The 144179-nt window shown below is 45.0% G+C and overlaps 1 protein-coding gene across 1 annotated transcript; it reads right to left on the bottom strand.

Moving 5' to 3' along the window:
• Positions 1–35803: 35803 nt before the first annotated feature.
• On the bottom strand, positions 35804–110099 carry LOC146782708 (extracellular calcium-sensing receptor-like). The gene is made up of 6 exons (XM_085638121.1): positions 109976–110099; positions 49473–49764; positions 46190–47017; positions 45121–45348; positions 36788–36911; positions 35804–36702 (listed from the first exon to the last, which is right to left on the bottom strand). Exons 1-6 carry the CDS (start codon positions 110035–110037, stop codon positions 35804–35806), a joined length of 2433 nt encoding a protein of 810 aa, XP_085494247.1. The 5' UTR covers positions 110038–110099.
• Positions 110100–144179: the final 34080 nt, after the last annotated feature.

Raw genomic sequence — 144179 nt, 5'->3', positions numbered from 1 at the left:
AGAGCTGTATCTTTCTTTAGCTCTTCACATACACGGGTGCCTAGTTTGCAGCTTGTAATTTTGATTCCGGATGACAGATCTAGTTTTGTCAATGGCCCTGATGCTCCTTTCAAAACCCTCAAATGTCCTCTTAATCTTGAATTAGTAGCAGGATCCCTTAAGACTGGACTGTTAGTTGTTAGCGTCGGGATCAGTAGAGTAGGATATTGGTTTTCGCTGATTTTCCATATTTTAATACCCCATTTCTCAAATTGAGTTTTATTTGCTAAGGTGTTACTGATTATGTCTTTTCGAAGCCAAGTTGTTAGAGTTATCTCTTTGTTGAGATTGTTATGATCTTGTCTGAACTCAACTGAATCTAAGTCATCTGATGTTAAATCTTTGAACTCAGGAATTGTGTTCAACAATTTCAGAATATTACCGCGATTCAGCTATCATTTGGACCTCTTGTGGTATACCGTGTACAGAATTCTAGTTTGGTAGCTGTATCTGAGAGTTCATTAATCTTTAATATATTTTTTTTCATATTACCATTTTTCTCCGATGACAGCTGCATGTCTAGAGTGACCCCTTTACCTGGCACAGTATCTTCCACTATGATATGTTCAGAAGATACTGAATGCTTCATGCTAATTGCACTATTTTCTGGTACGACGACGTTATTAGAAGATTTCCGAATATCAGCATTTTGCTCTTCACAATGTTGTTCAATTCCCCTATGGGTCTGATCTTGTCCATTCACTTGTGAATTGGATGTTGTAGTAATTTGTGGCCATATGCTGTCGTGGAACACTTCAGATGGTGGTCGTATTAGGGCCTGACCAGTTTGGTCAGCTATATTATTGCTCCGGCATGATTTCAAGGGTCTAAAGATTGGATACATTTATTTCGTAGTGGGCTCAGTTGGCAAGACATTGATTGTGTATTTTTTTAAAAATGTTTGATTTATTTTGAGCTTTCCTTAGTCTTTTTCTTGTCCTTTTGGTTAGACCATTTGTGTTTATATTAAGAATTGGTGCCTGGTTAGAGGTAATTTGTAGGGCATTAACTTCGACTACTGGTGTTTGATCCGTGGATTTGCTTCCTATATTTTGTTGCTGAGTTTTACTATTATTAGAACTATATCTATATTTTGTTGTTGATTTTCTTCTTATTTCAATTTTTGCCTGTATGTTCCCAGTTTCGTCTGAGGGACCCATAGTTGAGGTTTTTATAACCAAAAGGAAACCATGGTTATGTTCGGTCAAGACTGTTTTGTTTTGTACAATTCTGTCCGACATCGTCTTTATCTCTTGCACCATGGATCTCACAATGGTCGGTAGCTCTGAGATTTTATCAATTATTTGCGCACAGGTGCATGTTAACAGTTTGTTTTCATGGTCTGATTGTACTTTGACTACCAGGTTTGATAGGTGGAGCAGTTTAGCATCTATTCCAGCTACGTACAGAGCTAGTGTGTTTAATAAGTACACGTGAATGTTCAATTTATCCGAGTGAAAATTAAGAGCGTTGGTGATGTTATCCATTATGCTGAGTAAACTAGCCCATATTCCACAATCTGGACTTTTTTGTTTATTTTCTAAGGCACAGGTTCTATCCCGAAAGTTTTCATCATATTTGGCTAGCAATGACAGGTCTGCTGAACTAAGCGGATTGATCAAGGAATCGACTTGCGCAAGTTTGCTTTGATCGTTTAAAGTGGGCCCATTCTCAACTGTGACTTTGCCTGGGACCAGAGTTGACTTGTTGTCTTTACTAACGATACTAGTTTCCAGAATTAAACTTGAAGAGTCCATATTGAATAACTTTTTAGTGCCATTTGGGCTGGAAGATGCCTCTGGTATCAAGATTTGGCAACCTTTGGTAGTTTCTGACTTAGGTATAGCGGGGGAGGATATAAAGACCTCGTCACTTGAGTTTGGACCCGACGATATGTCGATCACGGTGTTGGTCTCGCTTTGACTAAGACCTTGTGGTATTGGTATGATTGTGTCTTTGTGCCCATCAGATATTGCAGTAGAAGCCGTAGAAGCCATAGAAGCCATGGTGGCATGAACTTGAGCTTTAACATGAATCGGGCGAAAAGATTGTGGTGTTGTCGATGAGACTTTCACAGTAGCTACAGACAGACAGATCCCAGTATTGTTGTCTACTGACTGAAAATCACTACAGGCTTTCTTTGTCTCTGTCCTTGTCTCTGTATCTGTCTCTGGGAAAAATAGGGCATTGTACAACATATGCCCTGAGGCAGGGCTTGAGCTGTGCGAGAACACTGTGTTAGTCTCAGATATTTGATCTCCATTAGCACAAATGGTTGCTGGCGATGTTCCATTATCATTATCATTAGCTTTGTTTGCAGATTTTTGCTGCTTGAGGAACCCTGTGATAGATGGTTGACTACTGCTGGGCCTGTTACGGACTCCAGAGTATCGAACGTCTGCAGGAGAATTTGTATTTAAAAAAGATACTGCTCAGTTGGCTAGGTCTCGAGGTGTACCTCCTTTAGGACTTCTCTGTCCATGCAGAAGATCATCCCCAATTTCTAGAATCTCATCCTTCTTTCACTGCCATTTTAATTGGGGTTGTGGCAGTGTCCCACGCTGGCTACCGGACCTCATTGTGTGGCGTAAAAAAGACCGTGCGTCTTATACAATCTTACCACTGGCAGTGTTTTTTTGCTTCTCGCTTCTTTCTTTTGTCATTAGGTATTGAGTATTAGGTGCCTTTGCTGGGAGTCGATGGCTAAAGGGTGTTGGATATTGGGTGCTAGGTGAAGGATGCTGAGGAAAGCAGAACACAGGAAGCAGGGTACAAAGCACGATTGAGGGGAATCACCGCTCACCTCAGCTTCCCTCATTAACTCAGGCTTTCACCGCTCACCCTCTTTATCCCTCTTTTTCACCGAACATTTCTATGTTACTAATTTCTGTATGCTGGGTGCCAGGCTCTCAGGCTAGACTTTCACCGCTCACCTCTGTTTTCCTCTACGCAGATGTACATCTCTGCTTACTCTGTGCTGCACTCTGCTGTACTGGTGCCGATATCAGTGTCAGTGCCTGAGGGCTCTCACAAGTAAGCTCAGCTTGGGATTCACGTTGGGAGTGGATGTGGGTTTGAGAATCACACTGGCCTCACGCATGCCAGCCTGCCAGACTCCGCCGAAATCTTGCCTCTCCCCTCCGCTCCGCTCGTCACTGCTCTAAAACGCCTGGATCACGGGTCGCTGTGGGCGGGTCACTGCGGGCGGTTCACAGCAGATCACTTCAGGCACCACTACCCTCATTACCGCTACCGCTACCGGATCGCAGCAGTTCACGGCCCCCCGCCTGCCGGCAACCGCTAATGAGGCAAGAGACGGGCTAATGTGACGGGAGTGAGGCAGGTAACCGGGCAGGTAACAGAGGCCGAGGCCGTTAGGCGTTATGAGGAGCGGGAGCACGACCGGCGTCTTCCTCATCGTTATGGGCTCGGCTGCTGTAGCTGTGAAACCACAGACTATATATATATATATGCAAAAAAGAAGCAGATAACTCTGGGTAGTTCTCAGGCTTAGGTGGAAAGCAGCTTCTGTATAGAGCACTATTAACACCAACGACACTCTAGATCTGAAGAGCTCTAATTAGAGCGAGAAACTGTGTCAGGGGTTGCTTTAACTCATTTCGGGTTGGCTTGGTTGGTATTTTACCAATTCCAAGCTGCAATATTGTGCCTGGAGTGGTAAATGGCTTTTGCTATTTTACAGCTCGGCATGGACAGCACTGTGCTAGTCCTATGCTTAAAGACTTTGCTGTAGAAATGCCAAAAGACGTTGTCCCTTTCTATCTCGGCGTGGATGGCACTGTGCCAATCCTATGGACTTTGATAGAAAAGCAGACATTTGAGGTGAGCAGATCAGAGTGTCACTGTTGTTGAGAGTGCTCTCTCCAGGAGCTGCTTTCCACCTAAACTTGAGAGCTACCCAGAGTTCGCTGCTTCTTTTTGCATAATTTATGCGTCACTCTATGCCTGAAAGGGTTTTGTTTTGACTTCTACTGGGTGCTAAATATATATATCCATATACGTTTGAATGTTGTTGATTTGGCATCTGGGAAACCTTTCTGTTAGAGAGCATTGCATAAATAAAACCCCAAGCCTTATTCTGAGAACAGTCTTTGATGTGCTTCATTTTATAAAGTGAAATCCCTTTCCAGGGGGAGTTGTGCTGCGTCTTTTGCTTCATCGTGCTTGAGCCACCGTGTGGGAGAATGGTATTCTGTATTATATGGAAGTGCGAAGCAAGACATTTTTGGTGTCATTCGGCTTGATTTCCCAAAATAATTCAATTTTAAAAGGGGAGAATGCCTTCTAAAATGTCAATGTTTTCAGTTGCAGATTCCCAGATGCCAGTTGAGTTATTAGGGTGGGAAGTGGCCTCTAATGCATTTTTAACTGATGAGGGGCAAGCACAGATATTTAAATGTTTAGAAAACAACTTGGTATTTCAGAAAGAAAAAGTGGTGTCATTTTAAATGCATTGCACAGCATGTATTAAAAATGTGGGCAGTTAGAAAGAGAATAGAAAATTAAATGATGAGAGATTTACTTAAAGCTCAGTCTGAACTTAAATCATTGGAAATGTACGAAGTTATTTTACTAGACTTTTTACATAATCAGAGTGAGTTGCACATGACGAATGTGCAGGTTAATTTACGATGCTTACAGGAGTTTTTCATTAATTCTTTGGAGGACTTTCCTCAGCCAGAAATGAATGGCTTTTATGGTGAATAAGAAGCTTCTGAAGTAATGTCAAGAAAATGAAGCACAGTTTCAGGTACTTGGCTTTGATTGTAACGTGGAGGAATATTTCAGAAATTAAAAAAAAGATAAACAAACCAGCCTGTTAGAACTAGCGATTGTTGGTTGCAGTTACAAAGTAGACTGGTCAGTGAATGAGAAACCTTGCTTTACATGGTAAGATGCTATTCTGAAAAAAGAAATGATGAAAAAGGTTCTTTTTCAACATAACTGAGTGGGGAATGACGCAGCAATGTGCTTTTGAATCTGCAATAGAGGTTATGCAATGTGTTGCAAAAGTGTGGCCAATACAAAAAGGAGACATTGAGTTTCATGTTGCAGTTCAGAGGCAGTGTGCTACTTGGAGTGTGTTGGAAAAACAAGGAAAGAAGAGGGTGTTATTGGGCTTTTGGACTGAAACATTTTCAGATGCGGTAGAATGTTTTACTCCCTTTGAAAAACAGTTGCTAGTATTTTAATACACTGTGAAAGGTACTGGGCAGACACCGTTATTTGTGTGTCTTAGTTGTTCTGTTAGACACAGGGCAGAAACAGTTGCTTTTGAGTTTTGCTCTGATAGACACAGGGCAGACACAGTTGCTTTTGAGTATTGCTCTGATAGACACAGGGCAGACATGGTTGCTTTTGAGTTGTGCTTTGATGGACACAGGGCAGGCACACTTGCTCTTGAGTTGTGCTATGATAGACACAGAGCATATGCAGGTGCTTTTGTGATTTTGCACACTGGCAGACACTGGGCAGATGACAATAAGGCATAATGTGATTTTGAGTTTTGAAATGTTTCTAGTGCAATGGCTGATGAATAATTCCCTTGAGTTTTACAGAACAAGCAATGGACAAGAAGCAAATGTGATCAAGTGGTACATACAGACAGAAACTGCAGTTCTGCATGAACAGTTGGTGCAGATCCCAGTAGAAAGTCGTCCAGGGGTGGTATTTGAGGTGCCTGAGATACATTATTCCCCAGTGAAGTGGAACAAGGAGTTGTGGCAAAAAAAGTGGGAAATATTATTGCAAAGCGAAGCTACTGTGTTTCATGTAGATGCTCAATGTCTCATACATCTACTAGATAGACGCTTTGATTCCCTTACAGATGAAAAGGCTAAAATCTTGCAGGCAGATGAGGTGGCACACCATTCTGATTTGGTGTGCGTGACTAAGTGTGAGCACCTAGGAGAAAAAGATATTACTAACAGATGGGCAGAGAATGAAAACATGCATATCCCCTAGATTTACTTAGAACTCTGATTTCTATTTGTTAGTATGTACAGTGCAGACCAGTCCCACAGATGGTGAGAGGTCAGTTGAAGAACAGAAAATTACCAGAACAGATAGGGCAGATGGATTGGGTGGGCTCATGCCAAATGATCAAGGGTGTACTTAATCAGCAGTGTATGGAGAGATAGTCAGGAAGGGAAGTTCCCCGGCTCTTCTTACTGTGCAAGGGAAAGGGGAGTTTGACTCCAATACTAAGAATTCAGAGGCCATAGTGTGGGTAGAATTCTCAGCTAATTCCCCAGAGCCAGCAGAGAACTTTGCAGACAGAAAAGACAAAACCGTGCTAACAAAACCAAAACAGAAAAATGGAGAACATGTGCTTTTTGAAAAATGTTTTTTGCAAGAAGAGTGATGCTTGTTTCTTTTTCAAAACATACTGCAACGTGTACGTGTAGAGTGTGAGTATCAAGGACATGATCGTGAATACGCGTCCTAGGCCACAGAGGGATGTTGGTAATTTGCGAAGTCACAACCAATTTTTACCACCAGTGGTAGGTCATTATTCGTGTGGCTTCTGTAGAGCTTGCCCTGCTTAAATCAATGGAAAAAGCATTGACATTGGTTTAAATCGCCCCTGGGAACTGAGACAACACTCTACATGCAATACAGAAAATGTGATCTATTTACTGAAATACCCCTGTGAGATGCAATATGTAGGCATGACAACCCGAAAAGTAAAAACTCGCATATTGGAGCATATGAGCACTATGCGCTGTGGCAAGACCAATACAAAACTCAATGCTCACTTTTTTGAGTACAAACACAATGAGAAAGATCTGAGGTGGTTAGTACTGGATAAACCATTTATTCCGCCAAATATGAGCGATATCTCGAGCTTCCTCCTATTGAGAGAACAGAGATGGGTGGAAAGACTGAAAAGTAATACGAAGGGATTAAATGATGGGATCCCTTGGTTCCAATTATATGGAATCATAAAGCAATGAAATTGAGAGAGACAGACACTTGACAGATTAAGATGGGTTTTAAGTTCTGTGGGACATACTATAGGGAGTTGACTCTGTAAAAACCCTTCGAAACATGATATGTGCAAAATAACCTGTCTTGCACATATTATTTATCTTTCAGTTGATTAAACATATGTGTTTGGGCGAAATTAAACCTCTTTATGAATCATTTGAGGCTTTGTTCGTATGTTGAGGCAAAATTAGTAATGGCCGCCATGCGAGCTGCCCCACATACACAGGTAACAGCTAGGGCCTCTTTCTATGACTATGGAGCAGAGAGCAGTCTGGGAAGGATGCGAGCGTGGCTGACAGCAATGGTGTTTATCGCGCATGCTGGCTCCTTCTATAGAGGCTAAACAAAAAAGACCCGTATCGTCGGAGGACGTACGAGGGGAGATCGGAGATAGTGTCTCTTTGGAGTAGTGAGTACATATTGTTAGGTGTGGCGGTAAAAATATCTTGGAGGCATTGTTGTTCTGAGATTATTCCTAGCGTTATTATCGTGGGAACTCTGAGCTGTATTTTTAAGAGGAGCAGATGATATCAGTGGGGATAAGTTCGCTTTACGATATTTGTAGTTAAACAAAGGTTGATTAGTGTGAGGTGATGACAGACGACTGGGAGAATTTTTTGCAATAGTATGGCTGCACTAATATTGCTATCCCGTCTGTTGTCTACTTTGCTTTCCCTTTACTCGATGGTGCATAAACATCCAGAGTGTGACGACAAGAGCACCATCCCCCGTAGTCCCGGGTTCAGAATAAAAACTCGTAGACTCTTGTAAGTACAATGAATTTGTAAAGAGATTGGCTCAGTTGAATCATAGATTTGCGAGGAGATGTTGATTTTTAGTCTCTGGGGCTCTAGAGAGACTAATGGCTGGGCAAATCTTTGTTTTAAACGTTTATGCACTGTGAGTACACTTGCAGGTCTTTAATCAAAAAATGTTTCGCACTCACGACACTGGTTAAGGGGTTCACGTGTGGGGCGATGTCCACTTGCACAGGGGTTTAGGGTTTTGTTGAATGAATAGGCTGCAATGAAGGATATTAATCACTAAAATAGACGTATGGAAATTCTAGAGTAAAAGCTAATAAGAAAAACTACGAGTCTGGAAATCACGGAGTGTTTTCCCTCTTTTGTTTTTTCTTGTTGTAGAATTGTGTATCCTCTTGGAAATCTCCAGACAGAGTGACGTTGGGGTAATACCCTAATATACAAAGTAAAAAGGTAAAGAATACCCGATAAGGGGTGCAGACCAATAAATAGGGACCAACACCCTGACGAATGCCAGAGTGACCCGGTTGGGCGCATAAAAACCTGGCAGAAACATGTTGGTTTTTGCAGTGGGGATTGAAGGGTCGTTACCTTCCCTGAATACCCCATATCGTTGGTTTTAATCCTGCCAGAGGTTGACAAAAATAAAAATTGTGGGTTAACCTCGAGACAGTTTTACATTTATACCTGCACATCTCTTGGTCCCTTCTTCCAGGAGAAGATTTGTTTTCCTTTTTGATTTGAGTTACACTTCTGTGTTTCGTTTTGTCTTTCTTTATTAAACTCTACCCTCACCACTATCCTTCATCTTCTTACTAAAAAATTGCGCTCCATCCAAGGTGTTGGTCTGCACCTGGATGTCTGATGCGGCCCAATGATGAAGCATGACACTATCAAGTGTGTGAGGGCAGTATTAAGACATCTGTTGATTTTCCCACGTTTAGCGTCTAGTAAAGTTATTTGTGTTACATAGTGTTTCTCTGTCGTGTGAGACTAATTACCGGTAAGGGAGTCAGAGAAAGTTCAATCCCTTGTCTCTTCAATTTTGTGATATCCATGTGTAGGTGTACCTGATGTCCCTGTCCTGCGTGTGGGTGCCTTTGTCTGAGTGGGCTCGTACGGGTGTGGGACCCCCCCAACCCTGAAGTGATCACCAGACAGCGCAGATGGCCATCGTTGTTGACACCCTTTGGCTGAATCAACGAGATGGACTTACCTAGTAAAGACGGTTTCCAATGATAACGAACTGCTGTTGTTAAAATGAAGAAACATTTTAAAAGATATAAGAATGCTGTGTTCACGCAGAAGAATATTTTTCATTAAGTCCAGGGAGTTTTATTTTAAGCAAAATATATAATTTTGGCTGCTTCAATAGAAGAAGTTCCAGAATTAGCCATTGATAACATTAGGAGCATTATTGAGTTAACATGTTCCATTCTATTTGTGCATTCACTTTGCGTATTCATCATACATTTATTCCTGAAGCTGAGTTATTATCAGATATGCATGAGCTATTTTAGATGATGTATTATATGACATGCTTTTATAATGTCACTGTTTTAATGTGTGCTTCATTTTATATTTGTACTTTCACTGAAGAAGTTGATGTTTTGACATGTATGTTATGATAGTCAAAGGTCATGGGGTGGAATGTAGTGCTAGAGTCACTCCTATGTTTTGAAGCCGCGTGATGACCTTTGACTGCCATCATTTTAATTGACTTTTTGTGTTTTATTTTACCCTAACCTGTATGTGCGACATAATTTCACTGCATGTGCATGTTCCCTTGAAGATTTCTTTTCTATCTCTTACGAGTTTTAAAGTGGGAGCTGTCACAGAGTAAAACAGCTTGCATTTTAAAGCATGAAAGTGTGAGAGAGGTGTGGAATGTACTTTTTGGTCCTGAAGTGCAGTGTTATGAGCAGTGGTGAACAAATGTGCTTTGTGTTGTACATTGAGAGATGAAGTATGTGATGCTATTGGCAGTGGTGCACAAATGTGCATTGTGTTGAACATTGGGAAGTATTATGATGTTCTTACTATTGGCTTTGACATGCCCTCATGTCATCTTGAATCCTGACTCTGGCTTTCTACAGCTTTTTGTGTGCACAGGCAGGCCCCCAGATACTCAAGCTGTTTAGGTTATTCACTTTCAAGGTTGTTTTGTTTTCTGCTGGATGGAGGCTTTTGTGAGCTTCGCTAGGATAATGTGTGGGAAGTGTGCTTGTTGCCTCTCAGAGCAGAGACTGTTGTTGCCAGATAAATGTGTGGAATGTACAGCTCTGTCTCAGAGTCAAAATACAGGGGCCTGTCCAGCTTCTGTCTTGACCTTGTCACAGAACTGTAAGGTCAGCTCGTTTTTTTTGTAACAGAAGGAAGGAGGCGAGGTTTCTAGAACCTTCATCTCAAGTTGAGTAAAGGTATTAAAGGCGGGGGACCTTGGCACACAGATGGCAGCTCACTTGTGGGGCAGACATGTTGTCACAACAAAACAGAATTTGGATTGCGATCAAACTCCTGCCTGGGCTGTTGAAGGGCTCCTCCAGCTTGAGTTGGCAAGGATGCTGAATGAACGATCAGTGAGGTGTTTTGTTTTTGAGTGTTGACTTTTTGATGTCTGTGTGACTTTGTATGCATATCCATGTTTCTAGTGATTATAATCATTTGAGGTGTTTTCATTGTGATGTGTGACTGTGTGCATATTCAGTTTCCAGTGGCTATATCCGTCATCGTGATGCGTGACTGTCTGTGTGCACCTTCAGTTTTTAGTGGCTATGATGATTTGATGTGTTTTCTTTGAGTATTGACTTTGTGATATGTGAGTGAGTCTGAGTGCACATCATCTGATGTATATAGTGTATATATCTTTCTCATTTCTTGCAGGATGTCCAGTATTATCTACCGAATGAGTTTCATTCATATTATTATCTATGCATTTAACAGTTGTATTTGCCAAGTACGCAGGACTTTCTGCTGCCTGCCTGCTGTTGCTGGTGTCCTGTTTGGGCACTACATCGCCCAAAAGTCCTTGGTACCCCAGGAGGGGGAGGAGCCACGAACGCGCTGACAAGCGCTCCAGTCATCCCGCAGCGTGGGACTTTCTGCTGCCTGCCTGCTGTTGCTGGTGTCCTGTTTGGGCACTACATCTCCCACAAGTCCTTGGTACCCCAGGAGGGGGAGGAGCCACGAACACACTGAAAAGCGCTCCAGTCATCCAGCGGCATGGGACTTTCTGCTGCCTGCCTGCTGTTGCTGGTGTTCTGTGTGGGCACTACATCGCCCACAAGTCCTTGGTACCCCAGGAGGGGGAGGAGCTGCGAACACGCTGAAAAGCGCTCCAGTCATCCCGCGGTGCTGGATGCGCGCAGGAGAAGGCCGGGCAAAGGGCGGGCCTGTCCTTGCCCGTCAGTGACCGGAGGTGGCCGGGCCGGGCTATACCATTTTCATCTGCCACCAGCAAACAAAGTATATCACTGCCCACTGCATACTTTCCCAAGTAAGTGCTCTTGGTTGGGACTGAGCCTGAATAGCGGCACCTAGACATTGAAACTACTTTGTTCTTTGCATTAACAGTGGTTGGGGGAGGCTCGCTTGGGTGATTACTTTATTCGCTAACTTTGATCATGGGGAAAAGGAAGGGGTCCCCTCCCAGTTCACCCGCAGGCATGCCAAAGGGCACCATTGACTCATTTTTAATCAAAGCAGTGGATACAATCACCAAAGAAATCGATAAAGCAGAGAGACACATCTCGTTGGGCAGATCTGGAACATCAGTGCTAACAGAGGGGGACCCGGTAGCGAATAACGTGGTGGGCAACGGAGCAGTAACTGTTCTGAGCCAGAGGCGTGGGCAGGGGCAGTAGGAAGAAGTAGGAGAGATCTCTGACCCAAATGAGTTCGGAAGCCAAGACAGTCGGGCAGATCACAAGGAGTAGGGCAGCGATCTCTATTAGCCGTTCCACGGACCAGAACAGTCCTCCAGCCCCAAAGAGACAGCGGAAGATACAAAGGAAAACAGCACCTAAGCTAACGAAGGGAAACTCGAAAGATCCATCCTCAAGGGGTGCCATGGGACAAGGAAAGGACGCAGAAGAACTCTGGGGGTCTTTTAAGGACAAAATTGCGACATTGGTGGCCGGCCTCCTAAAGTACTTTTTAAGCGAACCACCAAACACGGTCACCGATATCAAGGTTTACCTGTCAAATATTGAGAAAGCATTGCCCCAGGCTGCCCACTCAAGGCAGGATGTGGTATCAAGCCTGATTGTCCAAAAACAAACAGGCTTGAGTACTATGTCAGGTAGAGAGAAAGGCACTGAGTCTCAGCTTCCCTCAGTGGCAACAGATAACAGGGCTGGGGGGACGGAGGGACCAGGGGGTGGGCATCCAGAGGACTGATCCATTGACCAAAAATGGTAGGGAACCGAATGAAAGAGGTGATTGGGAGCGGTCCCTGCCTCAGGGGGGGAGGTAGGGGTGCCAGCGGCAATTGCCCAATCCATCCATTTCTCTCGACTCTTGCCAGTTAATGACCTCCCACCGGCATGCTGCCCGTATACGGTGGTACTAGTGGGGGTACCAGGAAATGACACCCCACATGAAGAGTCCAGCCCTCAGTTGATAAACAAGGTCACCCACTGGTTAGAGAAATACTTTGGGTTCAATTGCTCAGACCTCAGACACATCCTGATAGCGATAAGGGTCGCGTGGATCAGAAGGTCTAAGAAATTATTTGAAGGAGATTGTGTGATTATCACATTGAGGCATCCGTCAACGGCCCAGAAGATTTTGTTCTCATCCTCGCAATCATTTATGGCAGGTTCTGGGATTAAACCAATATCATTGAGCTTTTTTATAGACCCCCTTCTACTCTCGTATCCCCCCAGGGTATGGCTAGACAAGAAGCGAGTCTAAGTTGGAGAGGGGCCCCTCTGCAGTTCAGAAATGCATTCGCCCCATTAAGGGACTTGAATGATATAGATTGACTTGCAGAGGGGGCATGCATGCTAAGACTGGAGGGCACCCAGACAAAACACATCAAGGCCCACAGAGGGAGGGAGATGGTTGACGCCGTGGGAACAAACAACATCTACAGTGAACATAGGGACTTAAGGGCAAATAGGTCCCTCAGCCCAGAGGGTGACATTACTGATGTTCCTGGCGTCCAGGTGAAATGTAAACTGGATGATTTAACACTTATCTCATGGAACGTGGCAGGTCTGTCGAGCAAGTTTCAGGATGAGCAGTGGCTCTGCTATATTAAAAAATGTGTTATAATAGCCATCCAGGAAACATGGAAGCCAGCTAACACATTATTTTAGAAGGGTACAAAAGCTTTTTTCTGCCCAGCAAGAAGATCAAGTGTAGGAAGAGCAAGTGGGGGCCTAATCATATTTGTAGATTTGAAGACACAGAGGAGGTGGAAGTTGACCCCTTGGGAGTCGGAAACATTACAGGGCTTAACATTTGTTAGCAAGAACTATCGCCTGGTACTTATTAATTTTTATAATGCTCAGTTGAACTCACATTGGATCAAAACCCTTCGAGGAACTGAGCACCCGCTTAGGGAGATTACAATCTGAAGGACAGGTCCACACCCATTTAATAGTAATGGGAGATTTTAATTGCATCTGTGTCCTAACTTGAGGGTGACTGAGCGCAACTGGCAGGCATGCACACTATACCAAGGGCTACACATGGAGCACACAAAGTCAGGAAGGGAGCTGACTGTGCTCTTAAATACCTTTGGGCTGACCCACACAATCGATTTGATTGCTGGACATCCAGACACACCTGTGCCCCCGACATATAAGGGCAGGGGTTGCGCGTTGTACATTGATTTTATTTTTGTCTCTCATTCTGTGAGGAGATTTATTACCAGCTTTAATATCAGGTACAATGCATTCAGTGACCATAACCCGGTAACCCTATCGCTTGTTGCTCCTCAGCAGAATTCTGTTCCGTAAAGCCTGTCGGGGGGATTTATCTCTGCTACGGATCAAGGAAGATGGCTGCGCTGGGCACAAGTGGACACAGCTGCTTTTAATAAATCCAATCCCTTTTTAGGAGAGGTCAGCAGGAAATTCAGTGCTGTCTAGATCTAGACACGCAGGGTCAGAATTTAATCCAGATGTTCTCAATCATTGCGTAATTAATGGACAGCCTCCTAAAAGCCCCTGCACCTACTCGACTTAGTGACGTGCCCAGATGGTTTGACAGGCAATGTTCAAAGGCCCTTAGAGCCCTAAAGCTGTCACTTAAACAATCACCTAGAGACAGGGGGCGTATGACATCCTGTTGTAAAGCGTATAAACAGGCAGTTAAGACTAGGAAACGCCAACTCCAATCGAAGGCTTGGGAAGACCTAGAAAAAGTTGCTGAACTTAAGGAATGCACCCAATTTTGGAAGGTTATAAATAGTCCATGATTTAAAGAGTCAAATAGTCCATCCTTATCCCATAACATCCTACCGGAACAATGGTTGGCTACTATGAGGGCCTATATAACCAGCCCCTGAGAGGAGTTGAGACAGTCACAGACTGAGACCGGAATAACTGGCCATATTGTTTTTACTCTAGACGAGGTGAGACTAGGAATAAACTGTCTTATGTGTAACAAAGCCCCAGGACCAGATGAGATTCCACCTGACTTATTCCGTAGTAACCCAACGGTATGGGCTCCGATCCTGGTAAGAGTAATAAATGCGGCAGTCGCAACAGAAATACCTCCCTCGTGGTCCACGGAAACCATCGTCCCAATATTTAAAAAAGGGGACAGGGACAGCCCACATTGTTACTGCCCAATATCCCTTATTGACGTAACTGCGAAGGTTCTGGGTAGAGTGGTGCTAAATAGGTTGTCTGACTGGGCGCAGACCCATGGTACTATAACACATGTCCAATATGGGTTTCGCTCTGGCAAATCTACAGTTGCACAATGTTTAAATCTTTACCAAATTAGCACGAAATATACTGTAGCAAAAGGCGGGGCACTCTACCTCGCCTTTATGGACCATAGCGCAGCATTTGACTGTGTGAATCAAACCAAATTATGGAAGCTCATGGGGTTATTGGGGGCGGATCAGGCACTCATTAACGTACGTATGGTCTTACACCTCGGCCACAGTAAGATACACACAAGAGGCGAAGACCATAGATTATTTTAGTTGCTCAAGTGGGGTCCGGCAGGGATGCATTTCAACTCCTTTCTTATTCACACTATATATTAACAGTCTTGAATTGGCATTAACCGCATTACAAGCTGACTCCCCTAAAGTTGGTCTAAGGCCAGCCCCCGTCCTACTTTACACAGACGACAGAAGGGTTTGTGGCATTCATGAATGACTTGGACTTTACACCCAACTTCACCAAATCCTATGTAATGGAATTAGGGAGAAGAAGCAGGAAGGTGAACCATTATACAGCCGGTACACACACATTAGGGAAAGTACCGGCCTTCTCATATCTTGATATCTTAATCGATGTAAAACTGAACTTCAGTGAGTTAGTAGAGAGTAAGTGTCTAGGCCTGGTAAAATCTACAGGAGCAATTACATCCTTTGCCTTTAGGCTCGGCAAGTGGTCACCGGCGACAATTTTAAAACTGCATAATACATTTTGTAGTTCCAAAATGTTATATGGAAGTGAAGTGTGGGGTTTCACCGGGATAAGTGAACTACAAAGTGAAGAAAATAGGTACTTCAGGCGTTTGCTGAGAGTCCCCCAAAGCATCCCCACTTTCATCATACATGAGGAGTTGGGAATTAAGCACATTTCGAACCTGGTGAAAGTGAAACCCCTTTTGTGCTGGGTGAATACGTGGACCAATGAGGCAACAGGCTTTAACAGACAAGTAATTCAAGACTGCCTGTCCTTGGATCACATGTTAAAAATATTGTAGCTAAAATATGTAAAAGATTCCCTGACCATGCTGGGCAAGGCAGTCTTGTTCTCTTGCCTGGCCAAGGTGAGCGCACGGGACAAAGATCTTATTAAAAATCAATTCTTTAATCTAATTGGGGCCCAAAGGGAGGAAATTGAACTAAAAAAGCCATCGGTCAGAAACTATATTTTAGTTACGTCCACACAAAGCATAAAACCGTATCTAGCTATTATAGCCAGTGCTCACGATAGATTTTTAATCACACGGTTCACACTGGACTTGTTACACCACTTACTGGCTGCCGCGGCAGGGTATACGGCACAACTTGAACAAAGGGGACCTGTGGCTGCGACAATAAGTCTCCACAGGACACCCTCCATTTTGTCCTTTTGTGTTCATATCACTCATTCATGAGAAAAGTGTATCTCAAGGGGCTTTTAAGGAAACACAAGTTCAAGCAGGCCCGGGTAGCCTTACTGTTCCTAAAACTGTGCCCTGATGTCTATACATTATCATGTTTCACAAATGTTTTAAGATCTGCCCTAAAGCTAAGAAATACGAGGGGCTCATAATAGGAGGAGACTTTTGATTATCTAGCCAATAAGTAGGAAAAACAGTTGGTGCTCCTTTTTAGAGTTTTATTGCTTTTTATAATATCTTAACATGTTTATAGTAGTGTTTTATAAGTTTGCAGTGCTCTAATTGGCCTCTAACATATATGATGATTAATGTACTGTAATGTTGTGTTGCGGAGTGTGCATCTTTTATGGTCATACTTTTCTATATGCCGAATAAAGATTATATATATATATGTCAGTGATGTCATTTGAGTTGTCATCAGTGATGTCACTGACCATGTCATGAATGATGTAATATGTGACATCATCAGCAGTGGATTGCGGGCGCGCAAGATATAGTTAGTAAAACTAACTATATCAGAGGAATTTCAATGGTTTTGTTCGAGTGAAATGTCCAGCTAGTTATAACACCCCTAAAACCTATTGTTTTTTCAGTGAATTTCAATGTTTTTTTAAATGTTGATTCCTAACTATATCAGGCCTGAAACCTATGGTTTTTTCAGTGAATTTCAAAGGTTTTGTAAATGACTATTTTTAATGTATTAATTGCTATACTGATTATTTTGATACTGATTTACTACATTTTGTAAACTGTTTATTTTTAGATATTTTATTTTTTTCAATTACATTATACATTACAATACAAAATATACTTTCTCAGAACAAATTACTTTAGTTTAAATACTTTGCAAATAGGCAATAGACTTTTAAGTACAGTAGTTACAGTTGTTGCAATGGGCAACACAATTTCAAACACAATGCACCATTGAGCTCACTGTGAATTTCTAGTCAAATGCAATTAGTTAGTTTATGGATTACTTTTCTAACCAGAGGACTGGATCCTAGATTCAGTAATTGGACATCTCCTGTAAACAGTTGAGCAAAAGCCTTTTGGTTAAAGTAGTGATTTATAAGAAACATTATTGTATTTTAAAAGTTGACACTTAGAATTTTTTTTACATTGAATCACCGATGTTATCCTATGGCAGAAAATTCACTTAGCAGGTAAGTAGTGTCATTGTTACTTTTTCTTACTCAGTGGTGGATCCTGGATCCAGCACTGGCCAATCTCCTGTAAACAGTTGAAAGAATGTGTTTAAGTCATACAGACGTTTTTTTAGGAATATTTTTAGTTTGTGAAAATAGACACTTGGAAACTTTTCTGGTGAAAACCACACAATGGATTCCTATGGAAGGAAATACAAGTTACTGGTAAGTATGCTTAGAATTACTTTTCAGGGTCAGTGCTGGTCTAAAAGATGCAGCACTGGGTTCTCTCCTGATAACAGGTGAGTAAATTGGAATTTGTAGTTCGGCTGATTTTAGAGGAATATTTGTAAGTTTTAAAAATGGACACTTGGAAACTTTTCTGGTGAAAACCACACAATGGATTCCTATGGAAGGAAATACAAGATACTAGTAAGTACGCTTACAATTACTTTTCAGGGTCAGTGCTGGGCTAAAAGATGCAGCCCTGGGTTCTCTCCTGATAACAGGTGAGTAAATCGGAATTCGTAGTTCGGCTGATTTTAGAGGAATATTTGTAAGTTTCAAAAATGGATACTTAGAAACTTTTCTGGTGAAAACCACACAATGGATTCCTATGGAAGGAAATACAAGTTACTAGAAAGTACGCTTACAATTACTTTTCAGCGTCAGTGCTGGGCTAAAAGATGCAGCCCTGTGTTCTCTCCTGATAACAGGTGAGTAAATCGGAATTCGTAGTTCAGCTGATTTTAGAGGAATATTTGTACGTTTCAAAAATGGACACTTAGAAACTTTTCTGGTGAAAACCACACAATGGATTCCTATGGAAGGAAATACAAGTTACTGGTAAGTATGCTTAGAATTACTTTTCAGGGTCAGTGCTGGGCTAAAAGATGCAGCCCTGGGTTCTCTCCTGATAACAGGTGAGTAAATCGGATTTTGTAGTTCGGCTGATTTTAGAGGAATATTTATACAATGGTGAAGGAAGGGCGCGGGGCCTGAGGTGACGTGTGCAAACGCGCCCTGTGGTGCATTTTAAGTTGGGGAATTAATTCCTCTTCAATCCAGAGGTCCCCTGGGGACCGACTAGCCCACCAGGTACCTCCAGTATGCGCCAAGGAGCTGCGTTGCAGAGAGGTGTTCAGAGGCCATGCCCCTTGTTACAACACTCTGCAACGCAGCTCCGTGGCGCTTACTGGAGGTACCTGGTGGGCTAGTTGGCCCCTAGGGACCTCTGGATTGAAGAGGAATTAATTCCCCAACGTACAACGAGCCACAGGGCGTGTTTGCACACATCGCCTCAGGCCCCGCCCCCTACCTTCACCACTGTGCAAACGCACCCCGTGGCGTGCTTTAAGTTGGGGGATTAAGTCCCCTTGAATCCTGAGGTCCCCTGGCGGCCAACTAGCCCACCAGGTACCTCCAGTATGCGCCAGGAAGCTGCACTGCAGAGAGGTGTTCAGAGGCCACGCCCCTTTTTACAACACTCTGCAAAGCAGCTCCGTGGCACTTACTGGAGGTACCTGGTGGGCTAGTTGGCCCCAAGGGGACCTCTGAATTGAAGAGGGATGAATTCCCCAACTTAAAACACGCCACTGGGCGTGTTTGCACTGTATCACCTCAGGCCCCGCCCCCTACCTTCACCACTGTGCAAACGCGCCCTTGAATCCTGAGGTCCCGTGGTGGCCAACACGGCCACCAGGTACCTCCAGTAAGTGCCACAGAGCTGTGTTGCAGAGAGGTGTAAAAAGGAGCGTGGCCTCATTACACCTCTCTGCAACGCAACCCCCTGGCGCATACTGGAGGTTCCTGGTGGGCTAGTTGGCCCCCAGGGACCCCCAGTAATCAAGGGTAATTAGTTCTCCCTCTGCAAAGGCGCCAGGGGGTGCGTTTGCAGGGTGGTGTAAGGAGGGGGTGTGGCCTCCGGCCCGATCTCGGTCTTTTTTTTTTCTTCTTTTTTTTAGAAGGGGAGCTGTGTAGCCCCCCTTCTTTTTTAATCTTTTTGGCCCTGGGGACCCCATCCCCCAGGGCCTGCCCCCAATTTTTGTTTATAATTAAAGAAATCGGGAAGGGAGCCATGCGGCCCCCCTCCCGAAGCCATAATTTGCCCCGGGGACCCCATCCCCGGGGCATGGCCCTTTTTTTTATGGAGGGGGGCTGCGTAGCCCCCCTCCTCTGGCCACTTTAAGGACCCGGGGATCCCATCCAACGGGGCCTGGCCTCTGTTGGGGGCCGTGTGGGCGTCCCCAATCCCCCCACGTTCCCAGCCGCCTCCCCACGTCCTGCGGGAGCCGGCATTGCTTTTCCACATGGGGAGCAGCTAACATGCTGCTCCCCATGTGGAAAAGCAATCAGTTTCCCTGCTCTCGCTTCAATGAAGCAAAGCAGTTTGCAATGACAGGGAGGGAGCCACGAGGCTCCCGCCTTGTCATTGCAAACTACAGTGTCCTGCATTTTTCGCGTTTGTTTTATAGGTTTCTTGTGCCTCGGTCCTACCGAAGCACAAGATGGCTGCCAACTCTTCCTGATCTGGAGTGTTAACCGCCAATTAGAATACAGCTTGTGCACGGCAGGGTGGGTGCTGGCTGCGGGGAGGGTGCGCGGATTCTCCGAGGCCATAGATATATCTATGATTTTACTTTTGATTTTCTCAGCAACTACTGAACGGATTTACACCATTTAAGCAAAAGGCACGAGTCTGAACTGAGGACTACCTCTTTGCCAAATTTGGTGTAATTCCGTTCAACAGTTCGGGCTATAGCTGCGTCAAAATGTCCTACGGGAAAATGCATGGGGAAAATGCGTTTTGGGAACCCCCCTTTTTTCTCGGCCTCCGCTTGACAAATCACTGTGACATTTTTAGGATAGGAGCGGACCGGAGCTGGCCAAAAGTCTGGAAAATTTCGTGAAGATTCGTCAATCGGCGCCAACGTTATTGCAAATAGAATGTTGCAGATTTCCTATGGAAAATAGGTCCTAACTATATCTACCTACAGGCGACCGCCAGTAGGTTATATATATATATATATATATATATATATATATATATATATATATATATATATTATCTACTGGCGGTCGCCAGTAGATAGTTAGGACTGTGTTTCCATAGGAAATCTGAAAATTCTATTTTGAATAACTTTGGCGCCGGTTGACGAATCCTCGCAAAATTTTCAAAACTAATGGGGCGCTCTGCTCAGCTCTTACCCTGAAAGTCTCGGGGGGATTCGTCAAGCGGGGGCCGAGAAAAAAGGGGGGTCCCAAAACGCGTTTTCCCCATGCATTTTCCCTCAGGACCTTTAGTCGAAGGTACAGCCCGAACGGCTGAACAAAATTACTTGAAATTTGGCAGAGAGGTAGTCCTCAGGTCAGGGATGTGCCTTTTGCATATATGGAGTCAATCTGTTCAGTAGTTCCTGAGAAAATTGCAGTTAAAAGTACATACATATCTATAGCCGCGCACCGTGCGCGCACCGTGCAAGCACCGTGCGAGCACCCTAACGTGCGCGAGCGTAATTCTGATTGGTGGTTACATGTTAGTCAATGTTCGAATCGGTCGAAATCAGGAAGTGTCGGCCGCCATTTTGGGTTTTTTCAGTGCGAGAGTAAAAAAGGAAGGTGGCGAACGTGAAAAGGAGGCAGGGTAGAGAGTTCCTGACCCCCTAGCCTTTGTCAGGGGGTCCCTGATGGACCCCGAAGGCAGAAACATTTTTGTAATTTTTTTTTTTTAAATCGCGGGGGTGCGCGCACCGTTCGCGCACGGTGAAAAAACCCCAAAAAGAAATAAAACATTTTTTTATACGTAGTTTATTGTAAAATAAATATATAAAAAAAATAATAATACATACATAACTTAGCATTTAAAAAAACGTACAAATTCACTGAAAAATCCATAGGTTTCACACACGTTATAATTAGGAATTAGCATTTAAAAAACCTTGCAAATTCACTTAAAAAACCATAGGTTTCACACATGTTATAGTTAGGTGGATATTTCACTCGTAAAAAACCAATGAAATTCCCCCGTTATAGTTAGTTCAGATAACTATAACTCGCGCGACCGCCACTCTATCACAAGGATGATGTCATCAGTGATGTCATGAGTGATGCCACTGACCATGTCATGAGTGATGTAATATGTGACGTCATGAGCAGGATTGCGGGCGCGCGAGTTATAGTTATCTGAACTAACTATAACAAGGGAATTTCATTGGTTTTTTACGAGTGAAATATCCACCTAACTATAACATGTGTGAAACCTATGGTTTTTTAAGTGAATTTGCAAGGGTTTTTTAAATGCTAATTCCTAACTATAACGTGTGTGAAACCTATGGTGTTTTCAGTGAATATATATATATATATATATATATATACACACATATACATTTGAATTTTGTTCATTTGACATCTGGGAAAGCCTTTGTTTTAGAGAGCATTGCATAAATAAAACCCCAAGCCTTATTCTGAGAGCAGTCTTTGATGTGTTTAATTTTATAAAGTGAAATCCCTTTCCAGGGGGTACTGTTTCTATTGCTTTGTCATGTTTGAGCCACTGTGTGGGAGAGTGGTACTCTGTATCATCTGGAAGTGCAAAGTAAGATTGGGTGTACCATTTAGTATTCCCACTCCAACAGTAGGGAAAGGTTTGGATGGCGGAGGGATAACATTTACTATCCCCACACTAGTTTGTGCAACAGTAGGGAAAACATTGGAGTTCTTAGGGCTAGGATTTCATGTTACTACTCCAGTCTGTGCAACAGTAGCAAAAGTGTTGGACCCCGGACGGGTAACCTTTAATATTCCCTCTTCAGTTTGTGTGACTGCAGGGAAAATTTTGGACTTCGGAGGGATAAAAATTACTGTTCGTACTCCAGCTGTGCAGCAGTAGGGAAAGTACTCCAATTCAAATGCATAACATATATAAAACAATTAAACAATTAACATGATTATTAAACAATTTATTAATAAAATATTATTTTAAAATTGTTTAATTTATGTATAACTTACCACACTGTACACCCAGAAACCTGGCAGCCCACTCTGAAAATAGAACTAAAATACATCAATATTACACAATTAACAACATTAATAAACAGTAAATATTCAATAATAAATGAATAATACATTATTATCTAATTAATCACTAATTTCCAATGCCTGCACCCCTAGAAAACCAGCAGTCCCCACCTAAATAACCCACAAAATATTATTATTACACAATCTAGAAAATTAAAACTCACTTAAGTATTTATTAATTCATTGTTAATTAATGAATTAATTTTTACTTAACTTCCCACCCAATAACACTACAAACCCAATAGACTTCAGAGAAGTTACATTTACTATTCTCACTCCACTTTGTTCAAAAGTAGGAAAAAGCATTAGATGTCAGAGTGGTAAAACTTACTATTCCCACTCCAGTTTTGTAACAGTAGGGAAAACATCGGAGTTCAGAGGGGTAAGATTTGCCAGTCCCACTTCATTTTGTGCAACACTATGGAAAGCATTGGACTTTGGAGAGGTAAATTTACTACTCCAACTTCAGTCTGTGCAACAGTGAGGAAAACATTACACTTTGGAAGGGTAACATTTACTATTGCTACTCCAGTCTGCGCAACTGTAAGGAAAGCGTTGAACTTTGGAGAGGTAGAATTTACTATGCTCACTCCAGTCTGTGCAACAGTAGGGAAAGCATTGGATTTCAGAGAGGTAAAAGGTACTATCCACACTCCAGTCTGTGCAACAGTAGGGAAAGCGTTGGACTTTGGAGGGGTTACATTTAATTTTCCCTCACCAGTCTGTGAAACAGTAGGGAAAGCTTTGGAAGGGTGACATTTACTACTTACACTTCAATTTGTGTAACAGTATGGAAAGCGCTGAACTTCAGAGAGATAAAATGTACTATTTGTGCTCCAGTATGTGCAACAGTAAGGAAAGTATTGGACTTCGGAGGGTTAACATTTGCTATTCACACTTTAGTCTGTGCAATAGTAGAGAAAGCGCTGGACTCCAGAGGGGTAAGATTTACTATTTCCACACCAAGCTGTGCAACAGTAGAGAAAACGTTGGACTTTGGTGGGCTGACATTTGCTACTCCACTCCAGTCTGTGCAACAGTAGGGAAAGAGTTGAGCTTCAGAGAGGTAAAATTTACTATTTCCACTCCAGTTTTGCAACATTAGGGAAAGTATTGAATTACAGAAGGGTAACATTTACTATTTCCACTTTGGAATGTGCAACAGTAGGGAAGTGTTGTACATCAAAGGGGTAAAACTTAGTATTCCCTCTCTAGTCTGTGCAACAATAGGGAAAGTACTCCACTTCAAACACATAACATATATGAAACAAAATCATATTAATTTATGTAAAAAAATTGAAAACTCTTAACATGAGCTTTATTAATTCACACAAAGAAAAAACATATTTAAAATTAAAAACAATTAAACAATCAACATGATTATTAAACAATGTAAGTTATTTAGCTGCACACATTTATATAATATGTTATAACTTAAATAAATCAATATAACACAGTTAAAGTAAATAGTAAACAAATTTATCTTAATAAAGACATTTATAATTAATTAATAATTAACTTTCCACCCTATACAACAACAAACCCACCAGTCCACATCTAATTGATAAATAAGCAAATATAATTATTACACAATCTACATAACTGGTAGAAAATTAAAATATTAATCTTACATAGATCAGGGGTGTGTGGCCAAGCCGCGGGCTACGATGGCCGTGCAGTGTTGAAGCTCCGCCGTCAGACCGACGATAACTGCGCTGTCCCCATCTTCCAGTGTCACCAGGTTGGAGGCAAAGGCGTTGCTGCATCCCTGGATCCTTGTGCCATGGGCTGGGTGTCATGAGAGCAATGGGAAGTCCACGCAGCGGTCCCAGCACGAGCTCTGTCGGAGTCGTGGTGGAGATCAAGATGGCAGACTGAGAGGAGGATCGGGATCGGGCATTGCCATTGAAGTCACCGGAGCAGCCTTTCACTAGGTGTTGGGGCCAATAATGCGGTGAGTGCCAGGGTGCCGGTTTGGTGGTTTCAGCTTCCCCTGCCTTTGCATGGCCAGCGCTGATATCGCTGTCGAGACGGTGTTGGCCAGGCGCTGCTGTGTGGGCCCAGCCGCGCTGCTCCCCGACCCCCACTGCCGCTATTGTTTGATGCGAGGCGGGTGAGGCGGGGCCGGAGGCGGCGAGCGTATTGCGGGGTGAGAGAGTGTTTGGGACCGCTAAGTACCCCCAGGTTGCCCCCGTGCACGGTCCCCCACATGCAGTGGAAGAATCTTGATGGGAGGCGCTGATCCTTTGGCAGTAGTGTGCGCTGCCCCTCTGGCTCCACTCACAGGGAGACACTACCCTGCAGAGGAGTTTGGGTGCACTCTGAATGGATGGTGCTGCAGCCTGTCCTTGACGGTGCCGGTCCTCTGCGCTTCCTTTTCACCAACCAGCTATTGTAGTGCACACAGAGCCTGGTGGCCGGCCGGATGCTCCCGCAGCCTGGGTCCCGGTTCTAGTCTGCAGCGGTTCCCCTCCTCTGGTATTAAATCTTAAGGTAACTGATAACTGGCCTCCACCAGGATTCTGTTTTGCAGTCTGGGGTTGCGGTTGAGACAGCTGGCACTGTGTGGTTCGTAGTGATGCTTCTGAGGTCTCCACGTCACAGAGGAGCCCAGCAGTCATTACAATACCCCTTCACTTCTACCTCATCAACGTGGCCAGTGGCACCCTAGGGACAACATTGGTGGCTGGGCAATCTCCGGTTGCTCCGCGAAGGCATGGGTCACAAAGACCCGAAACAAAGGACACTCCCATTCGAGAAGCTAGCGGATAAAACAGCAGAGGGCGACCCTGACATGGCGGAATGTGCCTTGAGCCCTGCTGGGGATGCGTCAGCCTTGGCCCCCGCTGCAGAATGGCTACAAGAAATGAGAGCAGGTTTCAGGTCCCTAGACAGTCGCTTTGACTCCCTGGATAAAACACTCGAATCGATGGGCGTGAAGATCCAAGCGCACGACAGGCGTCTGGATGTGGCGGAGGCACGGATCTCCGACATTGAGGATGGTACTGCAAAGGCAACCAAACGTCTAGACAGAATGGAGCACATATTGAAGAATGTGGCCATCAAAAATGAGGACATTGAAGTGCGCAGCTGCCGCAATAATGTGCGCATTCTTGGGGTTCCGGAGTCCACAGCAATTGGTCGTCTGGACATTTTTGTGGAAACTTTGCTAACGGACATGTTTTGGGAGAGACTCTTTTACACCGGGCTTTGTGGTGGAGAGGGCCCACTGCACCCTTGGTCCTCGACCTCCCTCCTCGCCCCCTGATAGCCCGCATAAATTTCGAGACAGAGACACGGCTCTGCACTTGGCCAGAGAGCGTGGGGACATTACCTGGCAGGGCTCCAAAATTGCCCTTTACCCTGACTTCACGGTGATGGTGCAGGAAGCCAGGCGTAAATTCACCGGGTAAAGGCCACACTCCGAAACCTTGGCCTTAAATACGGCATGTTATATCCTGCATGACTACGAGTGGAGGTTGGGGGCCGGGTTCGCTTCTTTGACACTCCTTATGATGTCCAAGAATTCTGCTGCACCTATAAAAACAACAATGGCCAACCGTGGGATGACGGAGGCGACCCGTCTCCTCCGCACAGCGGCTCTGCCGCAAGCTTGGAACTGTTCTCTGGCTCCAGTGTGGGGTGACGCCGATGAGTATTTGGGCCTTCTCTTTGTCATTGGAAATATTTCGGGCCACATTGTAACTTGGTTGAGTACACTTTTCACAGTTGGTCTGCTGACGTGGCGTTGCCACCCCCCTAGGTGGATACCTTGGGTTTTTTCAGGCTGATTCAAATGTACCTGTTCTTCTATTGTACAAGCAAATGGTACTTTGCTTCTTTGTTCACAGGTTGGGGTAGGCCCTACCTTTTTTGCAGTGAGACTGGGTGGTGGGAGGGGGATTGGGGAAGGGTGCACCGCTTTCAATATTGATTATCTTACATGTTGTCCTTGGTATTGGTCTATTGCTTATATTATGACATCTGTCCTCATCAGTCTTATTAAAACTCCCGGATGGCTCAGATAGGTTGCCCCTCTAATTTGTCCCTGTTGTCATGGAATGTCAGGGGTCTTAATAATCAGCGTAAACGAAGACAGGTGTTGCACTACCTGAATAGACATAATGTAGACGTCGCCTTTTTGCAAGAAACTCACTTACCTATTACAGACGCGGCATGTTTTGCTGCCAGTTGGGGTGGCCATAGATATTTTACTAACTTCAGCAATTATGCGAGGGGTACGGCAGTTCTAATCCACAAAAGAGTCCAGTTTAATTGCCAGCTGGTCATCAGGGACGGGGAGGGACGGTACGTAATTGTGGTGGGCTCGATAATGGACACAGGGTCATTCTGGTTTGTGTCTACGCCCCCAATATTGACTCCCCAGAGTTTTTCCACACACTGCACACTCAACTTTCCAAACTAGAACCCGCTCTGATTATGAAAGGCAGGGATTTTAATCTCCTGTTGAATACAGACCTGGATAGCACCTCTGGCGCTGCGGACACCAAACCTAGAGCGAGGCGTGCAGTCCGTGACCTCTGTGACCAGTTTTTCCTGATAGACATTTGGCGCAGGCGCAACCCCACCACTACTAATTACACACATTTCTCTGGTCTACACAACACATGGACTAGGATCGATTTTTGGATCACCTCTCCGTGTGTGTCGCCCTGGTATCGGGCATTGAAGACCCTCCCTAGAATGTATTCGAACCACTCCCCTGTTCAGTTATGTCTCCAAGTTCCATGCCCTGAAGGGTTCGAAAGGCAATGGCGCTTTCCTGGCTGCGCTCTGTTAGACGACCTTTTCTGTCATGAGGTCAGTGAAGCGATTGAGGAGTACTTTACTATCAATACTGGCTCGGTTGATTCCTGGGCTGTGTTGTGGGAGGGGTTCAAAGCCTACATCCGCGGTGTATGTATATCCAAACACACAGGGGTTCTCAAAGCACTACGCACCACACTGGCACGGCTGGAGGTTGAACTAGAGACACTGGATGCAGAAGCGCAGCACGCTCCCCCTGGCTCCCTGTACAGCAGGCGGCTGGCGATCCCTTCTGACTACAGGGAGACTGCGGAACGCGAGATCATCTACTTGGGTAAATATCAAACTGCTCGTAGATACGGGGAGGGTGACCGGCCGGGACGCACCCTAGCTCAGGTTCTCAGACCACCATACAGTAACGCATTCATCACAGAAATCCGTGGTCAGGGCGGGACACTTTGCACAACTTCCACAGATATTAGGGACGAATTTCTTGCATACTACTCGGCACTATACACATCTAGACATAGTAGTTATACAACTGCACAAGAGGATTATCTATCCGAAATTGCTAGTATTCTTAGAGAAAGACATGCAGGAGTCCATGGCGGAACCCATTACGGTGATTGAGGTTTGTGGGGCAATTAAAGTACTGCGTGGCTCCTCTGCCCCGGGCATCGACGGCTTCACAGGGGAGTTCTACAAGGCCTTTTCAGATCTTCTAGCACCTAAACTGATTAAGGTTTATGCTGAGGCCATGGAAAGACAAACCGTGCCCCCCACATTAAACGAAGCAGTCATTATTCTTCTTCCAAAACCTGACAAGGATCCATCGTTTTGTGGGTCGTACAGAGCTCTATCACTATTGAATATCAATTATAAAATCCTTGCTAAAATCATCGCCGACAGACTTTCACAACTAATGGAGCTTATTATCTCCCCGGTACAATGAGGCTTCGTCCCACATCGCTCGACCTCATTGAATTTGCAAACTTTGTTTGCAGTGTTGCACAGAATAAAGCCCGAAACTCCGGCTGCGGCTATACTGCTAGATACAGAAAAAGCATTTGACACTCTCAAATGGCCCTTTTTTCTATCTATAATGCATTGGATGGTCATGCCAGCAGGCTTTATAGCCACTACGAGCCTATTATACAGTCGGCCCACGGAGCGACTCCGCATTAATGGCACTATATCTGGCTCATTTGCCCTAACCCGAGGCACCCACCAGGGGTGTCCACTGTCACCTCTTTTGTTCATTCTTGCCATGGACCCTTTAATACGGCATTTCCAGGAATGACATCTTCATAGAGGACTACAATTTAAGACAGGCCCCCTATTGGTTTCATTGTATGCCGATGATACCATCCTTTACGTCAGAGAGCAACATCTGAACCTAGCACCGCTCATACGGGAAATACTCCGCTTTGGTTGGCACTCTGGGCTGGGTATAAATTGGCATAAATCGATTATTTTTCCCTTAAACAGCAGCACATCCCCTTGGCAATGCGAGTTTCCATTAGAATGGTGCTCAGACTCAGACTCCGTCAAATACTTGGGTATCCACGTGCACCTGAATCAAGACCAGATCATACTCCTTAATTATGGTCGTGCGGACGCGAACCTGGAGACTCAAGTTGAGAAATGGTTATCTCTCCCATTATCCATGGCAGGCAGAATCGCTATCATTAAGATGATGGTTCTCCCCAAATTTTTATACCTTTTTAACAATATCCCCATACCCTTCACTCCGAGTTTCTTTGCAACATTGCGATCCCATCTTGTCAGGCTGGTATGGGGTGGCAGACAGCCTTGTGTTCGATGGAGTATACTCACTCTGCCATACGATAGAGGCGGATTTGGAGTGCCGGATTTTTAGCTCAATGTGGCTATGCCTATGCTTGGTTCCACCCTGACGCTCGGATCCTATTTCTGCATCCGGAGGCCGACTTTGTCCTCCCTGAGCGATTGGCAGTTGTCTTACCCAAGGGCGAACCCAGGAGTCCGGTCGACATACAAACGGTCTCGACCACTAGCTGGGCATGGGGCAGGCTCCTTCGCTATACGGGCAATTAAATTTTATATTCATCGGTTCATTGCTAAATGCTCGTTGGCTCCCCATAACGGGTGAGAAACTCGTGCAACGCACACTGACTAAATTTGGTATTGCCAAAATAGGTGATTTGTATCCGGGCGGACAAATATTTTCGGCCACGGAGGACGCACGCTTCCATGATGCTACGTTCATGGATAAATTCGTACTCAGTAGACTTTATTCAGCATTAAGAGCTGCGATAGTTGGCTTCCCATTGGAACCGGACTCATTTGAGCCGCTGACTCTGCTCATTGAGAACGAGAATGGAGCACACAGAATCTCCAAACTGTACAAATTATGTATATCACAAGTTTCCAGTGTGGACGACAGGCTTCGTGTGGAATGGGAGACCGATCTGGGACATCCTATTTTGGATGACCAGTGGTCCGCCTGTTGCAAGGTTACTAAAAACGTGTCGCTAAATAGTCACTATAAGCTCTTACACTACAAGTTTCTTCACAAAATCTACATGTCACCGGCAAAACTACATAGAATCGACCCTGAAAGGCCCCACACATGCCAGAAATGTGGCACGCAACACGCTGATTTTGCCCATTTGACCTGGACATGTCCACGCATACATCCATAATGGGTACAGGTACATAAAATATTGGGGGACGTTCTTGGGCTCACACTGGTTCCTATTCCGGAGGTGGCGCTGTTGGGTTACACGGTCAACTTTCCTAAAGCAGTCCGGAAGCTAGCATCCCTTGGTCTCCTTCTGGCAACACGAGAGATAACATTGCACTAGGGTAGTAGGACAGCTCCTACGACACACGGCTGTCTTAATAGTTTGGCGTTCTGTAGTACAAATAGCGAGATCTATTCTAGGCTGCTACCCAGCACAGCGTGCCCTAAAGATATTTGGGGCCTGTATAAGGCATATATTAACACCCTGAACAATTCTTCACCTTCCTAGTCTAACTCAGGGATAGTTCCCACGGGGATGGTTAGAACATTTGGTCTGCACACTGACATGTCATGCTAGACATTATACTGCTGGGGTGTATTTCACCCTGCAACACTTTTGCCCAGTCCACATCGCTGAGCACTCTGGAATTCAGACACCAACAGATAGAGGGTACTGTTCTGCCACCTTGATAAAACTGGAGGGGTCATATCTACGCAGATGGAGCTGCTAAGAATTGAATGTCATGTGAAATGTTGCATAACATGTTATGTTTACATTCTGACGAGATACCATTGTATATTAAGAGGTGAGATGGATGTGATATCATTGTTATGTCTGTTATAATATACCAAGGACGACTGTAACAAATGAAAAGAAATTATTGATGGTTTGGCAAAAAAATTATAAATAAAGTTTAAAAAAAAAATCATACATACATCATTAATTGTTAATAATCCCACCCTATACCTCTATAAATCCAGCAGCCTGCACTTAATATATGACTGAAAAATGTAACAATTACAAAATGTACTTATTTAATAATCATTTAAAGAATTAATAAGAAATTCATAATTAATTAGGGAACCAAATGCAGCACATCATGATGAAGTGCTAGGACAGCAACTCTGGCAAAATAGGTCCTTTTCAGGCAGATGGTTTCCACAAATTCTAAAAATTCCATCTTTGCACATAAGAAAAAGGTAGGAGGTTCGCCATTAACACTTTAACCAGTTTCCTGTTCTACAAATGAGTCATTGGGTGGTTGTGTTTGTAAGGTCCCTTCTGCCTAAACATGCCTGTAACAGTAGTTGGGAATTTTATCTTTTGGGATGCCACTGACACAGGAACCTTTGGGAGAGAACCAGGAAGTGGCAGACTAGTGGGTGTCTTGGGAGCATCATGTATGTGGCAAAAACACTTTGGAGACATTTAAGAAGAGTTTTAGCCACCCCCAAGTACAGAATATTTCCATAGTGTAGCCTAGAGATAACCAGGGCTTTGACTACAGTTCTCTGGGTAGAGAAAGGAAAGCAGTGGAGGATCTTCCTAAGCCATTTCAGAATCCCAAAGCACGTAGCTGTCACCAAATTGATCTGTTGTCTCACAGGAGTTAATAATTTGACCAGACTCCTAAGTTCTTCATAACTGGCACCATGCTAGGGAGTGGACCAATAACTGTGGGCCACATGTATGATCTCCAAAGATTGGGGCCACTAACAAGACCTCTTTCTTGCCTCCGTTCAGTTTTAATGAGTTCAGACCCATCCATAGTGAGAGACAAGAGTTAAGGGCCTCTACCTTCTGACTGTCCTTTTATGGCAGGGATACTACAATTTGGGTATTGTCCACATATGAAAACAGGGTGAGGCCAAAAGTTTCAACTATCATAGGCACTGGACGTACGAAGACACTAAAGAACAGAGGGCTCAGAATAGATCCCTGAGGTACACCTGACATGAAGTGGTGAGTTTTTAACCTGTGTTGGTTGGTGTGCACCTGGAAAGTATGGTCCTGAAAAAATATTTTAACCAGGACAAGGCTATATCTTTGATTCCCAGACACTCTAGTCTCTGTAGGAGCGTAGCATGGTTTACAGTACAAAATTCTGCACTGAGGTTTACCAGAATCAGTACAGGCACTTTACCATTATCCAGCTGGTACCTCAGGAACACCAAGAAGTGCTGCTTCACTGCTATGACCTGCTCGAAACCCACATTGTGATGGGTGGAGCAGGCCAATAAATTCTGTGTGCCATATAAGCAGTTGGTTCATGTGCTTCTCCAATACTTTTGCATGGTCAGGAAGCAGAGAAATCAGTATGTAATTGGACCCAGTAAAAGGGTCCAAGTTTTAATTTTTCAACAAAAGGGTGACCAAAGCCTTTTTTGTGTTCTTTAGGAACAATGCTCTCTGACAATGATGAGTTCAGGAATTGAGTCAGCTGTTTCAAAACATGGTGGGGGGGCCTACCAAGTACCTACAGGGGGCAGGGATCTAATAAAGAACCTGATTTAATAGATGCCAAAGTAGCCCTGAAGGCAGACACAGCCAATGGCTAAAATCTCTTCAGTACTGCCATCAAAGGTTTTCCTGTACATCCACGTAAAGGTGGACTGTATATCAGCCACTTTTTTAACAAAAAAGTCAGCCATTTCTTCACACTGAGATTGTGATGGGGGTGGCTGGTAAGATGCAAGTACGGTCAGGGAGGGTTTTAAATCATTAAAAAGAGTTTTAGTGCAATTTCTGTATGCTTCAATTCTACTCATGTACAATATCACTATAGCCTCACAAAATAATTTTTGGTATTACTTTAAGGCAGTTTTATAGTTTTCCTTATCCTTCTTACTAAAGGATTTGCACCACACTCTCTCTAGCTATTTGTATGGCTTTTTCTTGCTATACAAAGAATCGTTATAACATGGACAGCTGTCTATGATGGTTTTTCATGGAGATAGGAATTAGGCTATTGGATCCCCTAACAAGATAGTCTCAAGCATTTATAATATGGTGCAAGGGTACCGCAAGAACATTTTTACGAAACCCAGACTGGAGTGGCAAAGTGAACTTGGAAAGGTTCTAGATGACAAAACAGGGGGCTACTGCTGTGAGTCGACACAAGGTATCTCTTTAAATGGGCGACATAGACTAATACACTTTAAGTTCCTAAATAGAGTTTACTACACCCCAGCCCAGCTGCATAGATATGGCCTCCGAGACACAGTGGATTGTGATCAATGTGGTGCAAATCCAGGGTATTTTATGCATGTTGCCTGGCTCTGCCCAGATGTAGCGAGTTTTGGGATTTTGGTATTTCAAAAGCTGAGTGAAATCACAAAACTTACATTATCACCTGACACCATGTTGGCGCTATTGGGATAATCAATACAAATAAAAAAGGACTCCTGCCGTCTAATTGATATGGGGATGTTGATTGCGAAACGTAGGATAGTGATGCAATGGTCCCGTGGCCCGGTGCCCACCATTACAGAATGGTCAAAAGATATGATATATTGTATTACCCACACTGAATTATACAGTGAACTACTCCCCCCTCAGAACCGCCCTAAAAGCTTCTGGGACAATACCAAAGCTACTTAGCAGGAAGGGACCCAAACGTGTCTGAGTAGAATGAGTTTCCAATGTTGATATTGCTTGTGATGATATGCTCACTTGAGGGTATATGTGCCATGTTAAATGTCCTTTATGATAGGGGCCAGTTACGTGTGAAACATTTTAACATTATCATCACTAATTATGGTTACAGAAGATGTGCTGTTCTACCCATTGCTATTTAGTATTATCGTACCATCTATGTGGTTAACGTTCAACTCAACAGGAGCTGTATACATGAGGTCATGATATGAATGTCACAATGGAGTCTTAACTTAGTACCCAGTCATTATGTTATGCCACCAATGATGTATACTGTGGTCAATGCCAATGTATGCTATACTTTTCTACTTAATGTTTACTTTTGATTTCCTTTTCTTTTTTTGCTGGTTCTGGTATTGTAGGCAAAAAAACTAAATAAATAAAAAAAAAGGAATTAGGCTATCGAGTGTAGACCTGACCTAGGAATCTGCCACTATTACATTTTGCAATATCAGACATTCGCTTTCAAAGTGGTATTCCACAAAGGGGCATCCAATTTTGCCCAACCCCTGCCAGAGAATACCACGTGCTTCTCGTAACTTTGCACCTGAAGAGACTGAGAAAGGGACGGCAAAATGGTCGTACCATAGAATGGGCGGAGGCGGGTCAGATTGCAGATTCCTCAAATTAATAAAAATCGGATCCAGCAGGAGACCAGCTTTGTGTGTAGGAGCCCTAATATACAGCTCTATATCTAGAGCCTGGAGATCCTCAATCAGAGACATAGCATGACTACAGGTCTTATCCTCCAGATAGATATAAAAAATGTCCAAGATAGAAAAATATAGAAATATTTTAGAATCTTAGAACTAGAAAATAGTATAGAAGACCTTGTCATATAACGTCTCCTGTATTAAATCCAAAATATTTTTTAAATACAATAAAATAAAATAAAAGCCTCCTTAGCCATTACAACCATGTACATCTTCATTGCACACGTCATCTCATTACACATATGAATAAAAGCCATTAATTTACATCATAATGCACAGACTGCCATTGGTATTGATATTTGCTGATGTACCTTCCCAAGCTTGACTTTCTAGACGCATCTGAAGTGTCTTTTCAGAGTTCAGCCCAAGTCATCCTTTGGCCATGTATTTTGGGATTTGTGTTCTGGTCTGTTTCTAAGACAACATAGTACAGCCTATACGAGGCACGGTTGGACTATAGGTTTGTATGATAAAGTATACCTATACATCAAGGTTGGGTGGCAATGTCTTATTCATTGAGCTGGGAGCATAATATTGATTTTTGTTTAGATGAGCGTGAGAGATTTAGCTTTTGTCTAAACATCAACTATATCATTACATAACTATTTTTGCTCTCAAAATTACTCATGCAGCATGGTTGGAGGGTGAATGCAAATGCATAAAAAAAGGCCTCAGTGAACAGTTCTGCTGGGAATGACATAGCACAGCTGTACTGTTTGAGATGTGTGTGAAATATTCTTACTGTTCCATAGATCAATTGTGCATTGTGTATCATAGTGGTTACTTTTTGGAGCAATGAGACAGCTGGCCAAAAGTTACATCTGTGCTCTATTAGATCTGTATTAGATATTTTGCTTGGTGTGATTTTCTGGGTGCTGGACTGTCATGTGGGAATCAAGCAAACAATGCTAACTTTGCATTGCTTTGATAAGCTAGCTACCTTTTAGCTATAGCATACACTGAAGGATCCACTCAGGTAAATAATACACTTGTTTATGGTGGTAACTGAGAATTATCCAGAATGTTCCCTAGTGCATAGGATAGATAAAAGTAGTGGTGTTTATAATGGTAATGATAGTTACAACTTAGGTAGAACCCACATCCACAGAGAGATGGGCTGATGATTTATATTATTAAGTAAAGATAGGCAAGTATATGGCATCACATTACGCAGAGCACAACCACTTACAGTTACTTATTAAATTGTATTCAGATTATGCCCAATGCCAAACAGAGCAGATCCTAATGTGACTGGTGGAGGGGAGGACATCCTATATATTACATGCACTAAAACAGAGGACACCCTCACACGAAAGAAATATGGGTATGAAGTGCCTAGGTTCTATTTGGAAAGTATGACATTGGGTGATATTTTGCTCGAATCACCACAAGCTATTTACTAGCATAATAGGTATATTTCTAAAATTTTTATTATCTGTATTTAGCTAGATAGACTATGACTGTTTTAATTCACTGAAAATGTATAACTGGATACTGTACATGATTATAGTATTTTGAGAAATGTTTGACTCACTTCAAACAAGTTCCTATGGCTTGGGTTTAATGGATTGTCTACAAGTAGGTGTGGTTCCAATTCAAAGGTTTAGTAACCCAGCCAAGAGTTTTCCTTGAAAACCAAGCTGCCTTGATATCCCAAAGCGTACACTCAAAAAAAGTCAGGATAATGGTGCTACATACAGTAAGGAACACACGCAGGAGGCAGTCATGTAATTAAGACGTATTGGATTCCCATAAATGCCACAATGTATACAGAAAACCATACATTCTAGTTCACATGGCTCTTTGTCATTTTGTTTGTAGACATGTCATCCTCTTTCTATGAGATGGCTTTTGGTGTTCAACTCTGGTCTCAAAAGGATGATGTAACACTTTGGGAAAAATATACAAGAAATCAATGACAAACTGGAGGTTGATATGGCAAATATCTCCATTGCCACCATGTACTTGCCCTTGGTGCTCAGGTAAGCTGGAATAAAGGAGATCCACACACTGAGGAATGCAAGAATGCTGAAGGTGATAAATTTGGCTTCGTTAAAAGTGTCAGGCAGTTTCCTTGCTAAGAAGGCAACTATGAAACTGATAGTGGCGAGAAGCCCAAGATATCCCAGCATGCACCAGAAAGCAAGTGGAGAACCCTCATTACATTCAACTATGATCATCCCTGGCTGGGTATGGATGTTATTTTGTAAGAAAGGAGGGGAGATCATTAACCAGGAGATGCACAAAATAACTTGAATGACACTACAGACAGCAATGATTATGTAAGACAATTTTGGTCCAACCCATCTTCTTAATTTACTGTTAGGCGTAGTGGCATTGAAGGCGATTAATACCATAATAGTTTTGGCTAAGATGCAAGACACACATATAGTAAAGGTGATGCCAAAGGTAGCCTGGCGGAGTACACACTTCTCTGGAGTGGGGTCACCAATGAATACCAGTGAACAGAGGAAGCACACTGTGAGTGCCATAAGCAGGAGGTAGCTGACTGAGCGGTTATTTGCTTTGACAATCGGGGTGTTCCTGTGATGTATGAAAAGTCCAAGTATGGAAACAGGAACAATGGAGAATAAAATGTTGGTGACTGTCAAGATGATTCCCAAACGGTCATTGTAAGCGAGAAACTCCACATTCTTTGGGATGCATCCATCGTTAATGTAATTCGGCCAGTGGTCCCAAGGACATGAGGTGCATTCCACTGAGTCTGAAAAACAAGCCCACAACAATTTCAGAACTTGCTCATGTTGTTTTGATAATACATATAGCTTATTTTTTTGATCTCCACTTACCAGTAACATTGGATATCTCCCCTGGAGGACATGGAACACACTGGAAGCAACAGATTGGTTTTCCTTTTACAGCAGCTTTTCTGAAGCCAGGGAGGCAGCTAGGACTGCACACCGAGACAGGAACCTCAGCATTGTGAAAAGTTGTTTGCATTATTACAAAAAACACAGGATTGATAATATGTTAGAGTTGTCCCTACTGAGGTTGAAAATTATGAATAAAAGGTGTGCTTAAAACAGTGCAAATTGAGACTCTACCTCTTAGTGAACTTATTTTATTTCACACACTGTTATGATTACCCAAATAAAACATACACTTGTTGCAAAATGAGTAAGGGATTTAATCATTTAAAGTGCCTATAATATGGGCTAATAAGCATAGCATCACGTGAGGATAACACTGTCTCATAAATAGGCACTGTATTATCACTCTTAAGCAAAATTTTATTTCGTTTCCTACATTGTTCATTTCAAAACACAAATAAGATTTTGCACATCTTTCTGACATACATTGCATTCCATAGGTTTTTTGTAATTCTCTGCCACACATATTTATCCCAGAGTGAAGGAAGAACATTAATTTGAAATTAACGAAACAGCTTCAAAGATCAAGTTTTAAGGTAGGTACTAGATAAAACTGTATGTACTCCATTCTAGCTTTTGTACACATTGAATACAATATTATATTATTATTCGTAATCTGCATATTTCGCTTCAAACTTGTTTTGGCTTATTTCTTTTTTAAATAACCTTTGGGGATATTCAGAGTTGAAAAATCATCCATATTATTTTCCAACATTCACATGACCCATTGCTACATCAAACAAATGTATATACACATTTTGTTGCAATTATAAATGATAAAATATTGTTAGAATCTGGACATAACCGTTGAAATTGATTCTGCCAATACCCACATTTTATTAAATGTCTTCAAAGACATATTCATTATGCACAACCTCTGTCCCATCTCATTTACACAGCCAGAAACAATCCTGCACTCAAGTACATTACACTTTTATCTCACTTCTCTTTTCAACTATTGCCTCACATGCAATTATCCCCATGTTACAAAAACGGTCTACTTTACTGAAGAAAACATTAAGTCCCTACCCTTCTTCCTCAAATGCAGTCTAGTGTCCCACCTACTCCATTCCTCCCAAAAATGTGAACGATTGGTCTTCAATCATCTCAGAATTTGTTGTCTAATACCCTACTAATTCCCCATTAGTCAGATTTCAATAACTTTAACACAAGAGCTGCACCTCTTACAACTGCTCATCCTAATGCCCTTTGTTCCACCTCATACACGTATGCCTGTCCACTGCCTTCAACACTGAAACTGATCCTCTGATCTATTCTTTCCACATACTTTAAACTATCCTTTCTAAACATACAAAACATCACTGTCCTAACTCACAGTAGCTAGTCCCATACCTTTCTGTCTACTCTTTCTCATTCAATTGAAAAGTCAAAACTTCAATCTCCACCCTCTTTCCATGGGAGCCCATCAAAGCTTTGTCCTTGGACCTTTCCTTCTCATTTTATCAGTCTGCACCAGTTTTCTTGGGGACAGCATCTCCTCCTTTGGGTTCTCATGCCCCATTTATGCCGATGACACCCAAATATAGTTTTAATATTTTTGCCTTTTGGCCCCACTACAATCATGGATTTCTAATTGCTTCCCTTCCTACAATTTACTCAGCTCTTATGTATTTGTAGGAATTGTACTAAAAAAGCTGACTACTTCAAAGAAGGAAACTTTTCAAAAATAAACTTATAGCAAGAGGTTACCCTAATCATTTGCTAATGCTTTCTCTAAAAAAGGCATGGTATTATAATTGTGATTGCCTTATCAAAATGAAAGAAAAAACCCAAAATCTTGACCTTGCTAGCATTGTTACCTTTGGAACTTACTCCCATAGAAACAAATCATACAAATTGGCATCTACTACAATCTGAGACCTTCCAACTTAATAAACCATTATTCTTATTTAAAAAGTGCTTAAATATTAGAGACCTCGTATTGAAGGCCTACCAGGAAACCCCCAAACCCACCTTCATTAGCATGTGGGGCCTACATCTAGTGACAGGCCATTAGAAATGTGGCAATTTCCTGACATGTAACTATACTTCTTATATGAAATTCTGCACAATCAATGGGCGAAAATGGGAATTAAGGCATCCCTCTTACTGTTCTACTAAGAATTTTATTTATTACATTGACTCCCTTATTTATGAGTTTTTTGCCGGAGGGCAGCGCAGCAGGCCTTGGTGCAGCGCTGCCCTATGGCTAAAAAAAAAAGGGTAGGAATACGTTGTATCTTTCAGATACTGTGCATTCCTGTCCTTTTCCCCTGCGTCGGTGCACAATGGGCTGCCTTGCAACAACACAGGCACCTTTACACAATGTTGCAAGGGTGCCTGCATTGCGGGGATGATTATTTCTGTGCAGGAAGAGAAGCCTTCCTGCACAAAAACAATCACAAGAGTCTTTTTCCTCTTTCTTAGTGTGCTGCAAAATACAGCACACATAGAAAGAGGAAAAACGAGGAGAAATAAAGATATTTCTTCTCGTTGTGCCTCCCTTATGACTACCCTGAGGAGGTGCACATTTTTGGCACTGCCTCACACTTATGATTTCTATTAAATCTGGGGCAGTGTCAAAAAGAGATGGATGTTAATGGGAACGCTCCAAGCAACACCCATGGAGCGCCCCTTTCACACAGTTTTGTGCGTGAAAGGGACACATATTTATAAGGCCATGAAAATACAGGTAACATGGCTTTTGCATGGCCTTATAAATCTGCCAGTGGCACATTGCACCACTGGAATGTTGAAAAAGTGGCATTACGGCAGCGCAAAAGTGCCAGTAGGGCCTGAGTGTCATTGTGGATATTGGAAAGACAATTCAGGAAATTTGGCGCAGGATTCTGCAGCATCAATCAAGAATTTACTGCAAAATTGAGAACACACAATTGGTTAAACATTCTATTTTGAGCACTCACAGTAAGATGTAATGGTGGGTTCTTGAAATTGTGGAATTCTTAGAAGACTTAACATCGATAAATTACTCACTACGAAAGAAAACATAGATCTGGTATGCTAAAACGTCCACTAAAGGACTTCATTAAACCGCAGAATGGTTCTCCTTAACTAATGCATTATCTCCCTTTTCTTAAAAAATATTTTCAATGGCTATTGAATTCCCCTTATCACCTATTTGGAATGATGTACACCTTTTTTTCCTTGTTTTTGACTGTCATTTATTTGCTTCCTGTAAACAATTATGGATGCAGCATTACTGATATATGTTTCATTGGAAATTACTTCAATTGCAATTTAATTAATTTCTACTGCTGTCAGATGAAGCTTATTTTAAATATTACCGTTTTTTTACCCCTCTAATATGTCGCTAATTTATAAATAAGTTAATTCTATTTTAACTGCTTCTTTGGATAGTGACAGCTTTCTCCTTAATTAAATTGTTGTTTTTACCTACTCGCCTCTAAAATCATGTTTTATTATTTAAAGATAGCTCTCATCTTAAATTCAATCCCATTTTTTCACCATTCTTCTTTCACCACTCTAACATGGTGCACATTTTCAAACAAGATCGGAATCACTATTCTGTATCACTGTACCCGAGAATGACTGCTCTAAATTGTTCACTATTTTAAGCACTTTTTTAGACATTGAAAGCATCATTTAAAAAGTCCCAAAAAAGTGTAGTCAAAAAGAAGAAATCCAGTGGTATTAAATGAGTGAAACCCATTAGCTACAATTAGTCAATAACAGGGATTTGCACGTTCCAAGGAGAGGCTAGCAGGATAAATTTCCCACCAAATGTTGTGCAAGATATTTTTGCAAACACTTTTCCAACACAAAAGTAAGGGGTCTATTAGAATGGCGGGCGGATGGCCACCACCAGTCTTGCAGAGCAACCGCCGGACAGGCGCCGGCCATCCGCCGGCCATCGAAACCCGGAAAACCGCTGGTCCAATTAGCATCGCGGTCGTGACCGCCACGTTGTGATTTTCCGCCCGCCACTTTTCCCCCGGTTGCAGTCCACCCGCTGGCCTGGCGGGCAGAGCTGGACCGCTACAATTGTTGCGGATCAGGGCCAAGTGCTGCCAGCACAATTATGATGCCCGCGGTAGTCAACCTTTCCACGGTGGTGGAACCACAATGGTAAGGCATGCGGAGATTGTCTCCGGGGGCCCATTGTGGGCCCCAAATGTGTTGGGGGGTGTGGGTGCACTGGGGAGATACCCATGGTACCCCCCTACATGTCCTACATGTACCAGGTGGCAGGCAATGTGCAGTGCCTGCCACGCAGTGCAGGGATAAGCAGGACATGCTCTATTTGACTTTGCGGCAGTGCTGCTGGCAGCAGCGACCGCCACAATGTTAATCACCAGAATCCGACCGCCGCGGTCGGATTTATACTGCGGAGCATCCTAATTGGACCGGCGGTTATGCCGCGGTCCTTGTGGGTGGTCTTTTTCCGCTACCAATCTGGTCGGGGAGATTTTCCGACCGCCAACCTAATGGGCCCCTAAGTTATGCAATGCATTTTAACCCACATCACCTTTTTTGTAGTACTCACATCTCTACTCAGAACATTTGATGGAACTTGATGTTCATGCAACTGGTTGAATCTTTGTTGATTTAAACATAGGACCTTTCCATTTGTGCTGCCAATACAGTAGTTAAACACACACAATTGATGGACGGAATGCAGAAGAAATCAAAACATTCACCCCCAGTCAAGAGATCTGGGTTTAATCCATCATTCTTTTGCTCACCAGGCCACCCCAGTTTAGACCTGGCTATATGCAAATCAGTCTTGACCCTGTGCCGCATGGGAACAGTCCAGCCCGAACTGCTAAGCCAGGGCCTCCCTGGACCAGAAACATGCATCATAGGACCAGTTTCGGGGTTTCACCCCTCTTCAGCTAGGATAGCTTGATTCCAGTGGCACAGTGAGCCCGGGACCCACGTCTGGGCATACCCTGTGCACTTAAGGCGAGGAAGCAAAAGACACACAATTGATGGACGGAATGCAGAACAAATCAAAACATTCATCCCCAGTCAAGAGATCTGGGTTAAATCCATCATTTTTTTGCTCACCATGCCACCCCAGTTTAGACCTTGCTATATGCAAATCAGTCTTGACCCTGTGCCTCACGGGAACAGTCCAGCCCAAACTGCTAAGCCAGGTCCTCCCTGGACCGGAAACAAGCATCCTAGGACTGGTTTCGGGGTTTCACCCCTCTTCACCCAGGATAGCTTGATTCCAGTGGCATGGAGAGCACGGGACTCACGTCTGAGCATACCCGTCCCACTCGGAATCAAAATGCAAAAACAACAGTTGATGGACAGAATACAGAACAATGTCATACATTCACCGCAGTACAGAGATCTGGGCCTAAATCCATCGTTTTTTTGCTCACCATGCCGCTCCAGTTTGAACCCAGCCATATGCAAATCAGTCTTGACCCTGTGCCTCATGGGAACAGTCCAGCCCGAACTGCCAAGCCAGGTCCACCCTGGACTGGAAACAAGCATCCTAGGACCGGTTTCGGGGTTTCACCTCTCTTCAGCCAGGATTTCTTGATTCCAGTGGCACAGTGAGCCCGGGACCCACATCTGGGCATACCCAGCGTACTTAGGGCGAGGAAGCAAAAGACACACAATTGATGGACGGAATGCAGAACAAATCAAAACATTCATCCCCAGTCAAGAGATCTGGGTTAAATCCATCATTCTTTTGCTCACCATGCCACCCCAGTTTAGACCTGGCTATATGCAAATCAGTCTTGACCCTGTGCCTCATGGGAACAGTCCAGCCCGAACTGCTAAGCCAAGTCCTCCCTAGACTGGAAACAAGCATCCTAGGACCGGTTTCGGGGTATCACCCCTCTTCAGCCAGGATAGCTTGATTCCAGTGGCACAGTGAGCCCGGGACCCACGTCTGGGCATACCCGGCGCACTTAGGGCGAGGAAGCAAAAGACACACAATTGATGGACGGTATGCAGAACAAATCAAAACATTCACCCCCAGTCAAGAGATCTGAGTTAAATCCATCATTCTTTTGCACACCATGCCACCCCAGTTGAAACCCCGAAACCGGTCCTAGGATGCTTGTTTCCAGTCCAGGGAGGACCTGGCTTGGCAGTTCGGGCTGGACTGTTCCCATCAGGCACATGGTCAAGGCTGATTTGCATATGGCTGGGTTCAAACAGGAATGGCATGGTGAGCAAAAAAACGATGGATTTAGGCCCAGATCTCTGTACTGGTGTGAATGTATGACATTGTTCTGCATTCTGTCCATCAACTGTTGTTTTTGCCAATACAGTAGTTGGCACTGCTGTAATGACTTTCGATCGAAAGGAGATGCATTGGTATTCCAAAACATACCTCTTTCTACAGTCCATCACTGCAACCCAACCACCTTCACATGGAATCCATACTCACAGTGGTCCCTCTACAGATAGATACGGATGTATTTTTTGGCAAGGGCTTGGCCATCTTATCGTTCAGATGTGTCTGCTGTTGTTATTGACATAATTAATGTTATATTATATTCCTTAACCTAAATTCCTTTGAAAAAACAGGGTCTGATGCAAGTTTTTTCATGCCAAAAAGCATGTCTTCACATGTTCGTCACACCCAAGTCTGGTGATAGACATTGCAGCTCTCATAAAATGCTTTGTGAATCGAATTCATAGCTGCCAAATATTTGAGTCATGTGGTAGTGCACAGTATGTATAAGTGTTGTTCACATTTCTTCACAGTCAGCCAAAAATAATTTAAGTGATCTGAGTTCACATAGCTAATATAAAATTGATATTTTATGAAAATCAAGTATGTGGAGTTATGCTTCTTTCTGCACAAAATATATTACATTGCGTTTTAGACCCTCCGTTGATTTGCAAATTAGCTGGTAAGTGATATGTATCGCCATGGTAACATCACAACATTTGTATCATGTTGTTTTTAAGATAGTGTCTGCAATGAAAATAAAATAATATTAAACGTGCTTCAGCAAATCAGTGCTTGCATTCCACTTTTCACTTTGGTACGTTCATTATACAGAGTTTGTGGGGCATTCTTCATGAGTGGAAATCAAGCTACATATAACATTCACCATTTTAAGCCTGTATCTTGAATGGCATATTTCAGAGATAAACAAAGGATATTGTCAACAATGATCTATTGGCACCAATGGGATGAACTGCAGAGTTGCTGCTGGGAAAGAAGATCATGTTCCAATGTCTATGACAAATATGTATTATTTCATGTCTTCATTCTAAGGTTGATGCTTTCAAAATAGTGCTATTGAATACTTCCAAAGGATGAATGTCAGGTGACAGAAATCATGACCTCTTTCTTTGTATCTTTGTATTCACACTAGATGAGAAACATCTACCTTAGTGGCATTGTTTAATTGCCTTTACATCCACATTAGGGCTGCTGGTGTCTTGTGTATTGTACCCTGAAGCTCTATGTTGGAATTGGGGGTTAAATTACAGATTGCTTACACAAAGAAATGTGAATCAATTTTTTGGCTCTTATTTTTTTTATAAATACGACTATAGTATAAAACATACAGTTGCTTGCATATTCTGATGTGCCATTTTTAATGGCCCTTCATTAGGATAGGACACACCTAGATAATTAATCTGCATAAAATGTTGTGTTACTTCATTCAAACGATTTTAAAGTAATGTGAACAGAAAATCATGCGTATTGGATCAAGCATGTACAAATTAGAATGAACAAACTTCAGTTTATATACATTAGTGCTTTATCCATGCTGGAAATTTTTTATTTTATTTCTTGGAATGTTGTGTTCCTAGGGGATACGAGGATGATTTTCTGCTTTGGAGTAAAATCTCCTATGCTTACAATATGCATATGGAATTTGGATTGCTTCAAATTATGTTTAGAGGCAGTAAATTAATGTAACATATGAAACAATTATAAAATGAATTCCCCTACTCAGTCTCACAAATGACCCATTGCATATCTGCTAGATCTGTTTTCTCTCATCTTAGGTTTTGTCTACCATAACCCAAGATATTTCCCAACTATTTGAGATCCTTATGTTTTCCTTAACCCTTCAGACTCTGTCTTTTATATCTTTGTTAAGTGACAATGGCTAGAGCGTAATGAATAGGTTGTTGCTTTACTTTAGTAAGTAAGTTTGGATGGAAAAGAGTCTTGGGTGCTGATAGGGATGAGAGAATTACTAATTGTGTGGGTGCTGACCACAGGTACACTGTGGTCCTGGTTGCACAGCATCTGTTGCACTTCAGTCATTCCTTACCTGTCCGCTCTTTGCGGGCCAAACGATAGCCCCAGCATTCATGAGCAAATACTCCCCTTCAGGAGCACTGGAATCATAACTTCCCACTTTCACATGAGTTATGGTACCTTCCTCATTCATCTGCCAGTTGACAATATCATACAGAGCAAGAGGATTTCCACTCTTGTCGAAATGCACAGTATCCCCTGAGACTGTCTTAAAATGCACATGTTGTACATAGCTGAGAACCTAATGGAGGGAAAAGTGAAGTATCATTCATGGCTCAATCAAGAACATTAAAGTCCCAAAAAAACCCAGACAATGGAAAATGGTCTCAATAGCACTATTATGTTTCTTTTTCTTTGAATGGGAATGTAAGCAGACCTGTGGAGAGCTATATAGTGTATTACCATAATTCATGGTTTATGGTCTTATGGAAGATTCCATTGATAAGCCCTCCTCCATTGCCCATAGTTTAAGAAAAATATCCAGCTACAACAAAGGATCCACAGAAGGTCTGTTAAGGCAAACATATTAGGAGAGCACAGAGATTCATTTCCACTCCTGAACATTAATTTTGGGATGATGGCTTGCTTTTGTCCTACATACAAGTGGATTGTAACATTATTTCAATTAATTAGGTCCCTAATGCACAATCATCACTAAGTTAATCATTGATTTGGATTTAGTAAACATTTTATATGATCAATGTATAAAACAAAATATTATCTGTCAAAAGTATACACCAATGTACACCATGTTCAGTAACTTGAACTCAGTGACTTATGTTTCAATCTTTTTTAGCCACATCATCATGCATTAAATTAATAGAATGATTCATCAGTTCCATGACCGGCCTACTTGGTGCACTCTTTGGACTGCCTCATCTAAAAATGTTTATGCATTTTATAAATCTTCTACGTTTTTCCACCCACACTTTTCTGTTGGTGTATGCATTGTTCAGCTAAACATTTGGAAACTGCAAAAGGATAATCTACAGTAAGAATCTGGCCCACAGGTACTTGTTTACACAAGATTGCCATTGACTGGTTTGAATTTTTTAAATAAAGAACTCAAAGCACAATTTTACCTGCCACGGTTCAAAATAGATCCCTGCACAGCTTCCCTGATGGAAAGGACCTTCTCCCTTTCTGCACAATAGCAGATTATGTAAAGCCAGTGCTATAGAGTAGACAGCTGTGTAAACATTGTAGGTGACCGTTAAACTGGTAACATCAGTGTAGCCCATTTGGACGACCATCAATTTCTCTGCACTTGTGCAGAGTCTTGTTTCATTATTCGGGGGCCTTATGTTATCCATCTGGTCCAACCATTGGCAGTCAAAGGCTTCCTCCCAGAACCTCTTGGATAGAGCATCATCTGGAGACTTTAGTGGGAGAGCACTGATGAGAAATTCCTCAAAACCAGGCATCTTACCACTGTGGATTGTAAACCCAATGGTGCCAGCAAGGATTGCAGAATACTTCTTTTCTGATAAAATGGAAGAGGTTGACCAAGACTCACTGGCAATCCAGATTTTACCAGTCACATTTTGCCTCATTATCTCTTCTATTATTGGTACCATTTCTGAGTCAAGAGAGAAGATGACAATGGCACTCGCTGTTGATTTTTTGATCACCTGTACTATATGGAAAGCATTTCTATCCACTTGAGTCAAAACAATGTTCTCAGAGAAGGCAACACAAGCCCCAGCCAAGTGGAGCTCCTGTTTTAATATCTGGACACCCTGCTGCCCGTAGTCACTGTCCTCAGCCAGGAGGCCAACCCAAGTCCATCCAAAGTGAATCAGCAATTGGGCCAATCCGCTGGATTGAAAGTCATCACTGGGAATGGTCCGGAAAAAGGATGGAAACTGCCTCCGATTACTCAGGAGTGGACTTGTTGCAAAATAGCTTATCTGTAAAGAAAGGAATCATTATTGGTGTTAGTAACATTGACCACAGGATCCAAAAATAGATTTGGAATCCACTTTTAGATGTGAGGGCAAAATGACCAAATCATTGTTTGGTGGAACACTGGAAACTTCCTACCAGTTTGAGGAAATTATAAGATACCACATTCAGCTCATTAAACAGTGGCAAGTTTTATTTGTTTACCCACATAGATGGTTCTTCACTATTTTAGTGGAAATTATATTTTCCCTTAAGGTTGATCTTCACTGATCTATATTTGTAAGCATAGTGCTTTGTTTCAGGGTGAATTGATTCAAACTTACATTTTGAGAAATAAGACTTTAACACAACTGTGGCAAGGCAAAATGTGTTATCCACCTTTTTACTGGCGCGTTAATTCTGTTTGACTGACAAGCCTCTGGTAAAGATTGAGCCCCTGCCCCCATGAACCAATCCAAAAGTTCCCCCAGGTTAATGTTTTTTTGGTTTGTTTTTTTACTGGAGCAGAAGGCTTTGAGAGCCATATAATTACTGGTTTAGAAATAACAACATGAAGTGTAGGAATGCTGAAACCTTTACTATGATTATGCAGTTAGATTTTCTTCCTGGATTTTTGTGTCTGAAGCCTTGTCTTTGTTTCAGAATCATCCCTGTGACAAACCTTCCAGTGGACCAATGACTTATCTACAGCATCCAGGTTATCACAACATACAACTAGACAGTCATAAAGATCAGAACTAATTTTCTGAAACAAGGTATATTCCATGCAACTTTAAGCATACAGGCCTAATACCCATTATATGGAAAATGACTGCAGACACAAAGGAACTTTACAGGGTTTATCTAATCGTCTACACCCCAGAAAGATTTTCGAAGGAGGGGATGCTAAACTATTTCTTATGCTTGTTGAAGTTGAATTGGCTGCTTAAAGGTCAACAACTGGATCATAGCCCTTAAAGAGATACAGACTTAACACTGGTTGATATTAGAGTGGATCTTCTATGCGAACAAGATGATAGTACCCAAGGTGTTTCAATTCTTTTACTTTATAAAATAAATACTATTTACCTGAGTATAAATGAATTGCAATAACTAGTCCATTATTATAGCTTTTCTTCTCAGCTCAAGATCAATAAGTAATGATTAGCATGTCTGTGTGTGCATCAAAAAGGTACTCTTTAGAACATCCAAAGCACATCATTGCTACAAAGCAATGTTTGGAAAACATGATATCCCAGTGAAACAAAATTGTGGAAAATGAATTATTGAATGATTGAAAACAAACCCACGCTTGTTTAATGGAGAATCTCCCCTCCTTTAATGGAACCAATTCATCAGAACCCCTAACAGAAATACAGAATAGAATAAATACTCTTTGGCCCCAGGAACAGGGAGAGGCTAGGCCCCATCAGAGAAAGCAAACATATTCAATGTCACATAATTCTTACGTTTCTCCTTTATCTCTAAGTAGGTGCATCTGACAGAATAGATTCTTGTCTTCTGGAGTGCCCCATTCAAAAGTGCACCTTTTTTAGCCTTTTTCATTGGGTGGAGGCCTGGGAGCACTGCCTAACCTTATCAATCCATAATCCATTTTGCCTCCTAAATCCACATTGTTGTCAAAAGTACCATCTTCGAATTGATGCAAAGGTGGTTTCCGAACAAAGGTACAGTCAACAAAGTAGCTATCAGCAGGAAATAAATGCTGTCCTGACTAGATGTCTTCAGTAGTGTCTAATGAGACACCACTAATAACTAATGTAGAAACTACAACTGAACTAAAATCCTGCCACCAGACGCTTCCTGAACTTGAAAGAATAAGGCTGTTAAGTCGAGAAGTAATTAAGGAAGGTCAACTCAACCCACAATATGCTACTTCCATATCATTCTGCAGACCTGACTACGAACAGTAGAAACACAGGACAAATCCATCAGGCTGCAAGACGGTGGCCAATGGACCTCTCTGGACATCAAACGTAGGATACTGCTTTAACTTTCGCCTTTTAAGAAGAGAATTATACCTGCTTCATCCAGCTTTCATCCTTTGAAACACATCACTGGAATTCTCCCACTTTCCCAAACAAGGCAGGAGGCAGCCCTTTGGAAACTATTTTTTGGTTCAACACATTGCTTCAATGGGGACGTCCATGCACATATCTAAGATTTTACATGCCAAATTCTGACTGTCTATAGATTACTGCAGATCCCTTAACCACAACATTTAATGTGTTTTGACAATAAAATATTCAAATATTGGAGTTGATGTATTAGCTGTACAGGGAGGGAGGGGGAAGGAAAGGCCAGATTTATAAAGTCAAATGGGTCTAAGTCTGAAAATTTATAAACATAAGTTAAAGCCACATCTGAAAAACATACCCATGATGTTCCCAAAAATAAAAATACATGGTACATGTAAGAACTGAATAGCTTTGAAAAATTCAAACTTCCATTTGCATTTACCTGTGGTAGTCGGTACAGACCCAGAATTTGTGCCATGAGAATTGATCGTGTAGAGCCAGCATCCCCCACAATTCCTGCCAGTGGCTGTTGATTTGGACATCGATAGTTTGCAACTGAATGCTTTTGACCTGTCAGTATCTTAAGCGTTCCCTCGAGGGCCAGTTGCAGGGCAAAGCAGCAGTCATAAATCTCAAACCCCAGTGTGATATTTGGTAAAAGGTCTGGGTTTTTGTTGATCTCTTCTATGGCAAAGACCATTGCTTGGAGCCACTGGTAGTTCTGGAGTCCAAACCTAAACGTAAGGGAAGGGGTTTCATTTCAAGGGACTACCATTTAGAGCAGTAGTGAACCAAACAAAATAGATCATTTATGAATTTTGAGATATACAGAGCTTAATTAAGCTAAGGCATCCAATATATAGGCTCTTTTAGAGACTGGGTCGAGGCCTCGCATCCAGGTAGACCAGAGGAAAAGTAAAAGCCCAAGAGGGCATCCTAAAAGTCTGCAGTGCAAGAGTTTGTTACTGAAAAACAAAAAAATCAATGGCCCTGACACTTTTCTTTCCTACGCATCAGTGTAATTTGTTTCTGGTTGTGCGAAATAGGAAATGTTTACATGATACTTGCTGCCATGCATAGAAGTGATCTTCTGATGTACATTAACAGACAGTCCTGTAGCCAGAAGGCCATCGCTCAAAGGTCTTTGCGGCAAATTGAGGCTCCACGGCCAAATACCTAAGCCTAACCATAAATTAGTCATGCATGACAGATGGGGCATCTCCTGCATTTTGGAATAAGTCTTCTGTCAAAAATTCGAAATCATCCCTTTCGGCCTAAATATGCTCTATATATATCTAAATCCAACATTGGCTACATGTTTTATGCTGATCACAAACTCAAAAATGATTCTCCAGTCGTCAATGGCAAACTAGCCGATATGTTCAGTAATGCTTTAAAAACAGGGTCACTCACATTTGTTAGTATGGCAACATTATAACTTCTTTTCCTAAGTCTCTATTACTTGATATCAACCACAGAGTATGTCACTCAATGTGCATCTACTCTCAGGTAAGCATACATGTGTTCACCAACGTTGGGGATTCCACTCTTTTCTGCAATCCAGTGCCACCCCCTCCTTTCTCCGCCCACACCATATGTTTCATGTATAAGAGTGAATCTTCTGATTGTTCGGTAATCCACCCCTTACAAGACCTACAAAACCCTCAGGTTTTGTAATTCAATTCACCATATTAAGTTTTTAGGCTTAAAGCAGACATACACAATAATTTAGAAATGTTATATGCTGGTTTATAACTTGTGCCTGATTCAGAGTTTTAGCACATTCTAAGATGATGTACAGCAATGTGTTTAAATATACAACATGAATCACAATGCGTTGTTTTTTCCAGTCACAAATACTCACAAGCCATCAATCACCACCTATACGAAAAAGACTACATCATGCCATCCTATGAAACTACAACAAACTACCAAACTACAGGGCTGGACTGGCTAACGGGCGTTTTGGCATGCTGCCAAGCTGGGGGCTGATGTCACTGCGGTGGGGGCTAATTTCTTTGATGGAGACCTGTGTGTGCTTTGAAATAAACAAAGCAAAAGGAATTTCATTCAGCACACGTCCCCATCAACAAAATCAGCCCCCAGCTCGGCAGCATGCCAAGACGCCCGGTAGCCAGTCCGGCCCTGCCAAACTATAGGGCTTGAGTCACACGGATAACTTCACTTTTGTTTAATTTACTCCTAGGAGCAAGTTTTCTCCATTTTGGAACTCCTAACCCTGAATGTAAATGTACTACAAAAGTGTAAGTTCAATGTCTCAAACCCTGGAATATAGTAATTGGCCTACACTTGTGTGACCCTCTCTAAACCTCTCTCACCCCTCCCTAATCCCATCCCATTTTGGAGCAGGCTTGCCCATTTTATAAGCCACTCCCCAATGTCCCATCCACATTTACTCCTAAAATGCATACTTAAGTATGCAGGGACTCCACAGGGAGGAGTAGAACTTCACAAACATTCATATAGGTAATTGCAAAGGCAGAAATGCAGCACCCCATTTGTGAATTTCACTTATGTAAGTACATTTTGTAGTACAACGAAACATACATTATACAAATGGCAGTTTGTGACTCAAATCCATAGAGTTCTTCTTAAAAGTTCTCCTGGCTCAGGCTGATGGCTAGCCCAAGAGACGCTTCAAGTAAAGTCTCCTTACCTGTGGAATGTAAATCTCCTATATGCAGTTTCTGAATTTTAGCAGCATTTTCTAGTGAGCATTGTTAATATTATTTAACAATAACCATTTGTCCAATGATCTGATCTCTCGAGAAGTGCTATTCCAGCACAGAACCCCCATTCAGCTGTGCCAATGATACCTTGGTGCTGATCACGATCCGGTAAAAAAATTCCCCGTACGACTCGTATCCGGTCTTTTTACCGTACGAATCGTACAAGTGCCGTACAAACTGCCAATTACGATTCGCATGGGAAAAAGACCATACGAATCGCATTGGGACTAGTTCCCCACACGTTCTCGGGTCGGAAAATGTGTCCGACACATCCCCGGACGATTTACCGTACAAATGTGAAAAGTGAAGTCCGACCGCGGAATCACGATCCATCCCGTGTGTCCGATGTTACAACCGTATGGAAAAAACACCGTCCGCACCGAACTCCCATAGCAACCATGGAGACATGTGCCCGCATACGCATCGACCCCCCCAGCCCCCGTACGTTCGAGTCGTACCCCCATGTATGTACACCCCCACCCGTGTATGTACACCCATGTACGTCAGAGACATACCCCCACCCGTGTATGTACACCCGTGTACGTGTCGTACCCCCTGTGTATGTACACCCGTGTACGTTAGAGTCGTACCCCCACCCGTGTATGTACACCCGTGTACGTGTCATACCCCCGTGTATGTACACCCGTGTACGTTAGAGTCGTACCCCCCGTGTATGTACACCCATGTACGTTCGAGTCGTACCCCCACCCGTGTATGTACACCCGTGTACGTTTGAGTCATACCCCCACCCGTGTATGTACACCCGTGTACGTTCAAGTCGTACCCCCACCCGTGTATGTACACCCGTGTACGTGTCGTACCCCCGTGTATGTACACCCGTGTACGTTAGAGTCGTACCCCCACCCGTGTATGTACACCCATGTACGTGTTGTACCCCCCGTGTATGTACACCCGTGTACATTAGAGTCGTACCCCCATGTATGTACACCCGTGTACGTTCGAGTCATACCCCCACCCGTGTATGTACACCTGTGTACGTTCGAGTCGTACCCCCACCCGTGTATGTACACCCGTGTACGTGTCGTACCCCCCCGTGTATGTACACCCGTGTACGTTAGAGTCGTACCCCCCGTGTATGTACACCTGTGTACGTTCGAGTCATACCCCCCGTGTACGTACACCCGTGTACGTTCGAGTCGTACCCCCCCGTGTATGTACACCCGTGTACGTTCGAGTCGTACCCCCGTGTATGTACACCCGTGTACGTACGAGTCGAACGTGTATGTACACCCCCACCCGTGTATGTACACCCGTGTATGTGTCGTACCCCTGTGTATGTACACCCGTGTACGTTAGAGTCATACCCCCACCCGTGTATGTACGACCCGTACCCTCACCCGCGTACGTATGTAGCGTACCCCCCACCCCAACCGTGTATGTACGACCCGTACCCTCACCCGCGTATGTATGGAGCGTACCCCCACCCCAACCGTGTATGTACGACCCGTACCCTCACACGCGTACGTACGGACCGTACCCCCACACCAACCGTGTATGTGCAACGCGTACCCCCACCCACGTATGCATGGAGCGTACCCCCACCCCAACCGTGTATGTACGACCCGTACCCTCACCCACGTACATATGTAGCGTACCCCCCACCCCAACCGTGTATGTATGACCCGTACCCTCACCCGCGTATGTATGGAGCGTACCCCCACCCCAACCGTGTATGTACGACCCGTACCCTCACACGCGTACGTATGGACCGTACCCCCACCCCAACCGTGTATGTACGACACATACCCCCACCCGCGTATGCATGGAGCGTACCCCCACCCCAACATTCTAAGTACGGAGCGCACCCCAGGCCCCAACATCACCACCTTCACACAACATCGCGCATGTACGAGTCGTACCAAGCCAGACACAAGGACAGCACTGTACAACAAAATGGCCCATGTACACACCGTACACACGCTAAAAATGCACGTACACAACCAGGACAAAGCAAAACAACACAAGAATACACCATTCGAATGGCACAAAGCCACAAAACATGTCCAACAACCACAAAAACAACACATTCACTGACCTGCAACTGCCAAAATCCAAAACAGAGGCCCAAAACACAAGCACTCCTTATAACACACCCACCCAAACTTCAAACACAGCCACACCCACCAATGGACCAATAAAAAGGGTCCACACACACAAACCATGAGCCTTTGCAACAGACTCACTGCTGCCAGACCCCACAGACAACCTACAGCACCAAACTAGAACCTTTACTACACCTTACACTTGCACACCTTCACACACACACCTTCACAAACACCCCCTCATCACATTCACACACACACCTGCACAACCACACCCACACACCCACAACCATCCACCCCCCCCACCATCCACACCCACACCCCTCACCATGCCCACTAACAAGAATCCAAAGTTCACTAGCCGAGAGTTGGAGGTCCTTGTCGATGAAATCCTCAGAGTTGAGCCACACCTCTTTGGAACATTGGTCAGACAGACCAGCATTTCAGAAAAAACAGCCATGTGGCAGACGATCGTCAATGCTGTGAATGCTGTTGCGGACACCAGAAGGACCAGGCATGAATGCCAAGCCAGGTGGTACGATCTGCGGAGGAGGGTCCGAGCCAAAATGACCGACGAACACAACCAGGTCAACATCACTGGAGGAGGGCCGCCCCGCAGAACCGTACAATACCATCCCTGGGAGGAGAGGGTGATGGCCATACTGCCGGTGGTGGCAGTCGAAGGATTAGAAGGACTCCGAGACCCGGGTGAGTACACAAACAACTCACCTCACATGGGGGGAACGTCATCCACAACCATACTCACAATCAGGCACGCAACCACCCCAAGCTATCGCATGACTCAACCACACTCCATGAACACGCACATGCCACTGGCGCCACCATGCCCCATGCACCCAGCTGGACAATGTCAAGTCACAGGCCACAGAAAACACCAACACATGACACGGTAAGCCGGATGGCGGGAGGGTGGGCCACAAAAATCACATAGTGCAAATCAGAAGCAGACAACAATGCCCTCTGCCCATATGGCCTAGGTCACAGCCAGACAAACAGTGTGTCCCCACACAGGAATGACTTGCCAGCAAATGGCGGACACCTTGCATCAACGCATGGGGGTGACGGCACGTTCTTGCACATGACAGCAGCTAATGAACAGCCAACACTGTGAAAGAGTGGCAGCACACACCACCACAGCAGCAGCGCAGACACAGACACTACACCCAATGGGTGCCTGGAGATCAGAAACAAACTCACATCAACACTCCAAAGTTCTGCTAACAGTGTGTGCCCAGGAAGCTGGGCTGAGGTGACAGAGGGTGACACACAGAGGGAGGGAGAGGGGGACAGAGAGGGAGGGAGACACAGGGAGACGGACAGAGGGAGGAGGCTGACACACAGAGGGAGGGAGAGGGGGACAGAGAGGGAGGGAGACACAGGGAGACAGACAGAGGGAGGAGGCTGACACACAGAGGGAGGGAGAGGGGGACAGAGAGGGAGCGAGAAAGGGACACACAGGGAGAGCAAATCAGCCTTGTGGTGTGTGGGAATGTCTGCTCGTCAGCAGGTGGACTGTGTGCATGTAGACAAGGGTGGCCAGTGCCAGAACCCCCCCTCTTCTCCATGGCAAAACACAGGGCCATGTCACAACCTGTGCACGAGCACAACGACAGCTACCTGCATTATCTAAGTGTGTGGAACCACTCCATGTGCCCACGTACAGTGCTACATGGAAGGCACCAATGCATGGCTCGCCACACCTGCCCACTCCACTGTTGACTGCAGTCACAATTGACGCAGCAAGTAAGACTGTGCCACACATAGGTAAAGTCGCAAAAGCTGTGCCCAAGGGACATACCCATGCACAAGTGCACTGTGAGTGGAATGCAAGACATATCCAAATTCCCAGAGGAAATGTGCCAACATAGAAACCAATGAAACATGGATGTTGCATGGAACAAAATTAACATTGTCTCTCTCACACACAGGTCAATGTCGTGGATCACCCCCCAACACTGGGGGGGAAGACTCACAGGACCCGGCTCGGCGGGATGATGGAGCCACCGAGCGACGACTCTCACCACTCTGTGGACGAACCCGACCCCGACCGACCTGGCCCCTCTGGTGTCCAACGACCTGCAGCACCTGCGTCAGGTACAACTGGGCCAACCACCACCCCCACTCCTGCCACATCCCAGGAGACACCCAGGATCCCTGCCCCACCACCACAATGCAGCCAGGCTGGCCAGGAGGGACACGGTGTCCCGGGCACCCAGGAGGAGGCAGGCGACAACGCCAATGCCACCCCTCAGGGGTCCCGGAGACCCGATGTGCCCACAAGGGCAGGCCAGGTGCAAGTGGGCAGGGGTGGTGGGAGTGGAGGATGGCGGAGGCGCGAGCCTGACCGGTTGGCTGGGGAACCGGTATATTCCCATGTCCGAAACATCCTGGACACATACCGACAGGACACCACGGGCATGGCCCAGGTTGTGTCCATCCTCGAGGAGATCAAGACCCAGCAGGCCCAGCAACATGCGGAGCAACATGCCTGTCTACTGCAACACCAACGGCGGATGGAGGACAGACAGGCTGAGCTCATGACGGTGTTCACGGGAATTCACAGTACACTCCGTCGGATGGCCGACAACATGGGCAACCCTCCCTGTGCCATCAGGCGTAGAACATCACCACCCACAGGGAGGGATCAGGAGGAGGAGGAGGAGACATCCGATGGAGCATCCCAAACATCGTCACGGCCTGCTTCTGAGGGTCCCCGCAGGAGGGCGGGTCGTCCACGGAAAAGACCGTGAGGGTCGGCGCAACAGCACCATCTCCCAGGACACCTGGCCTGGCACCTGGCCCACTGGAGCAACAGCAGCACAGCAGCAAAAGACATTCTCTGCCACATGGACTTGCTGGTCACTCTCTGACCAATGTTGACAAAGACTGTGGCATGGACTCTGAGGATTTCAAATGGCAAGGACACCAACTCCCCTAGTGAACTTTGGATTCCACACACCCGGAAAGCCCCTCATGTCAAACCCCCCCCCTACCCCAACCAAAATAAAAAGTCACACCATAAAGAGAAGATGCCTACTGATTGCATTATTACCTTACATGAGTCTTGTAAAGTCTAACCATGCCTGAGTTCTCATTTGACTTCAACCATCCACACCCTGGGGCCTGAGTCTGGCACCGGACACACATGGGTCACATTGTATTAGGCAAGACAGACATGGGGCACCATACACACCCGTGATGGGCCCAACCAGCTGAGGGGGTGGCCGCACAACCGTGCCAACAGACATATTGAGTACAGCGACAGCCATGCGCAGAGGTCAGGGATCATGTGGAGTGTCCTGGGGGGCACCCAGGTATGTGTGGACAGGTGGCAGAACCATGTCCTGCAAGCTTGAGTCAGGTGGATGCAGAGAATCGTGGCCTGGCCAACGTTGGATGCATGGGGATGGCACATGTCACAATACCCACACAGTCATGGACATCATGCACAATACACAGTCTAATCCCACACAAACAGCTTGCATCTTGCTACTCTACACATAGCCACTATCACGGAAAACCATGCCAGACATGCCGGATGCACCGTGGCAACACACCAGCATTGACTGAGAAGAGGCACCTTGGAGGCATAGGGACACCTTTATTAGTCATGTATTCGGGATTGCAGAGGCAACTCGGAGTACACATGAATGGGTCATGTGGAGTAACATGTGGGTCCAACACTGGCACCCCCCTTCTGGAGCACAAATGCGTGATAGCCATGGAACTGGCACACAAGTGTCGGCTAACAGCTAAACACCCCCTGCTGCTCACGGAGAGACTGCCATACACCATTGATCCGCTGATGTGGAAGTCCCACACCATGTCAAGCCAATGCAAACCGTATGTGTCCGAGAGCAGTATAACACACATTGATGCCATCATCACATTCCACAATCCCATCACTGATGACTGTCAAGAAGTCTGACCATCTATTCAGGTGTACCCAGCTGCATGTCATGTGTACCATGGTGATGCGACATGTCTGCAGAGGAACCAAACATCGACAGGGGCAGTGTGCATACATCGTAAACAACTGCCACACCCAATACACCCCTGATGCATCCCTTACCCTAAGGAGACTTCCAAACTTGTCCGTGCGTGTAACGCTGAGTCAGCACACGATGACGTGTCCATGAGGAATAGCAGTGCCACAACAATGCAACCAGCAGACGGCATGCGCAAGTACCTGGGGATGAGAGACACACAAGAAGTCAGCCACAAAAAGCACAGCCACTTGCATGTGCATGTACTCGACACATGTAAGGATGACAACATGCCAGGTCACAATTATGACTGGGGAAATACACATCACTGGCACCATCACTCCAGTGACACATCCACACACACCTCTGACTCACGTGGCATACATGCAGATGGACACACACATCGCAACACATGCCACACGGGGACCAATGCGTGCACACACAGACACTGGTACTCACCACTAAGCAAAGAAGTCACGTATGAGCCGAGTCCGGATGTCCTCTTGCGGAACCACATCCTCCACATCACTAGCCCCATTGCCAAGACCTTCGTCCTCCATGGGTGGATGGTCCTGATCATCTTGATCCAGGATGAGTGGCACAGCTTTCTCAACTGCCATGTTGTGCAGCATGCAGCAGACCATGAAGATTTTGCAGACCTTTGCCGGGGCATATGGGAGGGCGCCGCCGGTCTTGTGGAGGCATCGGAATCGGCTCTTCAGGAGGCCAAATGTCCTCTCTATCACTCGCCTTGTCCGGCCATGGGTGGTGTTGTAGCGGAGCTGGGCCGGCGTGATGGGGTTGCGGAGAGGTGTGATCAGCCATGGCATGTTGGGATAGCCAGCGTCCCCTACATGGAAAGCACATGGACATAAGTAGGACAGGAGAAGCGGTCGTGCTGGAAGTCTACGCAAAATACAGGACAGACAGAGTGTACCCACCAACAACACATGCTCGTTCGTTGCACAGCTGCATCATCATTTCAGGCACCCTGCTACGCCTCATGATGTAGGCATCGTGTGCTGATCCTGGAAAACGAGCACAGACATGTGAAATCACCATGTTGGACAGACACACCACAAGGGCATTGATGGAGTGGTAGTGCTTGCGATTCCTGTACGCTACCTCCTGTGCCTGTGGTGGTACCAAAGCCACATGTGTCCCATCTATGGACCCAATGACATGGGGCATCCCTCCCAGGGCATAGAATCCACGCTTGACCCCAGTCAACATTTCAGGGGTTGGGAAATGGATGAACTCATCCAGGTGAAGCAACATGGCCTCTAAGAAATCATGCAGCACACGGCAGAACATGCTCTGGGACATGCCACCAACATGAGCTATGGTATTTTGAAAGGTACCCGTGGCAAGAAAATGTAGGGCTGCCATTACCTTCAGCTTGGGTGTCAGTGCCGTAGGATACCTGTGCAGCGGTTGCAGGTGTGGTGCCAGCCTCGCCGTCAACTCCAGAATCAACGGTTGGGGGAAGCGGTAGCACCGGATACAGTCATTCTCCCGCATGTCAGCCAAGTCCGGAATTGCTCGGGGAAGAGGCGGCGCTCTGCAGTAATTTGGAAGTGACAAGGAAGAGTGAGTGCACTACAACAACAGTTATTTGGTGCTGAGCACATGTTAATCTGTCAATACACATATGCGACATACGGAGTCAGGTATGTGCCACATGCCCTGGACACGTATGGCTGCCAGGTGACACTCCTACCAAGACCCAGCTACACACGGAGATTGTGAACCTCCACATGCCATGGCATGGGATTAGCTGTGTCCCAGTGTAAGTGAACAGCCAGACGCAACACAGGAGTGACATACATCCACACATCAGCAGAAGTAGGATGTCGATTGCAGAGACTGGTAGCGGAACACTAGAGCCACAGGTCACATGACATTACACTAGGACAGCCCACACACCTTGCCATGAAGGTGTACATGTCATGACTCACCACACATTCATAAAGAGGATGCAGACATGTCCTTGTTACGCTACTCCGTGTCCCATGCATACATACGCACCTCACATCCGATACCACATGTGGCATGGTGTGCGGAACAGTGTGCCATGTCAATCTACACACAGACACATATTGGTTGCGGCAACAGCTGCTGCTTTTGAGGGAGCTCCAACATCAAGCTAATGGGAACCCCCCACACATACATGACATAGTCACATCGTGCACCGTGGGTAGTGACATGTCTGGTGTGGTAACCCCTGTACCGGGCATCAGGGGACACTTGCGTGTGTTGTTGACCGTGCCATGCCAGTGACGCTCATCCCAAGTGTGCAGTACGACATGCACACATGTCAAAGGAGTTAAGGGCATGCCTGGCACACATTGCACCGTCACACATAACATCTGTACACATCTCATTATACATCTGGTGCCTTCTCCACTCAGGAGTAATGTGCCACATCACAGCCTTTCACACCTGTGCCCCACACATGGAGTACTGGCCAGACAATGCCTTGATGTCCATCCATGGACAAGTATGTCAGCCCTATTCCTTCCTGTGTGCTGCCTGTCACCACTGTGATGTGTGAAAGGCACCGTACTTTCGCTAAGAGGGCCTGTGTCCGTTCCCTATCACTATGGGAGTGCTGCCGTATGTTTACCCATAGTGATAGTGAGCGTACAGGCGTGTGTACGGTCCGTACCACTATGAGTACGCATACGCGAGAACACCCATAGTGATAGTGAGCGTACGCACGCGTGTACGGTCCGTACCACTATGAGTACGCATACGCGAGAACACCCATAGTGATAGTGAGCGTACGCACGCGTGTACGGTCCGTACCACTATGAGTACGCATACGCGAGAACACCCATAGTGATAGTGAGCGTACGCACACGTGTACGGTCCATACCACTATGAGTACGCATACGCGAGAACACCCATAGTGATAGTGAGCGTACACGCGTGTGTACGGTCCGTCTCACTATGGGTGTGCTTGTGTATGCGTACTCATAGTGATAGTGAGCATACAGGCGTGTGTACGGTCCGTACCACTAGGAGTACGCATACGCGAGAACACCCATAGTGATAGTGAGCGTATGCACGCGTGTACGTTCCGTACCACTATGAGTACGCATACGCGAGAACACCCATAGTGATAGTGAGCGTATGCACGCGTGTACGGTCCGTACCACTATGAGTACGCATACGCAAGAACACCCATAGTGATAGTGAGCGTACGCACGCGTGTACGGTCCGTCTCACTATGGGTGTTCTCGCGTATGCGTACTCATAGTGGTACGAACCGTACACACGCCTGTACGCTCACTATCACTATGGGTGTTCTCGCGTATGCGTACCCATAGTGATACGGACTGTACACGCGTGCGTATGCTCACTATCACTATGAGTACGCATACGCGAGCACACCCATAGTGAGACGGACCGTACACACGCCTGTACGGGCCGTTGATATGCATTTGGGGTGCCCTAGGGCCCCGGGACGCACCGTACCTGTGTGTGGAGCTCCAAATTACATAAGGGACACATGAGGGACAAGTATTAAGGCCTACATGCATGCTGGTTGTCATGGAGACCCAGTTTAAAGTTTGAATTTTTTTAAACAGGTGCACAGCAGTAGTCAGTTTGAATGAATCTACTTTGTTGCAATGTGGTTCTGGAGGTGACATCATGCTGAAGAAAAAAACACAATAAGAACCCACTGACTGTGCTAGGTTTGAAGGGATTGGAGGAAACATAGGATGCAAATGTGAGTGACCAATCACTCTGTACTCCTGTGCATGAAACAGGACAGCAAGGCAGATATAAGGCAGCCAGGTCCCATGAGGGAGCACGTGCCTGCACATCTTTGTATTCGACGACCCAGCTGCTGCTACTGATTCCCTGGAACCATGTCATGGTCTGTGGAGAGGTCACAGCCTTTCACCCTGGAGGAGAACCTGGCTTTGCTGGATGTGATCCTCCCACAGTACCCCCTGCTGTATGGCCAACCAGGGTATCAGGTGAGTGCAGAGTCTACTAGCACAGACTGTGTCCCTTTTTTGTGACTGTGACTTCTGGCATTGTGTCCAGGTGTGACACACCACATGCTATGTACTGTAGGGGGGGTCCCGGGGGGGAATACCTGATGTCTCCCAGCCAGAGCATGCTGTGGTGCATGTCTGCCGTCCTCACTTGCATTGTGTTTACTGTGACAATCACTGCATGGTGCATGCCACATTCTGCCTGTCTTGTCCTCCTGGGAATGTAGCCTCTACAGTCCTCATTTAATTATGTGGTCAGCCCAGTGTGACAGGTGACTGTACCCACAGATGTGTGTTAGTTCTGTGTACCTGTGCTGAGAGTGTCCACATGATGTGTTTGTACCCTGGACATCGGTGTGTGTGTAAGTCCCCTGTCATGTGGGTGGGTGCATATGTGGAGTGTAGCACCCGGGCTGCATGAGGGATGGAGATACCCTGCCCATCTGATGTGAGCAGGGAGCAGTGCTGTGTGTCTGACGTGCAGAGCCAGCCCCACACCTGTGAGCCCCCCCGTCTAGTGGCACATGTGCAGAGTGAGGTTTGTCGCTGCATTTGGCAATGGCAGGTGAATGTCCTGTGCCTGTGTGTGTCTGTGTACTCTGCTGCGGTAGCGTCAGTGGCCTGTGGCATGTGACTGCTTTGAGGTGCTGCACATTATCCTGGTGTAGCTTGTGATGCACAGTGTGAGCCTGGATCATTGATTGTGTGGTTGCCCTCATTCCACCTGTGTACTTTCAATGGCACGTACTGCTTTAGCCCTTCCCCAGAGGATCATGTCCCTATGACAAAGGTGCAATGCGTTGGATGCATACTATGCCTTGTTGTAAACAGCAATTTTGTTCAAATATGTCTCTCTGTGACATGTGCCTGGTGTATTGATGTCGTGTCACTTGTTCATCCTCACAAGTAGGCGCCTCTGCCAAGAAGCAGATATGGCTGACCGCCGTCAGTGCCGTGAGGAGTGCGGATGGTCGCAAGCGGCGCCTGGCCCAGGTGAGGAAACACTGGCAGGATATCCGGTGCTGGACGCGGAGGATCGCACGGGTCCTGCTGGGAGACTCACCTGAGACCTATAAGAACCGCGGGCGCCACCGTCTGACCCACATCCACAAGCGTGTGCTGGCGGTGGTATTTCCAGACTTGGAGAGGCGCTTACAGGAGAAGCAGCAGCAGGAAGGGGGTAGGTACATGTGTGTTTGTTGTGTGTCACCAGCATTTGTAAGTGCACAGTTGCATGGATACACTGGCAGGGTTTAAAGGTGCTGTGCAGATCCAGTTACCCACAGTATAGCTGTGCTCTCCTGCCTCCCTTCCCCTCCTTGAAATGTGTTCCCTGGTCTGTGTGTAGTCACTCCTTCACAAGGTAATGTCAGCTGCCGCTTTCTCCACGTGAACTATGCCTGTAGCATCATGTGTGGGGGTGGTGTGTAACAGGTTTTGGGACCTTGCCTGTGCCCTGTCCAGTTCAGTACATGTGGGTTCCATGTCAGTTGGCACTGATGCTGAGTCCAGACATGGGAGTTAGTCCGTCAAGTGTAATGCCTTACAGCGCGCATGTCCTATGTTGTGGCCTGTGACATGATGTGCATGAGTGTGCGATACGCATGGTGCAGGGATGGTGGCGTGTGTTGCAGTCATTCCCATTCAGGACCATGGAGTTGTGTGGCCACTACTGTCCCCTGGGGCATATTTTCCTAGGTGTCATGTGTGTCATCACAAAACGTGGACACTCTCAGTGTCTACAGCATAGGTTGTGCTCTGTGCCATTGTCCCCTGGCGCCATGTATAATGACGTAAAATGTAGTACAAGTGTCCACTGTACAGCCTGACCTGATTTTCCTTGTTCATACTCACGGTGGCCAGTGCCTGTGTGTCTTGTTACAATCATCTGATGGTGGCCATTTGTACATGATTATTTGGACAGGCGCACCTTGGGTATTTCGCGTCCAATCTTGCATTTATGCAGCCCCTGTGTATTTCACCCAGACTAAGAGATGTAAGTGCCACCTGTGTCTCAACAAATTGTCTCATGTAGGGGGTGGTTGGTGCGGGCCAAGCCTATATTAGGCCTGGGCGGCAAATTCCGTTCCGCTCGCGGAATTTGCGGAATTTGCGTAATTTCGCGTTCCGCGGAGAACGCAAAATTGCTCAAAAGTCTGCTTTCCGCGATTTTGCAAAATTTTTGCTTGTTCGCGTTCTCAAAATGCATGTTCGCGAGATATTTCTCCTCGAGCACGCAAACAGCAATTGCGAACAGGAAAAAAGCATCGCAAACAAGCAATTCCGCGTGTTCGCGGAATTTCTGCGTGTTCGCGGAGATTTTTTTACCGTTTCGCGGAGATTTGCGTAACGGAATTACGCAAATTCCACCCACCCCTAGCCTACATGTCAAAAACAGAATTCTCCTTGCTAGGTCTGGCCAGTGTAAGATGTTTGTCTGGACACACACTCAAGGTGCAGTGAGCCAGTCATGGTGGGCATGTTTTCAGTATTACCTATGCAGCATGTGCCTCAAGTTCATGGATATGGTCCCTCCTCATCCCTATTTTCGGCAACGCTGTGTGGTGCAGATGCAGTGCTGGATTGTCCCCAGGGCCTGGCTCCTATGTCAAACTCCATTTCATGTCATTTGCTATTGTGTCATGCTCTCCATGGTTTTTCATTGGCATGGTGGGTCAACCAACTGTGTGTTGCATGCCCTACATCTGTACCTTGTTTTGTAGGTGTTACTGATCTTTCTTTGCAGGCTATGCACTGTAACCTATGTAGATTGGACTCATGTGACATATGTATACAGGTGTGTGATTAATTGCTGTCTCTTCACCTTGCCCACAGCATCATCGGGGGACACGGAGGGAGACATGAGCACAGACGGAGCAGAGGGACCGAGCACCAGTGCCAGCGTTGACATCGTGCCTGGCACATTGAGTGGTACTGAGGCAGAGGAGAGTGAGGCCGAGGACCTGTCCACTGGCACGACTGAATATGAAGCTGACGGGTCCGAGGATGATCTCTCCGAGTGGGCGGAGGCTGCACCAGCAGCTGACAGCAGCACAACATCGCACCCCGCCGCCTCCATTGCCATCAGCCGCCTCCCACTTGCTCGTGTCCCTTCCCAGCGTGCCCGGTCACCACATGTCTCCTTCCTGCCAGGCACCGCACCCCCTGCCCCTGTCTCCACTGCTGCCGCCAATGCTGAGTCTGTGGACATCCAGCGGCAGTTGCAGGTTGGTCAGGCTGCGATCCTTAATGTCCTCCATGGCCACAGCCAAGTGCTGCACAACATGGAGGCATACTTGGAGGGCATTTTTTCATCGCAGGCTGACCAATGCCAGTTGCTGAGGTCCATAGACTCAACACTGACTGCAGCAGTGGGTCTCCTGTAGCACTACGTCCCACCCCCTACCCTTGCCCTACCCACACTTCCCACTCCCATGCCTGTCCCACGTACACCCAGACGTCAGCATGCACCCACCTCAACAGACACAGGCACCACACCAGCAGGGAAGGTCATACGCACACCTCCTGGCACGCACACACAGGGTGAAGTAGGCACACCCACTGGGTCAGGGGGCAAACGTAAGTCATGCAGCCAGAGTGGGAGTCCGCATTCCACCCAATCCACTCCCTCCAAATCCCCTCCCCTCAGCTCTCCTGGCCACATATCCGGCAAGGACTCCTTCATGGCCGCTCTGTCCCTGAGCCCCACTGTGACACCACCCCGCAAGCGGTCAAGGGAGTCCCCGGTCAAGGTGGTTGAGTCCCCCCCCTGTCCACACCCTCCCCCAGTGGCGCTGCGACCCATCCCTCCGCCCCCCCCCTTGGGGCCTGTGGTTCCTTCGGGTGCAGGGGAGACGCTGGAGGACCTTGCTAAGGTGTGCAGCGACATCCTTGCCTCCGCCTTTGGCCCTGCCCCACCCCCTGTGGTGGAGTCCTCCATCCCTGCACCCACGACGCCTACCCTTCGCCCTCATGTCCCTGCGGTGCCTGGTCCTTCCCCCCCACATGATGCCCTCCCTGCTGTGGAAGACGAAGGAGTCTGACTTTGCAGGCAAGCTAGGGGACACGCGTCCCACTGTGTCCCCCATCCAGCTGTGACTCATGGACTGTCCTATGGGCTTTGTAAATATTGAACTTTATCCACACAAACATTTTTTGATAATGCTGACTAAAGCCATTTTTTTTTTCCTTAGATGACTACTGCTTTTCTGGTATTGCTGTTGGTGGGGCTGCTACATGATTTTGGGTGGTGAACATGTGTTGGGTGTGTGGGAAATGTAGTAGTGTGCTGGTCATAGGGGGGACCCTGGTATCTGTGTGCTTCACAAGGTGTTAGCTAAGTGTCTTTGTTCATGTAAGCAGTTACTGCATGGTGAAATTGTCCCAAGGTGTGTTCCTTCCTCTGTGTACCCTGACATCTTCCCTGCAGGGTGTTTCCACTATGTGGTGCTGGGCTGTGTCTACATCAGCTGGGGGGGTGACGGACTCCTTCAACTTGGCACATGCATGCTGAGCGATGTCTTCACCTGCATCATTCGTGGCATCCTTGGTGGTCACTGTACTTGTGTATGTAGACTGTTGACAAGACTTCATGTGGACATGTTCTCTTTTAGGCGCTATGCATGTGTGTACTCCCAGCCTCGCACACATGTGGTACATGTACTGCAGGGTCTTTGTGCACCTGACTGACAATTGTGGAAATTTGATCTGTGGGTACTCCACCCTTATATTTGTTCCATGGGCAATGCTGGGGGCCTCTGCACCCACCCCTCCTATGTCTGGGCACTGCTGTGAGTGATAGGCACCCACCCCTCCTGTGTCTGGGCACTGCTGGGAGGACTCTACACCCACCCCTCCTGTGTCTGGGCACTGCTAGGAGGACTCTGCACCCACCCCTCCTGTGTCTGGGCACTGCTGGTAGGACTCTGCACTCACCCGTCCTGTCTCTGGGCACTGCTGGCAGGACTCTGCTCCCACCCCTCCTGTCTCTGGGCACTGCTGGGAGGACTCTGCACACACCCCTCCTGTGTCTGGGCACTGCTGGGAGGACTCTGCACCCACCCCTCCTGTGTCTGGGCACTGCTGGGAGGACTCTGCACCCACCCCTCCTGTGTCTGGGCACTGCTGTGAGTGATAGGCACCCACCCCTCCTGTGTCTGGGCACTGCTGGGAGTGTTGGGCACCCACCCCTCCTGTGTCTGGGCACTGCTGGGAGGACTCTGCACCCACCCCTCCTGTCTCTGGGCACTGCTGTGAGTGATAGGCACCCACCCCTCCTGTGTCTGGGCACTGCTGGGAGGACTCTGCACCCACCCCTCCTGTGTCTGGGCACTGCTGGGAGGACTCTGCACCCACCCCTCCTGTGTCTGGGCACTGCTGGGAGGACTCTGCACCCACCCCTCCTGTCTCTGGGCACTGCTGGGAGGACTCTGCACCCACCCCTCCTGTCTCTGGGCACTGCTGGGAGGACTCTGCACCCACCCCTCCTGTCTCTGGGCACTGATGGGAGGACTCTGCACCCACCCCTCCTGTGTCTGGGCACTGCTGGGAGGACTCTGCACCCACCCCTCCTGTATCTGGGCACTGCTGTGAGTGATAGGCACCCACCCCTCCTGTGTCTGGGCACTGCTGGGAGTGTTAGGCACCCACCCCTCCTGTGTGTGGGCACTGCTGGGAGGACTCTGCACCCACCCCTCCTGTCTCTGGGCACTGCTGTGAGTGATAGGCACCCACCCCTCCTGTGTCTGGGCACTGCTGGGAGGACTCTGCACCCACCCCTCCTGTGTCTGGGCACTGCTGGGAGGACTCTGCACCCACCCCTCCTGTCTCTGGGCACTGCTGTGAGTGATAGGCACCCACCCCTCCTGTTTCTGGGCACTGCTGGGAGGACTCTGCACCCACCCCTCCTGTGTCTGGGCACTGCTGGGAGGACTCTGCACCTACCCCTCCTGTGTCTGGGCACTGCTGGGAGGACTCTGCACCCACCCCTCCTGTCTCTGGGCACTGCTGGGAGGACTCTGCACACACCCCTCCTGTGTCTGGGCACTGCTGGGAGGACTCTGCACCCACCCCTCCTGTGTCTGGGCACTGCTGGGAGGACTCTGCACCCACCCCTCCTGTGTCTGAGCACTGCTGGGAGTGTTAGGCACCCACCCCTCCTGTGTCTGGGCAATGCTGGGAGGACTCTGCACCCACCCCTCCTGTCTCTGGGCACTGCTGTGAGTGATAGGCACCCACCCCTCCTGTGTCTGGGCACTGCTGGGAGGACTCTGCACCCACCCCTCCTGTGTCTGGGCACTGCTGGGAGGACTCTGCACCCACCCCTCCTGTCTCTGGGCACTGCTGGGAGGACTCTGCACATACCCCTCCTGTGTCTGGGCACTGCTGGGAGGACTCTGCACCCACCCCTCCTGTGTCTGGGCACTGCTGGGAGGACTCTGCACCCACCCCTCCTGTGTCTGGGCACTGCTGTGAGTGATAGGCACCCACCCCTCCTGTCTCTGGGCACTGCTGTGAGTGATAGGCACCCACCCCTCCTGTGTCTGGGCACTGCTGGGAGTGTTAGGCACCCACCCCTCCTGTGTCTGGGCACTGCTGGGAGGACTCTGCACCCAACCCTCCTGTCTCTGGGCACTGCTGTGAGTGATAGGCGCCCACCCCTCCTGTCTCTGGGCACTGCTGGGAGTACTCTGCACCCACCCCTCCTGTGTCTGGGCACTGCTGGGAGGACTCTGCACCCACCCCTCCTGTGTCTGGGCACTGCTGGGAGGACTCTGCACCCACCCCTCCTGTCTCTGGGCACTGCTGGGAGGACTCTGCACATACCCCTCCTGTGTCTGGGCACTGCTGGGAGGACTCTGCACCCACCCCTCCTGTGTCTGGGCACTGCTGGGAGGACTCTGCACCCACCCCTCCTATGTCTGGGCACTGCTGTGAGTGATAGGCACCCACCCCTCCTGTCTCTGGGCACTGCTGTGAGTGATAGGCACCCACTCCTCCTGTGTCTGGGCACTGCTGGGAGTGTTAGGCACCCACCCCTCCTGTGTCTGGGCACTGCTGGGAGGACTCTGCACCCACCCCTCCTGTCTCTGGGCACTGCTGTGAGTGATAGGCGCCCACCCCTCCTGTCTCTGGGCACTGCTGGGAGTACTCTGCACCCACCCCTCCTGTGTCTGGGCACTGCTGGGAGGACTCTGCACCCACCCCTTCTGTGTCTGGGCACTGCTGGGAGGACTCTGCACCCACCCCTCCTGTGTCTGGGCACTGCTGGGAGTGTTAGGCACCCACCCCTCCTGTCTCTGGGCACATTCACGGGTGTGGGTTAGCTCCATGCATACGAGGTGGGGGTACGTGTCGTACATACACGGTTGGGGTGGGGGTACGCTCCATGCATACGCGGGTGAGGGTACGGGTCGTACTTACACTGTTGGGGTGGGACGTATACGTACGCGTGTGAGGGTACGGGTCATACTTACACTGTTGGGGTGGGAGGTACGCTCAATACGTACGCGGGTGAGGGTACGGGTCGTACTTACACTGTTGGGGTAGGGGTACGCTCCATACGTATGCGGGTGAGGGTACGGGTCGTACTTACACTGTTGGGGTGGGGGGTACGCTCCATACGTCCGCGGGTGAGGGTACGGGTCGTACTTACACTGTTGGGGTGGGGGTATGCTCCATATGTACACGTGTGAGGGTACGGGTCGTACTTACACTGTTGGGGTGGGGGGTACGCTCCATACGTACGCGGGTGAGGGTACGGGTCGTACTTACACTGTTGGGGTGGGGGTACGCTCCATACGTACGCGGGTGAGGGTACGGGTTGTACTTACACTGTTGGGGTGGGGGTACGCTCCATACGTACACGTGTGAGGGTACGGGTCGTACTTACACTGTTGGGGTGGGGGGTACGCTTCATACGTACGCGGGTGAGGGTACGGGTCGTACTTACACTGTTGGGGTGGGGGTATGCTCCATACATATGCGTGTGAGGGTACGGGCCGTACTTACACTGTTGGGGTGCGGGGGTACGCTCCATATGTACGCGGGTGAGGGTACGGGTCGCACTTACACTGTTGGGGTGGGGGTATGCTCCATACGTACACGTGTGAGGGTACGGGTCGTACTTACACTGTTGCGGTTGGGGGTACGCTCCATGCATACGGGGGTGGGGGTACGGTCCATACATATGCGTCCCTACGCTATGTGATGCTTGTGCGGGCCGTACCCAGGCCTTTGCCACGTGGGTACAGCCGTCCCGCCATTGTTGGGATGACATAGGTGTGGGCGGGGTACGACTCGTACCCACGCTTTTAAGGCGTGGGTACGGGACGTACCTGTATTGTTGTGTTGCCGGTTCGCATCGTCAGGCACTTCCGTTGTGGCGGACGCTGGCTTTGCTGGACACGCCCCCACCCCCTCGTAGTGACCAGGGCCTGGGGGTCAGGTATGTCCAGGGCATGTGTGCTGTATGACTTTGGTGAGTGTTTTGTGGCCTGCCCCTGGTCCTGCCCCCCCCCTTTCCCCCCTCCCTTTGTTGTTCTGACCTTCTGTGGCGTCTGCATCCGAACCTGTAGAGGAGGTTGACTGCTATGAGGGCCGGGATGGCACGTAGGTTCGGGTCCATGTCTGTCCGTCGCGTACAGGTACTCCTTGTTCGCGTCGTCCTGATTTCCCGGCAGTTTTTGGCAGCCGGAAAATATTCACCGTGCGGGATGACGTCGGTGCGAATCGTGATTCCTGGTTCGTGAATGGCAGGCTGCGTGCGTCCCGACGTCACGTCGGTGCTTTCCCGGATCACATTTGTATGTTTATTTTCGTCGGTCGGGGTTTTGTACGATTCGTACGGAAATGGAGTTTCCGTGAGAATCGTAATTCCATGTTTGTATATTTTGACGACCGGGTATGCGTCGGACGGAGAATATGCTCCGTCCGACGGTTCGTACCCGGTTTTTACCTGATCGTGATCGGCACCCTTATCTTGATTTTAGGCCAATATTACAGAACTGGAAATCTAAACACAGCTCTATCAATGCACCTCATTTCTGTTCTGTAATGGATCACTGTGACCCACACACAGATCACCCTAGCCTGTACCCCATTATTTTCCAACACTGAGACCCACATGCACAGCACATCAATTGCAACCTCAATGATTTCAATTCTACAACCAGCATTTACATTTACAAATGCACCTCTCTATTTAACTTAAGTGACTACTCAAGAGCCTTCCTCATAGCTCTATCAATGTGATTTAGTTATGACCTGATAATCCTGAGCCCTAGCAGCACAAATAACACATACATACACAGCAGTCAGGGCATCCCAATCCTAATCTGCTGCACCTCTGATTCTATCAAAGACATACTCACACAAAGACTCTATGCACCTCAATCTTTATCTGAATCACAGCTCTAGCTGGTCTTCTGGTTCTGGGATCCTGGCCACAGCTTTAAACCATGGATCTCAGTTCTGGCCTGGTAACCCAGTATGGAGACCCATACACAGATCATTCAGACCCGCCGGTCTTCACCTCCACCACCATTGGTATACCAGCACTGTGAGCCTTGCACTGACCTATCTGTAAACTTCACATCTGGTCCAAAACACTCAGCGGTGTTCAAATGATGAGACCTCCACCCACAGCTCTCTCAAATGGCGTTCAGATCAGGGGCAGTATTACACAAAGTGAGCTCTGGCTGTGACCACAGTTTGGGGGATGACTATTGACTTACGTGAGTGAGGGTAATGAAGAAAATATGGGGGTGCAGCAATTGTGTTGTGCAACAGTATTGTGTCATAAACATTGTCAGATCAAAAATATAGTGGGATGTAATATAGTTTTATTGAATATCATTTATTATAATGTAGTTGTTTTTTAATTAGCTTAATATATATTAGTTATCACTAGCCCTGGGCGAAATTGTAATCATCTCAACATAATAGGTGTAAGTTTGATAATTTCACATAAGGAATGTTATGCAAAATTACAAAGATTATGAAATTAGACCACGTAGCGTATTTATGGGGAGAGACATTGACCTTAGATGTATCATTTGGGTGATTTTTTAACAAAGATGTCATATCTGGTATATTTTTTACTCAAGCAGATGGTTTGGGACTATTTGCAGCATGCAACTACAAATCTGAATGCAAATAGCAGTGTTTTGATGGCAAGTGGCACTTTCTTCAATGTAGGAGGTCAACAAACATTTCAGGTATATTTTTACTCAAGCTTAGTGTTCTGGTAAATTTTGAGCTCTAAATTACAAGTCCGAATGAGACCTGCAGTGTCGTTTAAACATTAGCAACCAGAAATCAACCCAAAATTACATTTTGAGTTGAACTTTTTCCCGAACAAATCGTATGGGCAATTGTTTTAAGTGTGATATGCATTTCACGTAATTCTGCATAATACTGTGTAATTTTGTGTAATTATGCTACAGAAATCTATATGAGTTTTACACACTCCTTGCTATTATATTATTTTTAGGTATTAGTATTTCTATAGTGATTGTTACATTTTTTAGCATAGTTTGCAAATTTTAATGTGTAATTAAAAATGTTTTACATTTATTAGTCATTCCTAATTTAGTAGCAGGTTGCTCAGCTTGTAGGGGATTAGGGTTATTATACACATTATTTAATTGACTCTTTCATATTTTTATTATTTTATTATGTAAGTTTATTTTGTGATTTTTAATGTCTAAGTTACATTTTCTACAGTTTATTTACTAATTTGTCCTTTTGTAGCTAGTTGTTTGGCTTGTAGTTGAATGGAGTGGGAAGTTATTTAAACTGTAAGTTTTGTATTATTTTATAATAATGTAAGTGTATTTTATGATTTTAAATGTAAAGTGAATGTTTTCTAAGACTTAATTACTCATGTAAAACATTGTAGTACATTGCTAGGTTTGTAAGGGATTAGAGCGGGAATCTATCTACATATCTATATATCTAATGAATATTTGTACATAATTTTTTGTTTTATTTTTTAGAAGTTATTATGTTTTAAGTTTATTACTGTTTTGGTAATCATTTTTTGTTGGTGCTGGTTTTTGGATAGTAAGGAGGGATGTGTATTTATTTTACATGTATCAATTTAGCTTTTTTTTTTTTTTAAATGATTATGCTATTATATCTTTTTTATTCACTTTTTTATTGTATTTGTAATACATATTTGTTGTAATTTAATCATGCTCTAATAATGTTATGTTGTTTGATATCTCATTGTATTTTTCTTTAAATGGTTATGCATTGGAATGTCACAACATCTCTCCAAAGTCCAACAGTTTCCCTGCCTTTGCTTACATTAGAGTCAAAATAGTACAACACTTCAAAAGTCCAACGTTTTCCCTGCTTTTGCTTAGATTGGAAAAAGACTAATAAATCTAACACCTCCAAAGTCAAAAAATACCCTACTGTTGCTGAGATTGGAGTGGGACTAGATGACTGAAGCCCTTTAAAGTTCAGCAATATCTATACTGTTGCTTAGATTGTTGTGGGAATAGCAAATCTACTCTTTCCAAAGCCAAACACCTTCTCTGAGTTTGCTTATGTTGGAGTGGGAATAGTAAATCTATCCCCTCGAAACTCCAACACGTACCTTATAGTTGCTTATATTCAAGTGGAAATATTAATTACAACCCTTCCAAAGTCAAAAAAGTTCCCTGAAGTTGCTTATGTTGCAGTGGGAATCATAAATCTAATCCCTCCAAAGGACAACATTTAAATTGGAGTGAGATTAGTAAATCTAACCCCTTCAAAGTCTAACACTTTCCCAGGCATTACTTCCATTAGAGTAGGAATAGTAGTTCTAAACCTGTCATATTGCAACACTTTCCCTATACTTGCTTAGAGTGGAGTAGGAAAAGTAAATCTAAACACTCCAAAATCCAACAATGTTCATGTTTTTGTTTACATTAGAGTGGGAATAGTAAATCCAACCCTTCCAATGTCCAACCTTTTCCCTGTTTTTTGCTAATGTTGGAGTTCAAATGGCAAATCTAACCCTTCGAAAGTCGAACACTGTCCCTGCTTTTGCTTATATTGGAATCCGAATAGTAAATCTAACCCCTCTCAAGTCCAACAGTCCTCATATTTTTACTCTGTGTATGAACAGCAGATAGTTATTGTTAGGACCATATTTCCATAAGAAAAGCATTTTTTGACTTGCCTCTGTATTTGGCGCTAGTTGTCGAATATTCAAAAAAGCGTGCCGGTCATTCTAGTTGTGCATGAAAAATTTGAGGGCGATCAGTCTTAATTCATGCTGCAATTTGCGAATATTGCCTTCAATTAAAAAACAAACCAAACAAGTGCGGTCTATAGTGCTTGTTTTTAATGAAGTGCCCTGGTGGGCAAGATCCAGTGGGCATGCGTAGAATAGAAACAAATGGAGTGGGCCTCTCAGGCCCCCCTCCAAGGGTATTTTTATGCCCCGGGGACCACCACATCCATAGGGCTTACGCAAATTAAATATGGGGGCTCAGGTGGCCCTCCTCCTGTGGCCAATAATGGCCCTGGGGACCATCACCCCGCCAGGGTGCACACTCCCAGGACATAGCTGTTTGCTTTTGTATCACGGCAGCTTTGACAGATCCTATCAAGCAAAAGTAAACACTTTGTTTCTAGCAGGCTGGAGCTGTCAAACCGATTCCGCTTGTTGGAAGCAGAGTTTTTGTCTGTTTCTCAGCCCGCAGACATGTGTGCAGGGAAAGAGATTAAACTATTGCTCTTCCACGCATGAAGCTGCATTTCCAACAGCTCCCAGTGTGCAAGAGCAATGCTGGCTTCTGAAGGAGGTGGGTAGCCTGCCAGGACTGAGGGGGCCTTGAGGCTCTCCCCACGGTCCTATAGCACACTGTGTGCGGGTGCTCTGGTTTTGACCAGGTCACTTAGGAGACATGGTCAGGCCCAAAGAGAGAGAGTCCTCGTGTTATGTTTCATATAGGTACCCTAATATAGGCCCGGGTAAAAGCATACCCTTTTACCTACATCACCTCCCCTACACTACACAGTAACAAGCATTTTTAGGATTGAACCTTTCACCTAGTTCTAGTACTGGGCACAGAAGGAGGGTTTCCCCGAACAATAGTGTTCTATGACTTCATCTTTAGACTGACACAGTATGAATGACTATTCATGAGTGTTCTTGGAAACCAGGCAGGGGCTACAATCCACCTGCATAATATCTACATACAAGGTTCATACCAATCGTCATCCTCATACACAACAATGGCCAATACAAGAAACAAAAGACAAAGGAACCTTAGATACTTTCTGTATAAATACAGCACTTCTTGCTAGCATTTGTTAGAGGGAACCAAGACTTCCAGGCCGACACACTGACCAGAGACGCTGAGGCTCCTGCAAGCAGACGCTCCAGCTGACAGCTGTCTAAACATTCCTTGCAGGTTGTCCAACTCGAGAACAAGAAGGGATCCTACATTCTCACATTTCAGGTAATGGAGTTCGACTTAAACCTAGAGGGATTCTTGGCTACACACCTACTCACATGCTTGGTACATTTAGGTACATCTAGATAGGCATCGTAGGAGTACGCACACTTTTATCATGCTTTTTATATTCATGTATTTTTTCATGCTTATTGCAAAATGGTAGAACTGTACTATCCTTTTATATTCATAGTACTGCCAATCATATATCTCTGCTACTGTATAACAGTTGTTGCAGCTCATATATTTTATAGGAGATTAACAACTGTTCAATAAATCCTTATTGAAACGCCCAGACTGTTTATTCTGTGTATCTCTGAGATAAACTAAGTGAGTACGAGTGACTGAGCAAAAAGTAGTACATTGTTTCCACGATCTTGAGGGATCAGGGTTGCCATGATATAAGGTTGACAGACACTATTCTCTCCCCGATAATAGGAGACTCTAGTGGCACTGTGAGCTAGATTAAATGCAAACAGGCTAAGATTTCTCGGTGGGGGTGCACAGAACCAGTCTGCCACCAATACCACAGTTTATGTTATCCAAACACACAGGTCCTGCAGGGATACTATAGGAAGTACACGACATAACGCCACCAACATTGGTTTGGTAATAATTTAACAGTAGAATCTGAGTTGTTCAGTCCTGCTTATTCTCAGAGACCCCCATTCAAAAAAACACCAGAGACGTCTGGAGTGGGTGGCCACAAACTACACCACAGTTGAGTAGGCGAAATATCCTATTTATTGGCTGCTGGTTAATCAAGCTTGACAGGATATAGTGTTCCCAAACAATTGTGTTTAAACCTTATCTTAGTTCCCTTGAACACACTTCTTCATTACAAAATGACCAGGAGGTGGCACGATGCATCTCAGTAGAAGAGGAAGAAGTGGACGGAATTTTAATTGCACCTAAATTCAGACATACTATCACCCTAAAACTGTTGGAAAATGGTTTATCTTCTAGGGGTGGCTTATTAGCTTTTGTGATTGAGGCACACAAATCAAACAAAACAGAGGTATTCTATTCATCGGTTACATTCCCAGAAGCAGATGCAAGAACACACACATTTCACTCTTACACAGAGGGAGATGCACCAGTGGAATATGGTCTCTGCAAGGACATAGAGGTTCTGCTCACGTAGCAGGAAATTTTTTACTGGTTTAAAGGCGCCCTACCCCACTTAAGACACAGAGTAAGATTAGGCCTGTTCAGAGAAGACGGGGCAAAATGGCCAATATTAGCAACTTACACACCGCAACCTGACATTCATACAATGCCACAGCCAGACTTACTCACACAACACAAAGATTTAATTAGAATCTACAGAAACCTGATGCAATTCATCATGAGGACTTTCACAGTCCAACCAACAACAGTTGCAACAAATGGAACTCAATCACAGGGTGCAGCAATTAAAATAACTCCACAAACATAACACGTGGTATTGGGCCAAATGCCCACAAAACATGATCAAATACCATTCTGGGTAGCTCAGAAAATAACTCAGTTCGAGGCTGTATTCCCAAATACTACCACATTTGAAAAACACAGAATGCGGATAATCTGCTTGCCCATGGGGATAACACCACAACTAGAGGATTGCACCACTTGGGGTACAGTTTTTGCTGCCATATACCAGAACACATGGTATTCCTTCATTAGCGGTGATACCCAATGTATTAAGACAAATAGAAATTGAGTACAGAGCAGAGCCTGCTCTGAACTCAGGGATGAAGTTATTAAATAACTACGCGCAGGAATCAGCCATATTTCTAGTTAATATTAAAGGGGAAGCAGCTTCAGTGGCAATCCGCCAACGCCTAAGGGAGTTCGGTCCATTTGATCAACAATATAAACTGCCCAAAATAATCGAAACTGCTTATGCAGAGTTAGGCAGAGACAGTTTGGGTGAGAAAGCTTTAAAACCACAACTGATGAGCAGTCCTATAAATGACACTTCAAAGCAGACACCTGCTTCTTCCAAAAAGAAGTGGGAAAATAAAAAACAACAAAACTTTACAGAAAAGAGAGCTCAATCCTGAGGTAGATCTCCTCCACAGGAGCCCTCTGAAAAGAGGTAAGATCTCAGGAATAGGGATAAGATTAGGAAACCTGACAGGTATCAGGACGCTGATACACGTTCCTCTTGTTCCTTTCAGGGCTCGACAAAAACATCTGAGAGAGAAGGACACAAAGAAGAGCGTACAAAGTCCAGATACAAGCAGCACGCTCAAGACTACACTTCTGAAAAAGAAGACAAGCCAAAATGAAAACCTCAATTTAAGAAAAAGAAAGTTGCAGGTCTGAAGATCAAACATACCCAGAATTCTGAGGACGCAGCTTCTGAACGGGGAATGGGCTCAGACGATGCTAGACAGTGGAGCAGAAGTAACAATAGCTCGCCAGAACCTGAAGGAATTTCTGGTGACAGCGGACTTGAATGTTTACATCACGGTGGAAACACCAGACACCAGGGTGAGCGTCCCACATAAGTTGCACAAGATAAAACTCCAATGGAGGGGGACAAGTCCAGGAAAGTTAAAGGTCTCTTTTGGGAAAATCTGCCATCTGGGTATGACATCCTATTAGCAGAACAAGATTGGCAGCCATCATTTGTTATGGAGTGCCCTAGGGGGGGAACAGTCATTTTTCCAGCCTTCTCCGACCTCATTCCCATACACCTTAAACATGCATATGCACGGAAGTGGGCAGTAGACCTAGCTCAAACATTGTATCAAAATCATGCAGGGTGGGATGAGGAGTCAACCCACCATGTAATCCTGTTAAACGTTTCACCAAATGCTCAGAGGCAATATCCTATTAAGCAAGCAGCTAAAAAAACAGGTCAGGGAGATCTTAGATCAACTTGAATACCAAGGGGTGATCGAAAATTGCACCTAACCAATGAACTAAACTTTGTTTCCGATATCAAAACCGTATTATTCATATTGTCTAGTTTTAGATTACAGACATTTAAACACATGCACAAAGACATTCGCTGTCCAAAACGCACACAGTGCCGCATTGATGAGTAACGTTCTGCGGAAAAATACAAAACAACACTTGATATCTCAAATGGATTTTCCTGCTAAAATATAACGCCTAAAAGCAGGTATTTGACCGCATTCTCAGCATTGGGGGTCCCAGCGACAAGTTTATTGTCTCCCCCAGGGGTATAAGAACAGCCTGTGGATATTCTCAGCAAGAGGAACTGAGTTACTCCAAAATTTTGATGAAGAAGCATTGTTCTATGTGGATGATATTTATCTGATGGACAATGACTTAATGACGCACTTGACCAGAGTGAGCACCATTATTATGGGATTCGTTTCTGGGGGCCACAAATTTAACTTTAAAAAATCTAAAATGGCCCACCTCAGTGTCCTATTTTTAGGATATGAGCTTTCAAGTGAAGGGAAAAGCCTAGCAGCTAACTTTTTAGAAAAGTGTGTGCTGCTCCAACCTCCAAAAAAATTTAAAGAAACTTACAATCAATACTGGGATTCCTAAATTTCAGCAGACCATACATTTTGGATCACACAGAAAGAGTAATACCTATCTACGACTTAATCAAACCTGATTTCTCAGTTAGACATTGGACACAGGATCATTTAAACATCTTACGTTCACTACAAGAAGACATGATTGCTTCCAAACACTTAGAGACACACGTAAACGTATGCAACTTGGTGATCTTGGCGGGTACACCTACTTAACGTTTAATGAAGGCAAAACAGTACCGCTCACATACAAATCACACCTGTACACAAATGCAGAAATACGTTTTACTTCAACAGAAAAAATACTGACAGCTGTTCAGACCCCTGTAGCAAGAGAAATAGCACTGGCTCAGGGGAAACGCATAATTGTTGTAACCCCTGTACCAGCCTTAGAGGCTGTTATAAAGGCTAGCATTCCAAAAGTGAAAGCATTACATCCGAGATGGATACAATGGGCATATTCTCTTACTGCAACGGATGTTGAATACCGATGTGATCAAAGTTTAAAAACACAAGCATTCCTGCAATACGAACAAGAATATGCTCTACCGAATGAAATATTTCCTCTAGATCAGTATGATGACATAACTTACACTGATGGATCTGCGCAACCGGCCATAGGGAGTAAGCCACAATACAGCGCAGCATGCGCAATCGTTGAGGGCTACATGCGGGATGGCAAGTTCCACCCAAGTTGCAATAAAACAGAGGTCTTCAAACTTTTGGATGCCGAGACTCCCCTGTCAACATTTTGAGGCGTAAGGACCCCCTCCTGACAAAAAGTTCTAAACCTGTTGACTAAATTGTGTGGGATGAAAATGTAAATGAGGTTATGTGATGCCGGTTATTTTGGGATACCATTGCTTCATTATTTTGACATTTTTTACACACAGTAACACCGAGGAAAGATTTCACCCAATCAGTACCCATTTATAGCCAAAATACAGCAATTATCATCAGAAAGATTTCAAGTCAACCTTTGTGAAGGGCCTTCCACTCTGAAGCAATATGTGTTGCCACATTAGAAGCTCACCTGGCCCTGACCGGGAGAAGCAGGGGTCCCTTAAAACCCTGGCGGTTTTGTGCAGAGTTAAACAGTTTACCCATGCAGCTTTCCTCTCACCTCCTCCCTTCCATCCCTCTCTCCTCACCCCGGATCCCTCTCTCACTTTGCAGGCCATTTTCTTTCACCTCTTTTTACAACTTCTGAATTCTCCCAATTCAACCTCTCACTTCACCTTTAATCACCTCTTGCCATTCTGTCTTTTCACTGCCCTCATCTCTAACAGTCTCTCACATTTATCTCATGGCCTCTCTGGCCCTGTCACCTCCTGTGCCCCTCAGCACTTCTCATTCACCTCGTCTCTCCATTCAAATGTTTGTCTATTTGTATCTTACACCTCTCCAGTCCCCCCATTCATCTTTCACATCTCCCCTTTGTTCTAACAGAAGCCCTCACCTTTGGATCACACTCACTTCTTGCGTGTCCACACTTCTCTTCGGCAATTCACATTTCTCCTCATCCCTGACCTCTTCAATCAAATTCTCTCACTCCCTTGTTGTCCTCTCTCATCCTCTCATCTCTCCTCACCAAGCATACAGGTCTGACCCGTATGCTCCTCTCGGCATGTGCCACTCTGCTTATTGTTCCCTAATTCAAGAAGGCATGAGTTGTCTGTCTCGCTGTTTTGATGCAGGCCGTGCAGTTATGGAACGTGCACCCTCCTTTGCTTCACTTCACCAAGATTCTATTATCCTTTAGGAAGATATAAAAACCTTTCTCTATGCTCTGTAGGTTACCCCATTTGGCTGGTTCTCCTTCTATGTGTTTCTCATTTGCCTTCAGGCAGTAGATGGTTATTAGCCCCAGGACATCTTTTGGTAACAGTAGTGCATTACAGATATAAATAATAATAGGCAGAAGCAGGGGAGCCACTAGACCAGAACTTCAAGGGTGGGGGCTAACACTCCCAGTCAGGGCTGGTCCTAACACTAGTCGCACCCGGTGCAACAGTCTTTTTTGATGCCCCACCCCTGTTTCCTCCTTCTCCATGAATTCCTTCACTGCCACTCACCAACAATGCACCACATCTCTCTATAGCACCTTTCTGACAAACATTTCATTTTTTATAGCACTACTCATAGTTTACTCACACTCATTTCTGTGATCTGTATGGTACATATTCTTTGTAGCAGGCACATTAACCCTCTGCACTGTGTGGGTGACAAGAGTGCCCATGTGAGTGCACGGTGAGCGATGCAACAGTGTGAGAGTAGGGCAAGAGGAGTGACTGCAGGGTGAGTGAGGTGGCGTATGAATTTGGGTGCGGATGCAAGTTCAGAATGGGATGAATGTATGATTACTGATGGGCTTGTTTGAGTGAGTTGCATATTGAGTAGTGAGGGGGACAGGTGAGTGAAGTGTCAAATGAGTGCAGGATGTGAAGTGTACTCGTGTGACTGCAGGGGGAGGTATAGAGTGAGCAGCACAAGTGCATTGTGAGTGCAGAGTGATCACTGTGAGTGCAAGGTGAGCGGGTGAATGGTGCGAGTGCATGGTGATCAGTGTGAGTGCATTGTGATCGCTGTGCGTGCAGGGTGAGCGTGAAAGTGAAGGGCGAGAATGAGGAATAAGTTGTCTGAATGTAGGGTGCATTCCCAGACCCATGAAGTAACTCAGCATGTTATTGACGGCGGCGTAGAGTTTAAGATCTAAGTTAAACTATTGCGGCATTAATCGGGGATCGAGGGTGAAGGAAATAAATAATGTGCTGATCCTGCAACAAACTTCCAGCCCTATGGTTAGGGTTGCCAGAAGAATATTTTGATGGCCCAGTCGGTACAAAAAAAAACAGTCACCTAAAGCTGTATTTTCAGTATTTATCTGTGCATACTTCGAACAGCAAATATAAATAGAAAGCACTTTTAATTGTGTTCTAGCGCTGCCTCAATGATCCATGACTGATAATTAAAGATACCAAAGACAGAAAAGTCATATAACAAATGCATACATCCTTTTTTATTTCTAAGTCTATTTAGTGCCAAGAGGAGATCTTTGCAGGCTCTTTAAACAAAACACAGCAGGCATTTTTCTTTTGGCAAACCTACTTGATATTCCTTTCCATGAAATGCATTCTCACACTACAGCAATAAATGTAAAAGACAAATGTAAGGAATAGGCTGAGTGGGGACCCAGGGGGTACTGGAACCAGGGATAAAACCTAAGCCTCTGTAACCAGTTTGCAAAGGCATGTAAAAGTGCAAATGGTCTTTAAAGACCTGTGAAAAACAAGGGAGTGCTGGAGATAAGACTCCAGACACTGCCCAGCTGAGCCCCCAGCAGCTCGAGTTTCACTGCAGCAGCCCGGACTGAGACACAGGACGGGGGAAGACGGAGGGGGGGCTGAAGCCCTTGGGCCTGTGCAGAAGTGTGACTGGGAAGGCGCGACCCCCTTAGCATCACTCCACGGCCCCCCTGGGGGTCGCGCCCCACAGTTTGAAGACCGCTGCAATAAAATGTGACCTCTAGGAGACTGCATGGCACAGTTGGCAGAGTTAAAAGCATTAATACTGGCACTAGGGAATACGGATCATGAATTCCCCACACTAATCGTTTGAGATTAATTTTACTGTGTGCAATCATATAATGAATACTTATACCACTGGGAGCAAAACGGGTTCAAAGATGTGAAAGGTGGCACAATTAAGCATAAAATGCTATGGGAACAGGTAGTAGAGTTGAAAAACATACTACCAAGGGCTCACGTGAGCCATACACTGAGTCATCAACTTGATGGCATTCACATTGAAGGGAATTCATTGGCTGATGAAGCCGCAAAGGGGGCTGTGCGAACAGCTTCCGTAGCTGCAATCACTCATTCTAAAAGGAGGATAGACTACAAGATTATGGTGGCTGGCATTGCTTCAAGCAAGGGCAGCTCAGCAGTACCTACAAAATGTCCACTCAAGTATTCTACAAGTTAGATGCACACAACATCATATGCTCAAATTCCTGGAGTGGGGGATAGAGTAATACCAAATATGGATCATAGACAAGGTTTGATTGTTGCAGCACATGAGGGTTTGGGTTTTGTGCACACAGGTGTTACAGCAACTATTTCCTTGTTGAAACAGCGCCATTGGTGGCCAGGTCTAGCGAAACAAACTAAAGAATATGCCAACAGATGAAAGGCTCCACAGTAACACGCCCGGCACAGACACCATTATTAAAATCTGACAAACCACTTGCTTGTGTTTATCTGGACCACTGCGGCCCTTTATAATCTGATGGGGCTTACAAGTATATCTTGGTGGCAGTGGATTCTTGCTCCAGATTCCTATGGGTTTGGCCTCAGCGCTCAGCTGACGCTCAAACTGTTATAAAATATTTGCAAGTCTTTATAGGGACATACGCAGTTGGCATGTTACATTCTGACAGTGGCACGGCATTTTGCTCTCGGGCTTACAAAGAGGCCATGGAAAGTACGAGAGTAGCATTGCGGTACTCCTCTCCATACATTCCTGAGGGAAATTCGGTTGTGGTGAGGAAAAACTGGGACTTAAAGCAATCTCTAACAGCTAGAGTATTAGGCAAGGGCGGTAGTTGGGCCAATCACTTATATGGGGTTCAGAGAGCACTCAACAATCATCCAAGAAGATCTCTAGGGGGTGTAACTCCATATGAGGTCCTATTTGGGACAAGAATGTTGGTACCTGATCTTGATTGTGAAGGCACAGTGGCGGATGGGGAGCCATTTTATATCCATGATTGTTTGGCTGTTTTACAGGATCTAAAAAAATCCAGGACAAGATAAAGTAACGTCAACACCAAACAGACCACTACTGGAGAAGTCAAGGCAGTCACGGAAAGACCTGTCTGGATCCCAAAAGTCGGAGATCTGGTTAGAGAAAAAATAGCGGACAAGAAGGAATTCGGGCCATCCTACAGAAAGCCTGTACCTGTTCTGGCAGTTGAAGGAACAAGAACTGTACTTTTGCCGCCTCTTGCCGGAAAAAAGGAGAAAAGATTTGTCTCAATTGACTTAATCAAACCACACTATGTGGCTGATACTGAACAGTAGGCCTCGAGGACTCCACAGTAGCAGACGCCCTCCTCACACTACAATACAGAAGGTACAAACAGAAAGACTTATCACGTTTGAAGAGCCTCCTGTGCGGAATGAAAGACTACTCAACAATGCTATGGAACTCATTCCACTTGAACCTGAAGTTCAACTTCAAAATCAAACTCAATATATTAACCAAGTTGCAATTAGACCAAATACAGACATCTACATAAAAATGCCTCGATGAGAGCAGAATGCGACTTCAACAAATACCAATGCAATTCCAACAATTGAAAACTCATGGTTCACCCCCGACCTCAAAGACTCCAAGAAAGAATGCCGCACCCGAGAGAAGACGTGGCGCCTCAACCAGACCGAAGAGAACCTTTCAGCTCTCAAGGACGCCACCCGCCAACATCACCAACACCTCCGCGCCGCACGAAAAACCGCCTACCGGAATAGACTGGACAACAACGCCCACAACAGCAAGGAACTTTTTTGCATCATCAAAGAGCTCTCCAACCCGGACGCAGAAAACAACTCCATCCCTCCATCACAGGACCTCTGCGACTCCCTCGCGACCTTCTTCCACCAGAAAATCACCAACATATACAACAGCTTCCCGACCACCGACGCGAACCCCCCCCAGAACCCGCCAACGAGATCACCACCATCCTCAACTGGAGCCCAACCACCACCGAGGAGACCACCCGCGCCATGAATTCGATCCACTCCGGCTCCCCATCGGATCCCTGCCCGCACCACATCTACAACAGGGCCGACGACATCATAGCACCACACCTTCGAGACGTCATCAACGCCTCCCTCACCACCGCCACCTTCCCGGAGAGCTGGAAGCACGCAGAGCTCAACGCCTTCCTGAAGAAGCCCACAGCAGACCCCACCGATCTCAAAAACTTCAGACCCATCTCTCTCCTGCCGTTCCCCACCAAAGTGATTGAGAAAATTGTCAACTCTCAACTCAGCAACGCCCTGGAAACCCACGACTCCCTCGACCCCACACAGTTCGGTTTCAGAGCCAACCACAGCACCGAAACCGCCCTCATCGCAGCCACGGACGACATCAGAGCCCTGACCGACAAGGGTGAGACCGTGGCCCTCATACTACTGGACCTCTCTGCAGCCTTCGACACGGTCTGCCACCGCACCCTGATACGACGCCTCAGCAACGCCGGCATCAGAGGCAAGGCCCTCGAATGGATCATCTCCTTCCTCTCCGGCAGGACCCAGAGAGTCCGCCTCCCCCCCTTCAGATCGACAGCCACGGAAATCATCTGCGGCGTACCCCAAGGATCTTCCCTCAGCCCCACTCTCTTCAACGTCTACATGACCCCCCTGGCAAACATCGCACGCAACCACGGACTCGACCTAATATCATACGCCGACGACACCCAGCTCATCCTTTCCCTCACTAACAATCCCACCGCAGCCCGAACCAAACTTCACGAAGGAATGAAGGAAGTGGCGAACTGGATGACAGACAGCCGTCTGAAACTGAACGCAGACAAGACGGAGGTCCTCATCCTCGGCCCCACTCCCACCGCATGGGACGACTCCTGGTGGCCCCCCGCCCTAGGCAGCACTCCCCAATCCACCGACCACGCACGCAACCTCGGCTTCATCTTGGACTCATCACTCTCCATGACCAGGCAGGTGAACGCGGTGACCTCGGCATGCTTCAACACCCTCCGCATGCTCCGCAAGATTTTCCGCTGGATCCCCACCGACACCAGGAAGACCGTCACCCACGCCCTCGTAACCAGTCGCCTGGACTACGGGAACACCCTGTACGCCGGCATCACCAACAAGCTGATGAGAAAACTCCAACGAATCCAGAACGCCGCCGCGAGACTCATCCAGGACATCCCTAGCCACCACCACATCTCCGGACACCTGAGAAAACTCCACTGGCTCCCCATCAACAAGAGGATTACCTTCCGACTCCTGACCCACGCACACAAAGCCCTCCACAACCTCGGACCCAAACTGATCAACAGCCGCGTCTCCTTCTACACCCCTCCGCGCACTCTACGTTCCGCCGGTCAGGCCCTGGCAGCTGTACCCCGCATCCGCAAAGCCACCGCCGGAGGAAGATCCTTCTCCTTCTTGGCAGCGAAGACCTGGAACTCGCTGCCCAGCCACCTCCGCGCCATACCTGACTACCTCTCCTTCAGAAGGCAGCTCAAGACCTGGCTCTTCGAGCACTGACCCCCCCCCCCAGCGCCTTGAGACCCTTTAAGGGGGAGTAGCACGCTTTATAAATGCGAATGATTGATTGATTGATCGAACTGCTTCTGGCTACTTCATTAACTTTGATACGTTTTCTTTGGATCCAGGTGAACGGGAAACAATGCCAGCCCAACAATGACACAAACAACAAATCAAGAACTTTCTTCATTTTCTTCAAAAGACATACCTGGTATCGCCTTGGGTAGAACTATGGGTGATTACTGGGATACTGTTTTTTCTTTTCTGACTAGGCTTAGTTTTAACTTTAAGCATGATTATTAATGGAAGATACCTCCATCAAAGCTCTACTGCCCTAAAAGTCAACTTGATTTTAAAATCATCACATCGTGAACAAAGAGACTTGTCATCAGTGAACATTACAGCGGTTCCGATACCAGATGGTATAGTATGGGACACGGTTGATTTCGACGTATTCGGCCACACCAAGCTTTTAAAAAATATCTCATGTATTTAAAATTTCACTAAGTGATATCATTACCTCCAGTATATTTTCTGATGATTGGGACACTGAATCTGTTAATAACATGTTGTCTGATTTGAAGAAAACTGCTACATTTCCGAATACTGAAATGTTAGGAAGTAATTCAGACTATGACACATTGTACATTATGGTCATCATTTTTTACACAAATCTATTTCACCTAGAAATGTTTTTGAATACCATCAATGGGAACATTGTCCTACACCACCCAAAAATAGTTCGCAAACTTTTGCACAGAAATTTTCATATTTTTCAGGGTTTAACACCAGTGACCCGACCTCATTTTTTTATAAGGTTCCGTCGACATCAGTACTGAAAATTATGCTGACTAACACCAAACAGATTTACTCTGCTTCCTTTATTGCCCAACTGTCTGAACAGGGTTTTGACCTATGGATGGACACAATAGACTTAAAATCAGTCTGGGGTTCTAGGAACTGGCAAGTCCAGGGAACAGAAGCGCTATTTAGAGTGTGCCTCATTCCACAGCAATTGATATTTCGAAACGAAACTGTGCAACAGACGTAATGTCTTAGATTAGCCAAATTAAAAGACCTTAATACACCTCGGTTTCAAACACCATCACAGGGGTGGCGAAATTTGACTGCACAGGATGGGGCAACAGTAGATGACATTTTACAGCACAATAGAACAGACCCTAATTGGAAAGAATGGGTGGTTTGGCCCTTAGACACAAACATATGTCATAAAAGATTATTGGGTGTTACCGAAGGGTACAGTGTCCACAGGCCACACCCATGTTATGTACAAAGAGAACACCCAGGGGTAGTGCCATCTTATAGTGTTGGGAAGTTGTGGCTGTGATTGGCTAGAAACCTCAACACTCACAGACTTGAAACAACACTTATTTTTACTCTGACAAGACATGGGTCTTAGGGATTTATACAAGGTCCCAGAAAACAACATCAGAAACATTTCATATATGTTGGGATTTACGCTGCCTATAATGAAATCTGGAAGATATCCCAACATGAGGCCGCAGACAGAATATGGGAAATAGACCATATTAACTTTGAAAAATCATTAGCTGTGGTAGACAATGGGTTAACAACTTTGTCCTCCAGGATATATTCTTTAGGCAACATTGTATCTTCTGTGATAGACACCCTAGAACGGGATTTGGCCATACTACAAAACAGGCAATCTCAATTAAGTTCTATCATGTTATTGAGCTGGACGCTTCAATCTTTGTGTGCAGGCTTTGTGCCTTGGCTTTTATAAACAGTACATCTCTGTTTTCTGAATGTAATCTAACAGATAACCAGGTTGAAATGACACAACAGGGAGCTAAATATACAATGCTGCATATTGAAAAACTGGAACGACTACCATTTACAGTAGCGGAAGCTCCGTCTACTGAATGGCTTATCCATGGCCACATAACTCTACCGGTCACTACCTTTTAGTTTCATTATTGCCTTGAACAGAGGCAGGCGATCAAATATAAAAAAATGGGTAAAGATTACATTAAGGAATCCTGGGATTTACCAGATAGATTTTGATGCCGGTGTGGGGATCGAAAAGTGTTTCTAAGTGGCACAAACTGCTAGAACGCTTTGAGCGGTTCTCTCATGTGCCAGGACATTTCGTTGCACGGATCTTGTAATGGGTCAGGCGCAAGCTTGTCCTGCCACATGAAAGAGACTCCAGCTGCCGTGATTAAACCAGTGTTTGAGCTGCTCTTGAATAGGAGTTACTTGATGCTGAACGATCAAGGTTGCTGTGGGATGCTTACGGGCATTGCCTATCTGTTCACTGTGAACGCCAGCGTTACTTGCTGTATGGAAGTATTGTTTCCCCCAATAAGAACAGCAAGGGAGGCACTGCTATGGCCTTCATTGAATGTTTCTTTTATACAGTTTGATACTTTGAGCAGAGTGAAAGCCATGCTTTTACAACAAACCGTACCCTTAACCTCTGCTCGAGAGACTTTTGATATTCATGTTGCAAGGACATCGACCGAGATACAAGATACTTATACGTACAAACTTCCCCCTTCATTTCGCAGAATTGGTGGGTGGTATCTTTAACGTGTCTGATATGAGAGGTATTGTACACCTGTTTAAGACCATAGGGTGAGGATTTCTAAGCACCTTTCAGACTATCCTCGGAGTTATTCCAAACTTTATATACTCCGTATTTGGAAGCATTTTTTAAGGGCTACCTCTGATCCTGCTCTCAATAGCTCGACTCCTGATTGTCATTTACCTGCTACGCAATGGATGGCACAATCACCAACGAGATGGCAAAAGCTCTCCTGGAGCGGGAATACCGTGAACGCACTGTACAGCATCTGGGCACACCTTGCCTATGGGAACTGAGCGCCTCTTGGTTCCTATCATGTAGACCAGTCTGGATGGACTGCATCTAACCTGTGCTTTAATGCTTGTTTTGGGGTGACAAATGCGTGTAGGACCTCTATCTGACACTAGCGACCGACACGCCTGCCGACTTAAATGTGAGGCTGCAGCCCTTGAGGTCTCATACTGGGCAATGTCCTCAGCATCTTCCTATCTTGACGACTGCATTCCTCAAGAACCGGCAAGTGCCTTTTAAAACTGGGGTGCGCTTCAGCTCCACCACTACCACCACTAGCACTCAGGTATCGACTACAGCACCTCTACACCAGCCGTTGGCAACACTGAATTTCATCTATGCTCCATTGACATACTCTGGAAGGTTTTACAAGGTCCATCCCCTGCGGCACCAAGCAATGACGATGTTGTGTCTCCCAGCCAGGACACTTAATCTATATTTGGCTCATTGTGTGCTGGGAAAGAATTCAGATTTCCTTTAAATTTCAAACTCAACTAACAATTGGAACATTTCCTAAAATTTACACTTTTGCTAGAAAAGCATGGCCTTATAAAAAGCTTGTAGTTGTTCAAATTATATAAACAAACCCATTTAGGACTGTGACGTAAGGAACAATTCCAAAGAACTAATTTTCAGAAAACGTTTTCCCCATTTTTCACTATTTTAAATGTTTTTTAATGTTTTAATATGTTTTTAAATGGCTCACTGATAATTGTATGCACTGCTACCTAGTATAAATGTAAAGTTTGCTAGCATTCTATTATTGTTGACTATTCGGAAGAGGAGTGGGTGTTATGTTTCATATAGGTAACCTAATATAGACCCGGGTAAAAGCATACCCTTTCACCTATATCACCTCCCCTACTCTACACAGTAACAAGCCTTTTTCAGATTGAACCTTTCACCTAGTTCTTGTCGTGGGCACAGAAGGAGGGTTTCCCCGAACAATAGTGTTCTATGACTTCATCTTTAGACTGACACAGAATGAATGAATATTCATGAGTGTTCTTGGAAACCAGGCAGGGGCTATAATCCACCTGCATAATATCTACGTACAAGGTTCATCCCAAATGTCATCCTCATACCCAACAATGACCAATAAAAGAAACAAGGGACAAAGGAAACTTAGATACTTTCTGTATTAATAATACAGCACCTCTTACTAGCATTAGTTAGAGGGAGCCGAGACTTCCAGGCCGACATACTGACCAGAGACGCTGAGGCTCCTGCATGCAGACGCTCCAGCTGACACAGTCTAAATATCCCTTGCAGGGTGTCCAACTCAAGACCAAGAGGGGCTCCTACATTCTCACACTTCAGGTAATGGGTTTCAACTAAAACCTAGAGGGATTCTTTGCTACACACCTACTCACTTGCTAGGTACATTTAGGTACATCTAGATAGGCATCGTAGGAGTATGTGCACTTTTATGCTGCATTTTATATTCATGTATTTATTCATGCTTATTGCAAAATGGTAGAACTGTACTATCCTTTTATATTCATAGTACTGCTAATCATATTTCTCTGCTACTGTCTAATGGTTGTTGCAGCTCATATATTTCACGAGAATAACAACTGTTTGTCACTGGGCCCTGAGAGATGGGGTCCCCAGTGCCAAATCGGCCTGTGGAGGTGGGCCGCACAGTTCTCCTCCTCATTAAGGCATGGTCAGTACTCGGGGATGGGATTCCCGGGGCCATTCTGACCCTGATGCTTATTTCACAAAAATTAAACCTCAACATTAAGTACTTACAAATATAAAGATAGCAGGTGCCCCAGTGAAGCTCCACTTCTGTAAAGGACATATAATTCTAATTCCTGGGCTTGGCGAAGGCAGAGCAAGTGAGTTTTCTCAGCAAGTTTTTATTGTAAATGATCTGAAATACTCCGTGGAGGTGACCACATCATTGATTCATGGCAGCACAATCTGTATGAGACCGTGACAAGATGGTCCTTTCTTGTCCTCTCCTGGTGAGATCAGAGTCTACGGTTTCCCATTCAAATTGCTAGGAGTATACAATGTAGAAATCGCTTGGATGCTTCCCTGTTTGGCCTCACCCACCTTAGTAGTATTCAAAAGCCTTCCAGCCTTTGACAGGATGATGGACAGCTTAACAAGCACGCCCCCAGCACGCTTCCCCTTGATTTTGGAGAGGAGTTCTCATTTTTGAGGAATATGAGAATATCTCCACCAAGCAAAGAGGCACTTAGTTCATATAGTTAATAGGAAGGATCCTTGTTTCATAGAGATTTACGTATTTGTAGTCTCGTCGTCTTCTCTATAGGAGGATTCATGTTATCACATATTTCTCGATAAAATCACACCAAGAACAATCACAGTGCCAAAACAAAGACAAGGTCACTGATGATATTTCCTCATGCTCCATTATGAAGTTTTAGTGTAGAATATGTACAGAACTTTTAACCAAGTGGGTAGCACTTAGAAAATAACCAGTAGAATGAACTCCACTTGAGTAGACATTTTGTGCAAAACTGTGGACTCTTTCATACAGCTACTGACATACCCACACATACACTTAGACACCCACTCACACACTCAGGCACTCACACACCTACTGACAGACCCATTCAGACACTTACACCCACTCGCTGACATACTCAGACTCTTACTCAGACACTCATACACCCACTCATAGATCTATACAGCCACTCATAGACCATTCAGACACTCATGACCCTACTCACACACCCACTGAGACAGATACACTGACTCACAGACCCACTCAGACACTCATGCACTCACTCATAGGCCCATACATTCACTCACACAGCCACTCACAGACCCACTGAGAGACTCACACACCCACTCAAGCCCCTCTGAGTGACTAACACACCCACTCCCAGATCCACTCAGACACTCATACACTCACTGACAACCTGACTCACGCACTCATGGAGGCACTCTCAAACCTACTCACAGACCCACTGAGACACTCACTCAGACACTCATGCACCCACTCAGACACCCTCTCAGATACTTATGCACCCACTCACACACTCACTTGCCTACTCCCACACCAAGTAAAACACTTATGCAGCCACTCCAGACCCATACAGACACATACACAACTACTCACACACCCATGGAGACACTCACACACTCCCTTACATACCTACTGGGATACTCTCACACACTCATTATCAAAGGTTACAGGTTAGAGTTAGAAAATAAAATTTAAAAAACCTTAGAAATTCACTTATAAAACCAAAGGTTACAGGGATGTTATAGCTAGGAAACAGCAATAAAAAACCTTAGAAATTCACTGATAAAATCAAAGGTTAGAGGGACGTGATAGTTAGGAAATAGAATAAAAAAAACTTTAAAATTCACAAAAAAAACAAAGGTTAAGGTTTGTAATAGTTTGGCTCAGAGTTCACTCATACAAAATCAGTGAAATTCAACTGTCATAGTAACCTGAGCTAACTATAACTTGCGCCCACACAATGCAATGCTTATGACCTCAGATATTACATCACTCATGACCTGGTCAGTGACATCATTGATAGGTAAATTTAGATTGTGCAAAATTTGGGAAATTATGCCATTACACGCCACATAATTATGCTGAGTCTATCGTAAAATGTTAGTGCACAGTAAGAACGGTAATGACCAGAAAGCAAACCGCTGTCATTCACAGCACTGTTATTTTTAGATGTGAGGACATAATTTGCTCAAAAACAGAGCAATGAATGTCAGATTAAAAGTTTTAATATTTATGCATAATTTGGCATAACGATCCTACAATTTCGAGTAATTATGTGAAAGCACATTACGCCAATCTAAAATTCCCCTAATTAACACCCGCACACAGCTCTCATAATGTTAATTATTTCCAGTATTCTCTGACAGTGCAGGACATCATAGTCTTCCCCATCTGTTGGTTCCTACACTTGCAAACTTGTTAGAGTGGGTCAGGCTCCAGAAAGGAAGGATGCCCTGGTATGTATTCAAATAAATTGACTAACTCCTCGGTCAGTTCCCTCGATTCCTCATCTGATGCTGCCTTTCTATGGATATACAGATAGCTTCTAAGTTACTTTATAAAGTACACCACAGTCCACAGGAAAAAGAAATTAATATATTTTCCCATCTTTTTCTCAAGAAAATATGGATTTCCACCACTTTTTGTGAAATGCAACATCTGCTACACAATTTACAGTTTTTAACTAAAGTGTTACTTGTAGCACACACAGATCCAAAGTATTAAACCGCTACAGAGGGAGTGAAACACTGCCCCTGACACTTTGCAGACGGTAACCTTCTGTTACAGGCCCTCTACCCAGGTTCTAGCCCTGAACCGTTAAGCATGGGAATATAACAAGGGACAGGGCCTTAACTTATAAGTGGAGCCGTTCTGCCTTAGGCTTTAATGCTGTAAGAGCTCTCCATACCCCCAGGGAATATTCTTCAGTATTAAACTGAGAGGTACATAAATACTCACACTGGAGGCTTCGAGATGAAGGTCTCTGCTAGCCATTTTTGGCCCACTGACACTCTATTGCATTCCCTGCATCTCTGAACATTCCAAAGTTTTGATACCTATTTCTGCAGGGCGATTCTAATCCAAGCAGTTGTCCCCAGAGACTCAGGAGAATCTAAAACTAAAGACAAGTGCTGGAACATACCTGAGATGCCCCATCTCAATGCTGCACTTCTGTGGATAAAAGGATTGTTTGCATTTGTTTTACACAGCTTGTTTCAGTCTGGGAGTTACAAATGAGAGAGCTGATACAAATGAGCTACTGTTCTTCCATGCAAGACACAATTCATAACTGTTAGACAACTTCCTTTTACTTTTTCCCAAATAGATCGACGGACTTCTTTTTATAACAATGGGAACATTTTTGCATTACGGTGTTAAAAGTTAAAAACCGTCGATACTCGATAGTACGGCCACAGTAAGCGCTGCATAAACTGACTTTAACTACTTAACATGGTACACTTTGCCTTTCCTTGAAGCGTAACTTGCCACACCTTGCCACATAACTTTCCATTCCTTGCCACACTCTTTAGTCAACCCTTCCCTGTATATTGTTCCTCTGTTACCGCATGATTCTGTTGCCCAGAGTCTACCTAAAAATGAATGAGTATGGGAAGCAAGTCCATGTCAAGACCCTGCCCCCCCGCTCTCCCATTCGCTGCCCCGTTCCCGCCTCCCAGCTGCTCCTCCCTCCCACCTTCCCTTATAAGGTGGCCACTGTGCGGCCACACAGCAGACGCGAGCAGCGGGCGTGCCACTGGTGGGCAAAAAGGCAAGCCCATCTGCGCCCGTCAGTGAAAGAACTTAACCACCTCAGATGCATCCTTCTCAACACCGCTCCACCCGGAGACATGCCGTTGAACTCTGAGACCTACTCGACTCAACCTCCCCAGACGTCGCATTCCTGACGGAGACCTGGCTGAACCCCTCCTCGGCACCTGACATCTCCCTAGCCATCCCTGACGGCTACAAGATCACCCGCAGGGACCGCGCCAACAGAGTAGGAGGTGGAATCGCCATCATCCACAGGAACACTCTCAGAATCTTGACCAACACAGACAACACCGTCAGCACCGCCAAACACCTGCACTTCCAGATCCACATCAATCCCAACACCACCCTCAGAGGAACCCTCGCCTACAGACCCTCCAGACCCCGACCACAGTTCAGCGACTCCATCGCCGACTTCGTCAGCACACACGCCCTAGCCTCCACTGACTACATCCTTCTCGGGGACCTGAACTTCCACCTCGAGAACAACAACGTCCACAACTCCACCACCCTGATCGACAACCTCGCCAACCTTGAACTCAGACAACTCATCACCTCACCCACCCACTGCGCCGGCCACACACTTGACCCCATCTTCTCCGCAAGCTCCCACATCTCCTTCAGCCACACCACCGAGCTCCACTGGACTGACGATCGCTGCAACCACTTCACCTTCCGGAAACCCACCACGAACCACCGCACCCAATAGATCCCCCACCACTGCTGGAGCAAAGTCACCGAAGACCAGCTAACCACCACCCTCGCCCAGAGCCCACCCGCCGACCCCACCGACCCCGACACCACAGCCCGCAACCTCAGACAATGGATCGACGACTGCGCCAACACCCTCGCCCCGATCAAGAAACCCTCCAACAGAAACACCAGCAAGAAAGCCAGCTGGTTCACTGAAGACCTCCAGGCCTCCAAGCAAACCTGCCATAAGCTAGAGAAGAAATGGCACTGCGAACAGACACAGGATAGCCACGCAGCCCACAAGAACGCCACCCGCAGACACCATCAACTCATCCGATCCTCCAAAAAAGCCTCCTTCAAGGGCCGCCTAGACAACAATACACACAACAGCAAAGAGCTCTTCAACATCATGAAGGAACTCTCCAACCCCAGCTCCAACACCAACGACATCTCACCTTCGCAAGACCTGTGCGACTCCCTTGCCAACTTCTTCCATCGCAAGATCGCAGACATCCATGACAGCTTCAATGTCACGACCGCCCCGACAACCACTGCGACCTCCGTCCACAGGGCCACCATCCGCACCGCCCCCCTGCTCTCCTGGACCAACATAAACGACGATGACACCATCAAAATCATGAACACCATCCACTCCGGATCTCCATCAGACCCATGCCCACACCACATCTTCAACAAAGCCAACACTACCATCACACCCCTTCTCTGGAAAGCCATCAACATCTCCTTTGCGATAGCAACCTTCACGGAGAGCTGGAACCACGCCGAGATCAACGCCCTACTCAAAAAATCCAAGGCTGACCCCAAGGACCTCAAGAACTTCCGTCCCATCTCCCTGCTCCCGTTCCCGGTGAAGGTCATTGAGAAGACTGTCAACAGACAACTGACCCGCTACCTCGAGGAGAACTGAACCACCTCCTTCCTCTCCGGCAGTACCCAGAGCGTCCGCCTCCCCCCCTTCTGCTCCGAAGCCACCGAGATCATCTGCGGCGTACCCCAGGGCTCGTCCCTCAGCCCGATGCTGTTCAACATCTATATGGCACCGCTCACCCACGTCACCCGAATGCATGACCTCAACATCATCTCATATGCCAAGGACACCCAGCTGATCCTCTCCCTCACCAAGGACCCCCTCACTGCCAAAACCAACATCCACGAAGGAATGACGGACGTCGCCGAGTGGATGAAGAACAGCCGACTGAAACTAAACTCGGACAAGATGGAAGTCCTCATCCTTGGCCCCACCCTCTCAGCCTGGGACGACTCCTGGCGGTCGACCACTTTGGGAACAGCTCCAACACCCTCCGACCACGCATGCAACCTAGGGTTCATCCTCGACACCACTCTCTCCATGACAAAGCAGGTCAGCGCCATCTCGTCCTCATGCTTCAACACCCTCCGCATGCTCCGCAAGATCTACAGGTGGATCCCCACTGATACAAGAAGAACGGTCACCCAGGCCCTCATCAGCAGCAGGCTGGACTACGGAAACGCCCACTACGCAGGAGCCTCGACCAAACCCCTGAAATGACTGCAACACATACAGAACGCCTCTGCACGCCTGATCCTCGACATCCCTTGCTGCAGCCACATCACACCCCACCTGAGAGACCTGCTCGGGCTCCCCATCAACAAGAGGATCACCTTCAAGCTCCTCACCCACGCACACAAGGCACTCCACAACACCGGACCAGCATACCTCAACGGACGACTCTGCTTCCAAACCCCAAACCGCCAGCTCCGCTCCGCTGACCTCACCCTCGCCACAGTCCCCCGCATCCGAAGAGAGACCTCCGGTGGCAGATCGTTCTCCCACCTCGCCTCCAAGACCTGGAACACCCTCCCCATCCTTCTACGGCAGACCCAGGACCTCCTAACCTTCAGAAGACTCCTCAAGACCTGGCTATTCGAGCAGTAACAGCACCCCCGCCCCCCAGCGCCTTGATACCCTCACGGGTAAGTAGTGCGCTTTACAAATGTTCTGATTGATTGATTGATTGAAGACCAACAGCAGTAGGCAAGCAGGCAGTTTCACAAGAAGCCTGAGAAACCATTAGGAAGAAATGTAAAGTTGGGGAGAGGAAATGTATTTGCCAGTCCACCTATGCTGACCTTTTGGTTTATTTATTCGTCATTTCTAAAGACAGAGAAACAGCTATTACACCAATGTGTATGAAATATAATAGTTTGAATTTACCTAAGGCAAACAATATTTGTATCTGAAGAGAGAAAGCGCCAACCCTAAAAAAACAAAGGAAGTTTAATAGATACATTCTGTGAATTTATCAAAAGGTGAAAATAGAGCTGAATAAACTATGAGAGGATATTTACGTACATTGCTGCAAGAGAAATATATGAGCCCTCTGTGCATGCATGTTCATCAGTAGGCACGTTTTATTGATGCAAACCATGATTACTTCTTATAATTTTGTATTTATATTGTTATAATTTTAAGGTTTAAGCAACATAGGTAAATTGTATTTATTTAGTATAAATCCATCTAGACCTGCAGCACCCCCCAGTAGTATTACAGTCCTAAATTCCCCTCTGCCACCTTTACCAAGGTTTGGACAGCATGCAGGATCTTGCCACAGCATGAAAAGAGGTGATGAAGCTCATCAGAAAACGCAATGACTGACCTCGACGTCAGCAAGGCATGCACACTCACACGCTTACTTAAATGGTAAAGGATGTGGACAGAGGGGTGGGCAGGGCATATCAGCTGGCTAGGTCAACAAAATGCACCTGCAAGGAAGTCTTAGGCAACAGGACAGCGGCTCCCACCTTTAATGGATACCAATCAACACCTTCACAGCTAAATTATGGAGTGCTCAATTCACAAAATGTACCTGGAAAAAGTTCAAATCTTCCTCCAGAAGTTACGTAGAAAGTCACAGTCTCCTGACTCCTCCTTGAAATCTGCCACTATTTGCGGTGACCAAGGGCAGGGCTTGAGTGGTGGGTAGATGCAGGTAGACGCCGTCTTCCCTGGGGTGACTAACTATCTGTAATTTTCACGGACTGTCCATAAATTTACCCTAAAGTCTGTTGTCTGTGATTGGTGCTACAGATTTGTACACACTGAAAGAAAGTGTACATTTAAAATCAAACCGTTGCATGGAAAACTTAGAGGCTCATGTGAAGTAAAAAATGGCTTCACGTCCTGGGTCCGTGGCAGGGTTTTTTTTTAGCCAAACAACACCTAGGCTGAGGAGACAATACGTTATTCAGCACAGCGCGGTATTCAGCACAGTGGATGTTCCCGCAGAATAACTGATTATCACAACTCCCAAACACTTACTTCAATTTCAGTAGTGTCCCTCTGTCAACCTATTCTCAATCATCTGCGGCCCGAATGTTGCCTCATTGACGCCGCCCAGTGTAGAAATGCCAGATTGGAATCACGTGACTCCCATGCAGAAGCGTATGACGCGACGCGTCTGGGAAACGTCATGCGAAAACACTAGACCGTGCTGACAAGGTTGTGGTGACTCCCAACTTTATTGACCTTACGTGGTGAACACTGTATTAACGATCGTGAAAACTTAATTCAGTATTACTAAAGTCAAATATGCTGAGACAGAGTTTGTTAACTCAGTAAATGTAGAGCTGGTTATGTACACACCTAGTGGGCAAATCATCAGCCTAGCCATTTAGAGAAAAAATACGTTTTATTTGTCGGAAAATGCTTAAAATGACAATTGAGTTTGGTTATATTGAAACTATCCTGAAAATATACAATAATTTGACTCAGTCAGTTTGACATATTTCAGAAAAATTCCTGAGGTGAATTTTCTATTTACACAGTCATGTGTCAACTCAGAGGCAATAAACTTTACCCATTTATTGTTGTGGTAAAGTAGCCCATGAAGTGCACTGTAAATGTAAATGTAGGTGTACTTGTAACGCGCACTGCGACTCCATGGAGTATCCTGGCGCTGAAGACCGCTGGGGAACCCGTCCTGGTTTTCCCTGTGAGATGGTCCCTTTCTGGGTATCTCCAAGGTGAAACCAGGCATCTGTAGGGGGCCATTGTAGAGATGAGGCAAGCTTAATGCCCAGAGTTGCCGAGTGTGTTCCTGGTTAGACTAGGTACCGAGGCGAGAATTATCGAGTCCGTTTTTGACCCTGGTCCATGACCCTGCCGCATCGGGAATTGAACTCTGGTCCCTGGCCAATTCTCTGCTTACGGGTCTGCCGCCTCTAACCAGTGAGCCACACCTCTCCACTGTTCAGAAAGAGAGCTGCTGTTAGCGTTTTATCACTGAGCCCCATGGAATATAAGTGTTGAGCCCTGTGCGGTGGGTAGATAAACGATAAATCCACCACTGCTCCTTTTCAAAAAGCACATGTTGTGCATTAGGGCTAAACTTCGGTTGCTCAATGATGGTCCAGCTGAGGTCATTTGGGGTATGGCTGGATTGCAAAAAATAATCAGTGAGTTTTGTGGTGATTTTGAGGCACCTGATGTTACTGCGGTGCTCGCAAATACTTTGTTTAATCTTACGTGATGTCATGCCCACATACCTGAGCCTTACGGGAAGGTAGTCAGGTATACCACATTGGTGGAATTGCAATTTGTGTGGGCTCTTTGTAACCATTGTTTTCCAGGTTCCAATTTTAAGAATTTTGTGGCAGTAGTCAGATGGCAAACACTACAGCCCCCACAAGGAAAGTGTCCTGTGAATGGGGGAGGCCAAAGGCCTTAAGAACCGTCTGGTTCTCATCCTTCTCAGAATTCTTTGGGCGTGTTTGTACAAGGGAATCCTTAATACTCCTGGCACGTTTATAAGAGAAGAGTGGTTTTTCCCATTTATAATTGTTACTTTTCAGTATTCTCCAGTGTTTTCTAATCAATCTACTTATAGCATTGGAAGCTACATTATACGTAGTTACACATGTAAGTGGTACATTCTCCATGTTGTTTTTAGGAAAGTCTTCCAAAAGGGCTTCTCTGTGTTGGTTTCTAGCTCTTTTGCAGCTCCTCTTGAGTATTCTGTCCGGATAGCCACGTTTCTGCAGTTTGTTAGTCAGATCTCGTGACTGTAACTTGAAATCAGTTAATTCACTGCAATTACGTCTGAGTGGTAGATATTGTCCGAGGCACTCGGTCTCCCTGGTGGGAACACGATGATGAAGCATGTCACCAACTAGGTTGGTAAGTGAGGGTTCTTTTTAAAAAAGAAGAGGTTTTTCCTAGCACAGTTTTATTCATGAGTACTTCTTTTCTCCGGAATTTTTCTGTCACTCTTTTGTTGATTTCAAGTATATTGACTAGGGGGAATAAAAGTGACTATCCTTCCCTCTCTCTCTTGTTGTTTGATATATATTCTGCAGCGCACAGCTGTGAGAGAATTACCTGCTTTGTTTAATGCTCCAGGAGTGAATCCCTCACTGTTAGCATGGAAAACTTAGGCCTTTCTTATTCGAATGAGGAGGTGGACGCCCTTCTGGCAGACCCTTCTCTTTTTTCTGATCCCTCTATTGCCCAAACAATATCGCAGACAACAGAGTGGGAAAAACTGACAGAACAAAAAAGAAGCCGTATCCGTACCATTTTACATGGCACAATACTCACTGAGTATTTAAGGAATAATGTGGCACCAAAAGGTCTTTTGGTAACGAATGCTCCACAAATGTTTTTAGAGGATGCACTGTTCAGAAAAGAATGGGCCCAGATCGCGTGGCACTGTACCCGTGACTGGTTAGTGCTCATAATAAAAACAGACCTTTGTTTATCTGAAGCAGTGCTGGTGGAATTCCAGCTTACGGAAACACATTTTAGAACTACTCTTACTGGGTACAAAAAGAGGCTGGATGAACTGAATAAATAAATGAATGAATATAAAGACACTTTGACACAGTCAAAAGCACAGAAATTCCAAAAAGATCTGAAGCGGTGGTCATATATTAATACCTACCCTTACGCTAATCCGGATTACACTCCCCCACCCAGGAATGATCACAGTACAGATGGCTCTAATGATGAGGGTTCCACCACGAGTGGGTCTAGTGGGGACAGTTTCAAGCCAAGACAGGGAGGGAGAGGCAGGAATACAAGACAGCAATACCAACAACCTTGTCAACCCTTCCCACAGATGGGGGAGGTGGCTATCAAAACCCTTTTCAACTACCACAGTTCCAGCAAATGATGGGCTGGAATCCCGCCTTCATGCCTCATCCCCATTTCCAACAAAATATGTACCGTCCCCCTTTTTTAGAGAGGGGTCGGAGAGCACACGGCAAAAGAAGAGGGACCAACCAGGTTCACTGGGAACAAGAGGAAGCAGTGGGAGACAATACACGGAGCAAGGTCCGGGACCAGCAAGCAGGCCCAAGCAATCAGAGAGTTTGATAACCAACCTCTTTTCAGTGGTCCTGACCGAAGATGAAAAAGCCGTCCTATTGAAGGGACTGGGATTTATACCCACTGCACTCCTGGATCGTTTTAAACTTCACTACGAACTTTCATAGTTCTTCTGGAAATTGAAACTTTAAAGTTTCTTTGAAAAACAAATCATGGAAGGGACTCAAACCACCGCAAGCGATACTGGATTGAGGTTAAAATCGACCTTTACTCCTCCACCTCATACTATACCACCGGAAATTATGGCCTGTGAACAGGCCGTCTTCAATGTTGTTGAGTCCTTTGAAGAGACGGCAATCTTCAAGATTATGAAGGAGTGTGAATTCCAAGCACTCCAGTCCCTGCAGTCCAACGCCACCATTGTTATAAAAGCTGCTGACAAGGGGGGTGAGATTGTCATTCAAGATGCAGTGGCTTATGACACGGATTGTAGACGCCTCCTAAACGATCAGGCCCATTACATCTGGCTGACTACTGATCCTTCGCCCCAACTCCGAACAAGCATTCTGGAACTAGTGACTGATGCAGAAACTAATGGTCATATCACTAAGCATGAGGCTGATTTTCTAACTACCACCAAGGGCACTATACCGTATTTTTATTAACCCTGGGCGTAGTTCGCGAAGTAGCACTACGCGAAGCTACGCAAAGTGCACTACGCGAGCTACGCGTAGCATTTCGCGAACTGCGTAGTACCCTGTTCGCACTGTGCAAGATGTCGTTTTCAATGATTGCACAGTGCGGACAAGCAACCGGCACTGTGCAATCATTGAAAACGGCATCTTGCACAGTGCGAGCTGTAGTTTTCTGCCGCTCGAGTCGATTTTTACTCGAGTGGCAGCTTTCTCAACGCGAACTGGTAGTTTCTCATCGCGAGGGGTCGCGAGCATACGCGACCACTCGCAATGAGAAACCTGACCTCCTCGCGTTGAGAATCTCGCCGGGAGGTTTATTTTCCACGCTCGCGATCGCCAACTTGATGTTGCTAATCGCGAACGAGGAAAAAGTCTCGCCGGGATGTCATTTTGCTTGCTCGCGGTTGCCAACTTGACGTTGAGGACCGCGAGCAAGCAAAAAATGACCGCTGCACTACGCAACACTACGCTACGCGTGTTTGCACTGTGCTACGTGCAATTCTCGAAGTAGCGCAAACTTCGCAAACTACACGAGCGTAGCATAGTGCTTTGCCCAGGCTTAATTTTTATACATTGCCGAAGGCGCATAAGAACAGAATGCCTCCTCCTGGTCGACCGATAGTGTCGGGCATCGGTTCTTTGCTTTAACCCCTGTCAAGATACTGTGATTTTTTTCTAAAACCCCTGATTCAGACAACCAGTACTTACATCAAGGATACCAAGAGTCTTCTTGCCTTATTACAGGAAATAGAAATTCCCAATGAACCATCATTCTTGGTCTCACTGGACATTGAGAGCCTCTACACCTGTATTCCGCAAGACGACACCATCAGGGTCATCAAGGAAACACTGGAGACAGCACCATTGGATTTTGTTACACCTAAGGAATTTGTGGCTGCTTGTGCCACTCCTGCACTTAAGAAGAATTTATTTGAATATAAAGGAGAACTCTACCTGCAGTCGACTGGCACTTCGATGGCCAGTACCTTTGTCCCAAGTGTTGCCGGACTCTATGTGCATGATTTTGAGTGCAAGCACATCCTTTCGGCACGGATCCTTATGCATCCTATGTTACCTTTTGGCAAAGGTACATAGATGATGTTGTGATTATCTGGCAAGGTACTGAGAATACTCTTCTGGATTTATTTGGGTGGATCAACACATGTGACCCTACCCTGAAGTTTACATATTCCTATAACAAGAACGAGATGGTTTTCCTTGATGCTGTCATCAAAAAAGTTGGTAATCAGTTACAGACAAAAACGCATCATAAACCAACAGCTGAGAACAATCTGTTGCATTTTTCTAGTTTTCATCCTCGCCCGTTGCGGGAGAATCTCTCCTTCGGACAATATCTACGACTCAGACATAATTGCAGTGAATTAACTGATTTCAAGTTACAGTCACGAGATCTGACTAACAAACTGCAGAAACGTGGCTATCCGGACAGAATACTCAAGAGGAGCTGCAAAAGAGCTAGAAACCAACACAGAGAAGCCCTTTTGGAAGACTTTCCTAAAAACAACATGGAGAATGTACCACTTACATGTGTAACTACGTATAACGTAGCTTCCAATGCTGTATGTAGATCGATTAGAAAACACTGGAGAATACTGGAAAGTTACAATCATAAATGGGAAAAACCACTCTTCTCTTATAAACGTGCCAGGTGTATTAAAGATTCCCTTGTACACACACGCCCAAAGAAGTATGAGAAGGATGAGAACCAGACGGTTCTAAATGCCTGCGGCCTCCCCCAGTTACAGGATACTTTCCTTGTGGGGGTTGTAGTGTTTGCCATCTGACTACCGCCACAAAATTCTTAAAATTGGAACCTGGAAAACAATGGTCACAAAGAGCCCACACGAATTGCAATTCCACCAATGTGGTATACCTGATTACATGCCTGTGCGGGCTCAGGTATGTGGGCATGACATCACGTATGATTAAGCAACGTATTTGCGAGCACCGCAGTAACATTAGGTGCTGCAAAAACACCACGAAACTTACTGATCATTTTTTGCAATCCAGCCATACCCCAAATGACCTCAGCTGGACCATCATTGAGCAACCGAAGTTTAGCCCTAATGCACAACATGTGCTTTTTGAAAAGGAGCAGCGGTGGATTTATTGTTTATCTACCCACTGCACAGGGCTCAACGATAATATTCCATGGGGCTCAGTGATGAAACGCTAACAGCAGCTCTCTTTCTGAACAGTGCACTTCATGGGCTACTTTCCCACAACAATAAATGGTTAACGTTTATTGCCTCTGGGTTGACACATGACTGTGTCAATAGAAAATTCACCTCAGGAATTATTCCGATATATGTCAAACAACTGACTTAGTCAAATTATTGTATATTTTCAGGATAGTTTCCATATAACCAAACTCAATTGTCATTTTAAGCATTTTCCGACATATAAAACGTATTTTTTCTCTAAATGGCTAGACTGATGATTTGCCCACTAGGTTTGTACATACCACCTCTGCATTTACTGAGTTAACAAACTCTGTCTCAGCATATTTGACTTTAGTAATACTGAATTAAGTTTTCACGATCGTTAATACAATGTTCACCACGATAGGTCAATAAAGTTGGGAGTCACCACAACCTTGTCTGCACGGTCTAGTGTTTTCGCATGACGTTTCCCAGACACGTCGCGTCATACGCTTCTGCATGGGAGTCACGTGATTCCAATCTGGCATTTCTACACTGGGCGGCTTCAACGAGGCAACATTCGGGCCGCAGAGGATTGAGAATAGGTCGACAGAGGGACACTACTGAAATAGAAGTAAGTGTGTGGGAGTTGTGATAATCAGTTATTCTGCAGGAACATCCGCTGTGCTGAATAACGTATTGTCTCCTCTGCCTAGATCCCGTTTGGGTAAAAAAAACAAAAAACCCAAGGACCCATGACGTGAAGCCATTTTTTACTTCACGTGAGCCTCTAAGTTTTCCATGCAATGGTTTGATTTTAAATGTACACTGTCTCTGAGTGTGTACAAATCTGTGAAGCCAATATTGTCTTTTGCAGCGCTATTGTTTTAATATGAGGGTTATCACCGAGCACTAGACTACTTGAAGGTAGCTCATCAAAATGCATGATTCACGCATTAATCGCTTCTATTTCAAAGCGTGATACACCTTAAAGCGTTACATACGTTAGAGATTTTCGCCTGTAGTATGGATCCCTCTGGTATGAATTAAATACGGAGTGGCTGTGTTCTAGGTCACTGGTGCCACAAACATGAGCACTGGTGGTGGTATCTTTCTGAATAATTGAATTGATTCACTGCATGTGATTATTAGGGAATATACACCTCAATGACATCTGACAAAAAGAAACCAATGTTGTTACTATACAGCGATAAGTGCTTTTATGTGTGTCTCTTGTTTGTTTTTCTTTCAGAATGTAGTGGCCTTTGGAAATCCCAGAAGGCCGCATTGGTAAAACCATGAGTTTTACTACACATACACCTCCTCTGGTTAGTGTACGCCTTAGCGAGCATATACCGCCGTGGAGTACCGGTCCTGATGAAAGCTTAGCACAATCGCATTTATAAGCAGAAACATGTTGACCAATTTTTCACTCATTTATTAAATCGGACGGGTCTGGTTAACCTGACCAGCCAGCGCACGTCCGTCTCACTTGTTTTTAATGATTGTTGGTTTTTTTGTCATTAAAATTAATTTTGGATAAAACCAGCCATCTTTTAATTTTGCACCACCCTTTGCACTCACTCCTTTGCACAAAAAATCCTGCTCCGCTGTAATTCAGGCTTTGAAGCACACCAGGAAGGCACTCGGTCTCCCTGGTGGGAACCCGATGATGAAGCATGTCACCAACTAGGTTTGTGAGTGAGGGTTCTTTTAAAAAAAGAAGAGGTTTTTCCTTGCAGATTTTATTCCTGAGTACTTCTTTTCTCCGGAATTTTTCTGTCACTCTTTTGTTGATTTTAAGTATATTGACTAGGGGGAATAAGAGTGACTATCCCTCCCTCTCTCTCTTGTTGTTTGATATATACACTGTAAGAATTTCAGGTGTGTTGGTCGCCCCAGTATTTACAAAAATAATACTTTAAATACCACTGTTCTGTTTTATTTCTTTTGTAGCACTTTAGCACTACAGTGGTGCTAAAGCACTATTAAATAAATAAAACAAAATAGTGGTATTTAAAGTGTTATTTGTGTAATTGTGATTTAAAGCCCTCTGACACCTTGAATTGGGATGCGTAGTGCCACTGCTCATCCCAATGCAAGGCGTCAGAGTGCTTTACATCACACGTACAAATTATACATTGACAATATATCATGTGTGTATTAGTATTATGGATGTGTTACATAAGACAGTGAGGGTTACAAGGTGTGGGAGTCCCAAGTCCTTCATACCTCACTGTGATATATTATGAGGATTACAATTTATGACCTACAAGTGACAAGAGAATCTCTGTCTTAAAAGCATTAACCTACTTGCCCATTTACATAAAATAAAAATGTCATCTGTGTATTACATAATGTGATTTGTATGAGACATATTCACCCTTTATGCTACTATAAACACAGGTCTCTCCAGCAAATACATCCTCCAGAGTTATTTTACCATTATAATTATTCCCTGACTTTTAGGTGGCACACAATGATCACTGCAACAGGCGCCTTAACCCTTAAGAAATTTTAAAATCAGACATTGCAACCAACTAAGCAGAACAGATGCACTGCTACATTTCTCCTTGTAGCCAATTTCTTTGTGGCAGGGTTAAAAAAAAATCAATGTTTAATTTGAGCCTCAGATTTTGTATTGGGGTTGCGCCAGTATTTTGGCACAACCCCAATGCAAAATCTCATTTGTTAAATATTGCAATGCGCTCAAATGTACTCATGATAGACCTGCTAAACAAATGTGAGGTCTGAAGATCTGATGTCACTTCCTGTGAGATAATGGGTTGTGATGTCACTTCCTGTGATGATACATGCAATGTCACGCGCTGTGATGTCACTTCATGTGATGTCACACACAGTGATTTTACTTCCTGTAATGTCACATGCCGTGATGTCACACCCATTCTGCCTAACTTGGTGAGTACCCCCACTTATTTTTTTAGGACTTGAGCCCTGACCAAGGGTATTCACAGATGTAAGGGTTTCAAGTGCACATTTTTTTAATGTAGAAATTTGAAGTAAACGTACATCTGCACACGAAAACATTTATTTTGGTACTTTCACAAGAAAAATATATTTCCCCATTTAAATAGCTGTTTCCCTTGCACTCATATTAGTCTTGTGGCTGGCTCCCCATCCCCCTGTGAAAACACGTTGTTTACTACATTTTACAAGATACAGTTTAAAAACATGTTCACTTTGGGGGCTAATACTGCCTTTGTCGGGCAGTCATCTTTTGACAATGGAGTGTGGGGGGGGGGGCAACTTCCACAGCACAAAGGGCAGCTTTTGGCATCAAACGAGCAGACAGTGGTATCATACATCACTATATACTGCTGCCTGCCATGACGTGCGCGACGTTACATTCTTTTTACCTTGCACACCCTGCGTTAGAGGAACCCTGCTTGCAAAACGTGCAGTCTGCAAATCCCGCCCTTTGCAGCCCCCCAGCACTGCATTTGCAGAGGATTTCAATGGTTTGCTGAAACAAAAAAAGCCTCATACCTGATTCAGTCATGATGTCCGTGAGTTCCCGCGCGCACCTTCTCTTTTTTCGCAGTGCTGGATTGACACAGCTGTCCTAAGAGGAGCGACCATGGCTGAGACGCAGTGCACGCAGCACAGTGACGGGTCATCCTTGTCAGTGACGTTCCCGTGCACGAGGAGAGGGCGTCTAACACTACAAATGGAATAAAAGGACACTGGGCTCCGGAAAACGAGGGTCGCCCAAACACCGAACCCCTCAAACAAATACAAATATGGAGGAGTGTGTATGTGTGATAGTCAGTTCACCTGGTGATGTGATGGTGGCCACGGTCACACTTGATTGACGTGTATCCAATGATCGTTTTGTCAGTGGTGAACTCAACCTAATCTGTGTGTGTGTGCGCCTTTTAATCCCTTAAAATTATGTGTCATCTTAAAAGAGGAAAGTGATGAAGCAGCATTATACACTACATATATTGATGACATAATTGTCAACTGATGTAACTCGATTCAAGTCGATTACCGGTTGAAAATTGTAATAATGCATGTCTCTGAAGACGTGGAGCCCATCCTGGCCTTGCAGCTGTGCCGGTACTGGGACCGAGCCTATGCACGTGATTGTACAGCATGTACCACTTGGTGTGCACTCTAGTGCTAGGACACTCACATACGCAGGCACACACACGTAAAGGTCCACATAAGCACGCGCAGCTTGTTCACTGTAACTATGCCCTGGCCTACAGCAGTCTCGGGTATTTCTGCACCAGGACCGCCGCTCCTACATGTTAATCCTGACCCCAACCAGGCGGTGGCCTGAAGTTCCCAAATGATTATATGTACACAGGCTCTACGCAGTTAAAGTGACGCTCCTCAGTACCTATCAATAGCAAGTCGGGGGGGGGGGGGGGGGGGGGGGTCTCTATCGATGCCCTTAACTTTACATGTGAAATCACTGATCGATTTTTGAACAACAAAAACCATGACGGTGGTCCATGGAGCTCCACAGTCCTTACCTCGATGCCACATTTTACTTGGTCTGAATTTTTTAAGGGTTTGTGTTCCTTCCTGTTTTTATTTTCGTGCTGCTGTTGCTCTTGTATTGCGCGTGTTTTGAATCGAGCCGCTTCTGTGGGTCTGATTGAGTTCCCGTTACAGGTGTTTCGAATGGTGCACGATTGAAAGGTTTGAAGTGAAGGCAGTGCCGGTTTCTGAAAGTGCCTGTCAGTCGGTCATAAAGGTGTGCAGAATGCATGCTCTTCCAATCCTTGGCCTCTCTGCAGATCCCAAGGAGCAATTATCATGTGTGTCAGTTTTATTTGTGATTCTGTGCGAAAGTGTTTAAAGGAGAAACGCAGCTGTCGAAATATTGACAGGGAGAAAATATAAGAAAATGCAGCCCTGTCGGGCGGATGGGTGCCGTGTGTCTGTGCGGTAGACGGTTGAAGTGCAGGTGATGCAAGAACGTACATGCAGGAGAGGATGAAAAGAAGGTGCTGAAGGTGCAGAAGAGGAGAGAGATGGGCGCGAGATCTTCAGATGAAGGAATTCAGAAAGATTTGGGAGGGAAAAGGTGTGTCCAACAAAGACACTGCAGCAGAAAGTGCTCTGCAGGGAAGAACGGGAGAGATTGCGCCTCTCCGTAGACCGCTACCCCTTCTGGACTTTAGTAATGGTTCCTTCCCAATCTCATGTTTTTAAAATTGCAATGTCTTCAATAATTATTCACAACAAAGCGATCGTTGTTACTCATTTATTTGATACTGCTAACAAGCATTGGCAAAGCCAATTGGTCATGCTTGTTTTAGGTGCATGCTCGTTACTGTGTTATATTGTTAGATGCTATAGCAGAAAACTCCAAGAGAGGCACCAAAACAGTGGTCGAGTGGCACCCTATGGGAAGTACAGGTTTAGTTTGCTTATGTCAAGCTACACCCTTAAATGCATAGGACATTCTTTGTGGAAAGATCCCTAGTTACACTTCTTAAACCATAGGACATTCTTTGTGGAAAGATCCCTAGTTACACTTCTTAAACCAAGCCCCTTTAAGAGACCCTTCCCTGCTTTTCATCAAAATTAATTCATACAGCACCACACCGTTTAGTTTTTCCACGCACCCATACCCACACACGGTTACACTGGCACATCTCACTTTCGGCCAACACCACCACCTTGTATTTCAGTATAAAATTCTTGCTAGCACTGCAGCACAGAGCAAAAACAAATAAAAATGCACACTCTAGGACAATTCAACGCTCACATAATTGGCAATTCTTCACAGCCATGACACATTAAATCCACCAGTGCCCCATGATTTGACAACACGACCACACGCACTATCTAGGCAAGTAATGAATCTCTTACTTCTGACAAGTTATTGGAGCAGGGTCGATGCTGAATGTGGTCTCCGGGTAGACCTTCTGCATATGGACCGGGAATATCCCTCCAATGAGGATATCTCCTTCTCCATGGACTCCGGACACCTGGGCGCTAGGAAGCTGGCACTGGGGCACTGATCTCTGGGCAAGAGCCAGGCAGCGGACCAGGACGAGCACAGCTCTCAGGCACCAAAGAGGGACCAGACAACAGCCCAGAGAAGTCCTTTGGTCAGCACAGGTGAGCACAACAGCACATCTCGCATTCGAACACTTCCTGGAATCCATCCCTTTCATCTTAACTGTGCAATTACAGAACAAAAAAAGACAATTAGTCTTTGTTAAAAAGTGTTATCGACAATTTCAAAAATAGCATCTGCTCTTACCACTCTGTAAAAAAAACAAAGTCAACATGAAGACAAGGTCTTGAGCCTAATGGTATGGTTAGCACATCTTTAATACAGTGCGGCACATCCTACTCTTGCTAGCAGTTGAATAGCAAAGAATGGGAGCAGCTTTCTTTGAAATGTTTGCCATTATATACACTACTAATATCACAATTTAACATCAACCTCATACAAAGACATGCTGTGGTTTGGAAAAAAATCACAGAATATTTTGGTAGCAGGAGAAATCAGAATATGAAGGGTTTGGGATCTTAAGATAGTGATCTGTAACATGCCAATTCAAAATGGCTGCCACGTTTGGTCCTCTTGCAGTGCCCCACTGGTGATGCTAGAACTGCCTTATTCTGAGTGCCTTTATATCCTTCTGCCCTCACCTTGGGTAGTGCAAAGTGGATTGGGAGTGGGAGGGAGTAAGCTCTCTAGAGATACAGTCTCACCTGTTCCAATTAAGAAAAGTGCAGTTCCTCATGGAAAAGTTTATTTTTGGGACTTGATGCAGTTGGGATCCGGAGGCCTTCGGGAGGGAAGCAGCTGTGCTCTGTTCCTTTGTTGTTACCGAAGAGAGAGCCATTACACCCACGACCAGATGTCCTGCCTGAAAGAGCGAAGCAATAAGTGGACATTCTGGTCCTGGCTGACCAGGTGGATTCTCCATATCAGGGGTTTCCAGTAAGGCTTTATAGTGGTGAAATGTAGGCCAGACTCCACCCTCAAGGACATAGTTGTGATTGTCCAAGCAAGTCCTTCTTGACCGCATGCTTTCACTGAAGGTTACATCACAAGCCACCATCGAAGTACCAGACCGTCTTTAAAAACTGAGACATGTAATCAAAAAATACTTTTTTTGAGTGAGAAAGATGCATCAATGTCCACAAATAGTAAGACATGTGTAAAGACTTGTTATATCCCGAGTTATCAGCAAGAAACTGTCCTTCCATTGAGTGTCTTCAATGATTCTCATAAAATCTGTTGTACCCTTCACATATAACTTAAGTCTTTGACAAAAGGAAACAGAAAAAAATCAGCAAAAATTGAGGCTTTTTCAACAAGACATCCCTTTGATAATACAATTGGACGTCCCAGTGGTACCTCGAAGGTGTGGAGGTTCCACCATTAGAAATTGGTACTCATTGTGATCAATGGGTCCCCAAGCTTTCACACTCTCCAATAACTTCTAGAAAGTTGTGTATATATACATGTGTGTGTGTACAGATGTATATATATATATATATATATATATATATCGTAGCTTCCGTGATTTTGCACCAATGTGCATGCACTCGCTAGCGGGTGCTTGGAAGCGGGTGGTGCACCCGCCAAATATTGCTTCTCCAAGTTCCCGGCAATTTCTTCAAGAACCAAGCACTCACGGGGAAAGGTTTGCTAGTTTTTATTTTGCAAACACACCAGACGCGTTTCGGCTGGACGCCTTTTTCGATGGTCACAGGCGCGCCGGAAACGGATATTTTTAAATTGCATCACAGCAAGTTTCAAAAATCAAAACATCATTGATATTGAAAACGGACTACTTGGGTCAAAATATGGGCGCCATCTTACAAAGGCCACGTGACAATTCCCAGGCCTTTGTGTGCATCAAAACCTCATTGAATTAATGCAATTATATCATTACATCCAATCAATCGATTACTAATTTTTACATCGCAATTCAGCCCTATATGGGCCCTCAAAGCAACCAATTCATAGTTATGAGATCACTTCTAAAATTCATTACGTATATCAGGAATCAAGCCCTGTATGGGCATACGGTACATTTGCATGTTGTGCCCAAATTAACCCCCAATGGAAACAGTTCAATTCAAGAGAAAACATATCTATAATCAGAATCGCATTTTCTTGAAATACACAGTAAACAATGACTATTAATTCCCTAAGTGCACAGCGAGTTCCTCATTCATCCATCCATCCATCCATCCATCCATCCATCCATCCATCCATCCATCCATCCATCCATCCATCCATCCATCCATCCATCCATCCATCCATCCATCCATCCATCCATCCATCCATCCATCCATCCATCTATCTATCTATCTATCTATCTATCTATCTATCTATCTATCTATCTATCTATCTATCTATCTATCTATCTATCTATCTATCTATCTATCTATCTATCTATCTATCTATCTATCTATCTATCTATCTATCTATCTATCTATCTATCTATCTATCTATATATTCAGTGAAAAAACCATAGGTTTCACACATGTTATAGTTAGCTGGACATTTTACTCGTAAAAAACCAATGAAATTCCCCCGTTATAGTTAGTTCAGCTAACTATAACTCGCGCGCCCGCAATGCACTGCTGATGACGTCACATATTACATCACTCATGACATGGTCAGTGACATCACTCATGACATCACTGATGACATCTCAAATGACATCACTGATGACATCACTGATGACATCATCCAGTGAATGTGTGTTTTTCTGAAAATTAAATATGTTTTATATATGTATATCTCAAGGTTGATAGAAGAATAAATGGGTATATTACTGTCTAAATGGATGATTTCTTTTTGAAAAATTGATTGTGTAACTGACTGATTAAGTGTATCATAGTGAATACATGGCTTAGTGAGTAATATTTAAATATGTAAATATCTGTATCATTTTTTCACTTTGTGTATAAGTGGCTGCATGGGTTGGTGAGTAGCTACATGGGTGTCTATATAGGTTATTAGTTGGTTTTTTGAGTATTAGTCTGAGTGTCTGCATGGTTCGGTGGGGGGTATGACGTAGTGCATAGGTGCATGAATGAGTGACTCACTGTTTGTATGTGTTGAACAGAGCATGTGTGCAGGACTGCATGGGTGGATGAGTGTGTGTATGGGTGTGTTAGTGAGTGAATGACTGTCTCAATAGTGTCTTTATGAGTAACTACATATGTTTAAAACTAGTATATGTGACTATTGGTTTATATATGTGAGTATATGTGAGAGTGAGAGATTGAAAGAGTTCCTGTATGAATAAGTATGTATTTCTATAAGTGATTGTTTAAAAGACTAAGTATGTGTAAGTTTCCGTAGAAGTAAGTGTGGTGGTGTGTGTATAACTGTATATGCAAGTAAATGTATGTTTGATTCTTTATTAGCATGAGTGACTATGTGTGTGAGTAGCTCTATGGATGAGTGGCATTGTGTAACAGGATGTATAGGTGTATGAGTACATATGATAAGTGAGTACATGTATGAGTGACTGTATAGGACTGTTGGTGAATGAGTGGATGTGTATGTGGATCTTAGAATTACTGAAGAGGTTGTTGTAACTGTTATTGGTATGTCCATTGTTTTGAAAATTTTAGTCTCTATTTTTGAATGCGTGTATCAAAGGTTATATTAGGGGAAGAGGAGGTCTGCCACTCTATCACAAGGATGATGTCATCAGTGATGTCATTTGAGATGTCATCAGTGATGTCATGAGTGATGTCACTGACCATGTCATGAGTGATGTAATATGTGACGTCATCAGCAGTGCATTGCGGGCGCGCGAGTTATAGTTAGCTGAACTAACTATAACGGGGGAATTTCATTGGTTTTTTACGAGTAAAATGTCCAGCTAACTATAACATGTGTGAAACCTATGGTTTTTTCACTGAATTTCTAAGGTTTTTTAAATGCTAATTCCTAACTATAACGTGTGTGAAACCTATGGTTTTTTCACTGAATTTCTAAGGTTTTTTAAATGCTAATTCCTAACTATAACGTGTGTGAAACCCATGGTTTTTTCAGTGAATTTGCAAGGTTTTTTAAATGCTAATTGTTTTTTTTTTCTTCTATTTTTTTTAACATATTTTTATTTTATTTTTCTTACCATTTATAAAGACTATGGTTAAATTTTTAAAATTCTTTAATATGTTTTTTTTTTAATATATTTTTTAAAATAAACATGTAAAATTTATTTGCAGTACTTTTTTTATTTTTTTTTATTATTTTTTTAGTACGCGTACCGTAAGCTTACGGTAAGCGTACGGTTTACGCAATGCCCGTAATTTTTCTACGCTGCTTGCGTATAGTTACGCAATTTGCGTAGCCGCGCGTACTCCGCGTGGGACGCGTGCGCGCGTACGCTACACGCGCACGTTACGCGGAAGTGTCGGGTAGTGTCTGTTATGCGCATGCGCGCAAGCGCGTGTCTTTTTTACGCGCATGCGCACTTTTGACGTAAGCGTACCGTAAGCGCACCGTAAGCGTACGGTAGGTCATGTGATCATGAAACACAACTTTTGATTGGTTGAAACTACTTTCAGTTCTAGAACTCTCCTACACCACACCCATTCCCCTCATTTCTGCTTGTGATCCCTTAGGAGAAGGAGCTGGGTTGTCTTTGTGATACGATGGCAGAACAGCAGAGCTCTTCTGAGAGTGAGGCTAGCACTAGCAGCACTGTTTTGAGGCAGAGAGCGAGGAAACAAAAGCCCTCTTATGTATGGGATTATTTTACTTTTCCTGAAGGCCAGCAAAAGGTGAATGCACCCTTAGTAACTTGCAAGCTGTGTCAGCGTGTACTTTCAAGAGGTAATCCTGACAGGAAGTATTCCTTTGGGAATCATACCATGAAGAGACACCTCAAGGATGTACACAGAAGGACACATGGTCATCTTTTTGGAGGTAACTCTTCAGAAAGACAAGCAAGTACATCCACAGCAGCTCAGCCTGGACCATCATCTGCAGAGCTGACTCCTTCTTCTGCAGGTCAGGTGAGCCCTTCATCTGTGGGGGGAGCATCTCCTTTTGCTGGCCCTCTGGAAATGAACCCTCGATTTCGGAGGGTTGATATTCGATGCGCCTTTTGTCAAGATCTAATTTGCCATAGGGAGACCAGTGTTTCCCTAGTGAACAACAAAATAGATCAGCACACTTGTCGCTTTGAATAATTTTCCCATTCTTTCTTTCCTCTGTCCCTGCATGAACACAACGGTTCTTTTAAGAGCCAACCTTATCTTTCATCTTTTTTTTACATATGTTTTTAAAAACTTTTTTTTTTTTTTTTTTTTTACCGTACGCGTACGGTGCGCGTACTTTTTTTTTTTTTTTTTAAAAAACACTAAAAATCAATTATCACATTACACTCCAGCAAGGGCAACCAGCCTTAGTGATGCTGAATGTATTTGAATTACTGACTGAAACCTCAAACCCCACTCGCTTGTGAATACTGTGCATGATTATACATGGCAAGCAGCTGGGTGTGTGCTAAGAGTCTGCTTCTTCCCCCAAAAAATCGCTCCCCCTTTTTCCTACTAATGCAACTGTGAAATCACCAGAAAAAAACGCAATAAATCTCTGCCTGTAATTCCTATTTCCACACAGAGTCATGTTTTCACATTAGTCCCAAAACGAAATTTCTTTGCCAATTTAAATGCACACTTACTGCTCTTTTTTTTTGGCAAGTGAAAATCACTTTTACAGACTGACACATTATGAAACCACTTTTTTGATTTTTTTAAATGCACATGTCCAAACTGCTTTTTCAGACCACCACCATGTGTAACCTGGGTGGCTGCCTACATTCCAGCAAGGGCAACCAGCCTTAGTGATGCTGAATGTATTTGCATTACAGACTGAAACCTGAAAACCCCACTCGCTTGTAAATACTGTGCATGATTATACATGGCAAGCAGATGGGTGTGTGCTAAGAGTCTGCTTCTTCCCCCCAAAAATCGCTCCCCCTTTTTCCTACTAATGCAACTGTGAAATCACCAGAAAAAAACGCAATAAATCTCTGCCTGTAATTCCTATTTCCACACAGAGTCATGTTTTCACATTAGTCCCAAAACGAAATTTCTTTGCCAATTTGAAAGCACACTTACTGCTCTTTTTTTTTGGCAAGTGAAAATCACTTTTACAGACTGACACATTATGAAACCACTTTTTTGATTTTTTTAAATGCACATGTCCAAACTGCTTTTTCAGACCACCACCATGTGTAACCTGGGTGGCTGCCTACATTCCAGCAAGGGCAACCAGCCTTAGTGATGCTGAATGTATTTGCATTACTGAGTCCAACCTCAAACCCTTAAACTATTCTTTTTTTTTCCAGTACACCTTAATTTATCGTGAAAACATAGTCCATATTATTTTACATGTTCCTCACATTTAAATTTCTCCCAAAACAGAAAATGATAAACGCAACAAAAAGAATTTCCATTTCTATTATTCATTTCTTAATTTACCATATACATCTCCTCTCAAACTCTAACCTCACCTTTAAAATTAGTTAGTTGTGAAAGAAATGTGGCACTCAAACAGCAGATTATCAGAGCCAGGATCTCTGTTCTGTTCACCTCTCTCCTCTCAGCAGAACCAGATAATGGCAAACTTTCCCTCTATTTTTCCACACATATACATGTAAGTTTCAAATCTCAGTGCTTCCCCCTTTTTTTCAAATGTAATCACACATTTCTATTGGTTGAAAACCAACCCTTTTCCAAAAGTACCCTGCCCCCAACTTGACTTCTGCCTAGTACCCTTCCCCCAACTTGACTTCTGCCTGCTACCATAGCAACAGCTCATGGAACACTGCTGTGTGGAGTTAGGTCAGAAGTTCGCCACACAATGTTTCAATTCCACAGAGCAAGAGTGCTTGACTTTTCAAACCTAACAGCAAATCCATAGTACTGTTCTTTGGTAACACATTTTTTTGTACCAATACAAAACATGCTTCTATTAGTTTACACATACAGCCTAGTTTTTATTCTAGAATGGTATGAAACAGCCAATCAGTTCTTTTTGTTTTGAAAAAAATATGTATGCCTCCATTTCCAAACTGTCTTTCTTTTCATATTGCCATTCTACTGAAAGACACCTCCTGAGTGCATCCAGTTCTCCTTTGAAGATGTTCACAGTGTGGATTGTAGGGCACAGCTATGTCTTCTGGAGTGAAAAGTTTGCAGAGAAAACAGATATGGTGAGAGACCTTGCTTTGCCAAATGTAGACATTAAATGGATTGGTCAGAGAGGGTTAAAGTGGCACCAATTGATGCCATTGGTGAAATCCTTCATGCAAATCCAACACCCTGACCTCATAATAGTGCACTGTGGTGGCAATGACCTAGGCACTTTGACTGGGGTAGGTCTGGAAATGCTTATGAAGGACACCTTTGCACAACTGTTTTCACTTTTCCCTAAAACTGCCTTTGTGTTTTCCAACATATGCCAAAGGCAAAAATGGAACTGGTCCAATCATTTCTGTCCGCAGATTGACAAAGCAAGAAAGCACGTCAACAAATCTGTTTCTGCTTTCCTCCGTGACTATGGTATGGGTGCTATTTACCACAACAACTTGCGTTATGACATGCAAGACATTTATAGAGGAGATGGTGTGCACTTCAATGATGAAGGGAACAGAGTCTTCCTCTTGAACCTTAGACTCTGCATCAGTACTTACTTGTAGGTACCACTAAAAAATCATTTCATAAACACAACGGCTCTTTTTAGAGCCCCCTAATATCTAAACACTTAAATCTGAATTTCATTTTTTTTTTTTTTTTTTTTCTACCGTACGCTTACCGTAAGCTTACCGTACGCGTACCCCGTGATTTTTTTAAAAATCAATAAATGTTTTCTTTGTACTTTTCAGTCCTTCTTTGACCCCCTCACAAATGTAAGGGGGTCTGTAACTCTCCTCATTGCCCCCTTTTCTTGTTTTCACTCTTTTTTTTCTGAGTGAAACACACAAAATGGCGGCCGCCGCTTCCTGGTTTCGGCCGATTCGAATGTTTACTAAGATCTAACAGCCAATCAGAATCGCGCTCGCGCACGCCACCGTACGCGTACCGTAAGCTTACCGTAAGCGTACGGTAAGCGTACCGTAAGAGGGCTCAGATATATATATTGATTTAAAGGCTATTTTCTCAGAATCTACTGAACAGATTTACACCAAACCTACAAAAGGCACTTCCTTGACATAGGGACTACCTCTCTGCCAAATTTCTAGTAATTCTGTTCAGCCGTTCGGGCTGTAGCTCGTTCTAAAGGTCCTATGGAAAAATGCATGGGAAAAACGCGTTTTGGGACCCCCCTTTTATCTCAGCCCCCGCTTGACGTATCCCCCCGAGACTTTCAGGGTAAGAGCGGAGCGTAGCGCCCCACCTATTTTGAGAAATTCGCGAGGATTCATCGACCGGCGCCAAAGTTATTCAAAATAGAATGTTGCGGATTTCCTATGGAAAAGGGGTCCTAACTATAACTACCTACTGGCGACCGCCAGTAGGTAATTCACTGAAAAAACCATAGGTTTCTGGGCTGTTATAGTTAGCTGCACATTTCACTCATACAAAACCATTGAAATTCCTCTGTTATAGTTAGTTCTGCTAACTATAAGTCACGCGCCCGCAATCCACTGCTGATGATGTCACATATTACATCATTCATGACACGGTCAGTGACATCACTGATGACATCTCAAATGACATCACTGATGACATCACTAATAACATCATCCAGTGAATGTGTTATGGTTTGTTATTTAAATATGTATTATATATATAGCAATCTGCATATAAGAATGAGTGGATATATAACTAGTGATGTCACTGACCATGTCATGAATCATGTAATATGTGACATAATCAGCAGCGGATTGCGCGCGAGTTATAGTTAGCAGAACTAACTATAACGGAGGAATTTCAATGGTTTTGTATGAGTGAAATGTCCAGCTAACTATAACAGCCCTGAAACCTATGGTTTTTTCAATTCAAATTCAAATTCAAATAGACTTTATTCGGATTTCAACAAACCATCCATAAAAGCACAAAGACAAACATTTTAAAATACACATTAAATACTACAATTTTGGGCCGTTGCTTGTTACATATAAGAATATAATTTATAAAAAACAGCAATGAAAACACAAATAACCTACTGGCTGGGCTGTGCAAAAGAGGCCATCGTACAACAGTATATAAGGTTATACATAGAAAATTAGCTCATAGATTTATGGTGGTAAAACTAATATAATATATTGGATTTCAGCAAGACATGCTTTAAAGTGCAAAGTGAATGTCTAAGAGAGCTAATCAATTTTCAACGACCTGCGTGAGCATACAATGGCTTTAAGAAAGCTACTGACTCTAAAAATTAATTCATCAGATCCTAGCATTAAAAAGTGTCTATAGGCAAGGTTATGGTTAGACAAGTCATATTTCTTACAATATGGTATTAGATAATGTCTTGTAAATTTCATATAAAAACCACAGCCGAAAATGAAATGGGGCATACTCTGGGTTCCACCGCGGTCACAAGGACAATGTAGTTTTTCCGGGTTTTTAATATAACCCAGTGGAAAGCAGATGAGGTTTATAATGCTCCTATCCCTGAATCTAAATAATAAGATTCTGGTCCATCTACCCAGATTTTTTACATAAATAGGGCTGGGGGGACATCAGGGATTCAATGTGGGATTCCTGGATTGGTAAATAATCAATTGTGGATTGTTTCACAGAAACTGCTCTTTCCCTTTCATTGTGAAAATGCTGATAGAGTGCTCTTCTCACCAAGTTTTTATGGGAGCCGTCAATCCTATCCGGGTATATGAAGAGGTGACCGTAGTTGACACTCACAAGGCTCCTTTCTACTGCATTAATCCATGGGATTAGAGCTACATTATCACTTTTCAAACAATCTAAGATAATCTCACGAGTCAAAGAAGCTGCCGGGTTTTGCCATATCCTTAGCCAAAATAATGCAGGTCTTGCTCTGATAAAATCCTCAACATATTGTAATTTTAATTCATTGTGACATACAAAGGTCGGTGCACTAATAACTCCCCCCAGGATTTTTCGACAGAATCTGTTCTCTTCGCTCTGTATTGCTTTACAGTTCGAAAACCCCCAGACTTCTGCACCATATGTGCCAGTTGGGAGACATTGGGTTCGGTAAATTTGTAGTAAGCTAAGAACCACATCAGCCTGGCGTGGTTGGCGTAGGGAGGTGATGGAATTAATCGATTTTGAAAGTTTATTTCTCCCCATCGCCACGTGTGGTTGCCACGAACCGCTATTAGAGAATAACAGACCCAGATAGGGGAAAGTGCAGGTGCTTTTTAGGATGTTTGGACCTATCACAATCTTTGGGATTTTATGATTTTTAGGGCCGCAAGTCATTATAAAGGATTTGTTGAAATTAGTGCACAACCCTAGATCGGACATATAATTAACAAATCCCGATATTAGAATACGCAGAGCATTCGGGGTGCGGCCCATAAGGACCGCGTCGTCCGCGTAAAGTAGCGCCGGGATAGGTTTCTTATTGATAATTGGAACGTCCTTTGTCAAATTGCATAGGGAATGAGTTAATTCATTGATGTATAAAATAAAAAGCAAGGGGGCCAAGACACAGCCCTGTCTCACCCCCTTGCCGATTAAAATCTCATTTGAAACCTCACCATCAATATTTAGTCGAACTCGAGCTTTCAGGTTGCGGTGAAGATTGGTCAGAAAGTGGACTAGAGGTTCGTCTAAGCCATAATTTAAAAGAATGGACCACAAGCGGGAGCGATTAACGAAATCAAACGCTGAACTAAGGTCCATAAAGCCAAAATACAGAGGAGATCGTTTAGCTCTCGTATATTTGGCCATTATGAGGTTAAGGTTTAAACATTGTTCCACCGTGCCAAGCTTGCTCCGAAAGCCAAGCTGACAACGGTGGATAATGGAGTTTTCGTCTGCCCAGGTACTTATTTTGTCGAATAAGACCCTACCAAGGACCTTCAGGGTGTTGTCGATCAAAGATATTGGACGATAACACCCCGGGTCCAACCTATTTCCCTTTTTAAAGATGGGAACAATGGTACTACAAGACCATGTGGGAGGGATGGATTCCTTACTTAAGTTATTAAAAAGATTGCAAAGTAGGGGGGCCCAAAACCATGTATTTGATTTTATCTGGTCGATGGACAAACCATCCGGGCCGGGGGCCTTGTTGCCAGCACTATTCGCGATGGCTTCCTCCACCTCCTCTAATGTAATGACTACGGTGTCATCTGGGAAATTATCATCGATTGAATTCCCAGCTGTAGCGTAGAGATTTGAGAAATGGCTGACCCATGAATCTCCTGTGATATTACAATTTATCGGGGTGATGTTACTTCCCAGGGCTCTCAGACTTTTTACTTCTTTCCAGAAACCAGTAGTATCTTTTAGGGCAGTTGTTTTAGTGAGATTATCCCAGTGGCTTATTAAGAGCTCTTCAGTTCTGGTTTTTAAAACCTGTTTATATTTAAAGCGTAATGAACTGACAAGGGAAACATCTCGGGGTTTAGCTTCCAAAGCTTTCCTAAGTTCTCTATTGGCCCTTGAACAATTGGTGTCAAACCATCTATGATTATTTATATTGTGTTCTATTACCGGTCTGGAAATAGCCCTTTTTATTACTACACATAGATCACAAAAGGATCTAGTAATATCAGGGCCACCAAATGTTAGGCAGTTGGAAATCAGCAGGGGATTATTCTTAATTACATTAGTTAAAATCTCTCGATTATTAATCCCTCTCCAGATGATCCTTAGTCTGTCTGTGGATACAATAATATTTTGAACTCCAACCTCATATGGGCCTACAGGCTTTTTAATAGATTTAAGATAAATTACTAATGGTAGATGGTCACTGTATGGGCTGCTGACAACCTCAGACTTAATTAACACTTCACTAAGGGGGGAAGAGGTAAACATATAGTCAATCGTGGTTGAGGAACCACGGCCGATGTACGTGGGGGCCGGTACCTTTCCCTCGTCGATTCCGAAATGGCCCATAACATCATCTAGGTCTCTACTGTATAAAAGATCCAATAGTTCAGAGCCTCGTCTACAGGGCGGAGATGTAGTATAAATATGAGCATTAAAGTCCCCGCCAACACAAATGCCATCGAATAGACCATATTTTTCACCATCCGCAACATCATCAATAAACTTAAACAGTTCTAAAAAGGTGGGGTTAGGATGGTTGACAAAATCATTATTATAAAAATTTATAAAACAAATCTTTAACCTTGCAGCATATTTTACGGCTACCAGATTTTTACTAACCACATTTAGAGGTTCAATTTTCGTGTCCTTAGAAATTTTTGCCCAGATAGATAGACCGCCACTTGGACGTCCCAAAGCAGGAGTTGGTACAATAAGATTGTGGCAAAAGAAACCCTCCAATAGTTGGGTAGATGTACACCATGTTTCTTGTAACATTACCACATCAAAGTTACTTATCCAGGTAACCCATTCTTTGATTTTCATCTTACCTGGAAGCCCTGCAATATTCCAACTAATGACACTTAGGGTGTCAGTTGATAGGGTAGTAGTGGAAGAAGTAGGAGTAATGGGACGATCTGAACAAGCTACATGTGGAAGGACTAATCTATCTGGACAAAGTTTATGGATACGTGTAGGATTAACCGTATCCATGGGCACTATGCTAACAACCTTATCCAATATAATAGGAGGTGTTGGTGGTTGTCAGTCTAAACTTCCTAAGTCCGATAAGGCAGAGAATCTGTTAGCTATAGGGATGGTGTTAGAGACTGTCTGAATTGGTCTGTGGGGGGGCCTATAAAAATAGCCCAAAGGGTGAAGGCTTATTGCGGTGAATGTACTGACATTGATGTTATGTGTCCATAAAATATTTTACAAAGTTCGGATGTCTAAAGTTAATCACTATACAGTCCCCGCTAATATTCTTCTGTTGTGGCCCCACCCAACTTACCCTACGAGTTAATATAATCTCAATTGATATGTTCCATCTTGCCCCTTTATGTTTTGTCAGCCAGTTAATGCATTTATTGTGTAGTTGTACCCATGACTCACTTTGGCCTTCTTTTAGAGCGGGTACGCCTGCTAGCACTAAAACATATGGGCAAGATTCTGGAGGTAAGTTGAGGGGCTGCCCTAAATTATTAATAGGTTTGTTTCTTACTGATGTGCCTCCACCAGTGCTTATGCCATCCGGGGTAGTACCTGTCCTGTCTGTTGAGGAGGCTGGCGGGGTCTTGGCATCCGAAGTTGAGGTACCAGTCATTACTATTCCTTCTAAACCAGTGGGGTCGTGATCAGGCAGACCCCCCAGGATTTCGCGATTTCGCGATTTGCAAAAAAATTGCGAAATCGGCACTTTTGTAAAAATGCCGCGATTTTTACAAAAGTGCCCGCGAAATCCTGGCATCCTGGCGGCATCCCACCCCCATCCAGCAGCAGACAGCAGATCACGCGCCTCTCTTCCTCTTCTATTGTTCTATTGGGCCAGTGGCTCTTGCCACGGGTCCAATAGACCAATAGAAGGGGGTTAAGGGGGGGTCCTCACAGCAGGCAGTGCTGACGACTGGATGACGACGCGACTCACCTGGTCTGGAGCGGCGCTGCTGGTCTGGATCGTCATTGTATCGTTGTCTGGCTGGTGGTGGATCGTCGGATCGTCGTCGTCGTCGTCGTCTCGGGAGGCCCAGAGGCCCAGGTAAGCTGCTGTGAGCTGGGAGGCGTCTCTCGCCCTTAACATTTGCTTCCACAGGCAATAAAAGTGAAGGATCGACCCGTGCTGGCCGCCGCAGCAGAAGGGCTATAGATTGTATAATATAGTTATACGTTGCACTCTGATTCAGGGCCGGCTTTAGGGTGCTGGCTTCCTGGGGGCTCCGTCAATTAAAGTTTATTAAGCTTTTGAAGCACCTGCCATAGCGTTTCTTTCCGCGGGCAATGGCCAGGCCTGACATAAATGTCAAGATAACTCCTGTGATTAATTATCTTCCTGGATAGAGATCAGCATTTTGTGTAGTTCAGGGTTTGACTTGGGTGAAGTTAGTGCAGAGGGTTAATGTGCCTGCTGCTAAGAACGTGTACCAAGTAGATTACAGAATGCGTAGGATGTAAACAGATCAGCAGGTTACTGCTTTCAAAAGAGACATCCTTTTGTTACTTGCAATTTATAACTTAAAGTCCTAATATAGAACAGCGAGCTATTACCTTTCATCCCAGAACTGCATACACACCGCAAAGTATACATTATTAGAACATTGATTGATCCACTTATTTTAACTTTACAAATATCTTTAAAATATCTGTGTGTATATAAACATGGACCTGACACATTAAGGCTACCTGACCAGCATGTAAACCCCCCACTTTTAATCAGCATCACCACAAAAGGCCCTAAGCCATGCCCATTTCTTATAGCCATTTACAAAAACCTAAGGCCTACCAACAGGTCTGGCTCGCTACCCACCTTTCGCTGAAGAGGCCCTATATCCTCTTGGCCTAGCCCTAAATGTCACTTTACCCTGCCCCGTCTTAAACCACAACCAATCAAACCCTGTTTTAATCTGGCACCCAGGGCCGGCTCTAGGGCGGTGCGAGCGGTGCTACCGCACCGGGTGCTGGCTTCCTGGGGGCACCATACTTGCAAGTTTATTATGTTTTTAAAGCACCTGCTGCCGGGTTCCTTTTCTCCGGCAATTACCAGGCCTCACAAAAATGTAAAGTTAACTCTTGTGATTAATGTTCTTCGTGGAGAGAGATTAAAGTTTTGTATAGTTAATGTTTTGACTTATGTGAAGGTAGTGCAGAGTGTTAATATGCCTGCTGCAGAAACGTGTACCATGTAGATTACAGAGTGCATATAATGTAAATAGATCAGCAGGTTTTCTGCTTTTAAAAGAGATGTCCTTTTGTTCTTTGCAATTGATAACTTAAAGTCCTAATATAGAACAACGAGGTATTAACTTTCATCAAAGAGCTGCATACACACTGCAAAGCAAACATTAGAGCATAGATTAATGTTGCAAAAAGGGTTTCTTTGGGTAGAAATCGATTCTTTTTATTAAAGAAAACTCCCAACTATGCTGTTTCATTTTCGCCTCTGCGTTTGTGCTTCTCCGCACCAAGCACTCTTAAACTATACTGCCTACGAGTATGGATGACATGTGACTCCTACACTTTTAGTCCTTTGGCTTATGTAACATTTCCTATACACTGATTTACACACGTATGATTGATTGTCTCTGTGTGATGTAAAGTGCTCGGACACCCTACACTGGTATGAGTGGCGCTATATAACTAATTCAATGCATCTGAGAGAGTGTGGTTATGGTGACTTGATCACTGTTAAAGGGTGCTAGTGAAATAATCTTACACATTTTATGATTTTATAATATATAATTCCACTTATATCTCTCTCTTTTTTTCATTTTTATCCCTTATGCCCACACAGGGAGGGCAGGTAGGATAATGTTAGCCTCGGTGTCTTAAATAGAATTCAGATTCTCATGGCACTTTATTTGGAAAATCGCCATTTCATTACAAGACGGAGATTATCATGCATGCTGGTAGCCCCGCATTCTTTTAGAGCATAATTTAACAATGGAATTGGGCCCTTCAGCAGATGGTTCGTTGTCTCTTTCTACAGGTTTACGCATTCACAGATTGTAGGCTATCGCAAAATAACTATTCACTAACTTCCTAAAACGCTGCACGAAAATGTAACCTTGACTTAAATTTTCAACTTTCTCCTATTTAATTTATTTTGAATGGCTCTCTCCTTCCCTTCTACATGCCTTCTACCTAACAATATCTATTAATTTGTATACACCATTTGTTAAGAAACTGGAAGAGTTGCATGGAATGGTTTCTTTGAGAGCATAAAACGAATCCCAATATAAGCAATGAATGGACTAACCGCTACATTTTGGATCTGGAGTAGCTTGGTACTTGCCGCAAAGCACTTAAATGCCTGGTATGGGGCAGTAAGCGCTGTATACATGCAATTTCAATTTCAAGGAGAAAAAATAATCAGGAAAGAGAGAAGCTGCCCTAAACGGGCTGCGCCTTTTCAAAACTTAAATTTGAATTAATACAGTATAATAAGACTAATGGCCCTCTTGCACCCTACGCTGACTTATGACTTCCATGATGAAGTTTCACTTGGCTTGTGTTTTTATGACCTGGGAGTGTTTTTGCCCTCTCTGACGCAGGTGCAGGAGACAGCGAGGAGGGAGTGAGGTCGTGTGAGAACAAAGACGGACAGAAGCAGCCGCAGGTGAGATGAGATGCGACCTCTTTTTAGAACATTTCAAATGATGACTAGTTTTTCTCTTTCCTATATTCATAATAAATCATGTTTATATATTTATGTGCTTATGCAGTTATGTATATAGATGTCAGTAAAAAGTCGCCAGTGGTCACGGTCGGTGGCGGCTGGTGACATTTGAAAGTGGTGTGGCGTAAAACAATTGTTGTATTTTATTGCGGCCAGCGAGAATAGCGAGCGCGCCTGACCCACCTAAGGAGGGCTGGGGGGGGAGAAGTGGGCATTTTTGTCGTTGGGGGCCCGCCGCGCACAAGGTGTGTGGCAGGTCCAGGTGCCATTCTTTTGAGGCCAGCTGGTTATGCGGGCCCAGGGGCACAAGGGGGTGCTGTGGTTTTCAGAGCAGCGTAGTGGGGGGTGCGCCATGGGAAGGGCTAGCAAATCCAGCTGTAACTCCCTTTTCTTCTTTTGTAGAGTCCCGGAGGCAAGGAGCTGCTGGTTCAAGAGTCATTGGGCAGTCTGGCAACTAACATCTGCTTCCTGCTGCACAGAACTGGTAAGACTACGTTTTGGTTTCTGTATACTTCCGGGGAGATGCTCCTGCAACTAAACTTGTACAAATTTGTTTCGCGCGGTTAGGTTTCACTTTCTTTGCAGGTGGCTCCTTCCCCTTCTTCCCATTTTTGCCCAACAGTGATACTTATGTTTTTTATGTTTACCTCGCACCCCCACTTCCCTCCACAGACTAAAAGTTGCCGAGCGGGACCACACAAGTGTGCCATTTCCCTTCGAAGGACCTCTGCCTACCTGTATGTTAACGCGCCATGTATGCAACTTTGCTTCAGAGTCCCATGCATTTCTAACCACGTTTACCCTATGCTTGCTTAACTTTCCACCCAACAACTGCAATGTCGTTTTCCCCTTGGGGACACATCTAGTAACAACAAATATATTTGTAGGTGAGTAACGCGAGTGTGCCACAAGCCAGAGATCTTTTGCATTCCAAGCGGCCAGGAAGCCACCACAACAAAAGCCCGATGGAGAAGTTTATGCAGCCTTTGAAGAATGTGAAGCACCGATCACATCTACCCACCCATATAACTGCAGCAGATCGGGCCAAAGAGTACAGCGCTGTGATGCATGCGGATGGTGGTGTGCTGTTTTGCAGTGTGTGCAATGTGGCGGTGGATCACATCCGGAAACACACTGTTGATATGCATGTGAAGTCCCAAAAACACTTGAAGCGCTGTTCAGATGATCCAGACCCTCACTCTTCGCCTAAACGTGCCCGTCAGATGACTGTCAACGCACTTTTCACAAAGAGTACAGCTGCCGGTGCCTCAAACCAGGAAATTATAGGTGAGTGGGTCAATGTCTGCACAGCGCTGAACATTCCGCTGAGCAAAACCGACCACCCTGTGCTGCGCAAGTTTCTCCATGAGCGAGTGCGAAATGGTGGAGCAATACCTGGAAGTCATCAGCTTCAAGAACGTTATCTCCCAGAGAGATATATAGTAGCCAAGAACGAGCTGAAAGAACAATTGCAAGATCAGAAGATCAGTGTTATATTTGATGAAACACCTGATGTTGAAGGGCGGTGTGTATTGAATGTGTTATTTGCAGTGGTCTCTGCGCAGGGTGGCCGTAAGATCCACACCCACCTAGCAGACACAGTGTTCCTCTCACAGTGCAACCATGGGACTGTAGCGCTAGCAGTTGTGAAGGTGCTCACAGAGTACAACATAGCCTTTCAGGACGTTATTTCCTTTAACACTGACAATGCGGCATACATGCTCAAGGCATACAACACTGTTTTGAGAAATCTGTACACAAACTCCATACATATCACCTGCTTGGCACACATAATGAACCTTATTGGAGAGTCATTTAGGAAGCCTTTTGTGGAGCTAAATGCTTTCCTCCTGTACTTCTCGCGCATCTTTTACATGGCCGGGAGCAGAAAGAGAAGGTACCTGCACCATCTTGCTGAGAACCATGGGATGAAACCACGGATGGCACCTGATCCTTGCAGTACCCGGTGGAATTCTTGGTTTGCTGCTGTCCAGTACCATTGCAAGCATTTTGAGGCCTATGCTGGGTTTGTTGAGTCTGAGATGCAACTCAGCAAGTCCCCCCCAGATTCCCTTGAAAATCTGCAAAGGATTTTGAACAGCGACGAAAGAAACTGCATAAAAGTGCAATTGGACATTGTGGCCGAAAAATGCCAAAACATTTTGCATTTGATGGACTTATTCCAGAGTCAGACACCAGTGACAATGAAGGTGTATGATTATTTGGAGGACCTTCACATAGACCTAACAAACAATTCAGTCCTCACTTTGGAGTCACTACAACCATTTCTGCAGACTACTGCAGGGGCTAAATTAACTCTGACACAGAAAAAAAAGATAACAGCCCAGCTCAATGAAGCTTTTGAAAATTCTCTGGAAAAGGCGGGCAAATACATGGGGGAGGCCCAACCGGGCATTGGGTTCTTGAAGCAAGTGCGCCTTTTCAATCCTGCACGACTCTGCATCCTGCCTAAGGACAAGAGTGCATATTCTGCCATCCCTGGTTTCAGCGAAGTCCCCGATCAGGAGCTTTGCCTCTACTTTGAACATGTAGGCCCAGAAGCAGTACAGGCATCTGTTTCTGGGGTGATTGACACTGACCTTTTTTGGTGTGGGATGGCTGACCGCATTCCAGTCCTTTCACAGCTTGCAGCTGTGTACAAGGACTGTGTGACCAGTTCTGCAGATGCTGAAAGGAGCAACAGCATCTACAAAATTATTTTGTCAGCCAGACGACGGTCCCTCTCAGAGCAATCCATCCGGGCATTATTGTTCCTGCATTATAATCAGCAGCACAATATTGGGCTGCATTTGGACTGCTCAGAAGAACTGCAAGATTAACACGACAATCATACAGGTACCCTGGGCATTTATTCAGTAACAGGTTTATGTCCTATTTGTAGTCTTGAAGACAAACAAAGTCTCTACATTGTAAATAAACCAAATATACATAGCTTCATGGTGTTAAATAACTCAAAAAACAAAGAGATCTGTGTTTGTTGTAGGATAAACTGCCAAATAAAACGCCGCTAAATTGCCGCTAAATTCCCATATTTGTGCCGCTAAATTTCCATATTTGTGCCGCTAAATTTGCTAATCCATGCCGCTATATCCTGGGGGGTCTGATCAGGGCCCGTAGACAATGTAGGTAAAATGTTAGCTGAAATACTGTTAGATAAAGCAGTTTTATCGACAGTTGGGCCTTGCGTATTTACGCGGCTGGAATCGGCAGCGACATTCTGGCCCCCCTCCCTCAAATCATTACATAGGGTTTCCAATTTACTCATAATTTTGTCACCTCGAACAACATCTAAGCTAATAGTTCCTTTCCTTTTAATTTCCTCTTTTTTAACAAGGTTTTCGATTTTGTCCAGTCTCTTAAAAACAGTATTAAATTGTTTGACTATTTGAATTTCAACTTGTTTAAAAATGGTATCGACAATTGTTTCTATCAGGTTGCCATTAAATTTGAATAAAGAATTTTGATCGGTGGACTCAGTCTGGGTACTGACTGTATTAACGCTACTCTCCTTGGATAACATAGAGACCCCACAAATACTTTTGTCCGCAGTTGGGGACTCTAGTCTTCGTGTGAGAGTAGTAGGTCTCTCAGATCCTTCATCCGATGGAGATGAGGAAAGTAGTAAGTCCTCAGTGGCACTTGATATAACTATTTCACAATCTTTAGCTTTATCTTTGTTCCACATACTCTGTGGCGTTGGTTGATTTCTGCATCGGCCTGGTTGTTTCCTTTTGTTTACTATGCATTTCACTGGGCCTCTCTTGCGTTTCTCCCTTGCGAGTTTTTTGGAGCATGACGTTTTATCTGATACTGGCTCCGCTAGACAGTCTGTTACAGCAATAGTCTGCAGACTTGATTTTCCAGCGGTCAAACTTAAGGTGTCGACATTGCTAATTGGTTTGATAACTGTTACTATAGGGGAGAGGGGGAGGTCCAGGTTAGATGAGGCCTTGGGAGATTGTGAACATAGCACAGTGGTAGTGGTGGTGGGGAATCCAAAAGACATTCTGCGTTCGGTGTCAGCGATCTCATTGGCGACCATAGTGAGAGCATTGGCCAACAGTGAGTCTATTGATGTGGTCGAATCAACAGGAGCGGCAGTGACAGCGCAAGTAGTTTTCGTTGTGCGTTTACCCATGCTTAGAATGATTACCTGTTTGGTATGTGGAAACAAGGGGGGTGGCCCAGCCCGGCCTCTTCCGTCCCCTGACGGCCACAGACGGCCCGCCCTCTGCCCGGGCTCAGCCCGGCGCCGCCCGCGCGCGGTCCCGCAACGCGGGGGATGATGCCGCTTTTAAGCGCCTCGGGGCGCGAGATTGTGAACAGCTGGTTCAGAGGCTGCCGGTAGTTGTAGTCTCCCCCTCCTCACGGCGGCCGCAGGGTGTTCTACTGCAGCGGCGGGAGGGAGAGCAGAACGGCTGTAGAGGGACAAGAAAAGCAGAAGGGCAGGTGAGGGTCCTTCAAAGCCCCCAGCAGCAGCAAGCGTACAGGAAAGCCCCCGCTCCACCGAGGATGACGCCGCTTTTAAGCGCCTCGGGGCGCGAGATTGTGAACAGCTGGTTCAGAGGCTGCCGGTAGTTGTAGTCTCCCCCTCCTCACGGCGGCCGCAGGGTGTTCTACTGCAGCGGCGGGAGGGAGAGCAGAACGGCTGTAGAGGGACAAGAAAAGCAGAAGGGCAGGTGAGGGTCCTTCAAAGCCCCCAGCAGCAGCAAGCGTACAGGAAAGCCCCCGCTCCACCGAGGATGACGCCGCTTTTAAGCGCCTCGGGGCGCGAGATTGTGAACAGCTGGTTCAGAGGCTGCCGGTAGTTGTAGTCTCCCCCTCCTCACGGCGGCCGCAGGGTGTTCTACTGCAGCGGCGGGAGGGAGAGCAGAACGGCTGTAGAGGGACAAGAAAAGCAGAAGGGCAGGTGAGGGTCCTTCAAAGCCCCCAGCAGCAGCAAGCGTACAGGTTTTTTCAGTGAATTTCTAAGGTTTTTTAAATGCTAATTCCAAACTATAACATGTCTGAAACCTATGGGTTTTCAGTGAAATTCGAAGAATTTTTAAATGATAATTTTTAAATGGAATAATAGTTATATGTATTTTTTTGATTCTGATTTTCTACAGTTTTTAACTGTTTTTTTTGCATATTTTATTTTTTAAATTACATTATATATTTTTAATATAAATGGTAATAAAAATGTTTTTTTAAAATATTGAAACTTAAATATTGTTTTTTGTTGTTGAATGTATAAGTGCAGAACTATAAGTGTGTTGGTTAGTTAGGGGACTGCATGCATAGTGGATAGGGGTTAGAAGCAGTCCATGTGCTAAGGCCTGGCGCACTGGATGAGTACTTGGGTACTGACTGAATGATTAGAGTACTGCAAGGAGAGTGCCTGGGTGAATTTATAAGTGGTTGGGTTTTTGGCGCAGTGAATGGATTAGTACATGGTGCTGAATGGGTCACTGGAGGAGTGCAAAGGGAGTGACAGGGTGTTTGCTGGAGTGTATAGATTCTGACTGGGGAATTGAAGGTGTGAAAGACAAGTGTGTAGGTGGTTAGAAGACTGCATGCATAGTGGATAGGCTTTTGAAGCAGTCCATGTGCTAAGGCCTGGCTCAGTGCATGAGCACTTGGGTACTGACTGACTGATTAGACTACTGCAAGGAGAGTGCCAGGGTGAATTTATAAGTGTTTGGGTTTTGGCGCAGTGAATGGATTAGTACATGCTGCTGAATGGGTCACTAGAGGAGTGCAAGGGGAGTGACAGGGTGTTTGCTGGAGTGTATAGCTAATGACTGGGGAATTGAAGGTGTGAAAGACAAGTGTGTAGGTGGTTAGAGGACTGCATACATAGTGGATAGGCATTTGAAGCAGTCCATGTGCTAAGGCCTGGCTCAGTGCATGAGTACGTGGGTACTGACTGAATGATTAGAGTACTGCATGGAGAGTGCCTGGGTGAATTTATAAGTGTTTGGGTTTTGGCACAGTGAATGGATTACTACATGGTGCTGAATGGGTCACAAGAGGAGTGCAAGGGAAGTGACAGGGTGTTTGCTGGAAGTGTAGGGATACTGACTGGGGAATTGAAGGGGTGAAAGACAAGTGTGTAGGTGGATAGAGGACTGCATGCATAGTGGATAGGCGTTTGAAGCAGTCCATGTGCTAAGGCCTGGCTCATTGCATGAGTACTTGGGTACTGACTGAATGATTAGAGTACTGCAAGGAGAGTGCCTGGGTGAATTTATAAGTGTTTGGGTTTTGGCGCAGTGAATGGATTAGCACATGGTGCTGAGTGGGTCACTAGAGGAGTACAAGGGGAGTGACAGGGTGTTTGCTAGAGTGTATAGATACTGACTGGGGAATTGAAGGTGTGAAAGTCAAGTGTGTAGGTGGTTAGAGGACTGCATGCACAGTGGATAGGCATTTGAAGCAGTCCATGTGCTAAGGCCTGGCTCACTGCATGAGAACTTGGGTACTGACTGAATGATTAGAGTACTGCAAGGAGAGTGCTTGGGTGAATTTATAAGTGTTTGGGTTTTGGCGCAGTGAATGGATTAGTACATTGTGCTATATGGGTCACTAGAGGAGTGCAAGGGGATTGACAAGGAGTTTGCTGGAAGTGTATGGATACTGACTGGGGAATTGAAGGTGTGAAAGACAAGTGTGTAGGTGGTTAGATGACTGCATGCATAGTGGATAGGCATTTGAAGCAGTCCATGTGCTAAGGCCTGGCTCAGTGCATGAGCACTTGGGTACTGACTGACTGATTAGACTACTGCAAGGAGAGTGCCAGGGTGAATTTATCAGTGTTTGGGTTTTGGCGCAGTGAATGGATTAGTACATGCTGCTGAATGGGTCACTAGAGGAGCGCAAGGGGAGTGACAGGGTGTTTGCTGGAGTGTATAGCTAATGACTGGGGAATTGAAGGTGTGAAAGACAAGTGTGTAGGTGGTTAGAGGACTGCATGCATAGTGGATAGGTGTTTGAAGCAGTTCATATGCTAAGCCTTGGCTCAGTGCATGAGTACTTGGGTACTGACTGAATGATTAGAGTACTGCAAGGAGAGTGCCTGGGTGAATTTATAAGTGTTTGGGTTTTCTTTAGGCGCAGTGAATGGATTACTACATGGTGCTGAATGGGTCAGTGGAGGAGTGCAAGGGGAGTGACAGGGTGTTTGCTGGAGTGTATAGATTCTGACTGGGGAATTGAAGGTGTGAAAGACAAGTGTGTAGGTGGTTAGAAGACTGCATGCATAGTGGATAGGCTTTTGAAGCAGTCCATGTGCTAAGGCCTGGCTCATTGCATGAGTACTTGGGTACTGACTGAATGATTAGAATACTGCAAGGAGAGTGCCTAGGTGAATTTATAAGTGTTTGGGTTTTGGCGCAGTGAATGGATTAGTACATGGTGCTGAGTGGGTCACTAGAGGAGCACAATGGGAGTGACAGGGTGTTTGCTGGAAAGTATAGATACTGACTGGGGAATTGAAGGTGTGAAAGACAAGTGTGTAGGTGGTTAGAGGACTGCATACATAGTGGATAGGCATTTGAAGCAGTCCATGTGCTAAGGCCTGGCTCAGTGCATGAGTACGTGGGTACTGACTGAATGATTAGAGTACTGCAAGGAGAGGGCCTGGATGAATTTATAAGTGTTTGGGTTTTGGCGCAGTGAATGGATTAGCACATGGTGCTGAGTGGGTCACTAGAGGAGTACAAGGGGAGTGACAGGGTGTTTGCTGGAGTGTATAGATACTGACTGGGGAATTGAAGGTGTGAAAGTCAAGTGTGTAGGTGGTTAGAGGACTGCATGCACAGTGGATAGGCATTTGAAGCAGTCCATGTTCTAAGGCCTGGCTCACTGCATGAGAACTTGGGTACTGACTGAATGATTAGAGTACTGCAAGGAGAGTGCTTGGGTGAATTTAAAAGTGTTTGGGTTTTGGCGCAGTGAATGGATTAGTACATGCTGCTGAATGGGTCACTAGAGGAGTGCAAGGGGAGTGACAGGGTGTTTGCTGGAGTGTATAGATACTGACTGGGGAATTGAAGGTGTGAAAGTCAAGTGTGTAGGTGGTTAGAGGACTGCATGCACAGTGGATAGGCATTTGAAGCAGTCCATGTGCTAAGGCCTGGCTCACTGCATGAGGACTTGGGTACTGACTGAATGATTAGAGTACTGCAAGGAGAGTGCTTGGGTGAATTTATAAGTGTTTGGGTTTTGGCGCAGTGAATGGATTAGTACATTGTGCTGTATGGGTCACTAGAGGAGTGCAAGGGGATTGACAAGGAGTTTGCTGGAAGTGCATGGATACTGACTGGGGAATTGAAGGTGTGAAAGACAAGTGTGTAGGTGGTTAGATGACTGCATGCATAGTGGATAGGCATTTGAAGCAGTCCATGTGCTAAGGCCTGGCTCAGTGCATGAGCACTTGGGTACTGACTGACTGATTAGACTACTGCAAGGAGAGTGCCAGGGTGAATTTATAAGTGTTTGGGTTTTGGCGCAGTGAATGGATTAGTACATGCTGCTGAATGGGTCACTAGAGGAGTGCAAGGGGAGTGACAGGGTGTTTGCTGGAGTGTATAGATACTGACTGGGGAATTGAAGGTGTGAAAGACAAGTGTGTAGGTGGTTAGAGGACTGCATGCATAGTGGATAGGCATTTGAAGCAGTTCATATGCTAAGCCTTGGCTCAGTGCATGAGTACTTGGGTACTGACTGAATGATTAGAGTACTGCAAGGAGAGTGCCTGGGTGAATTTATAAGTGTTTGGGTTTTGGCACAGTGAATGGATTAGTACATGCTGCTGAATGGGTCACTAGAGGAGTGCAAGGGGAGTGACAGGGTGTTTGCTGGAGTGTAGAGATACTGACTGGGGAATTGAAGGTGTGAAAGACAAGTGTGTAGGTGGTTAGAGGACTGCATACATAGTGGATAGGCATTTGAAGCAGTCCATGTGCTGAGGCCTGGCTCAGTGCATGAGTACTTCGGTACTGACTAAATGATTAGAGTACTGCAAGGAGAGTGCCTATGTGAATTTATAAGTGTTTGGGTTTTCTTTAGGCGCAGTGAATGGATTACTACATGGTGCTGAATGGGTCACTGGAGGAGTGCAAGGGGAGTGACAGGGTGTTTGCTGGAGTGTATAGATTCTGACTGGGGAATTGAAGGTGTGAAAGACAAGTGTGTAGGTGGTTAGAAGACTGCATGCATAGTGGATAGGCTTTTGAAGCAGTCCATGTGCTAAGGCCTGGCTCATTGCATGAGTACTTGGGTACTGACTGAATGATTAGAATACTGCAAGGAGAGTGCCTAGTTGAATTTATAAGTGTTTGGGTTTTGGCGCAGTGAATGGATTAGTACATGGTGCTGAGTGGGTCACTAGAGGAGCACAATGGGATTGACAGGGTGTTTGCTGGAGTGTATAGATACTGACTGGGGAATTGAAGGTGTGAAAGACAAGTGTGTAGGTGGTTAGAGGACTGCATGCACAGTGGATAGGCATTTGAAGTAGTCCATGTGCTAAGGCCTGGCTCACTGCATGAGTACTTGGCTACTGACTGAATGATTAGAGTACTGCAAGGAGATTGCCTGTGTGAATTTTTAAGTGTTTGGGTTTTGTCGCATTGAATGGATTAGTACATGGTGCTGAATGGGTCAAAAGAGGAGTGCAAGGGGAGTGACAGGGTGTTTGCTGGAAGTGTATGGATACTGACTGGGGAACTGAAGGTGTGAAAGACAAGTGTGTAGTTGAAGAGAGGACTGCAGGCATAGTGTATAGGCATTTGAAGCAGTCCACGTGCTGAGGCCTGGCTCACTGCATGAGTACTTGGGTACTGACTGAAAGATTAGAGTACTGCAAGGAGAGGGCTGGGTGAATTTATAAGTGTTTGGGTTTTAGTGCAGTGAATGGATTAGTACATGGTGCTGAATGGGTCACTAGAGGAGTGCAAGGGGAGTGACAGGGTGTTTTCTGGAGTGTATAGATACTGACTGGGGAATTGAAGGTGTGAAAGACAATTGTGTAGGTGGTTAGAGGACTGCATACATAGTGGATAGGCATTTGAAGCAGTCCATGTGCTAAGGCCTGGCTCAGTGCATGAGTACGTGGGTACTGACTGAATGATTAGAGTACTGCAAGGAGAGTGCCTGGGTGAATTTATAAGTGTTTGGGTTTTGGCGCAGTGAATGGATTAGCACATGGTGCTGAGTGGGTCACTAGAGGAGTACAAGGGGAGTGACAGGGTGTTTGCTGGAGTGTATAGATACTGACTGGGGAATTGAAGGTGTGAAAGTCAAGTGTGTAGGTGGTTAGAGGACTGCATGCACAGTGGATAGGCATTTGAAGCAGTCCATGTTCTAAGGCCTGGCTCACTGCATGAGAACTTGGGTACTGACTGAATGATTAGAGTACTGCAAGGAGAGTGCTTGGGTGAATTTATAAGTGTTTGGGTTTTGGCGCAGTGAATGGATTAGTACATTGTGCTGTATGGGTCACTAGAGGAGTGCAAGGGGATTGACAAGGAGTTTGCTGGAAGTGCATGGATACTGACTGGGGAATTGAAGGTGTGAAAGACAAGTGTGTAGGTGGTTAGATGACTGCATGCATAGTGGATAGGCATTTGAAGCAGTCCATGTGCTAAGGCCTGGCTCAGTGCATGAGCACTTGGGTACTGACTGACTGATTAGACTACTGCAAGGAGAGTGCCAGGGTGAATTTATAAGTGTTTGGGTTTTGGCGCAGTGAATGGATTAGTACATGCTGCTGAATGGGTCACTAGAGGAGTGCAAGGGGAGTGACAGGGTGTTTGCTGGAGTGTATAGATACTGACTGGGGAATTGAAGGTGTGAAAGACAAGTGTGTAGGTGGTTAGAGGACTGCATGCATAGTGGATAGGCATTTGAAGCAGTTCATATGCTAAGCCTTGGCTCAGTGCATGAGTACTTGGGTACTGACTGAATGATTAGAGTACTGCAAGGAGAGTGCCTGGGTGAATTTATAAGTGTTTGGGTTTTGGCACAGTGAATGGATTAGTACATGCTGCTGAATGGGTCACTAGAGGAGTGCAAGGGGAGTGACAGGGTGTTTGCTGGAGAGTAGAGATACTGACTGGGGAATTGAAGGTGTGAAAGACAAGTGTGTAGGTGGTTAGAGGACTGCATACATAGTGGATAGGCATTTGAAGCAGTCCATGTGCTGAGGCCTGGCTCAGTGCATGAGTACTTCGGTACTGACTAAATGATTAGAGTACTGCAAGGAGAGTGCCTATGTGAATTTATAAGTGTTTGGGTTTTCTTTAGGCGCAGTGAATGGATTACTACATGGTGCTGAATGGGTCACTGGAGGAGTGCAAGGGGAGTGACAGGGTGTTTGCTGGAGTGTATAGATTCTGACTGGGGAATTGAAGGTGTGAAAGACAAGTGTGTAGGTGGTTAGAGGACTGCATGCATAGTGGATAGGCGTTTGAAGCAGTTCATATGCTAAGCCTTGGCTCAGTGCATGAGTACTTAGGTACTGACTGAATGATTAGAGTACTGCAAGGAGAGTGCCTGGGTGAATTTATAAGTGTTTGGGTTTTGGCACAGTGAATGGATTAGTACATGCTGCTGAATGGGTCACTAGAGGAGTGCAAGGGGAGTGACAGGGTGTTTGCTGGAGTGTAGAGATACTGACTGGGGAATTGAAGGTGTGAAAGACAAGTGTGAAGGTGGTTAGAGGACTGCATAGATAGTGGATAGGCATTTGAAGCAGTCCATGTGCTGAGGCCTGGCTCAGTGCATGAGTACTTCGGTACTGACTAAATGATTAGAGTACTGCAAGGAGAGTGCCTATGTGAATTTATAAGTGTTTGGGTTTTCTTTAGGCGCAGTGAATGGATTACTACATGGTGCTGAATGGGTCACTGGAGGAGTGCAAGGGGAGTGACAGGGTGTTTGCTGGAGTGTATAGATTCTGACTGGGGAATTGAAGGTGTGAAAGACAAGTGTGTAGGTTGTTAGAAGACTGCATGCATAGTGGATAGGCTTTTGAAGCAGTCCATGTGCTAAGGCCTGGCTCATTGCATGAGTACTTGGGTACTGACTGAATGATTAGAATACTGCAAGGAGAGTCCCTAGGTGAATTTATAAGTGTTTGGGTTTTGGCGCAGTGAATGGATTAGTACATGGTGCTGAGTGGGTCACTAGAGGAGCACAATGGGAGTGACAGGGTGTTTGCTGGAGTGTATAGATACTGACTGGGGAATTTAAGGTGTGAAAGACAAGTATGTAGGTGGTTAGAGGACTGCATACATAGTGGATAGGCGTTTGAAGCAGTTCATATGCTAAGGCTTGGCTCAGTGCATAAGTACTTGGGTACTGACTGAATGATTAGAGTACTGCAAGGAGAGTGCTTGGGTGAATTTATAAGTGTTTGGGTTTTGGCGCAGTGAATGGATTAGTACATTGTGCTGTATGGGTCACTAGAGGAGTGCAAGGAGATTGACAAGGAGTTTGCTGGAAGTGCATGGATACTGACTGGGGAATTGAAGGTGTTAAAGACAAGTGTGTAGGTGGTTAGAAGACTGCATGAATAGTGGATAGGCTTTTGAAGCAGTCCATGTGCTAAGGCCTGGCTCATTGCATGAGTACTTGGGTACTGACTGAATGATTAGAATACTGCAAGGAGAGTGCCTAGGTGAATTTATAAGTGTTTGGGTTTTGGCGCAGTGAATGGATTAGTACATGGTGCTGAGTGGGTCACTAGAGGAGCACAATGGGAGTGACAGGGTGTTTGCTGGAGTGTATAGATACTGACTGGGGAATTGAAGGTGTGAAAGACAAGTGTGTAGGTGGTTAGAGGACTGCATACATAGTGGATAGGCGTTTGAAGCAGTTCATATGCTAAGGCTTGGCTCAGTGCATAAGTACTTGGGTACTGACTGAATGATTAGAGTACTGCAAGGAGAGTGCTTGGGTGAATTTATAAGTGTTTGGGTTTTGGCGCAGTGAATGGATTAGTACATTGTGCTGTATGGGTCACTAGAGGAGTGCAAGGGGATTGACAAGGAGTTTGCTGGAAGTGCATGGATACTGACTGGGGAATTGAAGGTGTGAAAGACAAGTGTGTAGGTGGTTAGATGACTGCATGCATAGTGGATAGGCATTTGAAGCAGTCCATGTGCTAAGGCCTGGCTCAGTGCATGAGCACTTGGGTACTGACTGACTGATTAGACTACTGCAAGGAGAGTGCCAGGGTGAATTTATAAGTGTTTGGGTTTTGGCGCAGTGAATGGATTAGTACATGCTGCTGAATGGGTCACTAGAGGAGTGCAAGGGGAGTGACAGGGTGTTTGCTGGAGTGTATAGATACTGACTGTGGAATTGAAGGTGTGAAAGTCAAGTGTGTAGGTGGTTAGAGGACTGCATGCACAGTGGATAGGCATTTGAAGCAGTCCATGTGCTAAGGCCTGGCTCATTGCATGAGAACTTGGGTACTGACTGAATGATTAGAGTACTGCAAGGAGAGTGCTTGGGTGAATTTATAAGTGTTTGGGTTTTGGCGCAGTGAATGGATTAGTACATTGTGCTGTATGGGTCACTAGAGGAGTGCAAGGGGATTGACAAGGAGTTTGCTGGAAGTGTATGGATACTGACTGGGGAATTGAAGGTGTGAAAGACAAGTGTGTAGGTGGTTAGATGACTGCATGCATAGTGGATAGGCATTTGAAGCAGTCCATGTGCTAAGGCCTGGCTCAGTGCATGAGCACTTGGGTACTGACTGACTGATTAGACTACTGCAAGGAGAGTGCCAGGGTGAATTTATAAGTGTTTGGGTTTTGGCGCAGTGAATGGATTAGTACATGCTGCTGAATGGGTCACTAGAGGAGCGCAAGGGGAGTGATAGGGTGTTTGCTGGAGTGTATAGCTAATGACTGGGGAATTGAAGGTGTGAAAGACAAGTGTGTAGGTGGTTAGAGGACTGCATGCATAGTGGATAGGCGTTTGAAGCAGTTCATATGCTAAGCCTTGGCTCAGTGCATGAGTACTTGGGTACTGACTGAATGATTAGAGTACTGCAAGGAGAGTGCCTGGGTGAATTTATAAGTGTTTGGGTTTTGGCACAGTGAATGGATTAGTACATGCTGCTGAATGGGTCACTAGAGGAGTGCAAGGGGAGTGACAGGGTGTTTGCTGGAGTGTAGAGATACTGACTGGGGAATTGAAGGTGTGAAAGACAAGTGTGAAGGTGGTTAGAGGACTGCATACATAGTGGATAGGCATTTGAAGCAGTCCATGTGCTGAGGCCTGGCTCAGTGCATGAGTACTTCGGTACTGACTAAATGATTAGAGTACTGCAAGGAGAGTGCCTATGTGAATTTATAAGTGTTTGGGTTTTCTTTAGGCGCAGTGAATGGATTACTACATGGTGCTGAATGGGTCACTGGAGGAGTGCAAGGGAAGTGACAGGGTGTTTGCTGGAGTGTATAGATTCTGACTGGGGAATTGAAGGTGTGAAAGACAAGTGTGTAGGTGGTTAGAAGACTGCATGCATAGTGGATAGGCTTTTGAAGCAGTCCATGTGCTAAGGCCTGGCTCATTGCATGAGTACTTGGGTACTGACTGAATGATTAGAATACTGCAAGGAGAGTGCCTAGTTGAATTTATAAGTGTTTGGGTTTTGGCGCAGTGAATGGATTAGTACATGGTGCTGAGTGGGTCACTGGAGGAGCACAATGGGAGTGACAGGGTGTTTGCTGGAGTGTATAGATACTGACTGGGGAATTGAAGGTGTGAAAGACAAGTGTGTAGGTGGTTATAGGACTGCATGCACAGTGGATAGGCATTTGAAGTAGTCCATGTGCTAAGGCCTGGCTCACTGCATGAGTACTTGGCTACTGACTGAATGATTAGAGTACTGCAAGGAGATTGCCTGGGTGAATTTTTAAGTGTTTGGGTTTTGTCGCATTGAATGGATTAGTACATGGTGCTGAATGGGTCAAAAGAGGAGTGCAAGGGGAGTGACAGGGTGTTTGCTGGAAGTGTATGGATACTGACTGGGGAACTGAAGGTGTGAAAGACAAGTGTGTAGTTGAATAGAGGACTGCAGGCATAGTGTATAGGCATTTGAAGCAGTCCACGTGCTGAGGCCTGGCTCACTGCATGAGTACTTGGGTACTGACTGAATGATTAGAGTATTGCAAGGAGAGGGCTGGGTGAATTTATAAGTGTTTGGGTTTTAGTGCAGTGAATGGATTAGTACATGGTGCTGAATGGGTCACTAGAGGAGTGCAAGGGGAGTGACAGGGTGTTTGCTGGAGTGTATAGATACTGACTGGGGAATTGAAGGTGTGAAAGACAATTGTGTAGGTAGTTAGAGGACTGCATGCACAGTGGATATGCATTTGAAGCAATCCATGTGCTAAGGCCTGGCTCAGTGCATGAGTACTTGGGTACTGACTGAATGATTAGAGTACTGCAAGGAGAGTGCCCGGGTGAATTTATAAGTGTTTGGGTTTTGGCACAGTGAATGGATTACTACATGGTGCTGAATGGGTCACTAGAGGAGTGTAAGGGGATTGACAGGGAGTTTGCTGGAAGTGTATGGATACTGACTGGGGAATTGAAGGTGTGAAAGACAAGTGTGTAGGTGGTTAGATGACTGCATGCATAGTGGATAGGCATTTGAAGCAGTCCATGTGCTAAGGCCTGGCTCAGTGCATGAGCACTTGGATACTGACTGAATGATTAGAGTACTGCAAGGAGAGTGCCAGGGTGAATTTATAAGTGTTTGGGTTTTGGCGCAGTGAATGGATTAGTACATGGTGCTGAGTGGGGCACTAGAGGAGTACAAGGGGAATGACAGGGTGTTTGCTGGAGTGTATAGATACTGACTGGGGAATTGAAGGTGTGAAAGTCAAGTGTGTAGGTGGTTAGAGGACTGCATGCACAGTGGATAGGCATTTGAAGCAGTCCATGTGCTAAGGCCTGGCTCACTGCATGAGAACTTGGGTACTGACTGAATGATTAGAGTACTGCAAGGAGAGTGTTTGGGTGAATTTATAAGTGTTTGGGTTTTGGCGCAGTGAATGGATTAGTACATGGTGCTGTATGGGTCACTAGAGGAGTGCAAGGGGATTGACAGGGAGTTTGCTGGAAGTGTATGGATACTGACTGGGGAATTGAAGGTGTGAAAGACAAGTGTGTAGGTGGTTAGAGGACTGCATGCATAGTGGATAGGCATTTGAAGCAGTCCATGTGCTAAGGCCTGGCTCATTGCATGAGTGCTTGGGTACTGACTGAATGATTAGACTACTGCAAGGAGAGTGCCTGGGTGAATTTATAAGTGTTTGGGTTTCGGCGCAGTGAATGGATTAGTACATGGTGCTGAGTGGGTCACTAGAGGAGTACAAGGGGAGTGACAGGGTGTTTGCTGGAGTGTATTGATACTGACTGGAGAATTGAAGGTGTGAAAGACAAGTGTGTAGGTAGTTAGAGGACAGCATGCACAGTGGATAGCCATTTGAAGCAGTCCATGTGCTAAGGCCTGGCTCACTGCATGAGTACTTGTGTACTGACTGAATGATTAGAGTACTGCAAGGAGAGTTCTTGGGTGAATTTATAAGTGTTTGGGTTTTGGCTCAGTGAATGGATTAGTACATGGTGCTGTATGGGTCACTAGAGGAGTGCACAGGGATTGACAGGGAGTTTGCTGGAAGTGTATGGATACTGACTGGGGAATTTAAGGTGTGAAAGACAAGTGTGTAGGTGGTTAGAGGACTGCATGCATAGTGGATAGGCATTTGAAGCAGTCCATGTGCTAAGGCCTGGCTCAGTGCATGAGCACTTGGGTACTGACTGAAAGATTAGAGTACTGCAAGGAGAGTGCCAGGGTGAATTTATAAGTGTTTGGGTTTTGGCTCAGTGAATGGATTAGTACATGGTGCTAAATTGGTCACTAGAGGAGTGCAAGGGGAGTGACAGGGTGTTTGCTGGAGTGTATAGCTAATGACTGGGGAATTGAAGGTGTGAAAGACAAGTTTGTAGTTGGTTAGAGGACTGCATGCATAGTGGATAGGCGTTTGAAGCCATTCATATGCTAAGGCTTGGCTCAGTGCATGAGTACTTGGGTACTGACTGAATAATTAGAGTACTGCAAGGAGAGTGCCTGGGTGAATTTATAAGTGTTTGGGTTTTGGCGCTGTGAATCGATTAGTACATGCTGCTGAATGGGTCACTAGAGGAGTGCAAGGGGAGTGACAGGGTGTTTGCTGGAGTGTATAGCTAATGACTGGGGAATTGAATGTGTGAAAGACTAATGTGTAGGTTGTTAGAGGACTGCATGCATAGTGGATAGGCGTTTGAAGCAGTTCATATGCTAAGGCTTGGCTCAGTGCATAAGTACTTGGGTACTGACTGAATGATTAGAGTACTGCAAGGAGAGTGCCTGGGGGAATTTATAAGTGTTTGGGTTTTGGTGCAGTAAATGGATTAGTACATGGTGCTGAGTGGGTCACTAGAGGAGTGCAAGGGGAGTGACAGGGTGTTTGCTGGAGTGTAGAGATACTGACTGGGGAATTGAAGGTGTGAAAGACAAGAGTGTAGGTGGTTAGAGGACTGCATACATAGTGGATAGGCATTTGAAGCAGTCCATGTGCTGAGGCCTGGCTCAGTGCATGAGTACTTTGGTACTGACTAAATGAT

The sequence above is a fragment of the Triturus cristatus genome, chromosome 12, assembly GCF_964204655.1.
Source record: "Triturus cristatus chromosome 12, aTriCri1.1, whole genome shotgun sequence".
NCBI classification, from domain to species: domain Eukaryota; kingdom Metazoa; phylum Chordata; class Amphibia; order Caudata; family Salamandridae; genus Triturus; species Triturus cristatus.
Note: the sequence above shows the minus strand (reverse complement) of the source record. Positions and strands in the feature narration are given on the sequence as shown.

What these genes read in the sequence shown, in the direction of transcription:
- LOC146782708 (XM_085638121.1), bottom strand. Translation starts at nt 110,037, where the DNA reads ATGCAGAAGGTCTACCCGGAGACCACATTCAGCATCGACCCTGCTCCA. An exon ending in GCTCCAATAACTTGTCAGAA is followed by an intron (nt 49,765 to 109,975) that starts GTAAGAGATTCA and finishes CCTTACGTTTAG; the next exon opens with GTTTGGACTCCAGAACTACC. An exon ending in TCTATTTTGAACCGTGGCAG is followed by an intron (nt 45,349 to 46,189) that starts GTAAAATTGTGC and finishes TCCCTCCATTAG; the next exon opens with GTTCTCAGCTATGTACAACA.